The sequence below is a fragment of the Tinamus guttatus genome, unplaced genomic scaffold (genome assembly GCF_059628265.1).
Source record: "Tinamus guttatus ecotype Peru unplaced genomic scaffold, ASM5962826v1 Tinamus_guttatus_pri_ptg000915l, whole genome shotgun sequence".
Classification (NCBI taxonomy): Eukaryota; Metazoa; Chordata; class Aves; order Tinamiformes; family Tinamidae; genus Tinamus; species Tinamus guttatus.
Window position 1 is genome coordinate 610,588 of NW_028289449.1, and position 141,762 is coordinate 752,349.

Genomic DNA, 141,762 nt, shown 5'->3' on the forward strand with positions numbered 1-141,762 from the left:
ACGTAGCAGTGGCAGTACTCCTAGGCAAAAAGCCTACACTGGGCTCCTACAGTCAGCTGCCAAATGTAGGAAGCCTCTTGTTGGTTTGTTCCTTCCAATGGAAGCACATGACAGAAACTTTTCCGTCCAGCCTTTTTTTTTTTTTTTTCCTTAAATCAAACTAAAACTTTATTATTCTACCAGCATTTAATGATCCACGTCCACATTCTTTGTAAAATTTGCTTTGAAATCAAGAGCAACAAAATGACCAATTGGCATTTCTGCAGTATTCAATTAACTTGTTAGTTTCAGATAATCAAGGTACTGGTTTGGGTTGTATCTGAAGCAAGCAATGAGTAAAAAGGGTTTATGGTAAAATTGTGGAAAGTGTGATCTCAGCCCTTAAGGTAATCTTAAAAAAAATCAATATGAAAGTCAGTTTCCTTTCACAAAGTTCTTATCTCCATTAATATTTAACCTATTTCAGAAGTTTCTAACCTTCTAAAAGTGCTATCTCCTCTAATTTGAACATATAATTTTTAAGTAATTGAGTCTTTTACTTTGTAATGTTTGATTTGAAATTTATCTGTATTGATGTGGGGTTTTTTATTTCCAAGATATATAGAGGTAAGAGTATTTTTAAATCCACAAATATAAAGTCAGAAAGAATGTCGTATATATTTGTATGCTTGTGAAAGTCTTTTTAATAAAATGTATTTGTTTCTTAGGACTGAGCTTATTTTTGATTTAAATTCCTTACATTTAAATCATTTAGAGTACTTGGCACCCAATGTGCTATTTCTTTGTGCCTCAGCTGTGTGCTTGTCTCTTGTGTAATAGAGATTGCAAAATTTTGATAGAAGGGCTGCCCCTCTGCACACAGCAATTTGCACAGGGTGGGAAGGGACTGACCACTGGAACTTTGAGGCCCTGTGGTGCTAACATTGATCAGAGACCTGGATGACAGTACCTACGTACTGAAATACCTCATCAAGGACAATGCAGTAAATGTAATTTCATTTTAAACTGTAGATAGTATCCTGCATAGGAGATGCAATATAGCATTCAACATTCAGTGCTTACCTTGGTTTATTTAGTGGAGACAATGTTTTTCTTACCTGGCTTTTTATGTATTCTGTAGGAAGATGGCTCTTCCCATTGAATAAACTCAGAGAGTTAATTGCTGAGAGGTGTTTTTTCAAGGACTTTTTTTTTAAAAAAAAAAAGGAAAATATTTTTAATGCTTTTTTTTTGGATATGCTTAACACCACAATTACATAGGATGCATAATGTGAATTCAGAGATAATTCACTTGGCTGATGTCTCATGAGTTACATGAGAGTATTCCTTCAAGTAAATTCTTACCATACCACATGTAACTGCAAATCTAGCTATAGATTTTAACTTTAAAAACACACAATATAGTCCAACAGCATTAAGCTTGTGGTCAGTTCTTTCCTTTTGCCCCATTTTTCCCCAAGGGCTATTCCTGTATTTGTGATGCTGCATACCCACAAGTGAAGGGGTAACCCTGACAAGCTGGTGTGGATGACTGCAGGTGGGCTAGGTCAAGCTTGAGGGGACAATGTTTCCATGGCCAATGGGTCAAATCCCACGTGAAGCAATCTCCTAGTTGGGGAAGTGCAGGAGAGCCTGCAGCTCCATGGAAGAGCCAGGTGTGTGAGACCGGCCACTGCTGCAGTAATTTTGGTGTTGCTGGTCTTACCCTGTATGGGAAGTAATTGGGGTAAAACCACCTTGTGACCACTGCCACTTGAGGGTGTGTAAGGCAATGTGCATACCCATTCTGTCTCTTTCTACCTGGCTCTGTGGGAAGTTTTTGATTTTTCACCTTGTTTATTTACTTCTGGGAACCTGGAGAGCTGCCTGACTTCATAGAAAGAGCTTCCCTGTGAGGCAGGGGGCCTGCCAGATGGAGGAGCAAGACCAGTCCCTGGGCTGAGCTTGGCTTGTGGGGAAGGCTGGCTCTCTGGAGGCTGCTGTAGGTAGGTTTCCTATCGGGAGTAAGTAGTGTGCCAAAAAATAAGTGGGGGAGGAAGAGACATGCATAAACAGGATGAATGAATTATGTCAGAGTAGCTCACTGTTAATGTGCAGTTCACAGGATCACAGAACAGGGGTTTTTTAGCTGTTTGACAGAAGTTATCTGTTACTATAAGAAAGAATATTTTCCCAGAACTTACAAAATACATAATGGTTTTTAGCGCTAATTCTCTGTATATCCTGAGTTATGGCCCTTCACCATGCACCAGTACTTCTTCCCCCAGCCTCTGCTTTGTACCTTTAAGCTCTCTGGAGGCAGCAGTTGGCCAAACTGTGGTGACTTGAGAAGCTGCTTGCTAGTTCTTTGGCAGGAACCGACTATCTGAATCTCCTGATAACTAGGCTGGTGTGTCAGCCGAGGTCCCTTAGGGATCTGCCTCAGTGTTGTTTTTCGTAGCTGTACAGCCTAATCCTGATGTCAGCCCAGCCTAGGTGGTTGAAGTGGATGCGGCTCTGGTCTGAACAGGCTGGAGCACTGTGGAGCAGCCTGCACTATGGAATAAACTTGCATCAGTGGGTCAAGGATGGGCCAGCCCTTTGGTCTGTCTCTGCCTGCTCACTGTGTAATACGAATTAGGCTGCCTTCTTTTTCATACTGTGCTTCATTAGATCTTTGTTTATACAGAGAAAAGATTTATCTCAATAGCTCTTGAACTTTCCTCATTGAAATGAAAGCCTTGCTAGCCAGTTATCACTTAGTTACAGCAGTCTAAATGCTTCTTCTGTGATGTACTTGTCTCTGAGCATAGGGTAGTCAATGCAGTTATCTTGATATAACCAAATGCTGCATTAGAGAGCAAGAGAACAGTCAGTCTTGATGAAGTCATGGGCAAAAAGGCTGATCTGTAACAAAAAGTTGCATTTATTTTTTTCTGATACTGCATCCTTTGTCTTCAAGGAAGCTTCTTGCAATCTTTCAATGGGCAAAACAAAAGCGTGAGACATCTTTCTAGCATCCACCTGACAGAAATTTAGTAATGTCTAACTTCTGCAGGATTTAACCTCTCTTGGGAACCCAAGTCTCACTTATTCGTTGCACTGATTTAATTTTGTACAATCACCTAATCCTCTCCTCCTTCTGTGAATCAAACAAAATTGGAACTGTTATTAAGGTTCAGTGTGTTTGGGTTGTGGGGTGGGAAGTAGTCTTTAATTGTTCCAGCATGTTCTTGTAACGCCATGCTCCTGCATTTTTCAGTAGGAATTAAGAGCTCAGCAATTATCAGAATTTGGCTTTTGGTTTCTGGCAATCTTTAAAGAGACTGGGATGTGTGATGTAAAGCCTGAGGGTCAATGCCCTTGCAGGCAGCTGGACTAGAGCTAATTCACTGTCAAGGTGTTTTTAATGGAATCTCTTTTTGAGATTTCTAAATGTGGTTGAAATCTAAGCGAAATGTTATGCTTTCTAAAATTGCTTATAGTCTTTCAATTGGAAAAATAAACTTGATCTGAATATGAACCTAAGTAGAGTCAATTAAATTACTGGCAAGGCAGATTCTGCTGTCCTCCTTTCTACCATCTCCAGCTTTACTTCCCTGCTTCTGAAGCCAGACTGAATATTTAGGCTGAGGAAAAAAACAAACAGGTAAAGAGAGCTGGACTAGCAGTTGGGAGGTAGAGAACAGGTAATCTGTTCTCTATTCAAAAGAGGAAGGAAGAAAAGATGGGTTGCCTTTGTTGTCAGGGCTTCTGACCTGCATTTCTAGCTGTCTTAGAAGCACATGGTTAACATGGGTTATATCAGCAGGAGGTGGCACCATCAATTTTGATTATTAATAAACCTCTTAAAATCTACATGCTGACTCTCTTTCTTCTTCCTTTTTCTGTTTTTAATTCACTGTAGCAGTTTCTATCCCTTTCTGATCTGGCAGAGAACAAGAAGTCCACAGTGTTAATGAAGTATAAATAGCATCGTTCAAGTGGACTCAAGCCGAGATGCTCAAGGGACCAAGCTGAGCTATTCCTTACAAAAAACTTAAGTTTTCTCTTCCAGTGTCCTGAAATCTATCCGAACCCAGAACTAACTGTACAAAATGAGGACTGCCCAGAGAACCATACAAACCTTACAAGAAATGTCATCAACTAGCACATTTGTTCCCTCCCTGACACCTCCCCTCCTTACTTCTCCAACAACCCTTATTAGCATAGTTTATTCTGTGCTAGCTCCTGACCCTCAAAAGCATGTCTTAGCGCCTTACTTTTTTGCTTTGTAGCAAAGCTGCCCATGGCGTATTTTGTCTGTGTCTAAACCCAAAAGAGCTGTCTTCTAATCCAGGCTTCAATCTAGTCTAAATACCTGAAGAAGAGGCTTAGACCTTATCTGCAGTGAGCTGGGAAGAAATATTGTATGTTGTCGGTTTTCCTGAGAACAGGGAAATGTGAGAGGAAGGGATGTTGCTTAACCCTAAAGCATGAGCCAGACGTGATGCTTTTAATGAAGCCTGAAACTTCAGTCTCTCAAGATAGGATAGAAGAGCCAGTATAATAAGGGGCAAGGCACATTTGAATAGATCCTCGTCTCACCCCAAACTATCTGAGAGTATAATAAACGTGGCTAGCCAGAAGGACATCTGATAATAGCAGTGTGATTCCTGGAGACAGCAGTGCCAGGATGATTCCCATCAGCACAGTAAAGTTCATGCATGCTGTTGCCAGGACAGGTCTAGCATCATTATCAGTTTTAAAGGCCTGCTGCCCAGTCCCAGGCAGGACAGGGTTCTGAACCAGCGAGTGTCCATGCAGGGGAAATACGCAATGGATTTGCTTTGTCTTGTGTGTGTTCAGCTGTGTGATTGCTGTGACACCGGCACCTTAGACAGTGACTTATGCAGATATAAACAGGTGGAAGACATAAATCTCTATGTACTCTAACCTTGCTGCCGGGATGAAACTTCCCCAAACCACCTGAAATCCATTAATCTCTGCCTTATGCATCTAGTTTGTGCCCCGGTCTGTGACATCCATGCTGGCACCCAGGGGAGTTTCTAATTAATGTTGAAATTTTTCCTTCTCCTTTGCACAGCTTTTTCTGACTTTGCTCACAGTTACAGTATGAATGCTTTGCTCCTCTTATATGAGATGGACAAAATGGGTATTGAAATAATATTCCATATTCCTATTCAAAGGAAGTCAAGTTGTACCTTAATATCCTGTACCTGAGAGTATCACAGAGTCTTTGGCCTTTCTTGGGACCAGTCACCCCATCCACTGCTGTCTTCTCTTATGTCTCTATGAGTTATGATTTGTTTTCTCTTATTTTGTTTTTCTCTTTTTTTTCTCTCTCCTTTTTCTTTTTGGCTGAATATTCCCCTTCTCTAGGGTGCTGAGCTCTGCTATGCCCTGTCTCCTTTAATTGATGGTGGGTGATGTATAAACAGCACAGAAGCCTCTCAACTAATTTCATATTATGTTGCCAAGTTCTGCCATCTCAAGGCTTGCACTTGGATCCTGGACAGCTTCTTTGACAGTTACACTGGCATGAGCCATATACAGCAGGTGGATCTGGATGCCAGATAATTTCTGAGTCCTCCCAAGTAAAACAGCACAGTGCAACCCGTTTTAGTGGGTGGCTGACGTGTAACACTTGGCTGTGAGCTGCACTACTGCCGGCTGTCTTATCTGATTCAATGTGGTGTCTGCTCCCTAGGGTTGCCTCTCAGATACTGTGATGACATCAGGAAGGATATGAAAACTGAGATAAAATGGTTCTGCTGACTTTCATTGCGCCCTCCTGCTTTCCCTGAGCCCACACTGCTGCATTCCCGAAGTCCCATGTGTGCAGCTAGAAATGTGCTCAGCATCACCACTACTTGGAGTAAGCAAAGATTATCTTCGGACTTGGACAGACAATGTGGGCTCTGGAGAAGTGATCTCCTATTTCCCATTTCCTCAGCAGTCTCTTGATTTGGCTACAAAGGCTGTTTAATCTTGGTTGAACCTGATGTCATCAGGCACAATTCTAAACAAGCCAGGCTTTAATTCAGCCATGGAGATCCTGACCAACCAACCTCCAGCTTTGCTGCTTGGACCTAAAGTATATCACTAGAGTCAATTTTCCAGCCTAACTGAGGCAAATTTGGAGCATTAAGTGGGCAGATGTTTTCAGGGGCTGGCAGTGCTGTCAGCAGATAGCATTCTTCCCTGAGCTTCCACCCGCATGTGGTTTTGTACTGCCTCTGATATTGGGCTATTGCCTATTGGACTGACCCTTTTCTGCATGAGATGCCATGCAAACCATGCTTTATACAGGATTTAATTCCTATGTTTAGACTTCTTGTAATGCTAGAAAACCTTACAATGATGGAGAATGTCCTTCGATAGAGGCTTATCTTGGAGGAATTTCCCTGCTATATTGCAAGAAAAAAGAACATCTCTCAATATCCAGCAAGTGCTCTCTCATTCTTATTCAGTGAAGGTCTGAAGAGTGAGAAAAAAGGCAAATCAGCTTCTTTTTAATCTTAGTCTGATTATTAATCTGAGAACAGTGAATGAAGCATAGAGGTATGAAATGAAGTAAATTTCTCAGGGGAATCTTTTCCAAATCCTAGAAAAACTTCCCTTCTCACAGAAAGTTCTGTCCGGATGATTTTCAGGCTGCTTAGGTATAACTTCTAGAGCGAAGCTGACAGCACAGAGCCTGCTAGCCTGACACATCTGCAAGGTCAGAGGGGCTCACTTCAGAGGCCTTCATGAAACACAGTAACAGCAGTTAGGACTGGGTGAATTCAGCAGAGGAACCTCTTCTCTTTACCTGTGCTCTTGTATACCAATATCCATACTGAATGGAAATACAGGAAAGACAAAAAGACAGCAGTGCTAGTATGCCAGCGCCAGGTCTGGAGTGAATATTTCCCTGGACACTCATCACTGATGGAATCTTGCTCGCATGTGCCTCCAGTACAGGCAGGTTTCTTAAATACCCTTGAAATAAGGCTGAAGTGGGGCATAAGCCTTGTGCTAGCCTTCAGCACAGGTGACAGCATCAGCTGTGGAAATAAGGGATGAGATTCTGCCTGTGCATAGCAAGGTTGCGCAGGCATAACAAAAAGCAAAGCTTAGTGCAAGTTTGCCTATACTGATCTGCAGGAAGGAGACAAGTGTTATTTGTCCATCACTTTCTCTGTAATTGCTTTATTTGGTGGTTTCATGACAGTATTTGGGGAAGCAGTTATGTGGTCAAATATTTTGGCTAGGTCTTCATGAGAAGGAGGGGAGGCAATGTGGCTCTAAGCCAGCCTTTGCAGCACACGCACTGTCACCCATGGAGAGAGAGATTGTGGGGTCAGAACTGCTGGGAGTGTGGTTATTGCATGAGAGCCAGCTGACCTTAGACAAAGCTACTTAACCCTCTCTGCGGTTTTGCTCTGAAAGCGCCCTGTTTTGTTTCTCTTAACAGTGCAACTTGCGGACGCAGGCCTCCGCACCAGCTACAGAGCAGCCTTCAAAAGGAGCCCTTCGCGCGGGCCATGCCCTGTCATGGCAGCTCGGCAGTGACCTGCCCGGGGCGCTGGGCACGAGCTTCGACAGCGCCGGCGGGGCGGGGTGGGCGGCAGGCCCCGGACCCCTGATAACGAGCCCAGACCCCTGCCCCGCCATAACGCCCGTCCCCCGGGGCTCCCAGGGCAGCGGGTCGCTCTGGGTCCCCAGGACCCCACAGTGCGCGGGCGCAGGTGCGGGCAGACCCGCGAGACCGGCGCTGCCGCCCCGGGAGGAGGGCCGCGGCCGCCGCCTCGGGAGCAGCCGCCCGCGGCGCCTTTAACGGCGGCGGCAGCTGCGCGTGGCGGCGCGGCGGGACGGAGCGGAGCGGGGGCGCCCGGCCGCCCCTCTCGGCGTGCGGAGGGCCGCTACCGCGAGCCGATGGCGGGGCGGGCGGCGGGCAGCCGGCGCGGCTGGAGGGGCCCGAGGGCGAGCGGCTGAGGCGGGCGGCGTGGCGGGATCAGTGGCAGTCTCGCCATGGCGGAAGCTCCGCGCTCAGGTGAGCAGCGCCCGCCTGGGGCTGCGGCTGCGGGACCCGCGCGGGCACGGAGGCCACGGGGAGAACGGGTTGGGGTGAGGGACAGGGTTGGAGGGTCCCGGGGCTCTGGTGGGGGACGCGGGGGGCGGGTCGCGTGAGGGCGGTGCGGGGGCAGGAGCCGCAGTGAGAGGGCGGGGTGGGGAGAATCTGCGTGTCGCGGGCCGGTCTGGTCCGGGCGCCTCCGCCCCGCCGCGGCTCCGAGCGCCGTGGCGACCTCCTCAGGGTCCCGCAACGTCCCGCGCGCGGAGCTGCATTTGTCCTCGTGCCTTTTCCGAGCCGCGGGGCCCGTGCGGGGCAGCGGCCCAGCTCCGCCGTGCTGGCGCGGTGCGGGCAGCCGAGTCGGCGGCTCCTTGGAAAGAGCCGCTCGGAGGCGAAGGCGGGCGCCGCCTTCCCTGCGGCAGCTCGGCCGTGCAGCCTGCGCCCCCCGAGCGAGGCCTGTGGCAGCCCCCGCCGGCCAGGGAGGCCCTGGCGGCCGTGGCGCCCCGCGGCGGGACGGCTGCTGAGTGGGAGCCGGGGCTGCCTCAGCGGCACACAGACCTGCGAGCCTTTTTTCGGGAATGAAGTCTGGCGATGCCTGGGTTGGGCTTTGTGTGTAAAATCTGCATGGCGCTTGTTGTCGGTCCTGCCCATCATGGTGCTGATTCAGAGAGGTGCAGTTGTGTTATAGCTAAAACCCAACTTCTTATCTAGAATTTATTGTTGTTGTTATTGCTGTTCCTCTGAGGTAGGCATGGATGGGCAGCAGCCCTGGCAAATAGCACTCTGGAACATGAGAGTGCCCGTCAGTTCAGAACACACAAATACAACACTGAGGTAAATGATCTTTTTCAGTCTTTTGTAGATGAAGAAAGAAAATAAAGGGAGAAAATTCTACGGATTTTGGGGATCATAGGTTTGCAGTCCTTCATACTTGATAGGAAAACAAGGAAGCATTTTCATTGTAGTGCTTTTTGGGTAATGCACTCCGCAGATTGTGTACCTGTTCAAACACATCTTTATTTGCACAGGAATTTTAATGGGTGGTGCTTCTCTGGGATGTGAATCTACTATCTCTTCTAGACAAAACATGACTTGATGCCAGCTTTATGATATTACTACCCCTTACTTGCCACCCCTTTGCTATCTTAAAACCAGGAATGGTGACCATGCACAAAGGAGATCTGCCAGCACACGTCTGTATTAGGCCAATTCTCATTGCTCCTATTTGGGGGTTTCAGCTTGCAGTTTGTCTCTATGAACTAAGATATGCAGATATAGAAATGCATGGAGGTCTTGCTTGTATATTCCGTGCCTTGCTACCACTTCTATTTCTTTCGACTATCGCAAGTGCAAAGGAAGATTTTTCTTCCAGCAGCAATGACACCTTGATCATTCTTGAATGATATAGGTGCTCATGAAGTGCTTTAGAGTTGGTCAGCTTGACTTGTTGGAACAGTCAGAGCTGACCTAGTGGCCTATTTTAAGCCCTTGGAATAAAGTCTCAGTGCAGAAAGACTTGGATGTTTGCAGGATTGAAGATTGCAAACCACATATCAGCAATTGCAGATCGCTACCTGGCATATTTCTGTGGGTGCTGTGGTATCTGTTCCTCATCTCTTAATTCATTTTGCAACAGGCTGCAGTGACTCAAATGCCAGATCTTCCCCAGACAGCCAAAATCTCTGCACTGTGAAAGCTGGGCACTAAAGATACGATGCAGGCAGTCCACCTACAGTTGTTGCAGGAAAAGGTTAGAGAATATTCTTATCTTCTCTGGTTTTGGGGAGTGAGTTTGGAGGAGGTGGTGATGCTGAGGGAGGGTGAAGTTAATTTCTGCTGTGGAGGAGTTGGCATCTGAAACATTGAGAAACAGCTCTAAGAGATGCACTGCTATTACAGGAAAGCTGGGTCTGGAATTTGGAGCTTGGAACCTCCCTTGTCTTCCTCAAACTTATCAGTGATTGCATAACATACAAGGCTAGAAACGTCAATGGTATCTTAAAATAGGGGCTTAAAGGCCTGCATGCCTGAGTTTCTCTGTTTTGTATCTTGTTCTCAGTGAGCAAATGTATGCCTGTCCACACCATCTGCTGCAGAACTGTCAGCTGAAGGAGGCAGAGTAGGTAACCAAGGAAGCGTTGCTGTTGAAATGCTTTTGGAGGAAAGACACAGAGTGAGCTGTGGGAGATAGGAGTTGGATATACTGTGTTTCTGCCCATGGTGGTGTCTGGACTGTTCCTTCAGTTAGCTCTTGCACTTAATTTCTTAACACCGGCATCTGCATTTTGCATGGATTCCTCCTTTGGCCGTTAACTATGTCTTTGGCTTGGTCAGCAGTGCCCTCTTCTCAGCTCTTTTGTTCAGGGACTGATGCAACTGCAGTGTGAATAGCAGGAACTCCTGACCCTTTACCTTCTCTATCTAGCCTTTACTGGAGTCTGTTCCAGCTTGCTGCCTGTCTTTAACCTGCTTCTCCTCTCTATTTCCCTCCCTAAGCTATTAGCTTTCCAAAATTGCTGTCTTTATTCTTTGCTTAATGCTTTGTTTCTCCCCCCCCTCCCCTTATTCCTTCTTTCTACCTATAAAACCCTTCTCCTACCTCTTAGAAATCTTGTCTTGGTATCCTGCCTCTGTCCATCCAGGATTTCTGTGGACAGTATTACTATAACATTCCTTCTCCAGTTCGTTCAATGAGTGTCCTTCAAGTTCCTTCCCTAGAGCTTTTCAGCCCCAATATACTGTCTTTCACAATTCACATAATTTCACGATTATCTTCCTGTTCCTTTTCTCCTGCTTATATTTTCCAGACTTTCTTGCCTTTCCTTTTGTTACCTTCTAAATCAGGAGCTTGCTCCTACTACTTGTCCTTCACAACTTGTGCTGCTCTCTTTTTAGTTCTTTCTGTTTAAGTCCTTTCTGTCCTCTCCCTGAAGTGCTGGTATTACTTCCAAGTCCACAATTCACAGTATTGCAAGCGTATATAGACTTTAGCAGGGCAAGACTCAGTCTGTGCATGGAGTACTTTAAGTTCATGAACGCAAGATGTGGTTTCATGATTCTGATGGCTTACTGCCAACAAGAGAAGAAATCCTGTGTATTTTCATGTCTTTTCTGTGCCAGCTCCCAGGCTACCCAAGTTTTTCAGTGATCTCTTTTTCTGGGAAATAAACTAGCAGGAAACTTACTTATTTTCACTTTTTTTTAGAGAATTTGTTTTCTGCTGGCTTCACTCTCTGAAGAGGCAGGGTCAGGTGCATGTTAACATCACTGGGAGGAAGGGACCACATCACCTATTGGATCTATTCCATATTTATTTTATTTGTAATTGTGAGCAGATTGTATAGATGGTGTTTAGAGAGTTTAAATCAATATAAACACTTTTTTTGTCGTTGTTCCTTCTTAAAAGGAAATCTTTCAATGTGAAAGGAAAATGACAGAGGAGTTTTCTGGGAATGAAAATATTTTCCAAAATGCCAGAATTTTCTACAGAAATGAGACTCAGAGACTGCACATTTCAGTTAATTCCTTCTGGATGTCCAAGTAAATGCAATCCTAGAGCCCTGATTCTGGGAGTATGTTGGTGCTTGCCCAGTTTTATATTCATGAGTGGCCCCTAACTTCAAGGGGGTTAAATGTGTGCATAAAATTAAGCCTACAGACCAGAGCTGCCAGGTTTAGAGCCAGCCTTGTCACAATCTGTATACTGGCCTAGGCTAACAGCCCAGCTGTTGCTGGAGGATGGTTCAGGTGATTGTGTCCTCACTTAGTTAGAGGAATATTTCTTCTGCTGTTTTGTGTATTTATTTTTATTTTCCTTCCGCACTGCTTTTTTTTCTTGCCTTCCACATCTGTGTCTGCATTGAGCTGCTTTTTTTCTGCTGGGCCTGTTTAGCCTGGAGAAGATCAAGAGGGGATCTTACCAGTATGTATAAATACCTGACGGGAGAGTGTAAAGAAGATGGGGCCAAACTCTTCTGGGTGGTGACCAGTGACAGGCCAAGGGGTAATGGGTGCAAGTTGAAACACAGGAAGTTCCATCTCCATGTGAGGAAGAACCTCTCTCCTGTGGGGGTGCCAGAGCCCTGGCACAGGCTGCCCAGAGAGGCTGTGGAGGCTCCTTCTCTGGAGATCTTCAAACCCGCCTGGATGTGACCGGGTGCCTCCCGTGCTCTGGGTGTCCCTGCTGGAGCAGGGGGTTGGACTGGATGATCTCTAGAGGTCCCTTCCAACCTCAACCCTTCCGTGATTCTGTGGTTGGTTTGTTGTACCTCCTCCTATCCATTTAAATCTAGTCTGTAAATGCAGGAATGTTCAAGTCAAGGTTAAGAATAGAGCATAAGTGTATTTGCCTTCTTATAGTCTTACATGTGTCCTGCTCTGGGACAGGAAAAAATGAAAAGTAGTTTCTCTTTCGGCTGCATTAAAACCACAGAGGAGAGTAGCTAGAAATTTTACCTTCTGCTCATGGTGCTGTTCCATGACTCTTGTTTTTATTTACTCCTCTGCTGCTACCCTCGTAGCTGTGCACTCAGGGTAAGCCTAACAGTTGGCTCCCTCCCTAATGGGTGGGTATAGCAGCTGGCAGTTATTATGCAAAAGAAAGCCGTTTAGGTAGAAAACTTTGTTTCTGCTTCCTGGGAACAATCCCCTGATGTCCTGCTGTTGGTCTGTCCTGCTATATCAACAGCCAATGGAAAATAAAGGGTGCACTTCCTGTTCAACTATTTTGATTTACTTGCAAGTTAGTGATCTAGTAAGTCTTTGTTAAAGGTATCACAGTTCTGGATAGTTACCCCTTCCTTCCTTAAAAACTAATACTGCACAAAAGAAATAAAATTTCTAAACAGTTGCTGCCGTCTTTGCAAAAATTGCTCAAATCTGGCCGTTAGGAGCTAATCAACAAATCTCATGCTTTAAGAGAGAGTTTGTTGATTTAGAAAAAACATTGAATGTAGTGCCAAGAAGTTTGTATATATTTTGAGTAAGACTAGTTTTTTTGTTCCCTGAAACAAAATAATAAAACAAAATATGAACCTGTTGGCACTGTAAATCAAATCAGTGAGTCCAGGCAATGCCAGTGCCTAATGCAATTGAGGAATCCTAATAGAGTCCTATTAGAGTGGTTAATCTGTTGACATAGAGTCAAGCAAACTCAGTAAGACTAGTGCAAGGTGATACTGCGCAGTCTAGCCAGCAAATAAATGTGAATATTATAAATGGCTGCAGCTAGTTTACACAGATTTGTGCTGCTGACTGTGGCTATGTTTAAACTGCTTCTAAATCCATTATTCCTAGTGGAATATCATAAAACTGGTGCTTTCAAGGACTTTCATGGCAATCAGAATTTTTACCTGGGGATTCGTAATACTTTTCCCTGTCCTCCCTTGCTGTTCGGCCTCAGAACTCTTAAGGTTGCTGGAAGGTACTAGTTTTCTTATGGCACCAGCACGTTTGCTCATTTCCAGTCAATTTAGTGGCAATCCTTCTGCAAGGACTTGTTGTTTTCTTTTGGCTACTGGTGAGGTTTTTATAGTTTATTTATTATTTTTCTCCCTCCGTTCCTTCCTTCCAAGCAAATCCTAGTAGCTGAAGTTGAAAGGCTTTTATTCTGGCAACAAAACAGTCATTAATGTAAGACCCTTTAGACTGTTCATTAACCAGAAGTCCATTCAACTTTACGTAATTCATCAGGAGATATTTATTGCAAATAAAATAACACTGAAACACTGTTGCTAGGGAGATCAAAAATGGTCTTTTGAATTTAAATACATTGAAAGTATTTTATCAGTGCAGTCTTTTGCATGTTTTCCCCTGATGTGATCTCCATTTATACTTGTGTAATTATTTCCATCTTCTATGGTATGATGCTGTTCTGAGGTGTCTGAGGGAAATTATGATTTTCCCTTGAGGTCAGGGCCTTGCTTCTTTATATGTAGTGTTCCTGGAAGCCATGGAATTCAGTGTTAGGGAAGTACAAACCTGGAGGATTAACAAGGAGGAATTCCTTGTTCTCTCAGTACTACTTTTACATTGTTAATAATTTGTTAATATTTTTGAGGTCGGTATTTGCCTCTTTGCTGATAGCTGCTCATCAAGGAAGAATAAAGAGTGCAGAAAAGGATCGTAGGATCATCTTTTGTAATAAAATTGGAAGGACCTAGGCTTTCTCTGCCTAGCCAATTCAAAGTCAGCTTTCAGTGCTATTGATTAGGGTGGTAAGTGATAGGGTCATGGAAGAAAAGGTATTGAAACTGATGTTGACTGTAAACTGAGCAGCTACGAATAAATCAAGACAGGAAAAAGAAAAGGAAAAAGTTTGACTGTCAGGACACCAGCATGCTCTAAGAGCCTCCTTCTTGTAGCAAGGAGATTGTTTGTTGTATGTCTATTAGGAGGAACAGGTTTTGATACTGTGATACCATGCTGAAAGCAGCCTGGAGAGAAGATGCATTTCAGCATGATGTTCCTCAGACCATGTTTTGTTCAGCCCTGCTCTGTCTGTGGTGGAACAGTGCATTGCTTGTACCTTGGGCACTTGGGGAAAGGACATACCTCTGTCTCAGTCAGTGAGCCAAAGGCAGAAACTGTCCCAGCTGGTAGCTGAGCAGCCAAGTCTGCCTTTTCAGTTCGTGAAGGAATAGAAATGGAGAGTGCTGAAGAGAATAGTCTGCCCAGCACATTGTGTTTTGGAAACACTTTCAAATTCTCACCGGTTTTCTGAATGAAGCATGATTTCACTGTCTCCTCCGTGCCTGGAGGGAAGAGAATCCAAAACCCTTTGGTTTTCTGTCTACAGTCTTAATGCTTAAGCTGTTCAGCCACAAAATCTGTAACATAGTGGTATGAATTTTAGCATGACTGAGCTCTGTTGAAAACCATCAAAGTGTTACATAAGCTTCTGCTATTCCCCACTGCAGGCACCTACTTCTGGTGCCTGGCTCCTTCCTTAGCATATATAACCTGGCACTTGCTGCATATGCTTTTTGTGCTATAGATAGTCCCTTTTTCTCTTCTGAGCAGCTGCATCTTGCTTTTTAATATATGTGCTCTGGTAGCAGATGTCTTTTTTAGGCTTTGGAGGCTTTTGCTTTGAAAGGCAGTACTTTTTCTACCTTTCCGAATATCTTTTTTGAAAAATCTTTGTGGACTGAGGGCTGAGGTTGACATCAGGAAAACAGCAACACAAAGAGCATTATCCTGTTGGGTAGAGCAGCAGGTCTCCAGCAGGTCTTTGCTGATGTGCTTTGCAGGCTCGACTAGGTGCATCTACTTTCTGTTTCTCCAGGCTAATTGTGCACAGTAAGTTGGAAGGGAATGCAGACAACAGGGTGGATTAAAAACTGGCTGAATGGCAGAGCTGAAAGGATTGTGATTGATCTGTGGTGCAAAGTCTAGTTGTAGTTCAACAAAGGAAAAATGAAAAGTCTTCACCTGAGGAGGAATAATCCTTGCATCGGTACAGATTGGGGGTCAATTGGCTGGAAAGCAGCTCCGCAGAAAAGGACCGGGGATTCTGGTGGGCAACAAGGTGACCATGAGCCACAGTGTGCCCTTGTGGACAAAGGTGGCCAACAGAATCCTGTGCTGCAGTAGGGAGAGCGTTGCCAGCCAGCTGGGGGAAGTGATCCTTTCCTGCCTCACACTGTGAGGCTGCATTTGGAGTGATGGGTCCAGTTCTGGGATCCACAGTGTAAGAGTTTTGGACATGCTGGAGCAAGTTTAGGAAAAGGCTACTTACATGATTAAGGGAATGGAGCATCTCTCACATGAGGAAAAGCTGAGATAACTGGGACTGTTTAGCCTAGCAAATAGAAGGCTTGGAGGGGGAGATATTTATAAATATCGCTACTATCTGAAGGGTGAGTATAATGAAAACAGAGAGAGACTCTTCTTAGGGGTGCTCCATGTGTGGTATGTGGGTAGTTGTTGTGGTCTATGGTTTTTGTGGTGGTGGTTTTCAATGAGGATGACCGAGCACTGGAACGGAACCTCCAGAGGTGTTGTGGAGTCTCCTTCCTTAGAGATATTCAAAAACTGTCTGCACACAGTCCTGGGAAATCTGTTCTAGGTGAACCTGCTTGAGCAGGGAGCTTGTACTTGGATCATCTCCGAAGGCCCCTTCCAATTTCAACCATTCTGTGATTCCATGATACTTGAATCTTACTGCTTGTTGAAACGGAGTTCTAATTAAACTCGCTCACACAGGGTGGAGATGCTAGTGAATTGTTACCTACTTGATTTGCCTAGTTTGTGATACTCTAAAAGAAATCTCTTTAATAATAGTTGCTACTATCACCTGAGTAGAAAGCTCTGCAGAGTACAGTGTCTGCTTCTGATGCTCAGACATCCTCTTTATCCCATCCAGTTGCTACTGATGACAAATGTGCATTGACTGAGCTGCCTAAAGGAGCATGGCTCTCATGGTGAATGCAATCAGTAAGTAATGATCTCTCTTGGGCCTTAAGCATCCTTGAATACTTAGGCATCTCTAGGGACTCTGATTAGAGATAGGTCAAACCTGTGTCTCAATCTTCTGTTTGGGGCTTCACAGGTTAAGTGAAAATCAGCTTGTGCTGTTTGCTGTCTTGCATTGTGTTGTTTAGAGATTCGTGCTCTTTCTGGCTGGACTTATTTTAAAGTTATTACTGAGTAACAGGACTGTTTTGTAGAAATTTTAAAAATTTCTTTGCTTGAAACCAGTTTTTCTCTCCCAGCTGGAAAAACTGAAGCAACTTGCCTAATCCTAAAAATAGAAGACATCAGATTATGTTCTGGTATCAAAGAAGAAAGAGAGGAAGGAGATGGGATGAAACTGACCAGAGCTAAAAGGAAAAATCAAAATGACTTGGGGGTTGGGGACGAGAGCAAAAGCCAGAGTCAGAAAGACTCTGATAAGATATATAATGAAAAGAGCAGTTATCAATGCCAGCAGATACTGCACAGGCATAGTGTGCATTCTTTAATGTTTATAAGCATTAAATAGAGAAGATCAAGAGGGGATCACAAATACCTGAGGGGAGAATGTAAAGAGGATGGGGCCAAACTCTTCTCAGTGGTGACCAGTGACAGGACAAGGAGTAATGGGTACAACTGAAACACAGGTAGTTTCATGTAGTTCATATACTTTGCTATGTAGTTCTGCAAAGGCTGCAGTTCTGAAGGATGAAGAAATTGTTTTGATGTATGATCTCAGAATATCAGTTGCATGCAGGGTAAGCATTTCGGTTCTAAAGCTAGAGCAATATAGGTAAACACTGGAAGTGATGGAAAGAAAAGAAATACGAGTTAGTGAGATAATGAAATGTGCCCTTTGGATTTTTTGGTTTGTTTGTTCATTTCCAATTGGTGTAAAACTAAACAAATGCTTTCTTCTGTGCTAGCTGGTGGCATATATTCTGTATGGTGCATTTTGCCTTTTAAGTTCCTACCGTGTTGTTTAATGCCTAGAAGGTATCCTCTTTTCTTTGGAGTTTTGTGCCTTCTAACACAAGTGAGAATTTGGGCAAAAATGGTCTTCAGAGTGAAGAACAGGTTTTAGGAACCTGGCTAAGGCTCAGACAGGTTTAGGTCTGGCTAAGTTAGATAGCTCGAGATCATTTTGTTCAAGGTATGTAATTTATGTGAATTTTTTCATTAATGTAATTTTTTATTCTTTAAGCCTGGAGCAGATGCGGATATTCTGCTGGGTTAATGTGAATCTGTCTGTATTTCCAGCTGGCCCGCGCGGATTCAGTGGTTCGCAGTGGCACATGCAGAACGCCCTCAGTGACTCGGTGGAGAGCTCCGATGATGAATTCTTTGATGCGCGAGGTCAGTTCAAGATTTGTCCTCCTTTCCCCATTCTTCTCCCAGTTCTGCTGCGAATCAAGAAGCAACTCATGAAAAATTAAAGACCTAAGCAATTTACAAATTCACAATATCCTTAAAATATTTTGCAACAGAAGTTGCTAGAAGCAGTAGCGGTAGAACCCATAGCAGCTGTGCGTCAGCAGAGGCCTATGGGAATGAGTGGGTATGTGCTGATTCCGGCAGCTGCTTAATCCATTGAGAAGGAAGAAAAAACTGACAAAAGCTGATCCTATGCTTAGTTGTCAGTGAGGCTGCCCCTTTGCACTGACAGAAATTGAGAGGAACAAAAAGAAACAAATTAATCCAATTAAGAGAAGACTCTGACCATGTATTTCTGTGTTTTTAATGAGTGACATACAACCTACTATATTTGCTCAGAACCATTTAAAGAAGTATCTCTCTTCCCTGTATTTCTCCCTTCAGAGACCTCATTATTTTTTGTGTCTTCATATGGTCTTGGGGAGTGTGATGTGAACTAAATACAAGTTTCTTTATTGACAACAAATAATGTTGACATCCTTAGCAGTGGATTTTTACATCTAAGACTGAGCTTTAACATCCCTTGTGTTTTTTTGTTTTATTTTTTGACATCACAGGATTTTCTTAGAAGAAAGTAATTCTATTTGTCCCTTCAGCTGTCGAACAAGAGGATGTTCACATGAGAACTTGCTGATTCCCTTTTAAGATAGGGACAAGTACATACAGGTGGTGTAATTGGCAGTGCCAAGTGGGAATTGCCTACAGGCTCCTCCATTACTATCAGCCAGCTAAGCTTATCTGTCAGACAGGAATATGTGCTGCTAAACGCAGGCCTGAAAGCCAAGCCATACATCCGTCGTAGCACAGTGCCTGCTCCTGCTACATGGATCACTAACTCCTTGATACACGGTAGTCATCTGGTTGTGATCACTACAGGTGTCATAAATAATGAAGATCTGCCAGCTGCTGTTGGGTAGGCAATGAAAAGAAACTTGGATATGCCTGCAAGCTGTAGTAATGAGGGGGAAATTTTGTGCCTTCCTGATACAGATGATTTTGTGCCTGCTGCAAGTGAGGTCAATGATGTGGAATTGTAACAATCCTATCATGTTTCTAGGGCTATGACTTTTCTAGAAAATTAAGTTAGAGAAAGTCCTGTGAATACTAACCTGTTTTATGTTCCCATTAGGGATCATAGTAACCTGCTTATTTCTTTGATAATTGACTAGCATGAAATGCTAATTCTATTGTTTGTCACTGCAACTTTTTCCATTTTCCTTTTTTTTTTTTTTTTTTTTTTTCTTTTTTCCTGCAGAGGAGATGGTGGAAGGAAAAAATGCCATTCTCATAGGCATGAGCCAGTGGAACTCAAATGACCTTGTTGAGCAGATAGAAACAATCGGGAAGCTGGAGGAAAATCAAGGTAGTATTTAGCTTGCCTTGTTAATTTAAAGTTAGCAAGGAAATCTGAAAGCTAAAGCAATCTGTCATCTGTTTTTTTTTTTTTTTTTTTAATTAAAATACTCAATAAAAGTACCATTTACAGTGTCCCATAGCTAAAAGATATATAGTGATATTTTAATATCATTATGAGATATTTTAGTATCTGAAAAATGAGTTAGAATAATCTAGTTTTTTATTCCAGGAAGGATCTTCTTCTCTGGCAGACCAGGTAATATCATTGATTAATTGACTTCAATGGGACTGTACCAGACTCAGAACTCAACAGCCGTGAGACAGATAACAGGGCAGGCACCAATGGTTTGTGTATTTCCTGTGATCAACATATGCAAGAGGCTTTTTTTTTGTCAAGGTCACTGAGTTAATTTGCTACTCACAGTCAGTTCCTGGTACTTCTAAACTGTAAAGTTCTCTTTTAATGTCAGCAAATGCTTCCCTGAAATTTTCAGAGGGACCGTTCTTAAGTATTTTGGGCCAGCATTATTACTTACATTACTTACATTATTAAGCATAGTTACTAGTTAAGTAACTATTTGCCATTGAAATGGATGGGAAATGGGCACTGGTATGCCAGTAATAATCTAGGACCTACACCAGGATCCTAAGCAGTCTGCTGTAGTTGTCCCTTTGGTACCTAGATTACATAATCATGTGAAAATGAAAATGACCTCTTCGACTTTTAGGAGAAGGAGAGACTTAACTTACTTGTTCACCTGTGGTATGGGGCCTGTGTGGGGTGATCCTTGCTAATGAATCCTTGCTAATGCTGTTTAAAGAATTTGATTTGTTTGCCTATTTTAAGAAGCTTTTGAGAATGCTTTTTTATGATTAGCATACATTATTAATGTTTGAAAGGTTGTAGTTGTCAGTTTATTTTCATACTCTTGTCAGGATAAGTATTCAAAAATAAAATCTGTGGTCCTCTGAAGAAGATGTAGCAAAGAGAATACTGAATTTGAAGCATAAAACGTATATTTTTAAAATTCCCTACTTGAATAGTATCTTCACTTCTGGCTATAGAGACTTACATTTTAGTGAGCTAACCAGGCAAATACTTATTTCTGTAAAAATATGCCATTCAATCCAACTTAATTAATGGCATGTGTCAGCATTTCGGTCAAAGAGTAAAATTCTGGGGATATAAATCTCATTCATGGAGTTGGCATTACCCCGAGGTCAACGTATGCAAACCTTTCTCGTGAAAGCATAAGCTTTCTCATGGTCCTGTTTTCCTAGATGAAGAAAGTGAACTTTGTTTCTCTTTTGCCCTGGTCCTCTTCCCACTGAGGAGAACGACTGAACTTCCGTTAGCTTGGAGGACGCTGTTCCTGATAAATTGTGATGAGCTGTCTCATACCATTTTCAGGCTACTGAGATTCTGCTCTTTAAGAAACAAAAACAAATCTGTGAATGCTGTAGCTGCAATTAATTGCACTATCATTAATTGGTTTATCTTAGATGAGGGTGTGGCCCAAATGTATGAGCAATTTTGCCTCTGGAAGCTCTTACAAAGAGTAAGTGTATATAGGTAGGCACCGGAGAAGAACACTAAATTGAACATGTACTTGAGAGCTGGAAAGTGCTATAGGGAGATAATGCGGCATTACCGTTTTTTTTTCCTCTTCTTTTTTTTTTTCTCCTCTCTCACACAAATTAAAGTGGCAGGGAATGCAGAAACATTTGGAGCAAATAAAGAAGCACAGAGCTCCATAAATAGATAATAAGTGCTTGTCATTGCAGTTGGAGATTAGCAGTCCTGCTGTGATGCAGACCTCGTATGCAGACAATGGGGCAAACTGCTCTTTGCTCTTCGTTTTAACATGTTTTCTCCCTCATGTTCCAATTTATTTCCTAAAGAGAGGAAGGAGCATGGAGTTGTCAAAGTATAGACAAAGCATTTCAATGTCAGCATGCCTGTTCATTTTCAGCTGACCAGCATCGCACATTCAGGAGCATGAACCAGCTTCGTGCACATCAAAGTGCAGTGAGAAAAAGGTAGCTGTGTTCTCCAGCTCTGTTAGATCAGGCAGCCCTTCCTGAGTCAGTAACTTCTATCCTGGGAAATGTTCCTTGACCTTTGCCTTTCTAACTGGTGAGCAGAAGCAGACAGTGTTGTCTATTGCCACAGACAGATATGGTTAAACTTGTGCAAGCCTACAGTGCATCTTCTCAGACATCTGTTTCAATACTGGAACAAATGAAGTATTCTAGCTTTGTATTTTTTCTTCTGTTGAGTTTGTGCTTTGTTTATGGCTCTCTGTTTTTTCCGCCTGTATACCGTGAGTTGTTAACCAGAACTGGACAACTCTGGTTCTGGTCTTCTGATCCTAAATGCCAGGGAGGTCTCCTCTAGGCAAGAGGTGCTAAAATACTTACTTTTTGCCACACTGCCTCCTTTCACTGAAAGATGATGACGCAGGTGGCTGGGAAGGAGAGGGGTCTTGTGGACTTGTTCCAAATGTGTAGCACAGCAAGGAAAATAATTTCCTCTGCTGTTTTCCTGTGTATTATCGGGGAAAAACATTAAATGATTGAGGTGTTGGCCTAATGATGACCCAGCTGATATCAGCAAAGGTATATATCCTTTTAATGGGCACAGTAATGTTCCTTTCGCTGCAGTCTTGATTCTGGTTCCTGGTACAGCATGATATTTGAGTAAGGATTGACCTGACCATGGCAGACTGGGAAAGGCAACTGTGTTAGAATGTAGTGGCTTTTTAGCATTTCCTTTTTATTGTTTGCTTTCTCCAAATGCTTGTGAAAAATGAAGTTTCTGGATGGCTTAAACATTTAGATACTGGTGTCCCAGTGCAAGCATTATAATTGCATGTTACAGTTAATTGGTAGAGATTTTTGTTTTGCTGAACTCTGTGCTACCCTCTCCCTGCTAATACTGTCTCTTCTGCGTATGGGCAAGAATAGTGCATACATAATAAAATATCACTTTCCAGAAAAAAAATGGTGATCAACTTTCAAGGTATCCAAACCTGAGCTCATTAAGGACTGTGCTGTCTTGTTATCATTACCCGCTACCACCTATTCCTTTCCATTACTACTACAGGCTGTTTGTTCTGGCTTAGTTGTACTTTTCAGCACAGATGATTCTTTTGAACAAAAGGAGCCTCACTTGTCTACTGATACTGAATTATATATATATTTTTTCCTTGGTCAGAAGCTTAGTTTTTTTTTATTCACTATTGTTTAGCTTTGTGCTTTTCATAAAACAGAAGCAACCTGAGAAAACCCTTAGAACACATCAATTTCCAAGCTGTTTTGTAGTTCTTATGCAAGTGATTCTTAGGAGATTTTTGTCCACAGCCAAGGAACTCAAATGTGGAAAGAGCTTATCTATCTAGGTGGCTGGCCAGCATAATGGACCTCTTTTGGCCTTTAGCTGCTGTGATGACAGCCCAACACGCCAAAAAGTCCGGCCAGACAATAGTCATATGCAGTCATTGAAAGCCCCGAAGTTTGCAAAGACAAGATTTCAGGCCTTGGCAAATGCCAAGCTTGATATTTTAAGGCATTCTTGATTTTCTTTTGCCAGTCTGTATTGTCATACTGTTTTTAATTGCTCGGTGGATGATGTGTTAGGAGTGCATTGTTTGTAATAGGTCTGTGTGCTGACATTGACATGAGTTGAAAGACAACTTTTGTCTTTAGTGAGGGGTGGGAGGTTTCCTGAAGCTTATCTTGGAATGCAGGGAGAGTGCTGTGTCTTTCTGGTCTGTGAATAGCTTTCTTCCATGAAAGTTCTGCTTAGAAGCTTAAAGAGATGTGAAAAAAGCTCTCCAGAGAGATAGGTGTGTGTGTGCAAGTGGGAGAATCGAGATGATTTATTTTAGATTATGTAATAAAATCACAATAGGAGATGACTTGCAGTAATGTGACTTCATTGGGTAATTGTAGGATAATAAATAACTGGTATGGGGTAACAGGTAACTGGTATATTCTTACATGTTTGGTCAATATTTCTTGTGGGAAAAATACATATTTTTAAGACATACAATAGAATTATACAACCATTTTCAGAAGCAATCTGTGGTTTCTGCTGCTTTTGATTGCTTCTTCTTGCATTTCCTGTGCTTCCTAGGAGCACACAATTTCTAGCTTTCACTAAAAGATGTGCTTAATTTCTGAAAGCAAATATGTTTCAGGATACAATTTTAGTGCTTTTTAAAATGGCAATGGGTGATTTTTCTTGTTCTGAATGTTCTTACAGTTATATTGCAAGAAAACCATGAAATTACTGAATACAAATAATGAATCCTTGACCTCAGTATATAAAGGAAAAATAAAGCTGTCGGGTTTTGTGTCTCAAAGGACTGTGTTGTATGACAGAAGGTATGTTGACTTCAATGTTTTAAGTAAAGGATGCTGATTAATAGCTCATTTGGAAAGCAGTCACGTTTTATCACTGTTCTGCTTCATAAAGAGTTTATTGGGAATGTGTGGAATTATCTGTTCTCTTATGCACATTTGCTTTGCACTCTGATGAAAATAACTTGAAATAATGTTTCCTTGAGGAGTTTAGCCTGGTCTGGGGCCTGACCAAGTGCTTCAGAGGACTGAGCATCTAGAAAGTCTTATAAAATTTTAGCTACATGAATGCCAACGGTTAAAATTAACCATTTGAGGTCATCTTGTGACCTCATAGAAACAAGTGAAGTGTTCTTCTTGCCTATTCTTTCCTATCACCTTAACCAATTCATCCTCTTCATCACTGATTAGCTGCTGGCTGGATGTTCCAGCAAGTAGATGAATGACTCCACAGATCGTAGGGTTCAAACTTACGACTTATTTATGGAGGCTAATCTGTTTTGGTAGACGTGGCTTTTGTTCAAGGGATGGAAAAGATGGCTACGTTATCTTCGAGAGCAGGTCCATATTTAAGGTCCTGGTTACAACAGTACCGTTTTGCAGATTTCTATTCCAAAGACAGCCCTATTGCATGGAGTCACAGTAAAGTGAATGTGGGGTGTGTTATTGCACTTAATGTAAAACATAAAATGTAGCTGTTTATTTAAAATATGCTTGTAATTCTGACATTCATTATTTGTAATTAATTGCAATATTCAAAGCAAAATGGGTCATGACCAAATAGGGGTTACTCTTTTAATACAGGAATTTTATTTTCAATCCTTCATCTTTTGGGGCCAGTATAGACTTTATAATATAGGTCAGCTCCTCATTGAAGATGCTGTTCACTGCTCTGGACTCTTCATCTCTTCCTAATTTTCTTTCTCCAGTGTAGCTTGCCCTTAGTTAATTCACCAACATTATGCATTGCCCATAGATGAGGATTTGTAGCTGTAATAAATTCCTATTTCAAGAACACTTCTAAATGCAATTATGTTCATATTTTATTTCCTGTGGAGCAGCAACTTGTTAGTGACTGTCCTGGACTTTGTCTAGACAGGCATCGCATTCGGATGGATTTCTGTCCTTCTGGGTCAGGATGTTGCAGTGTTATCTGTTAGAAAATATCACGTGAAGAAAATTACACTGTCATCCCCTTTTATTCATAAAAACAAAACTGAAGTGCTTTGTAATAGTAAGGTAATGCTTTATGCATTTAGCTTAGTTAACAGTATTTCTTTGTTAAGCCACTTTTAAAGGGCAAAATTGTTGATGAGCCTAATGTTAATGGTGAAGTCTTCATCCTAGACCTATATATATTGCTATTTAATGTCAAATACAGTACTGCATTTTGAATGCAGATCTTCCTGCTCAGGTATGACTGCTAGAGTCAGCTTCTAAGTGTTCAGTGTAGTGTCTGTGACTCTGGGTAATGACTGATTCGGCTGCATTTCAAACTCATGAATTCTATCTGCAATCTCAGTCCTATCGGCTACCTGCTGATTCCAAAAGAGAAAAATACCAGCTTTCAGCTTAATACTTGGGCTGATGAGAGACTGCCATTTTTGACCAAATTTGTGTGTGTGCGCATGTGTGTGTTCTGCAATATGATGAAAACTAGAACTTGTTGGATTAATTTTTCCTGAGAAGTGTAATTATATCGAGGCCAGAATAGCCAGGAGCTGTGTTTATTTCTTAACTTTTCTGCAAAGCAGGAGTTCTAATTGAAATTAGAAGTCAGGTGGGGGGGCAAAAGTTTGAAATTAGACGTCTTGCATAAAAGAATTCCATAAACATGTCTTTGCTGTTTCTCAGTGAGTTTGTCTCTTGAAGTCTCCTCAGAGATGAAAACAAAAAGCTATGTTTCTGTGGATAATTTTGGATTTTATTCATTTTCATTTTCCAAAATTGAAACATTTTATTAGAAGAACAGGGCGGGGAAAAAAAATCCTTGACTGTTTCTCTGCTGTACAACTGGCTTAGTTTCTCGATTGTAGCATCATTATACTGGGGTGTTCAGTATGCTTCCTATGCCAGAAGCAAAGAAGTCATCTGAAAACCTGCTTCAAAGAGCTTGCAACCTTACTTCTGCAATATGAAGCTCGGTTTAAAAAGGCACTGGCACAAGTTGATTTAAGTACAGCCTAACTGAACTTTAAGAGCCATTAGTCAGTTTTGCTGTCAATACACTACTATTTTACTCTGCAAATCCAGCTAATTAAAATGGTGCAGATGATGATGAATTCTCAGGTAGGCAATTGACAAAATGCAATTATTAGTCATTTAAAACATAACTGACTGTAAAATGCCTATGAAATTCACTTTTCCTGTGCTTCATATGCCACAAATACAGAGTGATGGATTGCTTTATTGGTAACCAGCAAAATAGATGGACATGATCAGCTGTTACAACTGGGAATTTTCATTACCAGGTAAGTAGAAGGCCTTTCCTGGTCTCATTGCACGAGCTAATTTATTCTGGATCAGATTAAATTATACACAGTTATTGTGAATGGCTCCAGCAGAGCGTTAGCAAAAGGATTTGTGTGGCTCCAGGATTAAAAATAAAGAATGCTTACATCCAGGTGAGACTGAATAACTGTTGTTTATAATTTGGTAGCCTGTGTCTTCACACTGAAATGCCGTCTCTAGCATTTCTCAAATGCTTTCCTGCTTTTGACAAATTGAAGGCTTTTTAGATCTCAAGATTATGTTGCTTTTATGTTTGAGTGTCCACTTTCAGTTCAGTTTTCTAAAGGTGCAGTTCTTTGTAAGCTTATTTTCAAAATAAAGCATTTAAACTTTGCAAAAGGCAGATTTTTTCATTTGTCTAAAATTTTAGCAGTTTAATGGGAGACATTAAAATAGTTTTCACTTAGAAAGCTGGGGGCTTTCAGAAATTCAGGCAGCTCTGAAGTCTCTAACATCAAGAATGACATTGAGTTGTATGGATATTGTGGAAGCTGGAGGCCTTGGGGTCTTGAGCTTTTGAGAGCTCTGGAGGAGACTGCCCATAGTCCAGCCAGAAATTCGTTGAATGTGATGTGACTCATGGTGAATTTTTGCTCAAGACAAATCTGAATGTTCAAAAAATTTCCAGACACATGTGCTGAACTACCTTGGAAAGGGGTTCTAGTTTTGGATCCTTTTTTTCACTTAGAAGGAAAACTTCAAGCCCTCTCTGAAACACTTTGATGTTTTTATATGTTGTCCCTGAAATCGATAAGTATATTGACATACTGTGGGCTTCATTTATAATTGTGGCTCAGGAGAAAGGGGTGGAAGAAACAAATACATAAAGTTCATTACAGTTACTAAGCTACAAGCACAACCATATAAAAGTGTGTGTTGAGGTGGGGGTATGGCCTCTGTCTCGCTGTGATGGCACATTATATTCTAGACATTTAATGCAAAAACAGGTTATATTCTTAGTAGTATTTGGCACCTGCAGAACCCACTAATGCCATATATCTTCAGCAGAGCTGCTTTTTTCTTTTTTCCCTTGTTTTCCATGGTCAGGTTTTTTTCAGGCTACTCGTGGGGATAGTTGCTTGATTCTTAGCTGTGAAGTATTTATGGCCATGCATGCATTGAGAGATGGGCACTGGCCTCTGGAGTGTTCAGTGGTGGTTATCTGAGAGGTGGAATACTGAATTTGATGCTCTATGGGTGATCTGATACTGTTGTCCATATTGGAATATGGGCAGAGGTCTGAGCATTGTGGAGTTATCACATAATAAAAACATCTGAATGCAATGCAAGAGAACAAAATCCTGTGCCACATGCTCTAGGTGTCCCTGCTGGAGCAGGGGGCTTGGACTAGATGATCTCTAGAGGTCCCTTCCAACCTCAACCACTCTATGATTCTGTGATTTAATTAGTGAGCAATTGGTCCTTTTGATTTGATGGCCAAGTTTAGTGCAAAGGTGGTGCTGGTTCTGAGGATCTTTGATCTCATTCCACAATAGTCTGTTCTCATGTTCTCTTGCAACTGTAGTTTATTGGCCGAGGAGATTGCTAATCATTATCTTTCTGATTCCCTGTTTTCTGTTTTCTGAGCTGTTTGTGCAGTCACTTTCTAATCCTTAGTTTTGGTTGAAATAAGTTAGCAAATAGTCGCTCTTAAAGCATGGTGAGGAGCTAACTAGAAGAGTTGTGGTCATTATTACTAGCACTGCTGCAATTAGATGGACATACGTACAAACTGACCTTGATGCTCTTCACATCGCTGTCAAATTGTGCTCTTTTGCTTTCTTCTCCCCACTTCAAGACCATCTGTCCTTTTTTTTTTTTTTTTTTTTTTTTTTTTTTTTTTTTTTTTTTTTTTTTTTTTTTTTTAACACCTGTGTAGAATTCTTTCCCTGGAACTTGAAATAATGTTTTTCCCAGACTTTATATACATTCAGTTGAAATCTTTTGCTTAGCCAAATGCCACTCTGTGTATTGAGTTTCAGAAGTTTTCAAGGTAGTACATGTTTTTGAACAGTTGCATCGTGCGGGAATGGCCCTGGAGAATGCATGATGCGTGCTGATGATTTCCCCCATCTCTCAAGCTCTACTGTGTTCTAGTGCACACATACAAGTTAGGTTTAATGATTGGATAAAGAGATGAGACGTGTCAACTTGACAGTGAATTAGCATCTTCCCTTACTTGAATGGGAAAGGTTCCTTTTTTGCATGGATGGATTAGACTTTTTGTTAAGATGTTTGTTAATTGTGATATGAATACTAGACCTATATGATAATTGAACTTATGAGCTGCATTGAGTTGGACCTATCAAGTTTCTACATCAAGCCAGAGTTCACTTGGAAGATTAGGTGTACAATGAGATGTTTTTGTGGAACTCTTCTTCATCTGGTCTCATTTTTCTTTGGTTCAATGATGTCTCCTTTGCTGCATCTACCATGCATCTCTGATTTTCTCCAACATTTATGCAAGGATCAAAATGCTTAATACAACAGAAAGAAATCTCTCAAACCTCCAATTTCAATAAAATACATTTGGATCTTGTGTGGGCTTTTCTTTCTCTCCCTGACCTGAAAGGCTGCCTTACCTGGTTTCTTCCACAATGAGTGACTTCATGTACATGAACTGTTTTCCTCCTCCCCAGTACATGTGATCTCTCCTTCCTTGTCTTGTACTTCTAGGGGATAATTAATTGAAGGGTGTTTGCATATATATGACTGCAAAGTTTATGCTGCTATTAATTTTATTGCAATAGCATCTGCCACTGCCTAGTAATGTGAAGACAGCAAGCAGAAAACTTGGCTTAGTGCAGAGAACAGTGAAAGGGAGAGAGACTTGAACAGTCAGCCGTATTCCAGAACATATCAGATGGCTCATATAAACAACAGATTTACTTTTAGCTGCAGGTTTTGGAGATAGAGCGAATCGATTTCTGCTGTCCTTGATGTGCACGTCATCCGTGGTAGCAGTATATAACTCTGCAGGTTATCCCCAGCTTTCTAACTGCTGTCACTTTATTTGTGTGATGTTGTGTGTTCTAAAATGTAATCTTAACAAATGCAAGCAAAATGGAAGAGACGTAAGCTAGCCTGTAAGGTATTTTTAGTATTTTAAGAATTGAGCCCTGCTGCAATGAGTTCACCTTCCTTGCAGTCCGTCCATGGATTTCCTTTTCCTTTTTGAGTTCCTTTCTAAGATCCAGTCTGTTGCGTGCTGCAGTCACTAGATGTTATTGCATCTATTTTGCTGGACCTGGAGACCTCTTTCATCTGAGCTTCTTGCCTGCCAGCTCCATCCAGAGGATTGTACCATCAGCAGGTATATTACCTCCTTTCCTAACGACTGCCCTGTCTTCCCTGGTTTGATATAATTGTACTTCCAGAAGTCTTATATTTATACTAGAAAAAAAGGAAAACCATATTTAGTATTTAAAGGTAATCTTCACAGTATTCTTTGTGGGGGAAAGGTGGATTCTAAAATGGAAAATTAACATTGTTTGCTTCAGTGGTAATCGATTAAGTTGTTAAATTAACAGGGAAAGTCATGCATACTATGACGCTTCTGACGCTCCAGAAGCTAATGTTGTAAGACTACGGAGGGCTTGGAGGGTGGGACTGGGGATGGGAGCGGATCATGGAAGGGAGGATCTCCCTGATATCTTGCTGATGCTGAGACCCAGAGCACTGTTCTGTTGTGCTATCCCCTTTCTCTGATCACAGTAGTGATGTAATCCTAGGTGGCATCAAATAAAGAGACAATTTGTGTCTTTATTAAACACCCTCTTACATCTCAGGAGAACAGTTCTGCAAAGATTGATGTGTGTGGAGTAACTTTGTGTCGCGGCATAATGCTGTTCTGAAGGTGATCTCAGGAAATGTGTGCTTATCTTCAGGTACATCCTCAGATGGATAGGTATGTTTATTTCTATTGGTGTTATCAGCCCTTTGTGGGGGGAGAGCAAAGTGGACTTTGTTCTGGTTTGAATACTGCCCAAAAATTGCTTACTAATTTTTTTGTAGCTCTGCAATAGCTGGTAGCATGGGACTAGAGGAATAGCAGATCATCGCTTCATTCCAGGCCAGGGATTGCCAATTGTAGTTCTTGTGGAAATCGCTATGTGACAAATGTTTCTAGACATCCCTAATGATTCTCCTTGGAGCATAAGAGTTTCTGCTTCCTGGAGAGAATTTCACAAACAGGATTTCTTTTGATGAAATGAATAGTTCCTTTAGCCTTGGTGAGACTTGTCATAAACTGAACTGTCTTCCTGAATTTCTCTAGATGTAGAAATAATTTTGCAGTACTTGACCATACTTAGATGTGGAGTAGAATGTTCTCAAGTGGCTAATCAGGCATGGCATGTCAACTTTTTGTGTCATATTATATCTTCAGATGGGTAGTTCAAAATATGGCAGATTTTGTTAGAACATCTCTGCATTTCAGTTGAATATTCTCTCTCAGTTCATGTTTCTTGAATGTCTTAAGTGATGACTTTGTGAAGGGAATATGATATAAGGGGTCTTTAAACTTACTTTGTGATTTGCACTGTGGCATGTTTCCAGAAGATGGAGAACATACCATTTCTGATGAGTGAGGAGCATAAAGTGAGCATGGAACCTAAGCCTGGGAACTTATGGCTGAAAGATCTTGATGAACCCACATATTTGGATCTTTCTTCTTATGAAACACCTTTTGTGAAGGTTTGTAAAAGAGGATGATATCAGATTTTAATTCTGTGCTTGAAATAAATCTAGGCCCTTATGTTATTCTGGGGCCAGACTTTAAAGGTCTTCTTGTTTTTTTTCCTTGGCTTTCAAGGCCCTGTCTGTAGGCTGGAAAGAAATTTGTAGCAAGCACTGTTTACTATATTTGAACAGTTTCTAGATTTCTATAAAATTTTCTTAGAAACTTAGAAAATAAGAAGAAACTAGGAGGAAAAAAAAAACAAACTAAATCTAGGTACTTAATCTTTCTTTTTGTAGATTTTTTCAGTGGCAGTGTGGGATTCCATGAATGTTTTGTTACTTTGTGGAGCAGCTTGGGACAGTGCTGAGAGAAGCAGGGAGAAAATGACACTGTACATAAAAATGTTCATAGTCTGGGTCAAAGTTTGAAAGACTTGTACTAAATAACTATTTTTACCCCCATCCTATCATCATGAAAGAATTAAATAAGAAAGATTTGTTTGGATGTTGAATTAACCCTGGTCATTATTCGTTTTATGGAGCACAAATGGGCATCACTGTCTCAGCTCTGTTTTGTAAATTTTGCAAGAGCTTGAGAGAAAGTTACTAAAAAGGTGAAGAGGAGCTTTTGTAGAGACAAAAATCTAATACTAGATGTAAAAAACTAGATGAATCACCTGTGTCTCTTGACAAAAGTTCCACAGGAACTTTAGGAAAAATTTCTTAACAGTGAGGGTGACAGAGCACTGGAACAGGCTGCCCAGAGAGGTTGTGGAGTCTCCTTCTCTGGAGATCTTCAAAACCTGCTTGGATGCAGTCCTGTGCCACGTGCTCTAGGTGACCCTGCGTGTGCAGGGGGTTGGACTAGATGATCTCTAGAGGTCCCTTCCAACCTTAACGATTCTATGAATCTCTTATAGCCCGTGCACGTCTGCAAAGCTATTTCTATTTACCATATCCTGTGCAAGGCAGTGGTACAAATGTGATGAGAACTCTTTACTAAGAAAGAGCTAATTTGCATGAAAGCATCAGCTACCTCTAGAATTTATTCACTTGTTCACTGATGTGTTAGGGATTCCTTCGCTGCCATGTCCCCCTTAGGTGTGTCCCTGTGCTGTTGAGGTTTTTTTTTTTGTGTGTGTGTGCTTTTGTGCTGCTTGTTAAATAGGGTTAATTGGCTCATAGAAATAAATAGTGTCTTTTGTGTCATCACTGCTTTCCTAGTTGTCAGTTGCCCTCTTTAAGTTCTCTGTGAAAGGTGATTTTTTTTTTCCCTATTCCTAAGTGTATTCATAAGCATATGCTGTTACTGTGGCTGTGCCAGGCCTTCCACTATGGGAATTGTGCTGTGCCTGGTCTGAGAACTGAAGCCAGGGGGCAAAGTCTAAATAGTAAGCTAGATCCTGTGCCTCGCTGCATCTCCAGTGCACCATGCTTGTTGGGTACGAGATTTGGCAGTCTGTGTGGAGAAGACTCTTCTGATGAAGGAGTAGAATGGAGTTGGCACAGGCAGGGTCTCCTGCTGTGACTCCCCGAACAGGATATGGCACAGTGATGCATGTCATTATTTTCTTCTAAACAGTATAGCTTGCCAGAAACTGCATATTCAGCATACTAAAATATTCTTTGTCATTGGTTAATAGGAAGCCTGTGTTACAGCCTTCCTATACGCGTTTCTTGAGCACTGCCGGGGACGGTGACTCCACTACTTCCCTGGGCAGCCTGTTCCGATGCTTGACTACTCTTTCCGTGTAGAAATTCTTCCTAGTGTCTAACTTGAACCTCCTCTCACGCAACCTGGGGCCATTTCCTCTTGTTCTGCCTGTAGTTATTGTGGAGAAGAGACCAACCCCAGCCTCACTACAACCTCCTCTCAGGTAGTTGTAGAGAGCCCTAAGGTCTCCCTGGAGCCTACTCCTCTCCACACTAAATAGCCCCAGCTCCCTCAGCTGCTCCTCGTAAGGTTTGGGCTCCAGCCCCTTCATTGCCCTTCTCTGGACACGCTCCAGCACCCCAAAGTCCTTCTTGTAGTGAGAGGCCCAGAACTGAACACAGTGAAAATGAACTGGAGACTAATGTTCCTTAAAAGCCATCTGCTAAATGACTATTTGCCAACTTTTAAAGTAAAATGATGCCAAGTTTTTCCATTGCTTTAAAGGAAAAGAGAAGCTCAAACTCAACTCCTATTAAGAAGGCTAAATTCCTGTTGCTGCTCAGCTGATAGAGTGAACACTCCCAGAGAACAGTTTTCAGAGGCTCTAATGATCAAGGAACCATTGACATGCAACTGGGAAATGCTTGATTGAGACAACAAGGTAGAACTTAGACAATCTGAATTAAAAGTGTATTAACTCATCTAAAAGCTTCCATGGAGTTTCTTAGTCTTTCCAGTTCTTTGGAAAAAAGTGAAGTGACACTTGTCATGCTGATGGTGTCAGGGAAGAAGTGTTCAGTAAGGTTCGAGTGAGGAATTGTTGCCTGCTTTGTCACTCTTTAAAGGAGAGCACCAGTAAACCCTGGTTGGCACTTGGACTCCTAGAGTTGAAAATACAGGTGTGCTCAATACAAGATTTCATTTATACTTTTATTAACATGGCTTCTTTATGTCTTTCTCTCCATGGTCGTTATACAGGAGCTCTTTTGCCAATTGGTGGGAGGGGGGGAAAAAAAAAAAAAAAAAAAAAAAAAAACAGAGGAAATGTGGGAAAGTGCCCAATTGAATGGTTTTCCTCTTAAACCTCTGAAGATTAAGGAAAATACTAGAAATTTTTAGCAGCTGGAAAAAAAATCTGAACCCTTGTTAAGCAATGGACTTCTTGTTCACTCTATCAAAATTGATAGAAACTTTTGAGATAGCTGTTGTTTATTATTTAGTATAAATAGAATTGTGGCTTCTTGTTACATGAGAGTAGTTGTATTTAGACAGAGGTTGAGATGATGTGCTCAGCAGTGAAATCATGACGGGTTTGTCACTAATGAGTGGCAACTAATTTGTATCTTTTCATATTCTTATCTTAAAAAAAAAAAAAAAAGATTTTAGAATATCTGTGCTGAGTATCCCCAGTCACATTCTTGCCCTTAATATGTTTGGAAATACGACACAATGGTCAATAATGTACCTGTTAAAGAAAGAAACAAGTCAGAAGGTATGTGCTTTTTATAGTAAAGTTGGACTCAGGATCTCTAATTGAGGTGTTTCAAAGTGCTGGAAGAGCCAGGAGGATGTAGTGCTCTTTTATTCCCCAACAAGAGGTTGTTCCTGTGTATAAATGTGATGTTCAAGCTGACAAAAGTGTTTTCATCCTGCTGGTTTCCTAGGTAACCAACACATGCAGCTGTAGAAAAAAGACTGAATGCAGCCTGAAAAGACTGGAGAGATTATGCAGCGAGTCTTTCAAGTGGCTGTAGGAATGCGCCTTAGCAAACATCCTCCTTTTTTTCTAGGACAGGGAAGGCCTGTTCTGAAGGGAAATCTTTTCATAACCAGTTGCAGCACCTTTGCTTCTGAAGTTCAGACAGTGGACACAGTCTTGGTTTTAAAGCTGATGTTTTAAATGTCACACTGCTTACAACAGGTTGCTGTTGAGTAAGTTTAAGTAATAGCAAATGGGTCTTTAAGATTCTTTAGTTAAAAGAGTTTACTAATTTAATCTCTGTTATTTGTCTGAATCTTCTGGTTTGTTTCTTAATGCAGTTGAACTAACAAGTGTTCCAGATTTGCTATGTGATGACCAAAAGAGTGCAGCTAACACCTCCTGTGAAGTATTTTAAAACAGATATTCAGTATTTGTCTTCAGGCTTTGACTATGTAATTGGCTATGGTTTTCATTGATAACTGATGTTGTTCCTACTAAAGCCAAAAGCATTTGAAGTACTGTTCTGATACCAGTGCAGAGGCCTTCATTATTGTAACACTGGATGATGAATTTAAGATCCTGTTGTGATAAAAGGCATTAACAAAACCCTTTCTCTACAGTTGTGTCTTCCTGGTTGTCAGATCATAAGGTTTTTGAAGAAGTAACTGTCTTTTCTTCTATGTTTCTGTAACTCCTAATGTGCAGCCTAGTAATGGAGCACAGTGGCTGCTGCTGGGAGTTTCCCAGGTAAGTCGCAGAGGTTTGTAGTGGAGTTGGATGTTGAAGGTCTTTTGGAGTGGTCTTGATACTGTTCTCTGGCTTTCTAAGATAATGGCTTGTGCCATAATGAGAATTTAAAGGCTTAGTTCACCTGCCTGTGTATAGGTGGTTAGTACAGTTTGAGGCACTCCAGAGGATCTTCGAGATGCCTAAACAGGACTAGCAGTGATGTTTTAGGAATCTAGGGTGACCTCTTCTACTGCTGCCTCAGAAAGGCATGAGTGACTAATAGCAGCTCTACTGGTTCTGCACTACCTCTACATAAACACCTGAGTCATGTTCCAAATCCTGCTGTAAGAGTAGAGGGTCCTTCAGGATGCAGGACTTTAAGAAACCTTAAGAAACCTTGCCTAATGCCCTGTTTGTGCAAAGAATTTCCTGTGAGAAGACCTTTCTGTATTGGAACTATAAATGTGTCTGACCTTCGCATATGTCTGTAAAAGATGAGCCAGCCAAACATTTATTCAATAAATTATGTCTTTTCCCTTTCAGGTGAATTATATAAAGCCTCTTTAAGAAAACAAAGATTCCCTGCACAAAGCAGTATTGAAATACACGAGGACAATGAGGTGAGATTGTTTCCCAAACAAATGTGTGATTTCTGAGGAACAGACATGGGGAAATCATATTGATGACAAAAGTCAAGCTAAGACAATTGCATGGTAGCCTGTATAGCTATATAATTTTGAGGGGTGTTTTTTCATCCTCTGTTCAGTAAAAACTCATCTTTTCAAGAGGCTTTTAGCATAAGCATAAACAAGATCAGTAGACATCTCCAGTACACATTTTACCCAGTAAAAATTGTTTCTAACAAAGATCAACCCATGTTTTCTTCTTATCTTTCTCTCAACTTGAGTCTTTAAAAAAAAAAAAAAAAAAAAAGAGAGAGAAAAGAAAACTTCCTTGCTTCACAACATGCAATAATATTTAATAGATTTGGACCCTTCTGGAGCAAGAAGGAAGCAAGTGTTGAAGAGGAGAAAACTGCTTGGCAAACATCCTTCCTGTCTTTTTTAAAATCACAGCTGGTTTAATTTCCTTAGGATCTGTTAATTTCACTTCGTTCTTAATCATGGGGAGATGGACAATTTCTTAAATAGGACGTTTAATGTTTTGTAGGTCAAGATGATACAGTGTTGTCTTGTCGTATGGTTAGAAAATATAGAGACCATGATATCTTCACCTTCTCATAAAACTGAGCAGCTCTTGCAGGAAGCTCTGCTGCTTTACCCATGCTAGTTATTCAGTAACTATTTTTTCTCATATCCGTTGGTCTCCTAGAGTCATGGGTTACTTACCAAGACTGCCGATCTCGGTATGGAGTCCTTGATTAAACTGCTAACTCTGTGATTCTTATTGCAAGAATATCTCATTTCCTCTGAGGTTCTGCTTTGAGCTTTTTTAGAGAATTTGATTTTTCACTTCTGGTTTTAAAGAAAAAAAAAGGTGGGTGGGGGAGAGGGAAGGGAAATATTCCTAATAGATCACACGGTCTCAGCTCTCATAGTGTATGTTGGAATTATAAACCCTTTTGATGTTTTAGTGCATCTTTCCATTGTTTGGCAAGTGCATGTGCAGTCGCTGGAAATCATTAGAGGCCTTTTAGATTATATGATACTGTATAAATAAATTGGGTCATATTTCCAGAAAAGTTTCTAAAGAGAAATTATCCTGTCTACTTGGTGCTTCAGTGGAAATGCAGGTTTTCTGAAGCAGATTCAGCAGCAGTCATGAAGCTGATAATAATAGAACCGTTTGTTTTTTAGAAGATGTGCAGAATCAAAGCAGGTATTCCTTCCAAGTTAACTGATTGAAGTCCTCTGTCCAAACAGTTGGCGTAGGGCAGGCATCAAAAATCTGACCTTTTTTTATTTTTGAAGAATCCCAATCCTAAAGCACACTGAAAATGATGACAGTCATTTTGACTCATCCAGTGAAGGATGACAGTTAAAACAAAGTGTGCTGAGTGACTTGAGCAATTCTCACCTTCTGGAATTCTTCTTTCTGTTTCGAATCTTTCTGTACTACAAACTCATCAGCAGTGTCACTTATTTACAAGTTAGCATTGGCTGTGGAAGGAGCTATTCATAGGTTTTGAGAGAAATTAAATTCCTCCTTTAAATAACTGAAGTGCGAGCATGCAAGAGTGGGAGTAATAAACTAGAACAAGAAGAACATTCTCAGTCTGCTGATCAATGCCTCTAATTATGTAAACAGATATGAGACAACTTGGCAAAACACCTTTAGAAGGTGAGCAAAGAGGCTAAAATTAGCCATTCTACTGGATAGTAAAATTCATGGGCTTGAAAAGAGGTAGTTATGTTTTCAAACAACTTAAAATAATCTTTTTTGGACTTTTTTTTTCTGTTGCCATTCTACAGGTGGTAATTTTCTTATCCTTTTGATATCAACAATGTTCTCATCTATCGAGACAATCTTACCACAAGCTCAAAGGTGTGTGTTTGTGTGTGTTGTATGTATTTGTGAACTTTTCTGATCTTTGGATGCTGGACATCTCCTGTCTGCATATATTTCCAATAGCTTTTGAGGTGCAAAACGCTATTTATAATCTTTTCTCATCTGAAATCAACATCTGAGCTGCAAGGGTTTTCTGGTAGAGCGTAGTGTTGTACCCTAGTTCAGACATACTTGAATGAAACTGATCTTTCTTTTCCTCTTTTCCCAAATCAAATATTTCAAGAAGCTTATAGTGGAAGTAGAAGAAAAGAAGTATTGATAATTACCTGTAAGCACTGATGACAAGTACACTAACACCATTCATATGAAGGCTGTTCTAAAGAAGGTTGTTTAGATGACCTTTACCTTCTTAGTCTGTATCCTTCTTTCAGGAAGAATCTCAACACCAGAACTGCAAAACTCATGTGCTGATTTTGATCCTGCATGGTGGGAACATCTTAGATACTGGAGGAGGGGACCAGAACAGCAAGCTGGCAGACATCAACACCTTCAGTTCTGTGTTTGAGAAGGTGACCCAAGCCCATTTCCCTGCTGCTTTGGGCCACATCTTAATCAGGCTTGTTCCCTGCCCAGCAATCTGTTCATCGGCCTTCTCTCTTGTTTCCAAGTAAGTTAATTTGCATTTCGTAATGGCTGTCTTTGCGGGGAAGTTTTGAATGGCTGTCATCCATCTCTTTCATAATGAAATGCTGTGAGTTTCTTAGCCTTGTGCGTTTTGAAAGACTTGGAGCAAGCTTTTATCCATTTTTAAATGGATGCATTAATACAAAATCATCTGATTGGGACTATAGCCTGTTGTCTGCTTGCATCACAAAAAATAAAAAGAATCTAGAATGCGAAACAGATAATCCATGAGTTTTACTTTATCCTTATTATGCTCAGATAGAAGACTTTTAAGCTGTAGCCTTCTAGAATGCTTTTAAAATCTGATCCAAATAAGGGTGTTTAGATGGCACATCCATCTAGCTATATCATTTTTAATAGCATTGCTACTGTAATTAAAAGCAATTAATAGATTTTATTGCTAACAATTATAATAATACAACTTCTCAGCCGGATCCAAAGAATCTCAATCTGCTAAATAAACATTAATGTAACTGATGCTGGCTTTATTTGTCCTTTGTGTCTGAGAGACCTGAAGAGCAGAGAAAGAGGTATAAAGTTCCCTGATACTTTACTGAATGGTAAAGTAGTCCTGTTGATTCTGGTGGCAATAGATATGGAGTGAGCTTCCGCTGCTCTTGAGAGAGCATAGATGCATTTGTATATACATGCAGTTTGCGCAACTCCTGAAGATGGCTTTATATTAGGTTTTCTACCCATCCCTTTATTATATGCATGTAACATAGTATTATTTCAGTGTTCAAAAATCCTCGTCTTTGACTAGGAACTCATTGAACTCTGCATGGTAGAAAAAGAGAATGAAAAGATGTCCTTAGCTAGAAAAGCTTGCATAAGCTGCCAGTACCAATGGTCTTGACTTCATAAACTTTGCTAGTGTAGGTTGGAAGAAAGTAGATCGCAAAGATACAAAATTGTGGTGAGAAGCTTTGAATGACAGGGAAGTGGAGAGAGAATCACATGAGTCTGTGATCTCACAATACTGTCTTCTGATATTTGCTGTCTTAATCTACAGTCTTCCTCTGAGTGGAGATTTCCAGAAGAGGGTGATGTGTTTGTGGGACTAGGCATGTGTTCATGCCTTTCTTGCTGGGGTACACATTCACTTGATTCTTAATGGATGGATCCATATTTAAACAGAGATTTAAGTGGATTATTGATAACTGTACAATAACCAAGTGGCTGCATTATAGTTCTAAAATTCATTAAAGATCAGCCAGCCAAGGAAAAACTGCATTATCTTCTATGTCTCTATACAGAATATTCACAGTACCAGTGCTAACGGATTGACCTATATCAATTTGGTGTTCTTTGCTCTAATCGCATTCAGAATTGGTTGCATTTCTTTCCCAAATAATTTTTTCAGTATGTGATCTCTTGGTTCAGCTTGCTGACTGGAGCTGTGTGAACTTGTAAATTGATGCAGCTTGGCAGAAAAATTAAGCTGCATTACACAGAAGGTGTTGTACATCTTTGAATGAAAACTCCAATTTTTTTTGAGAGTTTAACAATAGCCAAATATGAAAATGTCCTGTGAAACTTGGGGCATGAATGTAGACTGGCTTTCATACTTGAGCTTTGTGGATCGTCTCTTTTACTAGCCTGGTAATAGTCTCAAAGATGCACGTTTTAGCAGAGGCATAGATTTTAACCCCATTTCAAGCAGCTCGCTTTTTAATACTGTGGAGCCCATAAAGGCCCTAAGGAAGATAATACCAAATATTGCTGAAGTATATTGAAGTTGGTAGTCTGCAGCTCTGGATGAACTTGAGCTAAATTGCCCGAAGTACTTTTGACCTTCCACTGGTCTTTACAGGAAGGTAAACTTACTTTAAGAGAAGCTGGCGCACACTAATGTGACTTGTAGCTCTGGCTTTCTGGGAATTGGTTTTTCCATTCTTCTGTAAAAATTAGCTAAGGTGTGATTGATATATTTACTGAGAAACTGCAGTGCAGAGTACATGTTGTAAGTAAAACTAGCATATGACAAATTTAAGCTTGCAAATTTCGTGCACCTTTTTTCCAGACAAATACTAGTATGCAGACAAGTATTTGCATGCATCTCCTAACGTTTGTAGTTTTATACAGTCTTTTTGATAGAATAAACATTAGTCCAAATTCTACCTCATGAGGACGTCATGAGGAAGATGTCATGACGAGTTATGAGGAGTCATGACGAGTTATGAGGAGTCATGACGAGTTATGAGGAGTCATGACATCATGAGGACGTCATAAGAAGTGTGAAAAGGTCTTTATAGAAAGTTTGGGAAAAAATGTTTTTGTATGGTTTTGATTAATTCCTCTGTCAGCTACTTGCATTCTAAGAAACAATATTGCAGTGTGATGGTTGGATCCCATCCCTTATATTTTAAGTTGATAATGGAAAAGAAAAGTTGAGAAGGAATAATCTGATAGTTGAAATGATACCTATTTTAAGCAGTTGGCTTTTTGTGTCTGTGTGTGAGAAAGTGATCCTTACCATCTCTCATTATGAACTGCATTAGCCTAAGACGTTTCTGTTAATTATTAATTATTCATTCTCTAATGCTGTGTGCTGCCTTTTGTATTTTTCCTGATAATAGCATGTTGTTCTTTAGCCTGAATCCCTACAGCTATGATGAGAGCTGTCTCAGCAGTAGTGAAGACCACATCCCGCTGGCTGCCTTGCCCTTGCTGGCCGTTTCATCCCCTCAGTACCAGGATGCAGTTGCCATGGTGATTAGCAGAGCCAACCAAGTTTATAATGATTTTCTCAAATCTGCAGATGGGGCTGGTTTTAATGGGCAGGTAGGACTCTCTTTTGCTAAACAAAGTATATTTCTTTGAGGGCAAAGCTGGTTTTTGTTGGTCTGTTTCTGATTTTTGTTCCAAAGGTTTGGGATCATGAACATAGGAACAATGCTGCAAGCATGATGAAGGAATGTTGACGTGGGATTACTTGTGTAAAATGCCTCCTCAGTGCCCAGCATGAATGAGACAATGAAACCACTAGAGTAGTTTTGTTTTGTTTTCCCCAAATCCTTATTAATATTTCATATGTAAGAGTCTACATGACTCCTGTATGCTCCACAATCTTCTTATTATCAAGTACCAGCATTGTTAGAAATTGGAAAAGGGACCTCTCTGCTCTCTCTGCAGTGCTTTGCTTTGGTCCTTAGATAGAAATACCAACTATCCCTCTAAATAGTTCTGTAATTCTAATTGGCATGCCATATAGCTTGACCCCCCACCGTGTGTCTCTTTCCTGTCTTGTATTTTGGTCTGTTATACCCACTTATTTTGCAAGCTCATAAGAGCAGATATGGCCTTTTGGGCTTTATATAGTATCTGGAAGAAGTTAACCCCGTTAACTTCGTGCCAATAACAATGAGGATTAGAAATGGAGTGGAAGTTCAAGATACCATTAATGCATCACAAAACCTGCTGATTATTTTGTTGAGGTTACTGATATGCTTATGACTTTCAAGTCTTTGACTTTGTTGCGTTATATAGGAGTCTGGAGCTCAACAGGGTAAATCAGCGTGTTGATAGTTTTATGTGCCTTTGGACTGAGATTAATTTTTTTTGGTCTTCCTACCTCTGTGTCCAAATGCTCACTTTTCCTAACACTGCTCATTTTGAGGAGATTGTGCGCAACATCCTGTTATCTGGAATGGGGAGTTGTGTTGTAGCCAAGCTGAGCTAAGGCTGAAAGCAAGGTAAGGCTTGTAAGGGGAGATAGTGTCTCCTGTTAAACTAATTGATGAACTTGGGAAGAACTGACTAGACATTCACTTTGAGAATAGGAGAGAGAAGGGTTGCTGGAACCTGTGGAACAGAGAGGATTGTTATCAAGGAGAGAGATGATAGCAGCTATTTCTCCTTCAGGGGTAGGGAGACAGGGATGGAATGAACATCCTCTGAGATGGGAGAAGTGTTCTCTGTGTGTGTGTGTGTGTGTGCATATACATACACACACACATTTATATATATATATTTTTAAAGCACTTGCTGTGTTTCGCCAAAAAAGTGCTCTTATTTCCTAGGTGTGTCTCATTGGTGACTGCATAGGAGGAATTTTGGGTTTTGATGCCATCTGCTGTAATGCTAATATGGCTGATGAGAGTCAGAACAGTAGCAGGAGAGGAAGCATCAGCAGCATTCAGGTAAAGAGGCGGGGGCGGGGGAAACACACAACTGAAACCTTAAGGAAATGAAAATTTCCCTTTAAAAATATAAATATATTGTGGTTTGGGAACAAGCTGGAGAATAGAACTCTTCACTGAATCTATGGGGTAAGCATTTTTACATATTGAATCAATTTGAAATAATTATGAAATATGAACAGTTAAAGAAGTGTTGTTCATATCCGTTGCTAAGAATGTAGCTGTACAGAGCCCTTATACAAAAACTCGAGAACAGTTTTGTGATAGGATTTTTGCTTTGAAAGGTCTCTGCTCTTCTGGAGGGAAGATACCATTTTTAAAACAAAATAAGAAAATACCTGATTAAAAAAAAAAAGGGGGGTTCCAGTGAAGACTGTAAACTGCAGGGCAAATCAAGATACTGGTTGCATAGAAAAGTACAAATAGAACCTGTAGTTGATTTTGGCTTGAACTCAAGACAAGCACATATTTGGCAAAACAGTCTGTTTTTTTTTTTTCTTTTCTTTTTTTCTTTTGGTTATACATCACTTCATCCATCATTTTATCACCCAAAGCAGCAGGCAGACAGTTTCCACTTCCCAAGAAACACTGCAAGAGTCCTCAATTCCTGGCTGACTCCATAAAATTCATAGTGGTCTACAGCAGTAATTACAAGACCATATTGTAATTGACATTTTATGCATGCAGATAAGACCCCTCTGATTATGATATTTGCAATTCTCTAACAACAATGAAGTCAAAAAGGGGCAAAATGGAATCAAGAAGAAGTCTTTGTGTAACTCTTCCCTTTCAAAAATTCCTCACACTTCTCCCAGCACTCTGTCCCAGACAGTTGGTCTTCATCTCTTTCTATATGTGGGTCTGAAGAGAGGAAGCCTAACCCTGTCCAGTCTTGCCTGGATAAAGTGAGGTCAAACATATAAATGCAGCTATTTCAATGGTAAGTTTTGCTGTATTGTGATCCCTTTCTAAACCTTCATTTTGCTTTGTTTATTCTCTGAAGGATAATACCCTCTTAGCAGAGGACTCTAGTCTGGGTGGCAGCAAGCGCCTCAGCAAAAGCAATATTGATATCTCGGGAATCGTGGAGGATGAGGAACCAAGACAGTCGCTACCACGGAAACAAAGTGACTCATCCACTTATGACTGTGATACTGTAACTCAACACCATGCTTTCCTTTCTAGGTAACTAGTGTTTGATGTCTGAGTAAAGGAAATGAGCTTGCCATAGAATGCAGCCTGTCAGTGCTGGAGTAATTCAGTTGTTTGTATTGTTTATGGAGTGTTTTTGAAAGTTTGCTTGAAGTCCCTGCATATTTCTGAAAGAAAGACATAGCTATAGATTAGGGGTCTAGCTTAGACTTATTCATCTGTAGTGAGTTTTTTAATTTTTTTTTTTAAATTTAAATGTGAGCGTACTGAATGCAAAACTGCAAAGCAGGTAGTTCTATTTCTTCTGTGCAGCCCACACAAGTCAAGATGGAAGAAAGCTTTATAATTTTGAATTTCTGTTGTTTGGCTTTGTTTGTTTTGTTTTCCCCTCTTCAAGACCCCTCTGACTTCACTTACAGGGTTTTCATTATTCTCCAAAGAATGAGATAATTGTTTTATGTGTTCTCATTGGTCTATAAGCTCTTCCATCCAGTATTAAAATGCAACAAAATGCTGCATAAATATTCAGCTTAAATGGCAAAGTGGGTGAGGGCTAAGAGAGTTAACTTAATTAGCTTTCCTGAATCCTAAGAAACGGGGATATGGTGCAAAGTTTACCATTGCTTTTGTTTTATTGTTTTTGCAGCTTTTTGGCTATTTGACTGTTTTTTACTTATTTGAACTCTTGGTGCTTTTTTCTTTTCTTTACATCTTCTCATTTCTTTATTTCATTGGGAGTGATGCAGAGGGAGAAAAGTTTTATTGGGTTCCATTTTTCAGTTCTGCAGCAGCTTCAATGTAGCACACTTACCATTGTGCTGTAACTCAGTCTGACTGTTTCGTTAGTGGTGGTTTAAGGTAAATTTATTTTCTTGCTTTGGCTGCATTGTGTATGTGCCTTGCTTTACTTTTGTTGTTTTTTCTGCTTTTATTTCTGCTCCATGGATTTTTTCTTCCCCCAAATAACAGCATGTGTTAAGATGTGATTTTTTTTTTTTTTTTTTTATCCGTCACGTTCAGCTGTCTTTGTATGAACAGTCCTGCGTAATGTCTAGAGCATAGAAAAGCACAGTCCTGGCTTGTGTAAACCACTTCATGCTTGAGCTATAACAGAATAATTGGTAGATGAAACGATCTTCTTCTAAGTATTGTGTTTTCATTTTCTGTGAACTTAAACTGAAAGCTTTACACACAGCTTTGCTTAAGCAACCAGATAGAAATGTGAATGGAAAGAAATGCTTTTCAAACTCATGAAAATGTAGGCTTTTGTTAAGTTATTGAGGAATAGCTGGAAATGCATAGACTAAAGAAGGCAAAAAAATATCCTTGGTAAATTAAATAGGAAAAAAATCAAAGCAAACAAAGTTATTTCCTGCCCTGCATAGTGTATACAGGAAAGTCAAGGTCTTCTGTTTTCTGCATGTGAAATTTATGCGAGATCATTAGACATCTCTTCTTATGAGCTTGCTTGGTGTGATTTATAGGTGATATCTCAGTTTGAGTAGTGAGGTGACACAAATGTCCCAGTCCAGGATACTGTTGTTGCATTTCATTGTGTTACCCTATGTCTTTTTTTTTTTTTTTTTTTTTTTTCCCCTGAGTGCTCTTGGCCCAGAGAACCAACTTAACTTTACTGTCAAATGGATAATAGATTTAATTCTCACATTTCTTCATTTCTACCCTGAAGAAGCCTCTAGAGGTGTGGTTAAAAGCATCAGGTTAAAACTGGGATAAATTAGGATACTAGGTGGACTCAAAAGGTTGAAAGAGAATGGTCTTTTTTTGTCTGATACAGGAGCAATTTACAGAATTTCTGGCCACTGAAGATATGTTCTCCTGTCTTGTGGCTGAACACAACTGTGTGCTAATGTACTGAATTTGAATGTAATTTCATCTTTTAACAGATCTAAATGAGGGGCAAGTGGTTTTTTTCCTGTCAATCAGGGATAAGTGATCTGTATTCCTGTGTTTATGGTATAAAAAAAAAAAGTTACTATTATAAATTTAAAGATGAAAAGTTATCCATATGCATAGCTAATTTTTACCTGTAATAGATACAGAAAAAGGCTCTTTCTGATGTGTTCCCTAGGCCATGAACTAAGGTGATGACTACACATCTATGTAACATCCTTTGACTTGTAACTGTTTAACGTGATTGTCCTTATACAAGCTGAATAGATTAGAATTTGTAGCAAGTTTCAGAATATGATTACATATGTCTATACAGCTGAAGGGGAGGGAAAGTAAAATTTAATCTTCCAGTTTACTTTCTTAAGAGTATTTTAACTGCAAAGAGCTCTTACATGTTGATAATTGTAAATTTACTGAACATGATAGAAAACAGGATAAACAGCTGCTATACTGCGTATCTGTTTACAATTTAACATATATTGTTTGGATCTAGATGCAGATGCTAGAGTTTTCTAAGTACTTCGTTTTTGAAATGGACTTTTTCTCTGGATGCTCTCTGCATTAATATTGAAGCAGTGTGTTTTCTTTGCTCAGCATCCACTCAAATGTGTTGAAAGATGATGCAGACTTTCCTCCTGTGAATAGCTCCAGTCTCTCAGAAGTAAACTTGGGCCGATTTGAATTCGAGGTGTCTGATTTCTTCCTCTTTGGATCGCCACTTGGTTTGGTGCTTGCCCTGAGGAGTACTGTTCTGCCTACCCTGGATGGTAAGATCTTTCTGGGTTTAGAATACAGACCCGTTTAAAGAATACGGACTCGTTCAAAGAATACAGAGTCTCATTTAAAGAATGTAAATCATGGAGCATAATGAAAGACTTGGAAGTGGGGCTAGTCCCTTTGTCTAAAAGACAGGATTGTTAGTGCAGGTCTGCCATGAGGTATGTGCTGTGAAGTTTTTTTCAGGGTTGTCTCTGCTTACCCATGTGCAGTAGGTGTATTTTTTGCTCTCCTGTTAGTCATATATTCCATATCATGCAATATGAAGGTTATACCAATGAACAGTGTTTTTTTTTTTTTTTTTTTTCCAAGAAATCACCTCCATGTTTGCTTCAGTACTGCATCTTGTTCCTGTCTGAAATGACAGGAAAACTTGGTTCCCAGGCGTGTTCATCATGAACCATTTTTTTTTTTTTTTTTTTTTTTTTTTTTATTCCTCCTTGGTAATGGCGAGTGATCAGTGATACAAAGGAACTTTTTATTTTAAATACATCTGGAATTTTTCAGTGTTCCTAAGGGCTTGCTTTAGTTTTCATTAAGAGATTTTTTTTGTGCTTTTTGCCTTTGTTCATCCTATTTGAGATGTAGGACAGTTAATTTTAAGCATTGTGAGAAAGAAAGAAAGAAAGAATAAATCAATATATTGCCCACTAGGGACAGAAGCAGAGCTTAATAGAATAATAACCAATTACTACTCTAAAATCAATAAATCTGTAAATATATTTTAGGCTACCCAAAGTTCTAGGCTAGCCAAAATATGGTTTTAATTATAGTCCAATTAGTGCTTTACCTTGTAAAACTTGCTTCAGACCCCTTGGACTCTACTTGAGACTTATACTTTCTTTGCAAAGAATTAATTTCTGGTATACTGGTAACTTGTTTCCACTTTTCCTGGAAACTGCTAGGAACAAAACACAGCTCTAAAAGTCATCAAAAGTAATCTTGGGCCTTTTTTCTCCCACTGATATTTCACTTCTGCTTCTCTTTTGTGATGCCATTATCTGGAATATATGGGAGAATTTATGCAGCAGTACCCCCTGATGGGAGTATTTTATATCCTTACACTACCGTGTTTGGGAGAGTATGGTATGGAGAGAGGGGATTTTTTTTTTTTTTTTTTTTTTTTAAAAGTACCTCATTGTTTCATAGAGTCTGTGGAAAGGTGCTTCACAGGGAAATCTTGCAGGTCATATCTTTTTGACTGACTTAATTCTGGGAACAGGGTAGAGGGGATGAGAAGTTTCTATCTGATTGCTAGTGGGAAAGCAAAACAATTGTATGGTGTTTTCAACAAACAGCCTGATTATCTCTCACTTCCATTTTTTTTCAGACTGGTGTGCTATTTGTTTGAGCACAAAGCCATCCTTACTAAAGCAGAGTTTTCTGGCAGAAATCACAGCAGGTTTTGGTTATCTGGCATCTGGAAAGCATAGTAGGTGCCACCAATCACAGAATGGTTGAGATTGGAAGGGACCTCTAGAGATATCTAGTCCAACCCCCTTGCTCAAAACAATTTGAAATGTTTTGCCAAGTGAGCCTGGGAGAACTGAGTGTTCCCAAAGGCACTCACACTGTTGACTGTGTGACAAAAAGCCTCCAGAGTTAAACACATATAGTACCACACTGTTGATTCAGTGAATGCAGAATCTGCATACCTAAAGTTAAAAATTCATAGCTTGACTGAACTGGATCATATACCAGTGTCTTATTGAAGGAAGCTTGGTACCAGATGATTTTTTGAGAGTTTGTGTTGACATCTTCATGGCATGTAGATAAGTCTCCTTCTAGACAGTAAAGTGCATAGCACACACAATAGAATCGTGCTCATGGACCTGATTCATTACATCTCTCTTAGACATTGAATTACTGTTGTATATGAGGTGAGGTTTAGTCTTCATATGTGGCCAGTGGATTGAGCGTGTTCACACTGTGGTACCCGTCTCCCTTTATTATAGGTCTAGCCATAGTTAAGAACAATTAAACAACTAAAAGTGCTCGTGCTCTCCTTCATGGAGTAGTTTTTTCAGGAGTGCCTGCTGTTACTACTGAATGTTTTCTGCTGGGCTGTTAGCTTACAGTGGTAAAATCTTAGGAGCTGTTTCCTGTCTACAAAGACATATTTCTAAAATTAGAGGTAGTTGGGTGATATCAACTCACCTGATTTGCTGTATAAATGTGCTACCTATTTGCTTGGTGGTCTTTTATGCATTGAGAATATCTAACAATGCTATATTTCAGTATTTTATGTGGGCTGTGTGTAATCTAGCTAACAGCAAAATATATTGGAGGAAAGGGGAAAATTTCTCTTTATTATTATATATTTATTATATAAATATTATAAGAGCTTGTATAGAATTAAGTAGAGGAGCTTCTTCCTTTCTTTCCTCTTCACACATGCCTGATCTTTAAAATGAATGTTTTCTGGTACTGGAGCCTTGGTATTGCAATATCTCAAAGTCTTTTACTAAGATCAGTAAAATGTTAATTACTCAGTGGCAGGAAACAGGTTGCCTCTTGCTCTAGCCTTTATAGGGCAGATCTTGCTGCAAAATAACGCTCTGATCTGCCTATAGCAATGCTATTACAGCAGAACTTGATAACAACCTAAAGAATATGGTATTTTATCATGTAGATCTTTGTCACTTAGATTGCCCAAGTAGCTGTGTTTGCAACAGAGGAAGATGTACATTGTCGACTTTGTTTCATTTAAATTTGCTGATGCAGAAATGCCTTTGATGCTGGAAAAGCTTAAAAATAAGAAAGACCTTAAGCAGTGTGATGTCATGTCACTTGAGATGGATTCTTTCGGAAGACTTTGCAATACCTACTGTTGAAAATGATGAACAAAGCTGTTAACATTTTAATTAAGCATGTGTTTGGCTGGTGCGTGGGAGCAATGCTGTACCAAGCACATTTTCCAGGAAAAGTGTCATGCATTTTGTCAGGATTACGTGATCAGTGCAAAGAAATATGTACCCTATAAAAAAAAACAACAAACAACAACAACCAAAAAAATAAAACAACAACAAAAAAGCATTTAGAATATTGTATAGCACAGCAGGTTTGAAAAACACTAGGAGATAGGTCCTGCTTGTATTGAGTTAACGGGAAGCACACATAACATCTGTTATAAATACTTTAATCATTTATTTACTGTTCTAGTTAATAAACTGACTTGTAATATGTGTGATGCTGTAATATACAAAGTCTGTTAAGTATAATTATCCCCTAATCAATAGATCTGTGTGCTCTGACAAGATTCGTAGTGATCCAAGTTCAGTTTCGCTCAATGGGAAGTGACTACACTGACTTCTACGTAACCTAGCAGTCTTTGTATGAGTGTAAGTTATGTCTTGGTTCTGTGCATTCAATTGAAAGAGCATCGTGTTGGCCAAGGAAGTGGGTGATTCTCAAATACCCTTAACAGTCACAGCCCAAAATTCCCAGAGGCTGCATCTCTCCCACAAAAATCATAAACATCTGTGATTGCTTTTCTATTATAATATGTCTAACCTCATTTTTATTCATCAGCTTCTGTAAGAGACTTCAGAAACTGCAGTGCTTTGTCACCTACCCGTTCCTGCTTTCATCTGGATTTCAGTACTCTTTTATGTAATAGACCTATCAAATAATTTTGTTAGTAAATGTTTGAAGTGCTGAGCATCATAGCTGTAATGTTCAATAATACATTTAGAAAGTCTTTAAACTTCTGTTGCCTTTCTTGCTTCCATCTGTTTCTGTGCTGTTTTTTATTTCTGCCTGTACCTATGATTATGCAGTCTCTGTAAGATTCTTTGCAGTGAAGAATGGTTCTATACAGAGGGAATAGCAAACAATTTAGTTACATTTCTTTTGGCCAGATGTGTGTTTTAGTGTGCAGGTTGCAGAAAACCATGTTAACCATGTTCCTCCTTGAAAATGGCAAAGGGGCATTACTGAATCTTTTTCTCTCTCATTCTCATCCAAGTATGCCAGGTCCGCCCAGCCTGCAGCCAAGTGTACAGTTTCTTTCACTCTGCTGATCCTTCTGCCTGTAGACTTGAACCATTGCTGGAGAAAAGATTTCATCTCCTGCCTCCATTCAATGTCCCACAGTATCAGAGATACCCCCTGGGGGATGGAAAATCTCACCAGTTAGGTACAGTACCTATTTTTATAAGCTCTCTTTAACTGCTGCTCTCTTGAAATTTCTCTGTCCTTACACAGTTCAAGAGAATATGATATACAAATGTGCTAACCTGCTAAAAACTACTTGGGTCATCAGGGCAGAATGGCGTATCATGCTGGATAATAAATGCTTAAATCGGGGAAAAATTGAAACAGACTGATAGGCAGGGAGGAAAGAGAATGGAAGAGATAAGAAATGTGATGGCAGAAGAAATTGTGTTGTTTTGACTTTGTAAGAAGGTTCACATGGAAAATGAGATAAGATCACATAGGTGTGAAGCTGACTTGTACATTATGCAAGAACTGAATTTATCATGTGCATGTGTACATACATGCACGTTAGATTTATTCTTTTTGCTATAGATACGGAGATGAATTTGGGCCTCAGCAGGATATTTCAAAAGCCATATTGGGATTCAGAGCTCAAGATTGGAGGCTAGTATGGTAAAATGGCAGTGTTTTCTATTTGTTGGAGTTGAATATATATCATCGGGAATCTGTTCCCTGCGGTAAGATGCATGCATATATATGCACATGCGCACTCATGTGTGCATACACACACTTGTGTATACACATTCATGCAATTTGCTTAAAAATGTACATGGAATGCAAATCAGGTGAAATCATTGAAAAGCAATGGTTAATCCAGAGTTACACTGCCCTCCTTCATTGGAGATTTATTTTCATTTTGACAACTCAAGAGTCCTTGTTTTCATTGTTACTAAAATCAAGTGTCCATCATATGGTAGGGCAAAGCTTTTGATGGGCAATCAGATTGCTACCTATTTCCAGCATGGAACATAACAGTACAAATGCAGTAAGGGACTGGGAACAGATTCCTATATCCAGAGGAGACAGAATGACTTTCATTTGGCTTCTCATGTCTTAAAAAATGTGGAAGTATTAATTCACCTGTAGCTCTTCCCCACTCTGAGCAGTTGGTTTTATTTTGCTGCCTGGTACTGAATACTGAAAAATTGATGCTGGAAGAGACCTCTGGAGATTATTAATAGAGGCAATTAAGCTATTATTTGCTTAATGTGATCTCTCCCATCCCAGTTGTTTTTTCAGACTTTTTTGTTCATTATTTATCTCTCCATCTGCTCTGCCATTCTTCGCTCATGACGGAAACTTCCTACATAATTGTCTAGGAAAAATGCAGCATGTAGATGCAAGCAGAAGGTTGGTTTCTAGGTATAGACTTCTTCCATTAATCATTTTTCTTTGACTAACACTTGTTTTTATCTGCAAACATTATTGTTGGGGTACTGAATAACCTGAAGTCCTGCCATCTCCTCAGAGGATTGCCCTAAGGAATAGCTAAGCTAGGGACAGTCCAAACTGAGCAGTTATGTGCTCTCTTCTCACCCACGTATCTGGGATATCTTTCAATGGAAAAGGCATACCCTGGTTCGCAGTCTGACTTGGAATTAGTATACAGCCTGGTTACATACTTGGAAATCTCTCTGATTACTTATGCCCAGATTCTATCCCTGAGATTTCTAAGGCTACCTGAAAGGTAAGCCCTCATTTAAAAAACTGTCGCAGTAGTAATACTTCCCTTCTGGCTTCTCTCCAAAGTGAAAACATTGCATTGATGCATTTTACAAGCCTTGTTGTGATGGAACAAACCCATCATATAGAGCGCTTCTTGAAGCAGAGAACTCTCTAAGTGATTTGGGAATGAGAAATGCTCTTTTTGAGCTCATCTAAGACTGAGTCAGAAGATTCTTCTCCATAGCACATAGCACTGTTGGATATTTTCTAAAGCAAAACTCCTGAACTGCAGCGATTACCAAGTATTCCATGAAATACCAATATCAAACCTCTAGACAGAGTTAACTCTTGGCTGTCTTTTGCACTTAAGTTGGGTAGGTTTCAGTGGGCTTGAAATCCTCCCATATAAATGCAAGTGCTTTGAGAACATTTTTGAATTAAAGGTTTTTTTGTTGTTGTTCACAAAGAATAGATTATATTGGCTACATGGGTTTTTCTCTTTGATACCTGGACTTGTAGAATTAGTTCTTAAAATAAGAGCTCCTTGTGTTGTCTCACTCAGATATTCAGGCATGCATCAAAACAGTTTAGAATTTTTCTAGCCGTATCAACTTTTGGGGAGAAATATACTCAGGAGTAAAGCAGTACATCATCAAGGTTTATGTTCTTTCCTTTGTATTCTGTGTATTGAACCTGGGTCCTGTTGGCTATGTTTTAACCTCTCTAGGAGGTTTGTCCTCTACAAAAAAAATAATGAGAAGTCAGGTGCTTTTGGTGTGTATGCTGTGCATCCAATTTTAGTGGTGTCTGGGCTTCTGCCTTTCCTAGGTACAGCAGGAGGTACAGGCTGCTTCAAGCAAAATTGCAATCAATGCTTTTATTGTGCCCAAAGAAGGGCTATGAAGCTGGTGAAGGGGCTGGAGCACAGACCTTATGAGGAGCAGCTGAGGGAGCTGGAGAAGTCTGGAGAAAAGGAGGCTTGGGTAACTTTATCGCTCTCTACAACTGCCTGAAAGGAGGTTGTAGTGAGGCGGGGGTCGATCTCTTCTCCAAAATAACTACTGAAAATAGGGCAAGTTTTGCCAGGGGAGGTTCAGGTTGGATATTAGGAAAAAATTCTACCCTGAATGAGCAGTCAAGTATTGGAGCAGGATGCCCAAGGAAGTGGTGGAGTCACCATCCCTAGCAGTGTTAAGAAGCGTGCAGATGAAATGCTTAGGGACATGGTTTAGCAGGTGTGGTGTTGAAGGGCTTACGGTTGGACTCAAATGATCTTGAGGTCTTTTCCAACCAAACGATACTATGATTTAAGTGCACATATATTCATACATGTGTTTCAGAATGCTGCAGGAGGGTTTATTTTGTTTCATTAAACTCACATTTCAGACATATTCCATAGACTGTCTGTCAGGGTGGCATGAATAAATAAAATTTCTGTTCTATTTAGGAACAGAATGCACTCTTTCTAAAGCTGTTTTGCTCATGTCAGGGTAAGGACAAGAGCAGTATCACGGGCTCCCAAGGCAGCTTAGCTCTTCCAAGGTAGCAGAGTTTTGAGTGTGCCATAAAATAACCTCCCAGCATCACTGTTCATTTTGGAAGATCTTAAACAAAGCCCTCAGGTATCATTAATGTCGATGGCAGTAGAGTGTTCTTTCTCTGTTTAGTCATGCTGTGCTATGCTGTCCTTCTGCCCCTGAAGGAGTTTCATTCATAGTCGTTAAATGAATGACATCCATGATCTGATCTTACCCAGGAAAATGGCCATTAGTTTTTAAAGAGAGGAGAGAGGAAAACATGCTGTTCATTCTTTTGTGTATTTTGTTTTGCTTTTTCATTTGTCTTGTCTGCAGGTGATGCTATACACAACCACAGTGCTCTGTTCCTTGAGGACAGCTCTTTGAACATACCTTTCCCTCAGGAGAGTTCTGAATTTCTAAATCTATCCAGTCAGCTGCAGGGAAAATCAAGGAGGTCAAGCTTGGTCAGCACAAACAGCGAAACCTCGGGATCAACAGAGAGTTTGCCATCTGCATACCTCACCAACAGTGAGTGAGGCTTGGTTCAGCATGCTGTCTGATGCAGCCTTCTGCCTTCAACCCTTCTGCCCACATCCTTTCTGGGAAAATTTTATTTTGAAGAGGAAAACTGCTTGCTTGGCTATCTGGGGAGAATAACAGTGTAAATTGCTGTGATTTTAAATAACACAATTTAACTTTTTCTTCTGCTTATAATGAAGTGGATAAAGTAATAGAAGCAAAGTCACAGTCTTATATTAAACTGCATTTGTAAACAGTTTTGGAAGACTTCATATTAACTGTTTTTTAGAAATATGTTCCTGATGTGAAGAACTGCAGACAGATAAAAATTGTTGCTTATTATTTATTGTCCTGTTATGGATTGTCAGTCTTATATCAATATTGCGTTAATTATTTGGGAAGCATTACAATTTGTACTCTAAAACATCATAATTTATTCTTAATAGATGAGAAAATAATTGGAATCATGTTGGGCTGATCTCTGCTTCCCCACACTTCAATCCAATGGGACTGGGTAGGCTGCAGACATTTAAGAGATGATGTAATCAGTGAAAACAGTCCTGTGTTTGATACCTTTAACAGAACCTAAGTATGATGCTTTTTTTTTTTTTTTTTTTGCAACCCCCTTCCCCTGCCCCTCCCCTTTTTTTTTTCTTTCTGTAGTTACTGCCAAGTGGTGGGGAACAAAACGGATAGATTATGCCTTGTACTGTCCAGATGTACTGACAGCATTTCCGACTGTGGCCCTGCCACATCTTTTCCATGCCAGCTACTGGGAATCAACAGATGTTGTGGCATTCATTTTGAGACAGGTCATTGATCTCTCTCTCTCTCTACAGCAAATAATAACTGTGTTTGCTAAGCATATCTTCCGAGAGTGATGTGTGTTTTAATCTTTAGTTAAATTAGATGACTGCCTGTGGTTGCATCACATCAACCTTGATGTAGGAATGACAGATGTCGATTTACTGGAGAGGTGAAGGGGAGAGCAGTCCCCCGTTATCACTGCTGACTGGTGTACTCACTATTGATTTCTGTGGCTGGGAACAATGCATTGCCATGCACACCTTGCTGCCTCCTTCTGAACCCCAGATCAGGATGGCCTGGAACATGTGCTTGTTTCCTATTGCCTTTTGAAGGAATAGGCTATTTCCCCTTTTGCTTTATTATGTGTATCCCTACTAACTATAAAATAATTAGCTAAGATCTAACAGCAGTTTTAAAATATTGCTCCCATGAGAAAATCAAATCGAGAGGAATCAGTATAGCTGGATATAACTGTCATCTTTTGGATGGTGTGAAGCTGTCAGATCTGCCTCAGGGATTCAGATATTGAGCTAATGTTTGAAATGAGTATCACACAAGGAATTTATAGATAACACGTTGTCTGGATAATGCAAATACATAAATTAACTTCTGTAGACATATGTTAGGCAAATTTTGTCTGTTGATAGCGGAGGTGCAGTAGCATCTTGTAGTGGACTTGCTGATTGTACTGAGATGAGAGATGCCGTTCTGAAAGAGGGCTGTACCCTCTGCTACCTTTAGGTGCACTTTGGCTTTTGAATACAGTCCTTCAGTCCCATTAGAAACCAAACTCATTCACTTCTAAAGTGTAGGCCTACATGCTGTGCTGAGTGGAGGCATCAGAGTGGATTGCGAGTTGGATTTGGAAAGATAAATACTGCAGACTTTCCCTCTCCCTTTAACACAATTAACCCTTGTATTCCAGCATTACAAGTTCTCTAAACCACTGTAAGCAGTGTAGGAAACAAGAAAAATAAGGAGACCAAAACAGAAACGTATAAGAAAAGACTTACTTAGTGTTCTCTCCTGTAAATATGATAGACTATTTAAAGATGCTGCGCATTTTCTTTTCACAGTTGACTTCTGAGGATTTCCCACTATGGATTTTTGCCTTCTGTTCCAGTACTGAGATAATTGCTCTTAGTGACTTGGAGTAATGCAATACTGGTGCCTCAGGAGTAGTTTATCTGGCTGAGAAATCTAATGTAGTGTGAGAATAGCTTAGTGGCATTTGAGTGAAACCTTCTACAGAATAAGTACAGAACCAAAATCGACTCTCAGAAGCCAATCACATCCAGTTTAATTTGGATTAGCCAAAGGATCAGTGTATTTTTTTATATCCATGGAATATTGAAACAGCTCCTTCTTGACAAATGGCAGAAAAAAATAATGCAATGGCTTTTGTTAATTAAATGATTGGTGTGCCTGCCTCTCCCATAGCTCCTTTCAGCTGGTCTGTTTGCTCTCTCTGTCTCCTACTCCCAGTGCTGGTGTCAACAGTGCTACTTGCCTGGAGGCTCAGCTGGTAGTTTCAGGGAACGGAAGCTCAGTGGCTGAATTTCCTCCAACCCAGAACTGCTGCTGAGGGAGAAGAGAGCTCTCAGTACTGAATGGACAGTGGTGTTCAGTAGTTCTAAGAAAGGACTAGAATCATATTGTGCAGCTGTACTCAGCCTCTGAGAATGAAATGTGCAGCAGCAGATTTGGCTTGTAACCAGACTGCTTATAGAGATTTTGATTGCTGCTTTTAATTGATCAAATACTAAGACTCCTTCAGCTTCTGACTGTCCTTTCTACGCACCCTTTGCTATAAATGATTCTAGTCTAAATGTGTGGTTTAGCAATTACTGCTTTTCCACTGGAGAATTTTAGAAGAAATTTTAAATAAACTTTGTTTATAACTAGCATTGCCACAATCACTGCAATGTGAAAACTGCTGAAGGCTTTGTGAACCAAAATAATCTCCAGAACAGGAATAATCTTTGTTGCTCATCTGAAAAAAGCATCATTCCACTGGGGCAGTAATGCATTTCCTTATTCTTTACCAAGTACAGGACTCCCCAGTTCATGTACTGTTTATTAGAACATTGATATCATTTCAGGTGATGAGGTATGAAAATGTTAATTTCAAGGAAAGTGACAGCCTGGATCCAGCAACACTAAGCCCATCCAATTCACGAGAAAAATGGCTACGCAGAAGGACACACGTCAAGTTGAGAGTAGGTACAACTCTGAATACCCATGGCAGCTAGAACTTGGGTTTTGCAGGAACTTAAATGGAGTTCAACGTGTGAATTTTTCATAACTGAAGATATCTAAATAGCTGAAACTTGTTAAATGAAATTTCAAGGCAAACAAATTAAGAGTTAGGGAATAGGAACAATTTACTCCTGGTTTATCAAGACATGTTGGGAGAATATATTTTTCTTTCTCTAAATAACAATAGAGCCTTAAATTTCAGTTCAGCAGGAGGTTCTCCTGTTTTCTTATGTGCTACATGAGTTCATAACCAAATATATACATATTTATTTCATTCTGTAAATGCCATATTGGCTAGAAATACCAAAATCAACCTCTTAGGATTTCTAGGGGCTTACATAATTTAAAAAAAAAAAAAAAAACTCATAAGAAAATTTCTATTGGAGACTAGCTGAAATTCTGGCTTTTTCTTAATAAACCACCACTGTGTATGTTAGCATGAGTACATTTTGCTTCAGGGCATAAAAGCAAGTAAGGATTAAACATGATCATATTCAAAAAGCTTGAGTCCTGTCTTTGCCACAATTTATACTCTGTTTGAAAGAGTGCGAACTTGGAGGTACTCCTCCAGTGGTGTCATCAGCTAAAATTGTTTGCTTTTTAGTGTGAAAAATTGTGGTTACTAAAAATATGCAAAAGTACCTCATGAGTGTATCTGACATAAATCATGTGAATCTTTAGAATCGCTTGTAGTAAAAATAACTGGTATTTCTTAGAAGAGCTCTTTTATTCAGTCATGTTGAGCATTTCAATGGAATCTGTGTTCAGGAACTCACCATTACTGGGATTGTGGCTCGAGCTGAAATGGGAACCCGATTTTGCAAGATGCTCTGCAGATGCACTGAGACGTAACTCAAACCAGCTGTCCAGGGCTCTGTGTGTCTCAATGTTCATAGTAAAAATGTAGGGATGTTAGCCGCTCTGCAAAAGCTGCCCTTCTGTTCTTCTGTTTTCATTTCAGAATGTGACTGCCAATCACCGAGCTAATGATATAATTGCAGCAGAAGATGGTCCACAAGTATTGGTTGGGCGCTTTATGTATGGGCCTCTGGACATGGTAGCTTTAACGGGTGAAAAGGTAAAGTCTTCCAATGCACCCTTTCATAGAAACAGTTGTTGAGTGTACCACCCCAAAACATAAGAGAAGGTATTATAGGGCAGAGAAGTATGTCTCTTACCCCTATCACTTCAGAAAAAATGTGTTGCAATTGGGCTTTCCTGGTCACCCCCCCTTTTTCCCAGTTGTCATCCTGCTTTTATGATGCTGCCCATCTCTTCTGGTTAAGAATGAGTATGCTGTACAGTGATTTCTGAACTTATCGTTCAGTTGCACCTCCTACTGGAGACAGAATTAATTTTTTGAGGAAGGAGGAAGAAGTAAAGGCTGTAGCATTTGGCAAATCACTAAAAGGAAATGATGAATGAGCTTGAAATAATTGTTCTTTTCTTCATATGCTGACTTTCTGGAGATGCTTAAACAAACAAAAAAAAAACCAAAACAAATCCTTCAGAGTCTTTCTACATGATGTATTTGGAAGCCTCACTCAGCACCTTTGAGGCGATAATACATACTGCCACTTTCCTAGCAGAGGCCTGTAAAAGGTGAATGCTGGTGGTCCTTTCAGCCCCAGCCAAAGAAGTTGGCTATTGGAAGACAGATAGCTCATCCAAATAAGAACTTCCCTACTTTTCACAGAAGCTGCATCAGCTGCCTCTGTGCGTTGGCTTGAAAGACATAGGCAGTATGCTGCTTCTAAGATGCTGTTGCAGAATTCAAAATACCTTATTATGTTATAGATCACAAGTACATTTTTAACATTTCTTCAATCTTGTCCCATTGGGTTGAAAAGAAACATAAAGCAACACCATTATTTAAGTTTGTATGCAGGTTAAGATCACATTTTCCTCCTGTTTTGTTGAAAGTTTTGATTATGGCTCTTTCCTTCTCCCTTCCACCTTACCTCCTCTGTAGGAATAAAAGGAAGATGAAGTAGGAGGAAAAATATTACTTGAACTCCTGTTGATTTGGGATAGGGTGGGAATTAGAGCAAGATTTGTTGTCAATCAGCAGCGTGGCCTGCAGATTTGCCTTATTCTTGAAGTATTTGGCTTTGCCACTTTACAGTGCTGTGATTAGCAGGCAGGATTTGCCTTGAACCTCCTCTGATTTGGGTGAGATATGTTGAGGTACAGTAGAGTGATAATGGAAATGAGGCCTGGTACTCATCCTGGTCCTTGACATGAGGATCTAGTCAAGACAAGGAGTTTGGACCTCCCTGAGAGCTTTGCCCGTCGCATTCTCCCATCCTTCTGTGGAACTGGCCTGCAACATGGCTTCAGCTTCAATCTGCTGACCTCTTAGAAAATGTGAATCAACCTGAGGTGGGCTTGATATGCCATTTTTATGTGGCAATGTTCAGTGCTAGGAGCTTCCCTTGTTCTCCCAGATACTCCTAAAACATACATATTGAATTTCTGTAAGTTTGTATACTGGATTCACTTTAGCTTTAGACCGTCTACTGAGGTCGAGTTTGACTAGTGAAGGAGAAGACGTAGTTAGCATTTTAATGCGCATATGTAGGCCGCATTGAAGATGCACTGCAGTGATTTTCCTGAGGCCAAAGGTGTATGTCAGTGCTTTAATGACCTGGTACGCTCTGTGCATTACACACTTAAGCCTTTACACGTTATTGTGTGTCAGTTCATTGCCTTGAAGTTGCGTTCCTATTTGAGATGGATAGGAAAGAGCAAAGAGGCTGCGTTTCTGCAATGAGAAACTGTATTCATAACAACTTTGGTGTTTTATAAAATACTGTTATTAAAATCCCTTGGAAGAAATTACTTACTAGAAGCGATAAAATCATGACTACATTTCATGGTCTGTTCTTGTGGTGGGGGAAAAACTGAGCCAGGACACTTCAATGATCATAGCGTCTTACTGTTCTAGTAGCTTTTACAGTGCTGTAGAAAAAGAAAGAAAAATTGACCTGGAATGATAGTTGTTGCTGTAATGTTTCAGAATGCCCAATTCAAACTTGAAAACTATTTGTTTGTATCTCGCTCATTTTAATGGCATAAAATAACTCACCTGGACTTGAAAGGTAAAACAAATGGGGGAAATAGCGGCAAGAACAGAATGGTTGAATAAAAAAACAAAGCCAAAAGCATGATTCACAAAAGGAAAAAAAAAAAAAATCTCTTCCTGGTTAGATCTTGCATTCCTTTTCAGATTGTGAGGAAGTCAGATTGTTGGTTGTTTTTTTTTGTTTTTTTTTTTGTTTGTTTTTTGTTTTTTTGCTTGTATCTGCTAGCAAAACAAAAAAATATATAATTTGACTTCTTACTAATGATCTACTTGGAAGTGTGAAATCTTGATTGTGGTCAGCTATAGTAGAGTGTTGCTTTCTCCTGCTTCCACCATCCAACACTTTTAAAGAACCAGTTGCTATGCCTCTGTATTAAAACTGTGAATGAATTTTGCAGTCAAAAATCAGAGGAAAGGAGGAAACATATTGTTTGATCTTGGTAATATTGCTGACTTATAAATACTGTACACTTCATCCAGGAAAAAAATCGTTCTCAATTTCATCAGTTTTAATATTGTTTAAAGCTATATCCCAATGTAACCTTATAATTATATCCAAGAGACACATATCTGCAGATTTAACGAGAATGTCCAATTGAAGTGCCTGATGACAGCTACTGTCTGGTCTTGTAGAGTATCGGACTGAGTGTTGAACATTGAAGAATTTAGGCTGCAAAAATGTGACATGCACACATAAGACAAAATCAACTTTTTCCTGCTTCTGGGTCTTGGCAGAGCTCCATGTCTTCTGGATGCCTGTAGTGCTGTGTGTTTTAAATATTCAAGCCTGTAATAAACTCTCATATTCTGGATTAGGAAGCATTTTTTAATTATTAGGGTGCTGTATGATGACTTTACAGAATTGTAAGATTTCTTGAAGTTTCCCTGTAGATTTTTAGTACAAGATACGGTTAGAACACTAATAGTCATCCAAGATTTGCAGGCCCTATGAATAGGGGATGTGCTACCTACTATCAGATCTGAAGACTACTTGTCATTTTTGCAGGTTGATATCTTCATCATGACTGAACCATCTTTGGGTAGGTGGGTGTATTTTGGCACAGAGATATCCAACAGCAGTGGTCGAATATCGTACAAGATACCCAAACAGAAGAGGCTCAGCGTTGGCGTGTATCCTATCAAAATGGTGGTCAGGTAATACTTCTAAGGTGGAACTACAGCTGTGGTGGGCTGTTGCGGTCAGGAGAACACCAAGGTTTGTAAAATGGGGAAGGAATTTGGAGTCAGTTCTAGATTATGCAACAGACTTGGGAAATGGCTCTAATTTCTGTGTGCTTCAGTTTCCCAGCAATGACCCAAGGCATCTTTACTTCATCCTTTCACTGCATTGTCAGTTTAGATTTTAAGCACCAGTTGTGTTTTTACCTGCCACTTTGGAGGTGTCCAGCTCAATGGGTCTCATTTCTACTGCAACACAAATCCTTAGTGCAATTCAATTTAGTGACGCTTGGCCTTGCATAACACAGGGATTAATCATAATCAGCCCTTTGACTGCAAGAATATATGATTTGGGTTAAGTCAGAGCCTGCTCAGTGAGGAAAGACTGCTGCAAGCAGTTTGGCTCTGCGTTCTTCAGACTGATGACAAACCCTTCTTCCTGAAATGAACGGTCAAAGTGTATTATACTGTTCTCAGCAAGTGTTCATCTATTGATGTCAGTCTGGTTGAGGTAGTCACTTTAATTCTCTACTCAATGCTACGTTTAGTCTAAAATGAAAAAAATGTAGCACCTTAAAGAAACAATTCATTGAAGTGAAAGCAGTCAAGTTGCCTGATGGTAAAGCAATTCTAAAAAAAACTCAAAGCCCAAAGCTCAAAGCTATGAAGCCAAACATAGAGAATGAAAATCTGTGAAATAAGATTTGTCAGTCTAGCTACAGAACTGTTTTTAAAAGCTGTGCTTATGTTTAATAAAAATACGCTTTTATATTAAAGCTCTAGTTCAGTGCCTTAGAGTTTAGTTCTCTACCCGTCTAGCAAGTAGCTTACAACTTTCATTGAATTCTTGCTTTGGAAACAAAATCTCTGGGATGAACTTAATTGAAAAAGAATGTGATGTTACTTGGCAGTTAATCAAGTACAAAGTCAATTTACAATCTCATGTACTGCTATTTCAGGAGGAATAAATATTTCGCCTCAATATAGCACAACAGTGAATGAATTCAATAAGACAGAGTTGCTTACAAACAAATTAAGATTTATGAGGAGCTAAGTGCCCAGAGGCTTTAGACAGCAGGAATAAGTTTCAGGCTGGAAAGTTGTCCAGTCTTTGCACATGAAGCTGTGGTGCGATGCACACATTTTTATAAGACTCTGCCTCACCAGGTATAAATTCCTGGATGGTTCAGTAATTTTTATTTTAAAGGAGAAAAGGCGCAGTCTTTAGATCACAGTTTTTAGGTAATGTGAGGTCATGGGATGGTAGGAACTTTCAGTCACTAATGCTGTAATAATGTTCTAATATCCAGCCCTCTTAAGGGGAATGTCGTGAACAGGGGATTGCATTTCAAATGCTTTATATTAGCCTTTGCATGAGAAAAGCCATCAATAATTGTACTTCTCTTTGGATTTGAGAATTAGGGGGATAGTGTTACTTTTCTGAACTGGCATTCCCATTATAATTTGTAGACATAGAGGGATGGGCAATATTAGAATTATCCAACTGTGAGTACATTCCAAGAAAACAAATACAGCAGTTCTTTCCTTAATTTTAAATAATTTCATGGTAATTGTAGACTGCCAGAAAATTAATGTGTGTATATATAAAATATACGTAGCATTTGTATACTCTGTAAGCGTACAGATAGAAAAATACAAAGTTTTGGTTCTTTTGGTTCTTGGGAAGGAGTTTGTTTGTTGTTGTTGTTGTTATTGTTTTTCAGTGTATTTGTACAAATGTTATTGTCTGGTGAAGTCAGCTTCCAAAGTTCTTGTTGGAAAGCTTTTTCCTAAAGGAAACTGAAAGTTTTATTTGCCTCATGTAAGGCTGAAATCAGAAGCTCTATTTGAGATGTTTTTGAACCTCTAGATCCAGACAGAGCTCATTTTAGGTTTTAACCAGAATATGCAGAAAATACATTCTGATAATTTCTTAGAAAAAAAAAAAAGTACTTATTGCTTTGACCCTCCAGAGGGGACCAGAGCAGTGCCACAGGTTATATGACTGTGCTTCCCCGAGGAATGGAATGTGTGGTCTTCAGCATTGACGGTTCGTTTGCAGCAAGTGTGTCAATTATGGGAAGTGACCCCAAAGTCCGAGCTGGAGCAGTTGATGTTGTTAGGTAAGTGTTAGGTTTGCATGGTCCTCTTTTTAAATCTCCGATTTATCTGTTCATAGCGGGGGTGGGGGGAGTGGGGGGAGAGAAAGAAAAAAAAAAAAAAAAGCAGGGAGCAGATAGTATACTAAAAAAAATCTTGAAAGGCTGAGCTTCTTGACATATGCATTTCTCTTTTTGCTTGTACATTAGATGTGCCTGATTTTCAAAGGAATAAAGTGCCTTGGTTTAGTTTGAAGTGTATACTTTGTTGTAAAAAAGGCATCTTGGGAATATGATATTAAAGTGTGGAACAGTAAATGTCTCTGTTACTGTGATTATGATTAGCAAAGAGTGTAATTTAAGTTTCAGTAACTTCAAATAAGGACACACTTTACTTTAAAAATACCAATTACTATGAATGCAAGAGGTTTTTTTTGTTTTTCTGGTGGGCAAAAAGAAAGTGAGGTGGGGAGAGACTTTTAATCCACTTTGCTAATGCACTAATGCTGCACTGGACAAAGAAATAGAAATATCATTTTGCAGCTTGCACTGAGATGGAGGGTTGTCAAGGGTTTCTATTCCTTACAGTCAAAATGGAAGGGAATCTTGCTGTAGAACTGAAGCAAGAGACCTGCTGTAGACCTGCAGCAAAAAGCCTATTCTAAATACATTTTAAAATGTTTTATATAACTCTGTTGTGCATCACTGTCGCTTGCTTTCCTCCCTGTCTCTCAAAATGTAGAAATTATTACCTAACTCCTCAGTAGAAGCAAAGGCTTGACCATTCTGCTTTCTACTTGTTGAAGGATTAGTCTGACTTCTCCTAATTGAATATGTGCTGAGCAAAAACACACCTGACCTGTCCTGTGATTCTTATTTCTCTTTGTTTACATACACAACTTGTCTTCTGCTTCTGACAGGCATTGGCAAGATTTGGGATATCTAATCATCTATATCACTGGCCGTCCAGATATGCAAAAGCAACGTGTAGTTTCTTGGTTGTCTCAACACAATTTTCCACAAGGAATGATTTTCTTCTCAGATGGGCTTGTTCATGACCCACTGCGACAAAAGACTATTTTTCTCCGGAATCTCATGCAGGAGGTACTAGAAACATGTTTATATCTTTAAAATCTTTTTCAGATAGTGTCATTCAGTGAAGTTAGAGATCTCCATTCTGTTTGAGCAGTGCATCTCACTGGCTATTGCAAAGTACATTTGTCATTCCTCATTCTTTTGCTCAATTTTAAGTAGTAAAGAAGGCTGATAACACATGGTCCTCTTTGGGTGTTTTATTACAAAAGAATAAATGAACTGTCACTTCTTTCCTGAGCGTGAATATGTATGTGGTTGTTCTGGCCTGCAGGCAGTTAGATTTAGGTTTCTGTCGTTTACAGAATTAGACTGCTAGCAGTGAGCTTGTCTGCTGCAAACACGTATCATCCTGTTAAGTATTTGTTGATCAATACTCAGAGCGTTCACAGTGGAAGTAATATTTGCCTTGTTTCAGTGCCACATCAAAATCTGTGCTGCATATGGTTCCATGAAAGATATTTCTGTATACAGTGTCTTGGCTCTGTCGCCATCTCAAATCTACATTGTTGGACGATCAACAAAGAAATACCAGACACAGTGTCAAGTAAGTAAGTTTTGTTATAGAATCAGGAAATCGTATGAGGAGCAAAAAAAATGTATGTGTGCCTAGCTGCATGCGCAGTGTGTGCAAATGTTTGCATTAGAAATAGTGAGGGGGAAGAGGGGGAGCAGCAAGCCTGTTAGCAAATTTAACGAGCTAGATGTCCCATTAATATGGAGTCTGTCTTTAGGTTACTGCATATTACAATTAATAGATAATTTTTTTTTCTCTTCTTCCTGTTTCAGTTCCTCAGTGAAGGTTATGCAGCCCATTTGGCCTCACTAGAGTTCAGTCTCCATTCACGACCCAAAAAAAACAACTCTCGGATGATTTTGAGAAAAGGCAGCTTTGGCCTCCACTCCCAACCTGAGTTTTTGCGCAAGAGAAACCATCTCCGCAGGACTATGTCTGTGCAGCAACCTGACCCACCTTCCTCGAACCCCAAACCAGAGCGTGCCCAGAGCCAGCCAGAATCAGACAAAGATCATGATAGGCATTTGCCCTCCATTGCATGGGTCCGAGGTGGAGTTCACAAATTTGAATCTGTCCCCTAGAAAGCTCGGAGATAAAGATCTTGGGTGCACTCCCTTAAGTTTGTAGGCATGCTTCAGAGGTAGTATTTAGGCAGCTTCAAAATAGGAGGCTGGGGGAGATCTGTACCTCAGTCTTCCCTCCTCTGGAATCTGCCTTCTTACACCAACCTGGGAACTTCCACTTTTTTTTTTTTTTTTTTTTTTTTTTTTTTTTTTGCTTTTGACATGTTTATTGGGAAACTTTAAAACGATCTGAAACTATTGCAAGTGCTTCAACATTGCAGTAACAGGAAATGTCTTAGGCTCTTTTTTTATAAGAAATATAATAAAATGTGCAATAAGAGGGAAAAAGCTGTAGCAGGTTGATTTTGCTCAAAGGAAGGACTGTGATACCAACTAGCTAGCCGTGCCCAAAACAGTATAGATAGTAGGTCCCAGAGGCTACAGCAAAAGCTTACACTTCAAAAACTAGTTGTATCTGTTGCTGCCTCACTTTTGAAAAGACTATACATTTTCTGGGGAAGCAGTATCAGGAACCATGATAATGGGTGGTCATGATTTGTATGGCAAAATGCTTTGGGTGCCTTAGACCCAAGATTTTCTTTCAACTTGCAGAATTGGTGAACAGACACCAACATGAGCACTCATTTGAGGTGCTGGACATCAAGTAAATAGAAGTCCCCTTATGAACCAGATTATAAATGTTTCATGTTAGAAATAAATGTCTCTGCAGTTTGAAGCAGTTAGTGTTGCTGTATACCAAGTGATGTGCAAAGTGTACAAAGATCACACTGTTTTGTAGAACTTGGTGACTGTGCGAAATGTGTGGACTGCTCCAAGGAAGGAGAAGGCGGCTGTGATCATCGCAGCCTGAGACATGGGTCCAAGGATGGTAAGCTACAGGGAAACCTTTTACTAAGGATCTCCAAACTTTAAAGCAATCTTTTTTTTTTTTTTTTTTTAATTATTCTAACTAGAATCTTAACACTGGAGGAAAAAAATCATCATCATAATGATTTTTACCTTCTCATGCTTTGTTGTAATTGTTTTGTTAAAGTCAGTCTGTAGCATTTAACGTACATTATTTCTGTTTCAAAGAAGGGAGATGCCAGCATACAAGTGTCAAATAGACCTTTTCCTAAATATTTATTTTTTCCTCAGCTTCATCAATGCAGTTACTAGAAGTAAAATGTTTGAAAATTTCACTCAGTGGGAATATTTCAAAAGTAAATGTTGTAGTTAACTGTAGCTTTTTTTGAATTCTTTGTGCAAGTATTTATGTTGAACTAAATTCACCAAGAGAATTTCCATTACTGAGCTGAAATTAAGCATATTTACAAACATGTAATGAAGTTAAGAGTGCACAGAAAAAACTTCTATTTAAAAATTATATCTGATTTCAAACTTTCAGGCTTAGCAGTCTATAGGGGATTTCTTCACCCGCTCCCCCTGCCTTTTTTTTTTCTCCCAGGTTTTGCTAGCCTGGAATGAAACAGTCTCTCAACAGTCTCTCTATTGGTTAGTGTTTTAAAAGTTGGCATGTAAAACAAATCAGGAACTATATGGAAAATTATTATGATGCTGCAGAAGTAAACCTAATTCTGTATTCCCTGTTTACCCAAAAGTGTGTGTGCTTTCTTGAGGGGATAGTAATGTGGCTTCTACCTTAAAATGCAGCAAAGTAGCTTATAAATGGAGATGTCTGGTTTATTTTCTCAGTTCGTTATTTGGCAAGTTTGCCAAAGTTGCCGCCTCTTCAGAGTCATGCTTAAATTCTACTTTGAACTTACTGAAAGATCTCTGGCACATCAGTGATTTGGTTTTATAAAAATACTTTTTTTTTTTTTTTTTAAGAGGAGGTGTAAATTCCTCTGAACTTTTAAGAAAGAAATAGAAAGTTTGATATCTCTAATTAGGAGCAGGTAGCTATGTTGCATGGGGTTGGATTTTTTTATGCTCTTGTACCAAGTCAGCTAGCTACAAAGATCTCAACAAAGTGCACCAAGGTAATTTTTAGGTTTACATGTGCCCCCCTGCCCCCAGCAGTGTCACACCCAGCTCTTTGACCCATAATCTTGAAGCAGTTTTTCTGTGTTCTGTCTTGACCCACTATTTATTCTTGTCCTCTGCAGTAAGGAGATTATGCAAGTTGTATCATGCAGCAGATTCCATCTGCTCTGTCTGGTTCACTGCTAGTATATCTGCAAGAGCTGGTAAGATGTCAATGCAGTAATTGCTGCTTATTGCATTGCTGAGTTTGTTTTCCCTGATGTGGATCTATGGAAGGAAAAAACAGGTAGTAAAAGGGCATGTCTGATATTCTGTGCTCCTTCCTACCAAGTGTACCTTGTTCTAGCAGCTGCCAACAAAATGCCCAGGGTACATGCTCTGAAAAGATCAGATACAGTAAGTAGTTCAATCTCTGGTAAGTATATAATTTCTATATGCAGAGTTAAGTCATTGCTTGTTGTCCTTTGTCGCAGCCTTCTTTTTCTGGTGCCACAACAGCTGGCAGATGTTTTGATATCTCTCATGTCAAGGCAATCAAAGGTTTACAAGGGAGGAACTCACCACTCAGATTTGAGGTTTGCTAGTGACATAGATTGCAAAGTTTGCAATTATTTTTTTAAGCATTGGATATATCATATATCTGTTGTTAGTATTCAGTGTGCTTGATGAAAATTCCAAAACTATTGCTGTCTACCTTTATCAGCCAAGGGACTCCAAAATCAGTTCTTCATTTTTAAGTTATTGTGGTAGGAAGACGCACTCCTTTTCAAAACAAAACAAAAAATCTCTGTGGAGTTCTGTGGCAGGCATTAAAAGAAGTGATGTCTGGGCACAAGGAGAAATCTCCTGGGGTTATTAAGTCCTCATTTTGCAAGAAACCATGTAATGAAAGCTCTGGTTTTATGTATTTCTTTTAGTATCTCAGTCACCTTTACAGCAGTCATGGTGCTTCATATAAGAGTGTTAGCACTTCGGGAGTAAAAATAAGTGCTAGTCTGTGTGCATGCTTTAGAATGGTGGCATTGAAGTTAAGCTGAAAACATTTTCCCAACTTCATTTTCTAAGATGCACACGAGCTTGTACAGCCTTTATATACTTCCAACACTAATTACTGCTCAGGGATAGAATGGTTTACCTGCTGATCACATGCCTCTAAGTACATATTTTTGCAAACACTGTTACAGGCATCAGCCTGGAGTTTAATGCTTCATGCTAATAAGGAGCTGATGTCGGAAAGATCCAGTGCCAGAGGCATTTGTTTTGAAAGCACTAGCAAGTTGCTAGTAAACTGACAAGTTTTTTTAGAAGTGACAGTACAAAAGAAGTGGTTATGATTTTTGACATCTCGCATCTAGAAGGGCAATGCAACAGCCTAGTTATGCAGTGGAAAACTGGGACTTCATGCTTGTAGAAATACTAGGTTTTTGAAGTTATATTCATTCCTGATATTTGCTGGACAAATCACTAGTTTTACAATGTAACTTACTCTGTTACCACTTAAAACACTTCCTTCCTGTCAGAATTTCAGTTTTACACTTTGTCCACACAAAACTATGTAAATAGTTCATAGTCATTCAGTTTGGAAGTCGATACCAGTTTTTATTCAGTTTTAGTTGAGTTTTCACCGAATTATTTTCAGTGCTTCTAAACGGGCTTTTTTGCTATGAGGCTGAGCCCACAGTCTTTCATCTCTAAGTACCTATGCTCACGTCTCTAAGCTTTGCATACTCCGCACAATTGTGAACTTTAAAGGCTATGAGAGGGTTAATGCCTGTGCAGAGGGGAATGGGGCAAAGAAGTCGGGGAATCCTGGATGCTGAAGGAATGCAGGGTTAGACCCATCAACAGTTCCCGCACCTTTAGTGCCTCCAGACCGATTAATACAAAAAAGCACATATTCTTCTGACCTGTAGAGTGGAAGAAGCGTTATGGAAATGTTAGGAATACTAAATTTGTTACTCCGGGGGCTGTTGAAGCAGTGCTATAAGTCAGTGCACAGGGAAGGCTACACCTAAACATGTTTCTGACCAGTTGATACAGATTCAATATTTCATTTCTGGGGTGGGGGGGAGGAGGAAAGGCAGGGATTAATAGCAGTGGTGGACCATTATCTGAGATATTGTGAAAATGCACCTTCACAACTGTGGTATATTTTGTGCTTGTGTGTATAGTTACTGCATCTATAGCCACATCAGGTGAAGCTTTTTGTTCAGCTTGCACAGCAAACTTGTAACCAATGTGAATTTTCTATAATGGCTGTTAGTTCAATTTTGATATCCTGCTAGGTAAGTCTGAAAAAAAAGGTAACTGTAAAAAGAGTGCAGAATATTCCACAGATCCAAATAGTAATGTTGATCCACATCTGCTTATTTTGAATAACAAATGTTTAATCAAAATGTTTGCCTACACTAGTGCTCTTGGTACAGAATCTTGCTTGACCAAAGTATTCTTGTTTAGTTTTGTGGCATGATGTCAGGTGTACAAATGACATGGCATTAATCATCATTCTTGTTCACTGGGGTTCATGAGTCAGCTGCCATTCTGATTTGGTTAGTTAACAGTGGAGTCTTAGTTTCTTGCAGATCACCTCTCCTATGTCCTAAAGGAATAAGGAAGTTATCTCAAAACAAAAACACGCACAACTCAGTTCAACTTCTATGTAGCCCCTATCAATAATATACAGAGGAAAAAAATATATAAACTTAATCTGCTATTAAACTAAGCAGAAACTGACAGCTATCTGAAAGCTCCACCATTCTCCAAAGTAGTGGGGCTTGTTTGTTTGTTTTCCCCAGTTGTCCTACTTCCGTGGTGTAGCCTTCAGGCCAAGGCAGCACTACCTGTGTATTACAGTATAACAGTGCTGCTGGTCTGTACTCATCAGCGTAAATTTAACAGAGAAACATGAAAATTTTCCTTCTTTCTGTATTGTTTCTTGTCTTAAATTTAAAAGCTTTTCTCTTTAATAATAGTAGCTGAAGTCAACAGATGTTTTAATTGTTTAGATTTTAAGAGCAACTATTGTTCCTGAAAAAAACAATAGAGGAAAAAGCTCTTTTTTCCCCTGTTGTATTTAAACCTCAGAAAGGTAAGTATATTATGGAAATATTAGATTGGGTTATAGTCAGTTTTCAAAAGCTTATAGATCTGTTAAGTGAGAGAAAGGCATTGTACACTGATTTCATTATTTTTCTGATTCCAATTTGAAACATGACATGCAGGTGAAAAGGGAACACTTTTCACCCTCACCTGCAAACTGGTACAGGATAGAGTTCTCAACAGAGAACTTGTAACTTGCTTTCTCTAAGCTTCCATTTGAGCAATGATTTCTCGTGATCTGTAACTCAGCAGATAGATTAGTTTTCACAAATAATTTGACTTAATGGCTGTTCAATCACTCAAGTGTAACTCTGGATTCCTATAGAAATCTGAAGTTTCATCCCCATTTGAAATAGAAGTGGTAACACACTTCTTTGCAAGAGCTCAATTTTCAGAAATACAAAATAGCCTCCAGAAGCTGGAATCCTGTGCTCTGGGACTGAAATCAGGAGTTAATCGCTTTTTCCTAACATATAGCCCAAGCCCAAAGTAAGGGGATGACAATTTACCCTCTATTTACATTTATCCCAGTAAGGTACCTTCACAATAGGATATCAGGGCAGGAGGAAGAGGAGGAAAAACACAAAATAAATCTGACAGTTCACTTATTTATTAAAATGGACAGAATTTTAAAAGGCAAGGTAGAAGTTTACTGTAAAATTCTGGGTGAGGGGATACTGGAAATTCTAAGATAGAGACATAACTTTAAAAGACTGCTTAAAACTTAAGAGCTTTAAGGATGAAGATTTGGGGAATTACTGTTTTGTAGGACTCAGAATGGTGGTCCCTTCACAGAACCCCAAGTCTGCTGCATATATTTTTCTATTTGTGAGGAAGGGCAGGCTACTCTACAACTAAATACCTGTGAGAAGACTTGAACATGTTCTTTCAATCTATAGTTTTATTAAGTGTTCCCTTTTAAATATTGTTTTGTCATTGAAAAGGCTCTATATGGTGACAAATGTTTATATTTCTTATGGCTGAAACTTGTAAAGATTAAAAATGTACAGTAATGATTTAATATGAACTAAGGAGTAAGATTTTTACAATTGCTATAGATTTTGATGTGAACTGCTTTTTAAAATCTTATAACAAATTACTTAATAAAGTCTCTTTTGTCTTTAAATTAACAGCATCACAGGCTCTTCTTACCATGGGGGTGGGAAGGCTTAGTCACAGGCATGTTCTTGTAGCTGGTGAAAGTGGTAAAAATAGTCTGTTTAATGCCTAGGACTTTCTGAATAGGACTTAGATTTATGTATAGAATTCAGCCTCTGAATTTGAACATAACTTTTGAAGGGAAAAAGTAGCATAAGAAAAGTTAAATAACCAGACAGCCTGCTTGTGAAAGCTTCAAAAAAGTAGTAACAGTACAGGCAAAAAATAACTTCAAGCTACAACCTTTTTTATATAGAGAAGTAGACTTTAATAAAAAAAAAAAAAAAGGCATCTGAAGCACTAAAAAGCAGGGCTGTAGGTTTGCAAGTTTCTAGTGCTCATAAATGTCAATATTTTAAGCAGTCCAGTTTGACAACCAAGAAAATCAGGGTCAAGTTTAAAAAAGCCATAGTTACACATATCAGAACTGCACATGATAGTTTCCTTTATTTTTACTTAATGCCAATAGGATTGTAGCTGTTCCGGTTTCACCAAACAAACATTTAAGGTGCATGTGGTAAGTAAAGCAAGTTTCCCAAATTAATCTTCTGTATAAAGATTCATTTGTATAACTTACAGGAATCTGACAAGCCTGCACAAAGCTGCCTCCATGGAAAACACAGCCCTGGTCTTGATGTCTAGAAGCTTGAGAAGTCTTTGCTTTAGTTCTAAAGGCTTAACTTTGTTAAACTAACTAATTTACCTAAAAAAAGCTTATCAAACAAATGTTACTTTCTTAAAAATAATTAGAATGTAAATACAAGTATTAAATGTTTGGTATACTTAAATAGAATACCTGTGTTGTAACTAATGTCATTAGCTAATATTATAAGTGGTATTAAGTGTAGTAACAGATTTCCACATATAATTGAAAGACAATTTAAATGAATGCTTAACTCTACTGCCAAGATGCTGTTTAAAGTAGCAGCAAGAAATAGAGCAGCTTTGCTTTGATTATCTGGAACAGAAGTAGTTTAAATGGTCTTAATTGGGCTAATTAATAGCAACCCTGAAGACATGAATTGGAGTCCTAACACAGCTCCATTGTTGTGGCTTGAGCAATTTTTACAGAAATCCATTACCTTGCAAGGACATTTTCATCAAACAACCCTTCTTCTCTAGCTTAGCTTTCATAAAGCTGTGGCTTTTTGTTTGTTAGTGTTTAAGAAAAATGGTTAGACTTTGAAGGGATAATAGAACTGTACCCATATGCTACAAAAGAACATCTAAATCTATCTTGCCTGTTTACCACATAGAGAGCAGCAGCCCTTGCTCTGGCTATCCCTACTGGTCATGTTAATCTAATGACAAGAAAATACTGCCTTATGCACGTTGTTCAAGACGGTCCCTTGTCCCATTAGGGCGTAATACATTATAAGCTAGAAATCCAATTCCCTTATTCACTTGAAATGCAAGACACAGAAGTCCTGAGCTGTCAAGAAGAATTATGTAATAACTGCATAATAGCACAGTGAGTTTTGTTCAAAGCCGGATGAAACTTTATCAGGTCTCACACAGTTCTCCTTCACATAGTCCCATTAAAATAACACTGCTTAGACAATGATGGCTGTAAGTACAAACTGCTTGTTGGAGATTCTTTGCTTGTCTCCTGGTAGCTTGAGTTTCCTAGACTGATAAGCAGAAAGCAATTTCGTGTCATTAGATAGTTGTAGTTGGGTGTTGCTTATTGCCTGCAGAAAAGAACAAGAATACGATGAACAGCATGAAGTCCACAACATTGATTTTATCAGGTTGTAACTGGTTGTCACACAAATTCCTGAAAAAATGGCACATGGGGTAGGAGCAAGGTAGAGTGCTGGGAGAAACATGCTTTCAGTGTTAAATGCAGCTCTAAACCCTAGCAAGAAGGTATTTTGACTGTTTACCTTTCATGGGCCTGAATGGCAGCATAAAAGTATTACACTACCTTGTAATTAGCAAGAGAGGCATTTCTTCCAATTCAGTCAAATTTGTTACCGTGGAAGCATTGGAACATTGCATTGAGCTGACAGCTAGCTATACCTAGGCTCAGTTTTGTCAAGGAAAAGTGAAATGGGAGAAGTAATACTAAAACTCATGGCAATTGATATCAGAACATAAAATCATGCGAAATAAGCTTATTGGGAGGCACCTGTGCATTCTAGCACAACAAATTAACAGGCAATCTACAAACCAGCTAGTGACAGAGCACACACTACAAGCTGGATCAAGTCACTCAGTGAAAGCAATGTACATCATTAAGACTTCAAGCAAATACTTGATATTGCTGCCAGGTAGTGGAAGTGAGGTTCGCCCCCCACCCCCATGTGGTATTACAGAAATCAACTTCTTATACCTTTCCTTGTTGCTAGAATAGGAAATAGTATTTAGAGTACTCATCTCCCTTAGAAAGAAAGGAAAAAAAAAAAAAAAAAAACACTACACACCCACATGTGCACTTTCAACATAATGGGTGATGATTAAAAAAAAAAAAAAAGAGGGAGGGCAAGGCACATTCCAGATCTCAGTCAAAATAAATCAAGGGAATTATGGCATTCCTGCAACCTGCTAATAAAAGCTTTTAGAGAATTGATCCTGGACACAATGTTTAAAAGCTTACAGCAAATAATTCCTATCCCAATCCACTCAGGACAATTGCTGTATTTAATAATGTCAGCAATACAGGAACCAACTACTATTGTAAATGCCAAGCCAAGACCAGGGATGGAAAAGAAAGAAGCTATAAAATTAGGATGCTCAGAGTTATAGTTTGTTCTGTAATGCTTTGTGATCTTAATTAGCAATCAGTGAGAACTAAGGTAAGTGACCAAAGGTATTATTTTTCTATTCTGAGATAAGAAAAGCTGCTGTTTGTCCGAAAACCCAACTTGTGGTTTATTAACTCATGACCTTTCTCTAATCAACAGCATAGAGGCCAAGTTTGACAACTGCACAATGATCTGTTCTAGCAGAGACAAGCAGCACTGATTACACAGGGAAGAACCCTATGGTTCCATATGGTAAGACTTTTTTTTTTTTTTTTTAAAGTGTACAAGCTAGTATGTCTCTCCCTGTGTTTGCAAACAGCAGGTTTTCTCCATGCAGATGCATGCAGGTATAGTTAAGGTAAGTGAACAACTACATTACCTGGTTGATACTATCTTCAGTTACCAATGAGAGAAACTTTCATATCGCTAACAGATGGGAGAACATTAGGAGTGAGATTTAAGTGACCTTTCAACATATATGATCATTAGCTTGATACAGTAATTAACCCATAATCATGTCTAGTTGTTTAAGAATGGGGCTATTGGTAAAAGTTGGTTTTCTGGGATTAGGCTGTAGTTTTTATCCAGTAAACAGAGAAGGACTCTAGAAAAACACTTACTGATACGACATCTCTAGAGGATTTTAGCTGCTTGACTTTAATTAATGAATATTAGGCATCAGAAGTTCTAAGAGAAGGGCTTTAAGGAATTGCTGTGGTTGTTGACTGTTGACCTTCAGGTTTATTGTCTGAATACACCTAACTCTCAATGACATAACCCTTACAAACACACCAGGCTGTCTACCATCCTCATGGATTAACTCAAGTGTAGTACAAGAGGCTTCTGCATCCTTTAAATTTTTGATTTATTGTTATCGTGGGCTATTCATAGGTGTAAGGCTAACTAACAAAGCATAAAGTCCCTCTTCTTATAAATGGGCAAGCACCAATGATAGCTAATTAATTTTTTTTTTGGTCAAGCCTGCGCTGGCGCTTCCTCTAGATGGTGTCAGGGAAGTACCTTTCTCATACAGGGTGAAAAGTCCCTCTAGCAAGTACAAATTTGATTTTGACAGCAAGAAGCTTCAAGAGCAGCATTTGACAGGTTTTAGTAAATCTGCAAGTCCAACTGCAGATATAAGCTGTGCAGGTCTCTTGGAGAGAAAGGCTGTGCTCCATTACAGCTGAGACAGTTTTGCACCTATTCTTCATCCCAGAGTTACCGGGACCTGTTATACTGCATTTGAACACACCTGAATAGGAGGTGGCCTGATTCTGAATTTGGGGGGGAAAATTAGCAGTGTTTACCTCTCTTCTCGCACAGCACCCTCAAACACCTGGGAGAGACACTTCAGTTGGCAAATCCCTGAGGAGACCAGTTCCAACTTGCAGTCAAATTCTCTGCAAACAGAATAGTCGTTACTAAAGAGCAAATAGAAGTCCATGACTAGGTGACACAGCCCAGCCCACTTTCCATACAGGTAAAGATCTAGTTACCTGTGGACTTTTCAGTGAAGTTGAGACCTCTGGCAACCATGCTCTGAATTCTACTTACTAGCTACTGCACAACTCCCTTCAGCACCAAGACAGCTCTCTTCCAGTTCAAGCAGTGGATTCAGATTCATGAGCTTTGGATTCAGTTTCTGTCAGTTGATATTGCTCATGGGAGTTCAATCAAGACAAAACACGTGTGTCTTGTGCAGTAGCTCCCTAGCTCACAACTCTTTAGTTTGTGTTAGATCTGAGGCAAAGGGAATCTCTCTATCTTGTATGAAGAAATTTGTGTAAGCAGAACTATTTCGGGTATCTCTGCAATACAAATAGCAGCTATAGGAAAGTTAGGGCTAAGTAGAAGTGAGATGCCTCCAGAACAATTTATTGAAACAGCATCAGCAATGAATTCTGGTATATTCTAGAGTCAGGTGGGGGCTAGTCCTGAAAAACATGGTGGGAAAGTGACAAAGACAAAGCTTGCTCTTTTCACAGCACCAAACGATTCAGCTTTCATGGTTCAGCTTTATGCAGCACTTATCCCCCCTCTATACAGGGACATTAGTACTCTCTTTATTCTAACAGCGGACCATTTCAGTGGAATAGGATAGCAACCTTCATGTCTTGCCTTTCGCCTTGTACTCAAACCACACTAGTGAGGAAAAAAAGCCATAAAGATTACAAAAGCATAACATACGTCTTTCTGTTGGCCGAGGGTGATGAATAAGGACTCTTTAGTGCTGCTGCTCTCCTTGATCTTCGAAGTGGGACAGCATCCTTACCAAGCCAGCAAGAGAAACTCCTCCATTCTCTCTGCTCTGTCACCCTCATTGGCCCAAGCAAGGCTCTCTTGCTGGATCTTGGGGTGCTTTTTGAACTGGCTGCTGGAGTAACACTGTTATTATGGCAAGGAGTTTGAGGTGGAGTGCTTTTCTTCTTGGAAGAACTGGCTGCACAGCTTCTTCTGGCAATGGTTTTGTTTGGAAAGGCCACTAGTGAGTGTAGTGGGTTTTGGCAAGACTTCCGTATTTTCTGAAAAGATATTGGTAGACACAGCATGATAAATGAAGACAACCAGCCTAGAATTTGGAAGCAGAAAAACGTATAAGCAGAATCCCTTGCTCTTGATCTTAGATCAGGTTTAGCTTACCACGAATGCTTCACAATCCTGCTATATCCATTCAGGTGAAGTAGTCATTTGCTCCCCTAAGTTTTGAAACTTATCAAGGACTGCAGCAGGCATTGCGAAAAAAAAGATCCTGTTGCTTTTGTGCAGGAAAGAGCCAGGATTTCTAACAGAATGAGCATGCTTTAAAAAAAAAAAAAAAACTCTGCCACCAGAAAAAGCATATCAAACTTGAATTTGCTGTCCTGCTACCATCTACTGACTTTTGTCAGTTTTGATTGTCTATAATGTGGAATATGCTAATGATAAATAGTATGGTTACAGGAGGAAAAAAACAAAAAAGAGAAATATACACATATTGAGAAATATACATATATTTCTCAGAAACACAAATCTTTGTTAGCCATGGCCATATCTACCCACCCTTCTCAAGGCTGCTCTCTTAAACATGAAATTATAAGAGGGAAAGGGTGGGGTTTGGGTTTTCTTTAAAAAAAAATATATATATATTTACAGAACTACTGCTCACAATTATTTTTCAACTTCTTCCCTGTTCTGCTAGATCTGTGATTTCCCTTTCTATAGCCTGGCAAAGATACTGAAGATTTTACTAGTTAACAAATGTAAAATCACCACTATGTTGTACAGTGCCTAGAATAGGAGCTCTGGCATAAAGCACACTGTACATCCAGAAATCTTAGTACTGAAGCCAGAACTAAATTGTACCTACAATCAACTGCAAAGGTGAAATACCTGGGACACTGATCCCAAAGTGTTTCTTGCTGTTCTTCTAATACTCTGGAGAGTCTGGTACTTGTCTTTTCTTTCCAGACTTTCCCAAGTTGGAGTCTCATGGAAATGCGGCTGTACTTGCTTTAAAGGTATTCGCTTTCTTAGACACATGCGTATGGTATTGAGAGAACTCAGAGAGGCCCTTCTCTTGAATTTGTCAGGCACAGGGCTCTCATTCTCACTGACGTCAGCTAGAGGCTGGTGTTTCCGCCAGCCCCTTGTTGTCTTGACATTTTGGAGTACAGACACCATCTTGTTCCAGTTCTTGGTTACGCATATACCTAAAGCAATCAGAATAAGGAAAAAGACTGAGCAAAGTACACCTGAGTATAAAATGAGAAATGGAAATGTTTCTATGATGTATTTGGTTACATTTGCACAATGCAGCAAAATTAAAATTGAGCAGAACATTACTTGGGAACCCGAAAGGGGAAGCAGCAGGTATTACCAAGATTTCCACAACTATCTGGGCTCATTTGAAAAAACCTATGAGAAAAAAATTATTATTTATACTGCACAGACCTGATAAGCTATGAGAGTCAGACTTGAAAGGTAAAACACTTTCTGTTAGCATCTCAGAATGAGGTCTCACCTCCCAAAGTTTTAGCTTTTTTAATTATACCAGGGAAATTTGCACAACTCCTAATGTCTCCCACCTGAGATGCTAGCTGCAGGTTCACTCTTAAGTCAGAGTTGCAATTGTCCATACACAAGCCCTGAAAAGGAGGATTGTTACTTGTAAATAACAAACTGCAGGGCTAGATGTCCGTTACCTATGTGATAAATATCTAGATCTACATTTCCAATTTTCACTAGCCAATAAGCAAGATATTGTTAGTGAACTACTTGTAAAAATCCCCTAAAACCTAAATGTATTTTAGCAATTTGAGGTAAGAGAGACCATTTTTAACCAGTTTTACTTTACTGCTGATAATGCCACATACTATAAAAGCCTATTAATCTCTATTAATCCTCCAGGATTGTCTCCACCTCTCACAAGTGTCTTTTTTTAATGTGAGAAAGCTATAACTCCTATGGAAATCTTCTAACTTTTGAAGGTAATGGGTATATTATGTGCATTTTTAATGCACTATTCCTGGTACAAATGAGAAAAAGCTAGTAATCAGGCAAACAATTCATTTACTATCCCACACTTGATCAAGTTTCTTTTAGATAAGCAGATAATTACCATTGACTAGTTTGTACTGGAAAGTTTTACTGCGGTGCTACACCCAGAAGCTAAAGCCCTGTTCTGGCTGCATTTGGGCTGCTTTCAGACTGGCGCTGGGCAGCAGCATAGCAGGCCAGCTCCTCCAGAACCCCTCAGGCACCCAGCACAGCCACTGCCTCTAGCTTCAGCCGCTTCCCTGCGGTTACACCAGTCGCTCAGATTCTTTGCATCTCTAGCTGAATTTGTGGCACACATGCAACATTGAGCACAGACTCATCCTGGAAGCTTCCACTGCTTGGGCAAGACTTGAGTAATGCAAGCATTTAATGCAATCCTTAACCCTTTAACTGATGCTTGCCTTGTGCTCCACACAGCTCCAGAGTTTGCTAGCCACGCTCCCCCTGGCCAGTTTCAGTCGCTCTGGCAGAACCAGCTCTGCGGCTCGGAGGTGAGGTGGTGGCCAGGTCGAGCTCAGGCTACTGCATTATTTCACCCGCAAGAGATGCCGGGACGAGAGGCAGTTGAGGCAAGGCCAGAGGAGACCGAGTCCTCTCACCCGAGAAACACGGGCCGCGACCGAGTCTCTGCGGCACCGCTGGCAGTCGAACTTACCGCTACGACGACGAAGGACGGAGCCAACCTGCCGCCACCCCAGAGGAGCCGCCGTTGCGCGCCCGGCGCCGCATTTAAATCGCGCGCCGCCCGCTTCGGCCCTGCGGATTGGCGCTCCTGTCCCGGGCCGCCCCCACGGGCTGCGCGCGAGGCGCCCGTTGGGCGGCGGCGCCTGACGAGACCAGCCCGGCAGCGGCCCCTGGCGGGCCGGGAGCGGAGGCGCCAGCACAACCGCCATCGCACACAGGATGGCGGAAGTGTCCGCAGAGCGGCGTGTCCGGCTGGGGATCCAAGTCATGGCTCCTGTTGCTTGCAGTGTATATTTATTCTGGGCCAAACTCTTACTGTTTCTTCCCTCCACTGGCACACTGCACGTTTGCTGGGTGGGTACATAGTTTGATTGCTCAATGTTTTAGCAGAAATTGTCAGGGCTTGATCTGGCAGCAGGGAAAGGCCACGTACAGAGGATGTGGTGATTCTTTTTTTTTTCCCACCCCAGAGGAAAATTAGTACACGAGAAATGTAAGACATTTATTTCAAGATATTTCTGCCTGGAAAAAGAAAATCTGGAAAGGGCTATCATGGGGAAGCTGACCCATGGATGCTGTGCTATACCACTTGTATTTCATCATCACCTTGTAGAATTGTGTGTTTTCATGGTATGAGTTAAAATTTTCAAGTCACGGCCTTCGTCTCCCTTCATATTAATGGATTACAACAGTGACAAGTACAGCCCAATAAATGCCCCCTACTAATAGTAATGTGTTTCATGTATTTCATCCCCAAGGCAAACCTTATCCCATGGTAAGACTTAAGCAACATAGAGAGGAGAAGTGCGTTTGAAGGACTGCCTTTCTGCAAAGCTCTCTACAAAGCAGGTTGGCATCCCCTTTGGCTGTTGACAGAGTCAGGCTGGTAGCCAGCTTGATTTGTAAATGTCCTGATGAAAACAAGGGCCTAACAGACAACTGGAGCTAGTTTGCATTTTGCAGCTGAAGTTAGCAAGTTATAACTGGAAAGATGTGGCTCATAATTTCCCTTCTTGACTGTTTATGGTTGCCAGAAAAGGAGAAGACAAGCAATAGAGCCTGTGTCTGACCTGCAGGTTCTGGTCTGTATTTCTTTCTTGCTATGGTTTTACCAAGCAGTTCTGCTTTCTTCTTCATTGCCTTCACCTCAGCTGGAGCTGGCTTTGCCCTTGTCCCTTTGCTCTCCGCCTTTGCCGTGACATCACAAAGGTCACCTCTTTGTTCCCTGGCAATGGCTGAACTTCGGCAGGAAGAAGGGGGAGCAGTGTCAGGAGCTTCAGAAAGCAGTCATGAACTCTGGAGGTAGAAGACAAGATCTGGAAATGTGCTTGAAGATCTGAGTGCTTATACAGGCCGGCCTGGATAGCAGAACTGGTAACTTTGTTTTGCTGCTGTTAACTTACCTGTTTTGCTACTACCCAGTTGCTCTCCTGACTCACCAACCTTAATATCCTACTTGAACTTAGTAAGTGGATACCTCTTATGATAGGGCAGTTTATATGCCTTATTAGTCTAAAAACTGATGGTTTTTAGACTGCCATACCCTGCCATAATCTTTGGCAGGGTACTACCTCAGATTATCCAGGCACAGGATCACAAAAATCAAACAATCACACAATAGTTGAGAACAGAATGGAGTTCTGGAGAGCATCTAGTCCTTACATACTCAAGCAGAGTTAGGTAGAGTTTTGAATATGTCCAAGATAGGAGTTTCCACAGTTTCTCTAGGCAACCTGTTTCAGTGTTCACCTACCCTCACAGTGAATACGTGTTTTCATATTTTCAGATGGAATTTCCTCTGTTTCAATATGTGCCTATTGCCTCATATCCTGTCACTGGGCACTGTTGAGATGAGTCAGGCTTTGATGAGCTTCTGGACAGCTTGTATGAGCAGAAGGCTAAAAACAGTCATTTGTGCTAGTTTTACTTACTATTGTGCATCTTTGTAGAGCCCAAGGTAAGGGATGCTTTTAAAAACTAGGCATCAAACCTGAAATCATCAATTATGTGGTGCTTACCAAAGGTTTCTGGAGCCTGTGACTTGACTGTTGAGCTAGACTGAAGGCCAAAAAGCTGAAAGATGTGTTCTTACTTTTATTTTTAAATTATGCATTGCTTTTATTTTTTGCCCATCTTGACTTAGGTTAGACCACAATTTGATCCAAGAGCTTGTTTGATCATGACAGCTTGAGTACAGAGGCAAAGAAAGGATTGTTGCTTTTGAATGTGAAGAAGCAATCTTAGCTTTTCACTTGAAAGACTTTATTCTGTTAGAAATGACACATAATTTAGCCATGGCTTTCTTCATCTAGGTTTGGTTCATCACAAAAAAAAAAAAAAAAGTGAAAAACTCTCTTCTCAATGGAAGATGACAGTGACCCTGAGCAGAGCTGCTGGGCTGGTTTACCTGATGTCTGTCTGAGGCATGTCTTCCATTGGCTAGATGACAGGGACAGATCTCGGGCTGCCTTGGTCTGTAAAAAATGGAGTCGGGCCATGTACTCAGGATCACTCTGGAGAACCAGAACCATCACATTCAATGGACGACCATCAAGGGCACACACATTTGAATTTGAAACTGCTCTGTGGTATGTCAAGAAATTTGGAAAGTATTTGGAACATCTTGAAATCAAGTTATTGAATCCTTACAATGCTGTCTTGACCAGAAAATTTCAAGTCACTATGAGAGGTCTTCTTTCACATTTGGGTAAATGCAACAGCCGCCTGGTATCCCTGAGCATCCAGCACCTGGAATTAGACCGTGCGGTCTGGAAAAGCGTGGTAAAGGCTCAGTTTCTAAAAAACTTAGGAACCTTCCTGAAAAGAATGGGCAAACATCTTGATTATCTCAACTTAAAAGGAGCAAGAGTGACACTGGAGGAAGGCTGTGAGCTTCTGAGTTCTTTGAGCTACTTGAGGAACAAAAGCTTTATATCTGAAGTCAATATTGAAGATTTTTTTAGTCTCCACCTTCCCATCTACAGCAGCACATTGTTCCACCAAGCCGTGTCTAAGTTCCAAAGTCTGGTCATCCTGACCTTCAATTACAACTGCATCTCTGATGAACTGCTGGACATCTTGTGTAAGCACAGTGCTCATTCCCTCTGCACCCTGAATATCAAATGCCATATCCATGACCCTCATGGGCAAGTGGTCTGGGGGATGTCATGGACAAACCTGGCCAAGAGAGCTCCACAACTGAACGTGAACTTCTTCTTTGAAAGAGTAATGAAGCATGATCACCTAGCCAGGATCCTGCTAGCAGAGATCCCAGTCAGGAGCATCAGTTTACGGAGCTGCTATTTCAGTGATCCAGACTGGACAATGAGACCTACCCTCATAAACCTCCTCCCAGCCTATAGGCAGGTTCTGCAGGTAGGGGAGCAGTAGTAATATCTTACTGTAATATCACAAGGTTCAGCAAATTCTCATACTCTTACAGGCCTTCTGCCTAATGGCAGGCATCAATGGGAATGCCTGACCACGGCAGTTGTATGTTCAGAAGGTAATTTTCATAAGAGACAGTCATTTCAGCAGCCCAGCAATAGTCTAACTCCAGTAACTATCTTTGTCCAGTTAAAAATCCTTGTCATGCTGCTTCTTATGTCAGGCTGGTGTCAGGTTGCCCTCATAAAATGCTAATCTGAGATACAGGCATTCGTGGCAGCAGTAAGAGCCTTTCAGACTCTTTTCTGACACTTCAGGAAAGTGTCATTTTTGTGAGAAAGCTTTGTCCTAATCCTTGACGGACGACTTCGTTAGGTTAGTAATTGATAGGAAGTTTGCATATAAGGAAAATACTGTACACAATTTGTTTACAGGGCTGTAGGCTGCCTCAAACTGCCCTTACAGTTTTGCTCCATTTTGGCAATGTACAGCACATGTACATTAACTGATGCCCATGTTAAGATACATGCTGAAGTTGTGCTAAGCTGATCTTTGTAAATAAGCACCATCATGTGCATGCCTGATGAAAGCAGATGGCCGTATAACTTTAAGTTCTGTTGCATTGCAGACTTTCCAGTAAACACCACAGATCTCTAAAGCTCTCTAGAAATTGTCTTTGGATGACTTTTTATTCTCTGGAATCATTTCTGAAACATGAAGTAACATCATGGCATGAGCTGTGGGTGCAGCACCTTCTGGATGGTGCTAGTTGTTGTTTGTTTGAGAATGATGTGTAATGCACGAGAGATCTCTATCTTAATGGGAAAGTGGCAATTATGATAGCTTATACTATTGCAAAAATCTGATTCTCTGCTAATGCTAACATACAGAATTGATCTGCTGACAATAACTTCTCTTGGTAAAATTGGGGGGAGCTGATGTTGATTTATTTACTTCTGCTTTTGATAAAAAGTTTTGTTGAGCTATACAAGTACTAACAGTGTTCTTTCTTTTTCAAGAAATTAACTCTTGAAGTAAACAATGACCATGAACTGCTGGATGATGAGTTGCTACAGCTTATCTTATCATGCAAGAGGTTGTTTTTTTTGAAAGTCTGGGCATTTCTTAGTGTCACCTTCATGGAGAAGCTTCTACAAAACCGTTCAGAAAAGAAATGCATTTTGACTACCATAAAGGTAAGAATCTGTGCTGAAAAGCTCCCATTCTTTTCCTCTCTCCCATACCCAGAGGTGAGATTTCCTGCCCCCATGTAAAGCTTATTTATGGAAATATTAATTTAATCACCTTCCCTATATGATGTTTTAGCGTGATATGCAAGGATCCTGACTGCCACTCACAGAAATCAGTCTCTCCAACTTAGGCATGCACAGAATGCCATTAAATTTATGAACTGACTCCAGCTATTCCACAAGGCGTTGCTGGGCATAGGGTCCCCTGCCACCTCCCAGTTCAAGCTAGGGATCCCCAGTTCCATCCTAGGCCCAGTGCTTGGGTCTTTGCTTAATTTGAAGCATGTGGTTGAATCCCAGGAAATTACAAAAGGGGTATAAATACATCTGTCTGAAAAAAGGGGATGCTGTGTTGAACTGGGGCCAGGGGAGAGCAGTAGTTAGAGAAAAATCATGCTTTCACAATGCTTTGCCTGCCAAACTGAAGCTTCAGTAGGCCCTCACAGATCTCTGCAGATCACAGGGATGCCTCTGTTCTAGGGGCTAAAGGAGTCTTATTCTCCCCGAAAACTCTTTGGCAAAAGACAAGTCAGTCTTCACTCAGCCTACAGTCAAAACAGAGTAACAACCTCGGGATTTTGATTCAAAACCAAGTAATTTAGCTCCTCTGGATTCCTTCATGGTCACAGAGATTTTCTGTTGCCGCCAGTTTTAATGGCTGAGCCACGTAGCTGAGAGACATGACTACCATTCATGCACACAGGTCAGGATTTACACAGCTCGACAAGAGACCAGTGAGGAGGATCGGCTGTTGCGTGATATTTACAGGAAGTTCAAATACCTCATTGATTCAGAGCTTAATTATTTTGTCATCACCTACCCAATGGTATAAGCCACAGGGAGAAAGAAAAACAACCAGTCACACCTGCAAATGATGAACTGATACTTTGGAAGGCATTAGTAGGGCATTTGAATCTTTTCAGCATTGAATCTCAAAGAGTGATTCCATTAGAGCAAGAGGAGTGCAAGAGACAGATTTACAATCCTACGAATTAAAATGTTGGATTTGGGAACTGGCCTTCCGTGTCTCCACCATTATTTATTCTTGCATTTGATTTTTTTTGCCCAGCACTAAGACATTTTCTGCTGTTATATTTGATATATACTATGTTGCTAGTTCTTAAAAACCTGCCATGTGTGGTCCTAAGGGTCTGCCAAATGCACATTTTCCTGGATTATGAGGGAACTCCTACTGTAGCTTCCACAGCAAAAGATATCATGGGTTGCACTCACGGAACAGGAAGAAGGGACGTTTATTCTTACTCTGTAACTTTATTGCTAAATGAGAGATTTCATCAAATGTTGGGGAGCATAGCTATCTGTAAAACAGAGAACTGGGCATGCTAAGCGGCTTTTAATTACCTCACAAAACTAGGACCCGTAGTGTACTGTGGACTCCAACTTTGCACCATCCCCTCTCTGAGCAGGAGCTAATATCTTGGAACGTATGGAGCCTCACAGTGTGACAGTTTCAGAAGTTGTTAATGGAAACAGATTCCCTCATTTGCATGCAGAGCACTTCATCAATGTACAGTGTATTCTCCTTGACCTGGATCTCCTCCTCCAAGAAAAGTTGTTGGCGGCTCAGACCTTTCAGCTCTGCTTTAGCCTGTGCCAATGTGTCCTTTAACCTAGCAGGGTGAAAAAAAAAAAAAAAAAAAAAAAAAAGGCAGCCGAAAAACATGGATATTTTTCATATAGAATAAGAAACTTGATGAACACACAGGGACACAGTCACACAGTTTCCCCTTGTGTTCCACTCCTAAAGTGTCATTTCCAACCTTTCATTAAAAAAAAGACAGTAATCTATTCTACAGATTTCCAACTCTTTCATCATCCCCCCCTTACCTCTGAATATTGTTTGTAATTTCTTCAACTTCACTAATCAGCCTGTACTGCACTATATCACGACATAGTTCCACATTGGGGCGATGGGTTCTTGCCTGTAAGCGAGTCTGAGCCACTTGAATGGGTCCTTCTTTATCAGATATCGCTTTCTCTAAAGCTGTAATGTTCTTCTCCTGTGAAGCAGTCTCATCCATCACCTTAAAAACCCAACAGAAGGAAGTGCTGCACACTGCCTCTTACAGTGAGATCATCAACATATTAATAGCGTTTCTACTAACAATCACAATAAAACTCATAGTGTTTTAAGGTGTATGTCATCAAAACATTTTCAAAGGTTTTATAGGGATTATTATTCCTTTATTGAAAAGGAAGTGAGCAAGAGTTGGGATTTAAACTCTGCAATTAACTATTAAATATTCACATTAAAGCTCAGTTTTCATGTATCTTATTTGAGGCAGATTGCTCCTGTTTTTCTATGCTTGTAGATTTTGCAGTGCAATCATGAGAAAAAGTCCTTGCAAAGGTGAAGATTTTAAAGAATAATAGCTCATGAAACTGAACAGGCTGATGACCCCATCCCACTGTTTCCACAATTTCTGACTGGCTGACCTACCACTTACCACTGCAAGGAGCGTTTCTAGCTTCTGTTTTGCATCTTTGACCTCCTTCACCCTATTTCTAAAAGCAACATTCACTGCCTCATGTTGCTTGCGCATATCATTTAATGTCTGGGAGAGGATGCGGTCAATCAGTGCCCTCAGTGCCAAAGAACTGTTTCTCTGTTTGTCGGCCTTGTCAATATTTACGTTTGAAAAATCAACCCAGTCTTCAAGGCTCACAGAACTGGAAGAGATACAAAATGAAAGGACATCAACAGTCAGTATTAGACTATCTGTGAATTCATAAATCTATAGGTATTACGCCACAAAATACATGTATTAGTGTTAAGAACAACAAAGCACTGTTGTGAATTGCAGACCCCAACCAGCATTAGCTGTGCTGGAAATTTTACAGATAAAAAGTATTCTCCACCTCAAACATTTCAGAGAAAGCAAGTGTAGGATGCAAACCAGTTTGATAAAGTCAAAAGCAAGTTTGTTACGACTTTTGTTTTTCTTGATGAGGGATTTAGTTGCAGGGGGTGCCCAGATAACTGGTATTTCTTAGGACACCTTTTATTAATGATGCTTTTATTGACAGAATTAAGCAGTTGCTATTAATGGCAGGTAACTGTTTACACAGTGCATTTACTTACTCTCTCATAGTTCACATACACACTAAAGTAGTCACTCATAGTTACCTGGCTGGAGCAACTGTTGGAAAGCCAAACGTGCCTGTACACCCAAAAGTAGAAGATCCAAACAGTGGCTTGTAAGAAGGTGTTTAGAAAGTCTCTCAAAGGGTCCCTGTTTTCACTGGGTGTGTATATAACCCTGTAGCCATCATTTCCACATAGCTGCCAACACCCTTTCAGATGTTATCCAACTTATACACCTGCTATTGCTGCACACTAATACTAGTGCCATTGTGCAGAGCAGCCAGACTCTTGGTGTTCTGAGTTTGTCCATTCTCAGAGCATCAACAGCACTACTAATCTCCAAAGGCTATTCATCCTTCAGCTTGTCACATACACTACTCTCTCACCATATGCTTTTTCTGTCTTCAGACTGTTGTTTTATGGTAACTCTCTGCTCAAACCATTCACAGAAGGAGCCTTTATTACAATTTACTGACAGAATCGGAAATCAACCCTTTGCATCCTGTGTTCCAGTCAAGCGTTCTTTCTACCTGGCCACTCTACCAGGGAGAAGATGTTAGATTAGTAAATTTATTCTGGGGGCCAGCAGTGTGTGAAATTTCACTACATCTCAGAATCTTTTAATGAACTGCAGTTCACTAGAAGTATGGTTATTGTGGCTTGTTTCACAGATACTGAAGTGTTGGACAGAGTATAAAAAAAATACGATGGACATACAATTACTTTAATTGTTCTATTGTGATTAAAATGCATACTAGCTGAATGAGCTGAGTGGATGTTGACTGAAATAACCACTTACTTTCCTTCCATTTTCACTGCATTATTAGTATATCTGATATCTGGAGTGTTGTTTGTCAAGCCAGCACAGTAGTCATCAATCATTAAGGCTGTGAACTTGTCCCTCAGATCCATTTCCAGCTGGTACTTTGCTGAACGGTTTAGTCTAGAAGGGAAGGCAACCAGACTCTGAACATTGATTGACAAAACAATGATCTTCTCCAGCTCTTAACAGTGGTCAGCTTGTCAATGAGCCAGTACCTAGGCACTAAGGCTGTCCGAAGAATCAGGAGTGATAGGCAATGCAAATGCCTATTACTAGATTTTGGAATTCTACATGTATGAATTGTTAATTGTAAAGCCCACAGATCCAGAGCATGATGCTGCCTCCACAGAAGTGATTATACAATTCCTACTGGAATTAAAGGCATCCTCTGGTGAGCCTCATGATGCTGCCTCCACAGAACTGATTATACAATTCCTACTGGAATTAAAGGCATCCTCTTGGTGAGCCAAGGATCATGTGCAAATACCTTCATTTCTAATTAAAACTAACTTCCTACTAATAATGATCAACTGGATAAACTAAACTGAGCTTCTACAACTGCTCAGCTCTGAAAGTAACTTTGGACCCATATTCAGCCTGATCCTAGAGGTTCTTAGGAAGATGTTGTCCTACTTTTCAGCTACCCAATGGTCAGTTAAGCTCTTTGGCTCTTCACCTGATTTGCTCATTGATTTGTCCCAATGTGTGTTCAAGCAAAGCAATAACTCCTTTTATGACTTCAGCTTCCTTGAGCAGTTCTTGTTCCACTTTGTCATGGACCAAGTCAATCCCAACTCGCCTCTCTCTAAAGAAAAAGAGGAAAAGCCATCAGCCACATTGCTTAAGTGTCTGCAGTTAGCAGAAGATGGTGAAGTTCAGTTTTTCATAACCAAGCCTTTTCCTTGCTACACTGGAAACAGTCATCTTTCTTTTCTAACCTTGGTTCCCCAGTGTTACACCACACAAAATCAGATTGTGACTCTGCTGTGAATAGAGGTAAGACTTTAGTTTGCCACCTTTTTATTATTTGTTAATGACACTTATCTGAATTTCTTCTTTCATGCTTTTCTTTCTTAATCTTACCTGTTCAGGAGACACTGTTGGGCAATGACAAGTGGCTCTTTGCAGCTTTCTAACGCTTTCCCCACTCTGGTCTTGAAAGTCAATAGTACCTCTGTCTCATTAACAATCTGTTCAAGCTTGTCATCTAATTCTTGCTTCCAGAATTTTATTTCTTCCAGTCTCTGTTCTGCAGATTGAAAATTACAAATAAGTATTGGTACAAGCCCATCTTCTATGACAGAGCACTGTGGATCAGGCCTTGGCTAAGGATAGAAATAGACCTCATCCTCAGTGGAGAGCATTTAGTGCTTTAGGCTAATGTTCAAAGAGAGTTTTGCAACGCTGTGTCTGAAAATTTGCATGGAATATTTTTCTGTGTGTTTTGGACTAATAATTATCTGTTATAAAATAGAGAAACTACCTCAAAATATTTCTGAAGTACTTTGATTTTTTTTCCATGAGATCAGATAACATAGCATTGACATGTACTCCTGTTGCTAAGTCCATCTTAATCACATAGCTGAAATAACATATATTGACACTAGCAGAACACATAGGATTACCTATTTTCTTGTTGACATCACTTTGGGTTTTCTGAGTTGTCTTTTCTGTCTCATCCACCAGTCTCTGACTCTCAGCTGTCACGCGTTCTGAACTGGATTTCTGAGACTCTGTACTGGCACACTGCATCTTGTTTGCAATGTGCCAGTCCGGGGAAAGACATTTGGGTGGAGCTTGCAACAATCTGGCCATTATGTTTTTGAAAGGTTCTGACTGTAAAGCAAAAACAGAGTCACAGGCCTTGAGATATGTAACCTGGAAACAGGAAAAGCATCATTTTTGATTGCAGAAGGTAGAACAGGGAAAGACAAGTCCATGGTGGTTGGATAGATTCTTGGCCCTTTTACCTGCAAAATAAAGAAGTTATGTAAAGATTTTTCATGCTCAAGGTTCTCCAAGAGTTTGCTAAGAAGATGCAGGGGATAAAATTTGGGCTTGGAGAATGAAAAAATTGAAGAAAATGGAAATGGAAGCTAGGAGAAAAGAGAAACTAAGTGCCTTGAAAGTGGAACTGAGAGGGAAAAATGAACCTTCAGTGATGGAATGAGGAAAAGAAGGGAAAGAAGTATTAAATGGACAAGCACAGAGAAGTAAGGGGGAAAAAAAAGCACCTAAAAATAAAAGATAGTCTTCCACCAGTTGCAGAAGTAAGTTTTAAGAATATGGCTGGAGACCTAGATGAGCTCTACCTTGTAATAAGAAACCAAATGGTTGTTAGGAATAAAAAGGGAGAAAACAACCTGAAAAATGAAGGAGGAAATGTATCAGATAAATGGAGAAATGTAAAAGCCCAGAGAAGGGTACAGGAGAACAAAGAACTAAGCCTGCTGGCTAAGTCCTTGAAGTCACATCAATTTGATTGAATAGAAAATTACCTGTCCTCGCTTATCTGATGTTTGTCGGACAAGTTTTCACCCTCTGTGGCTACGTGCCACGTCTTCAGTTCTCCGTCTTTGGAAGGTTTGCCCCCAGCTGTCTCCCAGCCTCGGTCTCCTCGGCAGCAGTATATGTTTTCTTTTTAAATATGAGACTAGCATTCCAGAAGGGTCAGAGCCACACAGGAGTAAACAAACTGGTTGCTCTGGGAACAGCAGCACTGCATCCTAGCAACCAGACCAGCTTTTGCTCCCAGCCCACTCAGTTGAATAGGGCTCCCCTTTCCTCATTCCAAGATAAGTGTCTGCCTATCTACCTGCTGATCTGTCATGCTGAACTGGATTTTTTTTTTAAATGTATTATCTGTGTCATTAATTGAAGCAGCTTTGGACAGATTTTTTTTTTTTTTTGATAGATGCATTACAGAAATTCATAAAGATTCTGAAAACAAATTAAGAGCCTGGTACATGGCTTTTTAAATTGTTGCCTGTACGATATTGCTAGCAGTGCGCTGTGTCCATTCCATCTTCACGGCAGCTATATTCTTTCCTTATATGGGACAAAGGCAACTAGGAGCCAGCGTGCAGTGACACAAGAACATTAGATCACAGGCTACAGTGACATGTCCTCTCTCCACAGCTCAGGTATGGTTAGGTCACAGCAGTTTTTCCGAGTTCCCAGTGAGTTTCAAAGCAACTCCAAATAAAGAAGCAGTATGAGTAAAAGGATGTTTAGGTGGTCCAAGATAGGCAAATGGGGTGGGGGAAGGAGCTACTATGCAATTACTATCTGCAAATAAAGTGCATTGACAGTTGGACATCTGATAACCATCTTTAGTCTCAAACAGCAACTCAATTCTCTCAGTGATCATTAAAAGTGGTAATTACAACATCTCTTGTGAGCTTTTACTGATTCAGGAATCTGCACGTACCCAAAGGGGCCACAAAGGGGTTGCAGTTAAAGAAACACTGGTGTAGTGGAAAATGCAAATATTTCAGAGATAGCCAAAGGAAAACACAGAGAAGACAAGGGCTGGGCATAAAAGCTGAAGCAATTTACCTGACAGAAGGTCCTGGAGTTCAAAAAGAAGCTAAGAACAGCCTGCAGAGCCAACACAGCACAAACAACACATACTAACTGATGCAGGAGGATGTGAAGTGTGGCCAGAGGTACTCGAAGAAGGCTTCTGGTTCATGAGACAAAGCACAACTATGACCAGGTGACGCTTGGGGCACAGTAATCAGTGACGCAGACTCGTAAATCAGCGCACTCGGACGGCTCACATCAAGGCTGCTCTATTCGTATTTTTCCTTCTGAATAACTGTTGCCTCCATTAAAAGCGCAAAACCTGTTGCCCGTTAACTCGGAAACCTCCGGTCGCGAACAGGGGAGAGAGGGAACCCCGCCGGGCGACCGGCTCCGTCCCGCCCGCCTCGCTACCACCAGCCAATCGCAGGGGCCGCTGTCTTCTCTCAGCCAATGGGCTGTCTCCGCAGCCTCTGCCGCCCTCCCCTGCAGCTCTCGCCAGCGGTGGCGCGTCGCGCTCCTCCTCAGGCGGCGGAACGGCGGCTCGGGTCGGTGACAAGAGGCGAGCGGGGCGGCTGCTGCGGGGCTTCTTGTACTGGGGTTTGTAGCGCTGAGGCGGGGCCTTGCCCGGCGCGGGGTGCTGCTCCGGTCCAAGTGGGGGTTAGTCGTGTTTCTGCCTGGGCTCGGTCGTTGCTAGTTAGCGTAGGATGGTAATCCTCCCTGCCAGGATGCTGTGCGCGTGAGGACAGACAGGCTTCCCTCACCATCCTGCAGCGTCCGATCTGAAATTTCTGAAATCGAATTTTAATACTTTTGCAACTTCAGATAAATGATGCAGCACAGAGCAGTGGTTTTGCACAGCATCTGCTAAGGGGTTATTTCCTGTTGCTATACAGTGTTGCATAATGCCTTACTGCTCTCTGTAGGTGGCATTGCTGCAGGTTTTAAACCGTGCGTTGCCTTTCTCACAGAAAATGTAAGAACGGGTTTACAGGTGTCAGGACAGTGATTATGTGATTACAGATTTCAGTTGGATGAAAAAGCAACTCCTCTGCCTGGAAACATGGGTCAAATAACATCATCAACTTTTCAAACTGTGTTTGTTTTTCACATGCCGCACTCTACATTGCCTTTATACATCTGAATGAAAAAAGCCGCTGATTGAAGCTTGGAAATTGGCCACAGGTCACTGTTGGAAGCTATCTGTTCAAGGTCAAGGTGTTTATGCCCAGTGGTTTTTTTAATGACCACAGCTCCCTGCTGTATGACTCACTCTGTTCTAAAACCTGCTGTCAGGTAAACTGAGCTACCTAGTAGATACGATTAGAAAACACAAAAGATTTCTGGAATGATGTTTCTGATTGATTATATGTGCTTATCATCAGTAACAATAAATAGCTGCTGGATGGGCTCTATTCATAGATTAGTACATCTCTGAGTGCTAAACAAGTTTTTTGTTGGTGGTTTTTCACACTACAATGGCATTAGAATAAAGCATGAGACTGCTGGCTGAACCAAATTCCCATTTCAGATGCCAGTGAACTTCTGTATTGTTTGAAAACAAAATTCAGAGGATACAGTATCATAACTGACCACTTTGTCATCTGTAACTTCATTCTAAATAGAAGCTGTACTTCTGAAAACTGTTTGACATATATTTTATTATAAACAGTCATCAATACAGAACCAAAGTCATCTTTATAAATACCTACCCAAGAACACAAACAAACGCAGGTAACCCATTCTTTAGGATGAACGGAACACTCTATTTTGTATGAATCTGTTATCGGGGAATAATTTTTTTTTTCTAGTGCATTTAAAAAAATCATTTTAACATTCACTGTGAAAACAAAACTCTGTTGATCTACCAAACAGAACGCCAGAAAGGGTAGAACATAACCTTTTTCCCTGATATAAATCTGGAATAATCCCGCTTTCCTTAAGTGAAATATTCTGCATTTAGCACTAATTTAACTGAAATTAGAAACTAGCCTAAGGCATTTCAGAATTCTCACTTCACACTTTTTGCACCTTGCTTGGCCACTTAACAGACAGCACAAGTACTGAATGGAATATTAAAATGTTATTCCTGTCATTGTTAGAGTTGCTGTCCTCCAGTAACAAGGCGAAAGCATGCTGCAGTCGATTATCTTACAAGTGTTCAGAGGATTTTGTACCTTGTTAACTTCCCTCATTTTTCTGCAGTCTTAAATCATGCACACAGTCTCACACAGAACAATCCCAACTGTTGCTATTCTTAAAAAATAAATGAATCCAGGACTCCAGTAGAGGCCTCAGCCACTTTTCCTGAGCAAAATCACTTTAGATTCAACCACTACAAACACTGCTGTGCAAGATGGTGATGTCTGGGGTCACCTCAGTAAGTCAGAGCTGGTATTCTCTGTCTGCTCTAAGAGGACAGTGTGTAAGTCTGTTGAGGCACTCAAATGTGTTGATTTTGATGCTCCAGTGATCGTCAAGCTTATATTTGCTCAACAGAGTTCTCCTTTACTTTTCTACTGAGGTAGGCCTGTGTTTTCTTTTATGCTGAGGTAGCACAGAGAAGTGGAAGGAAAAATGCTGTCTGATGGTGTTGAAACTGCATATTAAGAGATAACAGCTTTGTAGCAGTTACCTGTCACTGGATAAAATTGTGTCCCCCCCCCCAACCTGACATAGGAATCAGCTTTCAGTGATCTTACAATGCAAGAATATTCAAAAATAGCTTACTACTAAGCACCAAAATGACAGCATTTACCTTTCTCTATACTTTTCGTATTTTTAAAACATGGTTTATTATTGACATACTGTTGTCATAAAGAATTTGAGAGATGACTGTTGACTGTTGTCATCAACAATTTGCTCAGCAACACTTCAGTCAGCAGCACAGCTAAATGTAAGCAGGGCAGTAAAAAACTTTACAGAAAAAAAAAACTACACTGCATTTTATCTGTAAAACACCAGTCTTCCCACTAGTATAATGTACTTGACCGTTCTGGCTGGAGAGATGGCCATGGTTTCATTCAAAGTGACGTAGATGATTATACAGAGACTGTACATAGGTGAAGACACACATGGGATCTGGCTTGTGGCCCATCACCATCATGTCATCCACTTCTATAAGACGATCACAGTGAGCCATTTTCCTGTAGTAATAACAAAACAACCATCAACTCAACTTAGCTCAAGCTAAGGCGTGCAACTACTCCTAAGATGTATTTGCTGCTCTGATAGCAACCACTATTGAAGCATATAATGTCCCGGGGATTACTCACATCATTTTATTGAACAATGAAATGTTAATGTTAGGTAATGCGGAGATGTTGCCAATGGAAAACTGTGACTTTATTCAAGGGCTAATAGGAAAAAAATCAAAAACTCAAATAGTCCCATTCACTGAAACTTGAGTAGAAGAATTAGATACTGGAATACATGCTACAGATACCATGGATGTGACTAGCAGTGAAAAAAAAAATCCTATAACAAAGCATACCATGATTTTTTTCCTCTTTTCTATATAAGAAGGTCAAAAAGAACTGGAAAACATGAGAAGAGATGGGATACACCAATAATGAACTCTGAGACTTGAACTGGAAGCACTTCATAAGAGATCTAATATGGTACTCACTCAGCCATGGTGAAAGCCAGCTCAAAGTTCTGCTTGCGATTAGCTGGGTCAAGCTTATTGTAATCAAAAGCTTCAGGAAAGAAAGAATGCACAAGGGCACAGAATGCCATCCCATCATTCCAGCTTGAGGAGAAGTTCTGGAGATCAATGTGCTGTCATGATGAAAAAATATGCATGTTAATGCAGCACAGGGAACTGGGAAGACAGCTGCTTTTGCTCACTGCTATATTCTATCCTGCTCTTCACTAACCAGAGTAAGCATACAAAGCACAGGCCCTATGTTTTTCTCCCTCTCTTTGTATATCCATTATTTATATCCTGAGAAAAACTGACATCCTCAGCAGTGACATGCACTTACATGAAAAGCACAATTGTAAAGCAGACACACACACATTGAAAGTTCCTGAGCCAAACTGCTTTGAAAGTACTGGGAAGACTCTTGTTAACTTCAGTGAACTCTGAAGCAGGCTCGGTGTGCCCATTCAGTATCTGTGGAAATTATGGCCACTGCTTATCCCCATGTAGTATTTGCAATTGAAGAATGGTCAATTTTGTGACAGTGCATAACACTGGATAAAGACCATGATTGCTTGCTTTGCTATTCAACAAGACCTAGTGCAATTGAGTTGAATGCTTGTTTACACACAGAAAGGTGGAAATATGGGAAGAATTAAGCCTACTAGAAACCTGACTCTTAGTACTAAAGCTTACTGTCAGTTTCGATTTCCTCACTGAAATGAAACATTACTTGGGCTCCTGTTTCATGCTGCCTTCCCACCCTTAATCTTTCTGGTAAGTCTTTCTCATTAGGTCTGCTTAAGTATGCTTTGTTTTAGGGTTTGGCAGCATCATGTATATTTTTACAATAATGTTAAGGCACACATAGCATGAAATAATTGATTCCTTTTTTTTTTTTTTTTAGCTTTTCTCCTTGAAAAATGCTTTGGGATTTGCAGCAGCCAGGTAAAACTCATAAAATCTCAACAGCCAAATTCTCTTCTTAGTTATACTGATAGAACCATATAGAAATGAGCTTACTGAAACTGCGTGATTCAACCTCCACCGTTTTATACAAATTCACTTCCTTTAACTCCAGTGGAGCGTACTTTGGTCTGCTGTGTAACAAAGGGAACATAGTCTCCATACACTATTAAGCTATCCATATCTTACCATATATAACAAGAATGCAAAAATCACAGTCTGAAGCTAAAACAAAAAGCAAACCAAACAAAACCAAAAACCACCAGTGTATAGTGAGGTCTGTATCCATATGCACAGAAATGTAGTCTTTCAGCCAACACTAATGCATTGCTTGGATAGGCATACAGAGTATTTCTCATGCAGTGATTCACTTAGTGCTGCTCACATAGCATCATACAGTACTTCATCATCCTGGAAAACAGCGATGAAGGCAGTTCACTGTCAAACGTGTTTTACATTCACTTTTTGAGCAAACTTTGGGGGTAAATTCTTCTGAAAAATAAGAGTTGAAAATGCTAGCATATCTTCACCTTGTATCCTATGGTTTTTGAGCGACACCAGTCTAAAAGAATTTGCTTAATGCTGCTAGCACTGGCAACACCAAAACTCTGCGACCTCTTCAGCTTAGCTCTGGATTCTCCCTTTCCTCTGGAAGATTAACACAGAGACCAGATAAAATTACATTTTAGAAAAAAACCCCAAAACTTAAACATACTCATGGACTGCATGTACTGCATCCAGGCCAACTTCTAACTGTTAGTCTTGCAAGATAAACTCATTCTGATTTCACTAAAGCCAGGTCTACAAGTCCTCTTCCGTTTAAATCATACCCTGATCATGGTGCATAAAAGATAGTACATGCATTTGGCCCTTAATGAATGACTGCAGAAAACCACTATATTTCCAGGCTCCTTTTAAAAGCTGAAGGTTTCTCACAACACTCAGAAAAGAGGTATCCACTTCTTCAGCTAAACAATTCTATATCAAGAGCAATCTATACCTATGAATTTCCAGAATTCTGTCTGTGACATCAGCAGAGCTATATATGACCTCACAGCCCCTTAGCTCAAAATTTTACTTTGGAAGAATCCTGCTACACTAACTATCCTCTGCTGTCAACAGTTTACAATGTAGCTTCCAATTACCAAGCCCGTTCTGGACGTAGGGGTAGGAGTGGGGTGAGGATAACATACTTTCCACTGTCTTGTTCAAATTTCTCAAAAAGTGCTTTCCTGGCCTGTGTTCCTGAAGTCCGTGGAAGTGTCTGAGATCGAACCAGTTCTCGCCTCCTTTCGGCTTGGCGAGGTACAGTAGGAGGAGGGGAGCAAGACTTGGGGGTTACATCATAGTAACTGTCAGTGGCACTGCAGAAAAGTAACACAGAGAGTATGTGGTTAAAAACAAACAACTCTACCGCATCCAGGGAGCCAGCAAGAAGTCCAACGGGTGGTTACTCTAAACCTCCCCAAAACAGTTTCAATAAGAACTGAATGAGTCAGAAGCAATTTAAGCAAAACCCAAAGGTTTATTGACAAACACTATTTAAGTACTTAAATGTCTAAGGTACTTCTACAAATAAAACAGTCTTGTGACATTGCAGCCCAAGTCACAAAGGCCTTATAACACGGAGTAGAACAACTAAGCATTAAAAAAATTCCACTTAGAAGCAGGCACTGAATAGAAATTCAGGAATTTTAAAATTCCTACAGTATGCAGAATTCTGAGCTCAGGCACTGGTGTTTCATTGAAAGCAAGCTGATAATTTCATCCAGAGGCAATGGATTATATTTAACTTGCACTTATCTGACCCCTAAAGCATTTTACCAACATTAATGAGATAAATCACACAGGGCATTTGGAAGTGCTCTCACCATTAAAGAGCAGGGAAAACTGAGGAAAGAACAATGAAATTGAAGTCACACGCTTATTTCTGTTGCAGCCTGAGGACAGATATCCTGACAGCAAGTTTTCTACGTTACTCAGTTTATCATGACACAAACATCAAAGTGCTGATGCTGGAACTAATTCAGAAAAAATGTAATGCCAAATGTGGGATAATTTTCAAGGCAGATACAAGCCTAGTTTAGGATATTTTAAAAAGTCATCCTTCCACTTTTCCTGATAAATACTTTGCATGCCCAGGACACCTGAGTATTCCAGTAGTAATTGTGATACTGCATGACACTGTGACTCTCAATCAAAAATGTGTGGTACTCAGCTTTTGGAGGAGGGCTAAGAGTATTCAGTATCCTGCAAGGCATTTAGCTACAAGCTAAACTCTAGGTCAGACAAATTAAGAATGTTTGATAGTAGTCATGTATTTGTTTCCAAAAATAAGCCCCAAACAGAAACTTTGACTATTTTTTACAAGTGTCTTCAAAGGGTCTGACATGGCCATTAAAGGATCATCTGGGGACTTACAAAAACCCATAAAATGCAAGTCTTAGGGGTGGGGGGAAGATTAGACTAAGAAAGTCAGCAAACTACCAAGCAAAAACAAAAGCCAGTTTTTGTTAAAGACATTTACTAGGACACATTATGACAGGAAGATATCCTTTTCTCGAGGACTTATTCACCAAGCATTAACTAGATTTATGAAGTATACCAAGGAAAACAGCACCGCCCTGCCTGGGTATTCAGGCTGCATGTACCTATTCATGGTGTCTGATCACTTTTGAATCATAACCTTCCGTTCTTATGTGAGATACAGACAAGTTGTAGCTCCTCTGCAAAGAGATAAAGCTCACAACTTGCTCTACAATAATTGAGTGCTGGCAGTGTTTTATTGGCTAGCCCCATAGGTCTGCATTCCTTGATTATGTTTGCTTTAAATTGTTCTATGAAATATTTTTACCTTTTCCGATCAAGGCTCAACTTACCCCTTGGGAAGACACACAGTCTTAATAAGCTTAAGTTATAGCAGCTGAGACTCACCTGTCTTCTAAGTCAGCAGAATATCTGTCTATTTAGATCATGAACAAAATGGTCTAACAAAATGTCATGAAAAATGCCTACCTTTCACTAGTTTTGGTTCCACTACTCATTCCATAGCTCATGGCTGAGACAGATTTAGTGACACAAGCGGTTTTGGCTGTATTAAAAAAAAAAAAAAAAAAAAAAAAAACAGGAAGAAATAAGCTGCATCAGGATTGAAACTCTTCTGTCTCATATGTTTTCAATCTTTTTCACCACAGCGAAAAGCTGCAGGCCTCTCTCTAACCTCCTGTATAATCTAACAAACTGGGGAGGTGTTTTCCTCAGGGCTTCATTTCCTCTACAAAATCGTTGCACTTCTGCAAGGAGGGTGTAAATAGGCCATAAAAGACTATGGGTAAGCATCCCTTGCTTTGAACCAACAGAGAATCAGAGTAGAAGGAGATGATATGTAAACAGAAGGAAACGGAATCTGGATGTGGTCTGTAAATACTTAGAAATTAGAACTAGACATTCGGGTCTAAGTCCCCAGAGGTGGAGGAGAGAATCACTTTCAGCATGTGCTGAATAAGGAAATACTGATGGGAACACTCACCTGCAGAAGCAGATGAACCCATCGTTCTCAATGAACTTGAGTTCCAGGCATTTGCTGAAATGGAAGAAAAGAGACAAAGGAATACTTTGCTACTTTCTTACCTGTAATGAAAGAAGAGGTAAAAAAAGAACTTGCAATATAATCTGCCACTCTCATTGGCAAATCCAGCTGGTCTCTCTCTCCTGTGTCTCTATAATTTCTAACTCGTGTACATATTCTAAGCTCCAAATATCACCCATCACCGAGTATGCATGATATATAGTTAAGAAATTAAAATCTTACTGACTTGAGAAGGAAACAAATGAGATGAGGTTTCTTTAAAGTCAGTTTAGAAAGGAAATAAGATTCTGCAGTCACTCTGACTCTTGTGTGTATGTGTGTGCCTGCTGTTGATCATTCTCCCCTCCAAATGACTTTTGAATCTGTTGGCCAACATCAGCCTAACTTCATAAAGGGTCTGAAATCTCAATGCACCAAAAACTCCTGCAAGTTTAATTAAAATAGTTGGACAGATTGAAAAGAAATATTTCTTCAGTAATTATGCTACAGGATAGACTGCACTGTACACATCTGTATTAGAGAGCAAGAAGTTTGCACAATATGTGACATCAAGCCTTAAAGCTCCGCCCAGACACAGAGATTCCCAATCAGAGTGAGATATGTAGCCTTAGAAATTAGAACTCAGTTCTCACAAGGTCAAAGGACAATCCTTGCCCCCAGCTTCTTGAAGAAGTGAAATCAGACACAGCCTCAGTGATCGAATTACTTTTGCCTCTCTTACCTGACTGGTGGGAAGTTTTCACTACAGTCTCATTTTTGTTCTTGCCCTGCCCCACCACACCAACAGACATATTAGTTGTTCCTGCTGAAGAGATGGTTTCTCCTGAAATCCTGGTTACTGCAGTAACAGGAAGGTGGGGCATTTGTAAAGCAACTGCAGGAGCATGAGCTTCAGGAGAAGAGCCTGCCATGTGAAAAGCGGTCAGTTCATGGGGCATTTTTGCCTGATCTATTGAACAAAAAGAAAAGGAGAGAGGAAGTAAATTTATTTTCAGAGTTACAAAATAATTTTCATGCACAACATTTTTACAAGATGCTGCAATTACTCTACCTAATTCCTCCTCTAGGACATTATATACCACTTACAGCACACTGCAGAAACTGAAATACAATCCTGGTTGTACAACTCTTAAAGTGTTATATACCTGTCCTACTTAAATCTCAGCTAGTGTATCTTATTCAGATGATTAATCCACTGGCAGCTGCATCTGTTTAACACTCCCTCCCACATACACATTCCCCAAATTTCCCTATTATGGATTAGGAGTCAACAAACTTGTTCTTTCCTTGGTCCTGGGAAATGATGTGTGCCTCAGTTTTCTCTAAAACTCTCTAAAAATTAAGTACTTCCCCCAGTGAAGAATGAAATTACGTAAGTAATTTGCAAAATACTTTGAGATGTAAGGCTACAATGGCAGCCAGAATAATACCCTGACATCATGTAACAATAATAGGCTCTAATTAATTAAATACTACAGTGCATGCTTAACAGTGAAGTTTAGAAAATCATAACCAGGAAACAAAATTAAACAGTTCAGTATTCATGCTAAAACCATATCAAATTCTAACACTTGCAACATCCAACGGTTCTGTGCCTGCCAGGATCTGGTATTCCTCGAGTAGTAGTGTTACTTCACTCATTTGCCATTCCTACCTGCTGAAGACTGATGCCCATTTTCAATGATGGAAGAACTAAAAACTCTTCTAAACTCGGGTTTGTGATGGTCATCCAGGTCTACGCTCTGTCAGAACAGACAATGGACACAGTAGCAAAACTGTAAACAGCACTAAGAGTTAGGGGAGTATCCCGAGACTCCAGGTAAGAACAGATCTTCCTCATGCTAGTGATTATAATACAGAATGACAGCAACCCTCTTAATCTAAACAGTTTTTTTTTTTTTAAAGGCAGGCAGACAGAAAGACTGAAGGTAGATACTGAAGAAGATTGTGTGTTGCAGGTAAGTATAAACAGGGAAAGGGAAGGGGAGTGTGTATATATGCAATAACCTGTTGCTCCATGTGCTTTTCATATGAAGGAAAAATTGGAAAATATGGTGGTTTGATTTTGTGTATTTTTTACACAATTTCACTGTACATGATTAAAAAAAGTGTTTCTAGGCTGGAAAAATACATCTTATGTAAAATACAGAAAATATATAATCAATTCAAACCAACAGAAACAGTTTCCCACCACTTGTTTGCTATTGTTTGCTCATCCGAACTTAAGAACAACAAAAGATGACTTCCAAGCATTGTGGAGATTTTAGCATATTTACTCCTGCTAGATGTTGCAGGATGCACAGGATATTTAAATAATGTCAATTATTTGAGATATTAGAACTCTCATTATTTCAAGTAGAGCTCCTGTCTCCTTTGGTCTGAAGTCCTATTGAAATTTTATTAACTAGTATCAGACTATGGTAAGACAGTCTAAGCACAATTTTCTCATAGAGTGCACAGTTGTGGGCTGCAACTGATTCTTCTGGATATTCAAGCATCTACCTTGAACTGTTTTCAATGAAAGGCATGTGTACTATGTAGAATTTGGGCTCCACCCCCACACTACTGAAGTGAGAGGAAATTACTGCTTTGAATTTAAGGTTAGACCCTACATTTTCAGATCAGTTTTGGTACCTAGGCTTTTCAAGATTACAGCACAATTTGCAGAAACCATCAACCTGTGGTAAAGTCCCATCAGCCTGACTTACATACTTATTCAAGATGAGGACCTGCTGCTTTTCAGACACCTTTCTTAAAAAGATGTATCACAATAAAACACATAAAAGAGTTATGGCAAGACACTGAAATATTCTGAACTGCCTGTAAAGTTCAGCTTGGATTGTATATTTTACTATGCCAGCTTGCATACTATTTCTCAACTTGAGGTCAGATTTTTGCATGTCAGTTTATTCTATGGTAGGTAATGAAAAGTAGCATGATCATCTAGATATGACTGTCAAACATAAGGATGCAAAGTTTAGAAGTGGACTGGAAACCTTCTTAAAGAGTAGAAGGACCAGTCTTTTCAACCTTCAGAAAAGAAGGTGTTTTAAAGCATCTTGGCCAGGAGGTTTTATTTACTTCTCCTACCAAATTCCAAAGGATGATCTTCCTACAGTTATAAATACACTGACTCACTCTGCTTAGTATGGGGTCAGAGGTTACAAAAGGAGCCAGCCAAGACATTGTTTACTATCAAAATGCACAAAACATGCCTCTTTTTAAAAACTGCATCAGCATGGTGTTGCTTGTAGCCCATAAACAAGAGTGACAACAGCTTTACTTTGAAGATGTTTAAGCATTTAGATTACAGATGCACCTAAGAGAGCTGGATGTTAGAAAGCCACAGCCAGGCAAGTCTGCCTTAAGATACACTGCAACTTCTAAAAATCCATACTGCAGTTCAATGCTTCAAGGTGAACAAAGGGAGCTTTAATTTTCCTTTCTTTTCTATTTAAAAGAGAGAAAATAAACCATCTTGAGAAGATTAGGACATTCAGAAGTTGTCACTCTTTTCTGCCAACTAAAATTAAATTAGAAGAAAACACACTGCTGTGAATTATCTAGGCTCCACTTATTTTCCTGGGATCTCTCTCAGTTAGATATTTCATTAAGGAGCTGGTTTTCAGAACACCTCATATCGAACAAAGTTGTTTTTTTTTTTATATAGTTACTCAGTTTAGTCCCAAAAGCAGTGATGAATTGTTTTGCAAATCCAGTGAACAGACTTATTTTATAAAACATCACACAGAAGAACAAAGATCATATTTAAAATAATATTAGTATTGTGATAATCAAAAATAATATTGTTCACTTTTTTATACTGTTATCCCCACAGGAAAGGTTTACATACATAGACACACAGTTTGACTTACTGCCACTAAGCTAAATCTATATCACTGTAGTCAAATCTTGTAATCTTAAAAGAATAAATGTTGTTTTGAAACTTTCTTATCCTTTAAGAGATTACTCTGCATGATTAAATTCTGTAGCAGCCAGGATTCACTTGAAGAAAGTACACCAAATATTAATCATATAAACCATGCAAAATCATAAGCTCCAGAACTTTTATTGATACACTTAGTATGAGATACTACTGAAGAGTTATTGCCGATACCCAGAACTAAAACACAATGCGCAGCTAACACAACTCTATACAATGCACCTATAACATACATGGACACAAATTCTTACAGTGTTAAGGGCAGGCACTTTCTGCAGTGTACAAGAACAAAACCAAACTGCTCCCCTACCCTCACCCCCCTGCCAAAAAAAAAAGAAACAGGTGAAATTAGGCAACACTCTTACTGATCCTTCAATAGTGCCAGCATTTCACTCCATGTTGGTGGAGCTGCCAATCCTGTATGTAATTAGCAGTAATTTGGATGGGAGCTTGTCAATAGTTAGAACTGTTCAGCCATTAATGTCAGCAACATTGAATATTGAGCTGACTATCTGTAGATTGTGTTGATCTACTTATAAGCTTGCAAAAAAACAAAACAAAACAAACAAAAAAAAAACAGGAATCATTCCATGTCTCATATTTTTTTCCTGGAAAAGTAGTCTGGTCTGAAATTCTGAAATGCAGTATCTAATTTTGGGTGCCTGTCCTTGCAGATCTCCAAATAGAGCATAGATATCCATGCACCTCCATATTTGCAGTACCGTTTCATCTGGGTATTCAGCATAAACAGGAGTCTGAGTTCAATATGTCAAAATTTCAGAGCAAAAAAAACCAAAAACAAAATACACATGCATTCTTGAAGAAAGGCCAGTATTGTGAATGGACCTGAAATCCTTCTGAGGCTGTTTTCATTTTACATGAAAGAGGGACTGAGAGCACTCTGTCTCGTAGTCCTTATGGGGAAGACCATCCCCTCAAGAAAGGATGCAGCATTACATGGAAAGCGAAGCTAACAAGGAAGTGGAACAGTCCAATAAGGCGGTCATTGCAAAGATCATGTTTCATCTTATGAAGTGAAATGACTTCCTAATGTGGTGACAGGTGCTACATTACTTTATGTTCACCTAATGACCACATTTTGGCTAAGAGTGCTGTAGAAAAAAGAAATATGCCAGGCTTGAGGACGACTAAGACAGCTGTGTTTTCAGAATACTGCATGATCTGAGGATCTAATGTGCACTATTACAGTGTGACGGAAATGCTTAAAAATTGCTTTGTTTTGAGGCTCTGAACTACTGACAATTTGGTGCTTTGTCCCATTTCTACAATGTGTGTAAGTACTGCTTTTGTCAATGCTGGCTCTGTAGACTGCAAATAGCAGAGGTACTAGTATATCTGTACTTAGTAATGTGAAATATTGATTCACACAACTCATGTAACAAGAGGAAATACCTTCCTTTCTCCTAAGACTAAAATATGAAGAGATTTTAATTATTCAGACTTTCCTTAACAACTGTAAGAGTTAAGGTGGTTTCATAGCTTTTACTGTCTGGTAACTACTGGATCACCTAATCTGCCTGCCTGTACATCCCAGGTGATTATGTATCATGCAGTTCCCCCAGACCGTCTAATTACCAGGTGCCGTCAGGGGATAATGGGGGCTAAGACTTGTTTAGATCTTCCCAGGTAGTCCTAGCCTGGTAGTCATCTCTGCTGCTCTGACCACAGTTGGCAGATTCTCTGCCTTGGTCCTTCCCGCAGTCTGTCAACACAGTAGAGTGGTACAAAAGCAGTGAGAGCAAAGTCACCCCACCTTTCTGCCAGTGTAAGAAAAAAATCCTGACACTGTAGTTAGAAATGGGAAATAACAGTCTATATATTCCATAAAATATTAGCCATAGAAATCACCTTTTCACGTGTATACTTTTGAAACAGATCTCTCTGAGCCTGCATTTACAATATCCCAAGATGAAAGACTTTTTTTTCAGCCACTACCAACAATTGTTAGGCAATGGAAACCACTGCCCAGGGTTCTGGTCATAGGAACACTTGAAACACAGGAACATAGGAAAAACATCGGAAAACATAGGAGACATAGGAAGATGGTAGCATGGCAATTTCTTGAGCAGCAGCCTGCAGTTCGACTGGAGTACATCTAATGTGAAGCCAAACCCTAAGCGCTGCTACCAGCCTCTCACCAGGCATTACTATGACCAACTCAGAAGAGCACAAGAGTGGCGTCTGCCTATCCGAACCTGTCTTTCTAGACATGCTCGAGAATCCAAGTACCCTTACTTCTGCTACCAATTCCTCTGCTTTGCTCTAGATCATGAATTGCTCTGGTATCAAATTTACCTTAATGAAAGAGGAGTCTTTTTGCTGAAAATATGTACTCATACTGGTGTAAAACCAAGTAACTTCAGTATCAAATCTGTAGACTGGGACGGAATCCTGCATAATCTTTCCTTAGCTGCAATAATGGACTCAGGAGGTCCATAACAGCATCCAGATTGCACTCCTGCTTATGCCAATGCACCAAATAAAGTCAATTCCCTGATTCAGTTTAAATTTTAGAAGGTTTGGAGAGAAAGAAAAAAAAAGAGGGGAAGGTGAAATAATTAAAAACTTCCTTTTTTTAATCAAATAAATTAATAATAATAAAAGAGGGGGGCACATGGGATCGAGATGATTTCAGTGAAAGGTATAACCACCTACCATGTCGTATTAAAGCTAACAAAATCCAGTTACCTTCCAAGTTACCCTACAGGACTCAGTGACACTGAAACTTTATCTTAAAAAAAAATATCTATTAAATATTCCCTTTATACTATTTGTAGTAAAACAAACAACCCCCAATCCTTAAAGTGTCCTTCCCCAACACCTGCAGAACTGTATCCAAGGGAATACAAGGCAGCAGAAATTCTTTCCAACACTATATTGATGTCCCTGTGCTTTGTGAAGGAAACTGGGACAAACAAAAGTGATCTGCCAGAACAATCCCCCTCACTAAATTGATCTTCCAGGGGCAAAGGCAACTGGTTCCACTTAAAACAGCATTTAAGTCTGTTGCATAACAGATTTTAAGGCTACCACAACAGGGATTGGTCAAAGATTAGAAGAATTAAAGGGAGGTTTGTGTCTTTACTTCTGATATATGTTAGAAACTCCTTCACTTTACTTTTTACAAAGAAATTGCATTGAAAAACAATCTAGCATTATTACAAAATCATGTTTCACATACTGAAGGCACTCAGAATCTTCACTATCCAACCTGCACTCGGAGAAACATTGAAACTCACAGAAGCCAGACCTTTGCTAGTACAAGCACTGCATTGACCACACAGTAAAAAGAACTCAACTAATAAACATTCTCAGGAGCAAAAAAGCACATCTTGCTTGCTGTTGTTTCAAGAACAGTATTTCCTTCTGTAACTCAATTATCAAAGTGTTTACTAAAGCCAGAAGTACCACCTGTTTCCATTCATGGGGAAACATACGCAGTACTATTTCGAGTGCTTCAGCCATATAAGCAGAAATTGCAGGCCACTGAGGGAACACCTTTTTTCAACAGAGAATGTGGGTGACTGGCACACAGGTTTAGGCTCTTGCTTTAGACATATCACAGCCATACCCATACAACCATGTTTTTATTGCATGCATTTGATCTGTGTAGTTGGGAGCATCTCCCATGATTCTGAGTACTAAGATTCTTTCCCGGTCAGCTATGCTAACTCTGAATTTGTCATGCCCTCCAGGGGAAAATTGTTGGGAGGGCACTGTAGAACTATCAGTACATTAGTGATTCACTCTGAACCCTCAAAGTAGGAAGGTTCCAATCCAAACAAAAGCACAGTCTAAGCTTTAACCCAGACAAAAACCCAGAGCTGCATATAGCCATAACTCTTATGCAAGACTGAGCACAGAGTACACAGGTGAGATGGTGTGAGAGGAGATCACAATCCCCTTGTCCCTCATCTGTCACACAGTTCATTTCTGCTCCTTGCAATGCCAATAAGCATGGACAGCTCCATGGGGAAAAAAAAAAAAAAAAAGAGAGAGAGAACTGAAACACGCACGCTGCTCAGCTTTGTCTTTTGGGGAAAAAAGCCAGAACTTGCTCTATGTTAGAAACACTGCATCTTGCAACAGCATTACACTTTACCAGCCATGGCAAGATCTGTGTCCCATTATTCAGTCAGTGAGGAGGAAAAGAGCTGGTATGCAATACAGACTCTGTTCATTCCCAGCCATTTAACTTGGTTAAGACAAGATTTTCATAGGTTGCAACCTGGCTCTAACATAGCGTTTTGTGCAACTGAATCACTGTGCATTTTGGCTGCTGCCTCTTGGTGTTAGGTAATGTACCCAAACTCTCAGCCCTTTCCAGAGAGCCAAACATCTAGGAAAAGCATTACACACAAAGTTTCAATGTCACTTGAGTTTCCTGCTAGCAGGGTTTTCCACAAACTAGGTTATAAGCCTTCACAATGCTGCAGAAGCGATTTTACTACAGGGAGGAATGTGTGTCCCTTCCTGCTAGTTTAGGCCATACAGACCATGACAGTTTGTGTGGAGTTCAGTTCTCAGACCAGCTGCAGCAGTGCAGCATAGGGGCTGCACAGCAAAATTCACACTGCAGGATGCCAAGTCACTACCTCAGGGAAGCGTGTTACCCCTTGCTATAAACTATGCTGCAGTCTTTTGTTCATGTGCCAACTGGCAAATCGCACTGCTGCCACACAGATCAACCTCAATCCAGTCCAGAAAAGATACATATATATATGCACACTCACACATACTGAGATTGTCCCAACTTCTTTTCTTACTTCTCACCAAACTGAACCAACAAGTTGCTGTAGTTCTAACCAAGACCCCAGTTTGACCAAGTAGGCCATGATCAGGACTTCTCAGGTATCAGGGGCAAAAGCATCAGTCAGAGCAGCAATCCTCTGTCATGCAAGGCAAGCCCGATGTCCCAAAATGACTTCACCCCCAAGCGCTCAGACATCCTCTGGCCCTCACCTCCCTAACCATGGCCAGCACTTACCTGACTGCGGCCAGTCACTGCTAGCTTTGCATGGCTGGAGAACCTGCTGCTGGCCAGCTCGGGCCCCGGCAAGCCAGGCCCCGTGGCCGGGGGGCTCCCCGTCGCCTCTAGCACCTGCTCCTGCAGAAGCCCCGACGAGCGGCCGAGGGCCTCCACCTGCCGGGCCAAGCGCTCCAGTTGCGCCCGCAGGCGGCAGTTCTCCTCCTGCAGCTCGGAGACGGTGCGCGCCAGCGGACTGGCGAGACGCAGCACCTCCTCGACCTGCCGGCCCACCCCTTGCTTGAACACCTGGATGTCCATGTGGATTTCCCTGACAGCGCCGCGCAGCGTGTCTTCGTAGCGCCCCAGAGCCTCGCACACGCTCTGCGCGTCGCGGCTGTTGAGATCCGCGATCTCGCTGGCCATGGTGTCCGAGGCCAACGGCCCGGGCGGCGCGGCCGAGAGGGCGGGCGGCTCAGCAGCCGCCGCTGGCGAACGGTCGGCCAGCTTCGCGCCTGTCCCGAGGGCGGGTGCGCGGGTCGCTCCGCGCGGCCCCCGCGCCTGCCGCTTCCAGCTGCCGGCCGCGGCCCCCTCCTGCGGTGCGGAGGGAGGGAGGGAAGGGGAGAGGAGAGGAAAGAAGAGGAGAGGAGGGAAGGGGGGGGGAGGGCAGAAGAGAGGAGAGGGAAGGGGAGGAGAGGGATGAGGAAGGGAGAGGAGAAGAGAAGAGGAATGTGAGGGGGTGGGGAAAGGAGAGGAGGGAGGAGGGAAGGGGAGAAGGGAGGAGGGGAGAGCTCCGCGCCCCCCGGACCCCTCGCGCCCGGCAGGGGGCGCGGCGGCAGCGGCCGCGCTGGAAGGGCTGAGGGAGCGCGGCACTGCCCGGGGCCGCCGCGCTCCGCGAACGCGCCCTCAACGCGGGAGATGGAATTTCAGGAGGGCCCGGGGAGAAAGGGAGGGGGAAGGGGCGGGGACAGCGGCTGGCCACGGGCTTGAGCGCGGGGCGCCGCGGGGGGGGGTCGCGGCGCAGGCAGAGGAGGGGCTGTGGGAACCGGTGCGGAGAAGGGAGAGAAATGACTGGGAGATGCGGTCGGGCAAGAATGAGGAGGGGTGCGTATCGGGTCTTTTCTGGCTTTCCTGTATTGTTTGGATAAGGATGCTGTAGTCAACCTGGCTTATTGCTTCCTGGGAGAATACTGAGACAAACAGCTTCTAAAATTACATGTATAATTAATTAATGTACTCACCTGAGTCACTCTGTCCACTCTGCCAGAGACATTCTCCCTGTCCAAGTCTTATCCTTGTTCTGCCTCAGCTCCCCTACCTGCAGAACACAGTTAATAACTCTAAGGGGGTATTTTTAATTACTCCTAAGGGTAAAGCCTTGTCACTTGACCACTTTGCCTAATGTGGCATTCAGTTGTTTTGGTCATGGACTATTTTTTACTCTGTGAATTGCGGGCAGCATTTGGCATAGCTGGAAGCTCTGAGTACTCCCATAAGACAAGAAGTAATTGTAACATTGGCACCATTCATACGATGGCATGTCATCTTAACCATCAGCTCCTGGCACATTCACAGTCTGGGACTGGAATTTTGATGACTATAACTGACTGTCAGAATACATGTCCAGCTGTTCAGACATGGCATTATGCCCACCTACACTGGTTTGTTCCCCTCCCTCTGACAGGTCCCAGGCAAACAGAATTTAAGCAGTAGCCTGCATGACTGCTTAAGCCTTCCACTGGGAGATCACTGCCTATGTCAGCAAGCTCTGACATTCTGGCATCTCCCACAGCTTACTATTGCCTGCTGTCATTTGTATACCAAAATTAATCCATTAACCAAAGAGGGGACAAATTGAGAGAACAAGATTCAAAGTTCTAGCTCGTTGCCAACAAGACAGGTTGGATTACTGAAGATATATTTAAAACACACCATATGACTGGCAGTGACAAAGTGGAGTTGAAAAATACTACTTTTAAAAGCACTGGATTAAGCAGGCATGTTCATGTCATCAGGCAAACAAGGAATGATTGGACGACCAAAATGCATATTTGCTCATCTGGGCTCTGGTTCAGCAAGATGATCACACCTAAAATGCCTAAAACTGCATCTATCTGCCTTTGTTCCTAAAGTCAGGGATACTCTTGAATGTCTTTTTGTGCTTAATGCAAGAAGCAAGAAGAATGTGCAGTGCCAAAGCAACCACAGACCAAAGCAACACATGCACAAAACATCAGAAGCTTTGCATATACCATGTGAAACACGATTATTAGCAGAAGGCAAATGCACACACTATAGATTGCTAGGGACTTGACATGATTCGCCAATGTGCTGCATGCAGATCAAGACAGCTCACTGCAGTCGTAATTCCAGAGTCCTGAAAATTGAATGCGCACTACAGTTGCATAGGGTGCGGCTTCCCTGCAGATTTGTTCCCCTTTTGATGTAACTATTAAGTTTGTTTAGTTTGATTAAACGTTTCCATTTCTTGACTCACTTTTTCAGACATGTTAACAGAGCAATTAGAGTAGTGACTGACAGGTTGTCTCTGGTGTTCTCTCTGGTATTGATTTTTTCAATAACAGCTGGGCAAGTTACTTAATTTCTGAGATTACTAAAGAGTAAAGGCCCTTTATATACACCAAAACTGGTGTGAAAGGAAGTAGATGTGATTTATGTTTGTTGAAAAGTTTCTTTAGAGAGTCAGGCTCGTATAAAGAAAGAAGTGGCTTTCAGTCCACAGCATCTAGGCTGTAATACTAGGTTCTGTAACTTGGTCTTTATAGACAGCACTGCTGACTGGCTTTTACATTTGGAATCATAATTAAGCACTGTGGAAAACAAACTGATATTGTTCAGAAGACTTTCCACATTCCACCCTTTAGAAATTCCTCTTCTGTAGGGAAGGCTAGGGTCATGTCTGTCACTTCCCACTATTCAGTGTTTGAAAATAGAAACCTGGCTATTTACTTCCATCAGCCACAGAAGGTATTCCTTCCAAGCTGACTAGGCTATACTTTGATGAACCTGGTGTCAGCGGAGAAAGCAAGCCCAGCCTGCTGCTTGTGGTGTGGTTCTGCCCAGCTGAGGAAGGAGGCAGGCTCTCTTTGTTCTCACAATGATCTAGTGACTTAAGTGACATTTCAGTGTGCTGAGTGTTACCATCTCTTCTCCCCCACAAGACAAAGAAAGTGAACTTGTCATTTCTCTTTGCTTGTTTTAATAGCTTATCTTTCCTCTCCCCTTCTTCCACCTCTAGTCTTTCTCAATCTCCTCCGTGCTTTCCTATTTTCTCATAAAACCTTTCTCTTTCCTCACTGTAGTTCCCTAGTTAAGAATAATGAAACTGCTTTTTATGCAAACTTTCTGAATAATATTTTAACATGAAGCTCCCAGCAGAGGATCTGGGGGAACAAGAAGGGAGGAAAGCTTAGAGGGGAAGAAAAGAAATCTAAATTACATCAAATGAGTGTGATAAAATAAACAGTGGTGGCATGTTCACTTACTTCAAGAAGCACTAGTAGAACTAATTGTCTCTATTACACTTGAGGATGCCAAGCCCTACAGAGGGTAACATTTAGGAGGCAGCAGTTGCTGCTATGGCTTCAAACTTTGTTTTCTCATAACTGATCCTGGATAACACCAAGGCCCAGTCATCCTCTTCTCAGCAAATCGCTGCCCGATTGTGTTTCTGACAGGATTCCATGGGTGGTTTCAATTCTTTCCAGATCAAAGTTCTAGCTGACCATCGCAGAAGGCAACCTCAGACTCTGGCCCAGCTGCAGCTGGCACAGGACTGCCTGGGGAGGAGGGGGCCTCAGTGATGGGACACTTTTTGACAGCACCTGTCCCGAAGTACTCTGTTACAGAAAAGTGCTCTGTTACAGAAGAGGTGGAAAAATATATGGTCACTTTACCAACATCAGTTCCTTAATCCCTGTCTGCTACTTAGCACCTGCTCCATCATGCACAGCATCTTACAGTGTGGCTTATTTTAGCTATTATTTCCACAGTACTCTGCTTACCCGGTCTGGGGATCAGGGGTGACACCACAGGAAATTCTGAAACTGAGGCACAGGTAAGGGAGAAGCAAGTCTTACAGCACTCTGGTATGCTGTAAGGGTGACCCAGCCTGAGACTCTCACAGGCAAATTCCTAGGAGGGAAGATGAAAACCTGCTACTGTAGTAATTGATCCTTGGATTTTGCATTTGGAAGGAGCAGGATACCCCAACACGATGGGAAGAAGTGCAGTCAGCACCATAACACCCCTTCATGCTGCGACACCATTGCATGCATAATTACGGAGTTTTCCCCAGTTGTTGCGAAGAGCTCCACAAACTGGCCAACACTTTGCTCCCATATTTATAGATAATACAGTCCCTCTGCTTTTGTCATTACTCTAAGAAACACCTCTGCCATGCATACATAGCATTATGGAAGGTTAAAAGAGCAATACCGTGGTGTTTTTGCTCATGCCTTGTGTATAATCTTCTGCTAGGTAGCCCTCTATCTTGCTCTGCATTCCAAAACACTTCATAAACGACTCCAGTTTCCATTATGGAATTCTTCAGGGCTCTTCAACTGTTTATCAGGCCAAGGCTTGGCAGTGGCTTTCCTGTCTGATAATGCTGGTTGACAAGCTCCACAAGCATCCTTCACAAACTCTACAATGCATTCCTGTTTACAATGTAAAATTTCCAGCACTTGGGTCACAGCCTAACCAGTATGTCTGCTTGTCTCTTTACCTGATTACAGTTCTCTTTCTCCTGAACACCATATTCTTCTAGTTTGTTATCCTTCCCAGGTTGCTACAATCTGTCCCTCTCCTCCTCATTCTACAGAGGAATAATTTCAACAGGTTTTGTCTTGAAGGGAAATCCTCCATGTGAAAATGTGCTAGTGAAGCCAGTGGTAAAACTGTACAAATTGGCTATAATTCTAAAAAGAGAGTGATCAGTCTTGTCCTTTAGCTAGAAAAACTTAGCTATTTGTTGCTGTGGTGTTTTGGCTATATGACAAGCATGACATGTTGATTAAACCACTGATTGCATCAGCAATTTGCAATAGAGTTAAGTGTCTACCAAGGGCAGTCGTGTAATGTTTGTAATATAGAGGGCCTCTGAAATGTTTGGAAAGGCTTCTATTGAAGACACAACCCAGACCTTGCATGTTGCCATTAAACAAAATGGAAGGAATAATCTCAAATCTTTTAAACAAAGTAAATATGCACATGCTTTGCTAGTAAGTTAGAAGATAACAGGGTAAATTCTAGTCTCAGCTATAATATTATAGTAAATGTGCAGTCATTCTAACTATCCCTGTAGAGTTACTTGAGATTTATAGCTGCATCTCTAAAATTAGAATGCAGCCCCTGTCTTGATCTTTAAGATCTCATATATCAGATTTATTATGATGCTTTTTTCACCTAGCTTCCATTGAAAGCCATATCCCTTGCTTCTGTCATTCCCTTTTATTATTATTATTATTATTATTATTATTATTATTATTATTATTATTATTATTATTAAATATCTGTACATAAGTTAAAACCCAGCACACTGCAATAAGGAGGGGTAGGAAAACCGGGTGGGTGAGAAGAATTTTGGGAGGGGGCATGCTATAAATACAGAAGAGGGAATGTTAACAGGGAAACTAAAAATAAAATGGAGTGGTACAGATGAATCTCTGCTGTAATTGCCTTGACCTCACTGGAGTCACATTGTGTTTCCACTGAAGCATCGCCTCCAACTCAGGCTTTATATGCTTCATATATAGCTAAGCATGCTCTAATGCACTAGTTCTGTTTTCTTTTTCTTGCTGCTCAGAACTTTTGGCCTAAAAGGAACTTATCTCAGCTGCTTACATATTTGCAGTCATGAAACTACTTAAGATTGTGCAGGAAGATTACCTTTCAACTATAGCAACAACCTAATAACAAGAGTACCAGAACATTATTTCTATTTGTAATCTTCAGTATAAAATACACATAAAACCCTATGGCATATATAAAAGGACACTTCAATATATTCCCAGAAAACAGCTATTCAAAAAAGAAAAGCAGGGAGGGAGGAGCAGCAGAGAGATACTTTACCAATGTGATTATTTTTTCTTAAATTCTTAAATTTTGTTATCAGTGAAGGAAAACAATGCAAAAGATTTAGAAAATAGAAATAGATCCACATGAATGCTTTGGCCACAGTACCAGAGAGCCCGTGAGGTTCACAAATTTTGATCTGGAGCATGGAGAGGCAATGCATGCCCAGCTGACATACGTAGATCCAATTTTATCTAGCTACTCGGAATGCTTGGCTGGCTAACTAGCAGACCAGCGGCGTGGAAAGTAGTGCTCTGTGTGCAAAGGCATGTGAGTATGCCCACATGTACAGAGCAAGAGAATATGCCATGGCCAGTGTATACCCATCGCCGGGTACCGTAAGTTATCCAGCTTGGCACATACAGATTTGGATCCTCCCTCGTGGGTGGACAATCAAGAGCTCAGGTTCGAATGGCACTGAGGACTTCAGGAGTTTACAAAATCCAGCACTGAGAGATGGAAGGAACTGTAAACGATCTCCTTCTTCCTCAGGTAACTATTTAAATTACAATTCTCAGGCTTTTGCCAAGTCTTTGAAAAATTTATCTGTGCATTTTATTCCAGCAAGTAATCATATTTTGCTGAAGTGTATCAATTCCCTGGCATAGATCACCAAGGTGGTTCAAACTCTTCCCCTTAAGCACCAAGTCATGACCACTGCAGGGTCGAGGAAAAAGAGAAACAGTTCCTATCCTCTTATATGGGTCATGACTCTACTAGGCCAGCTCTATGTGCCCCGTAAGGATCTCCACAGAGCCCGTAAAGGCCCTAATGGTGTCTGTGGGCCTTTCTTGGAGCTGCATGGGCTCTGTACAAGACCTGACACATTCTACAGGCCCCGTGCAGACCTGCACAGGCTCCTGGACGGGGCTGTGATAGGCTCTACGGGCCAAGTGTGGCTATCCGCAGAGACCGTACAGGTCCTAGCGGCTCTACAAGCCCCCTGTGGACCTGCATGGGCTACGTACTGGCCCTAGTGGGCTCTGGGGGCCCTGTGTGGACCTGCATGGTCTACCTAGTGGGCTCTACGGGTACTGTGTGGACCACTATGGAACTGTTATGGACCCTGGTAGGCTCTACGGACCTTGTGCAGACCTGCATGGGCTCCAGATGGACTGTGACGGGCTCTACGGGCTGCCGTGTGGGAATCTGCAGAACCTATATGGGCCTAAGCAGACTCCACAGGCCTTGCGCAGAGCTGCATGGGCTACATACAAGCCCTGACAGGCTCTACTGGCCCCATGTGGACCTGCACGGGCTCCGGACAGGATGTGACAGGCTCTACAGACTGTGTACAGGCCTTCACATAGCCCGTACAGACCCCAGCCAGCTCTACAGGCCTTGTGCAGATCTGCATAGGCTCCATACAAGCTCTGATAGGCTCTACAGGCCCCGTGTGGACCTGCACAGGTTCTCGACAGGCCATGATGGCCTCTACAGATCCTGTGAGGGCCTCCGCAAAGCTGTAGGGTCCTTATCGGGTTGTAGAGGTGTTGTGCGACTTGCATAGACTCTGTACAAGCCCTGGCAGGAACTATCGGCCTCTGCTGGATCTGTACGGTCCCTGGAGGGCTATAGGGGCCCTGTGTGGACCTGCAAGGACGACGTACTGGCCCTACGGGGCTATAACGGCCTCGTGTGGACATGCACGGGGCTACGTACATGCTCTGCTAGTCCCATATGGACCTCTGCAGAGCCAGTACGTGCCCTAGAAGGCTCTATGGGCTTTGCATGGAGATGCACAGGCTCCGGGCAAGACCTCATGGGCGCTATGGGCCCCATGAGGACCTACACGGTACTGCAACACCGGCGTGGGGGGGCGGGGGGCAGCGGCGCGCAGGCGTGGAGCGCTCCGCATCGCTCACTGTTGCCATCGCGTGTCAGAAAATCGGTAATGCAACGGCAAGTAGGAGCCCTCCGGGCTTTCGTGCGGCCTCCCAGGGCCTCTATGCGCACTCGGCTGTGGCGGGGGGGCTCTGTGGGCTTTTGTGCGGCCTCCCGGGCCCTCCTTTTCAGAAGCCAATCTCATATCGTGCCTTCCCGGCATCCTTTCTTTCTTGCTTGCATTATCACAGCATCAGATCTTTGTAGCTGGCCTTCTCCAGATCGCCATCTCTGGCATTGCTGGCCCCTTTCTGACACAGGTGCTGGCGATCGACTTTGATCTGGGCTTGTGCCGAGCGTCCAGCATGCACGGCTGCCGCCATTGGCGGAGCCGCCATTGGCGGAGCCGTCGCCGGGGGCAACGCGCCGCCATTGGCGGAGCTGTCACTAGTGGCAACGCGCCGCCATTGGCGGACCGTCACTAGGGGCAACGCGCCGCCATTGGCGGACCCGTCACTAGTGGCAACGAGCCGCCATTGGCGGAGTCGTCACTAGGGGCAACGCGGCGCCATTGGCGGAACTGTCACTAGGGGCAACGCGCCGCCATTGGTGGAGCCGTCGCCGGGGGCAACGTGCCGCCATTGGCGCAGCCGTCGCTAGGGGCAACGCGCCGCCATTGGCGGAGCCGTTGCCGGGGGCAACGCGCCACCATTGGCGGAGCCGGGGCCGGGGGCAACGCGCCGTCATTGGCGGAGCCGTCACTAGTGGCAACGCGCCGCCATTGGCCGAGCCGTCGCTAGGGGCAACGCGCCGCCATTGGCGGAGCCGTCACTAGGGGCAACGCGCCGCCATTGGCGGAGACGTCGCCGGGGGCAACGCGCCGCCATTGGCGGAGCCGTCACTAGTGGCAACGAGCCGCCATTGGCGGAGCCGTCGCTAGGGGCAACGCGCCGCCATTGGCGGAGCCGTCGCCGGGGGCAACGCGCCGCCATTGGCCGAGCCGTCACTAGGGGCAACGCGCCGCCATTGGCCGAGCCGTAACTGGGGGCAACGCGCCGCCATTGGCGGAGCCGTCACTAGGGGCAACGCGCCGCCATCCCGTGTCTGAAAATCGGTACTGCAATTTGAAGGGGGGAGGCCGCTCATGCGCGCCCCTCCGCTGGCCGTTGTAGTACCGATTCTCGGACACGCCATGGCAGCAGTGAGCCCTCCCGACGCTCTGCGCATGCGCAGCCTCCCCCTCCCTATTGCAGTACCGATTTTCGGACATGCGATGGCAGCAGTGAGCCTTCCCGACGCTCTGCGCATGCGCATCCCTCCCGTTGCAGTACCGATATTCGGACACGCGATGGCAGCAGTGAGCCCTTCCGACACTCTGCGCATGCGTGTCCCTCCGCTGGCAGCTGCAGTACCGATTTTCAGACACGGGATGTCAGCAGTGAGCCCTCCCGACGCTCTGCGCATGCGCGCCCCTCCACTGGCCGTTGCAGTACCGATATTCGGACACCGTTCGGACGATAATTCTAGCAACCAGTGATGCAAATACAAAGGCTCCTAATTGGTAAACAATGATCTAACTAAGATCCTCCCCGACCGTTGCAGTACCGATGTTCGGACACGGGAAGGCAGCAGTGAGCGCTCCCGACGCTCTGCGCCTCAGTAGCGGCGCGCATGCGCAGAGCGTTGGGAGGGCTCACTGCTGCCATCCCGTGTCCGAAAACCGGTACTGCAACGGGGAGGGAGAGCCGGCGCATGCGCAGAGCGTCGGGAGCGCTCACTGCTGCCGTCGCGTGTCCGAAAATCGGTACTGGAACGGGCAGGGGAGGGTCTTAGTCAGATCATTGTCTGCCAATTAGGAGCCTTTGTATTTACATCACTGGTTACTAGAATTATCGTCCGAACGGTGTCCGAATATCGGTACTGCAACGGCCCGGGGAGGGGCGCGCATGCGCAGAGCGTCGGGAGCGCTCACTGCTGCCATCGCGTGTCCGATTACCGGTACTGCAATAGGGAGGGGGAGGCGGCGCATGCGCAGACGGGAGGAGAGCAACGCGCCACCATTGGCGGAGCCGTCACTCGGAGCAACGCGCCGTCATTGGCGGAGCCGTCGCTAGGGGCAACGCGCCGCCATTGGGCACCTCCGCGCGCAGACGCGGCGGAAGGGGCGGGTCGCCGGAGGCGGAAGGGGAAGGGCGCAGTCGGCGCCGCCGGCTCCCGCTCCCCCTCCCGCTCCCGGGGTGGGTCGTGTTACCCACAAGGGGTCATTTGGGTAACGGGGGGCTGGTGTCGCCCACAGGGGGATATTGGGATCCTGCCTCTTCCAGTGTGAATGTGTCGCTGGGGGCAACGCGCCGCCATTCGCGGAGCCGTCACTCGGGGCAACGCGCCCCCATTGGCGGAGCCGTCGCTGGGGGCAACGCGCCCCCATTGGCGGAGCCGTCGCTGTGGGCAACGCGCTGCCATTGGCGGAGCCGTCGCTGGGGGCAACGCGCTGCCATTGGCGGAGCCGTCGCTAGGGGCAACGCGCCGCCATTGGCCGAGCCGTCGCTCGGGGCAACGCGCTGCCATTGGCGGAGCCGTCGCTCGGGGCAACGCGCCGCCATTGGCCGAGCCGTCGCTCGGGGCAACGCGCTGCCATTGGCGGAGCCGTCGCTCGGGGCAACGCGCCGCCATTGGCGGAGCCGTCACTCGGGGCAACGCGCCGTCATTGGCGGAGCCGTCGCTGGGGGCAACGCGCTGCCATTGGCGGAGCCGTCGCTCGGGGCAACGCGCCGCCATTGGCGGAGCCGTCTCTCGGGGCAACGCGCCGCCATTGGCGGAGCCGTCGCTCGGGGCAACGCGCCGCCATTGGCCGAGCCGTCGCTCGGGGCAACGCGCTGCCATTGGCGGAGCCGTCGCTCGGGGCAACGCGCCGCCATTGGCGGAGCCGTCACTCGGGGCAACGCGCCGTCATTGGCGGAGCCGTCGCTGGGGGCAACGCGCTGCCATTGGCGGAGCCGTCGCTCGGGGCAACGCGCTGCCATTGGCGGAGCCGTCGCTCGGGGCAACGCGCCGCCATTGGCCGAGCCGTCGCTCGGGGCAACGCGCTGCCATTGGCGGAGCCGTCGCTCGGGGCAACGCGCCGCCATTGGCGGAGCCGTCACTCGGGGCAACGCGCCGTCATTGGCGGAGCCGTCGCTGGGGGCAACGCGCTGCCATTGGCGGAGCCGTCGCTCGGGGCAACGCGCCGCCATTGGCGGAGCCGTCTCTCGGGGCAACGCGCCGCCATTGGCGGAGCCGTCGCTCGGGGCAACGCGCCGCCATTGGCGGAGCCGTCGCTCGGGGCAACGCGCTGCCATTGGCGGAGCCGTCACTCGGGGCAACGCGCCGTCATTGGCGGAGCCGTCGCTGGGGGCAACGCGCCGCCATTGGCGGAGCCGTCGCTCGGGGCAACGCGCCGTCATTGGCGGAGCCGTCGCTGGGGGCAACGCGCTGCCATTGGCGGAGCCGTCGCTCGGGGCAACGCGCTGCCATTGGCGGAGCCGTCACTCGGGGCAACGCGCCGCCATTGGCGGAGCCGTCGCTCGGGGCAACGCGCCGCCATTGGCGGAGCCGTCGCTAGGGGCAACGCGTCCCCATTGGCGCAGCCGTCACTCGGGGCAACGCGCCGTCATTGGCGGAGCCGTCGCTGGGGGCAACGCGCTGCCATTGGCGGAGCCGTCGCTCGGGGCAACGCGCCGCCATTGGCGGAGCCGTCTCTCGGGGCAACGCGCCGCCATTGGCGGAGCCGTCGCTCGGGGCAACGCGCCGCCATTGGTGGAGCCGTCGCCGGGGGCAACGCGCGGCGGAAGGGGCGGGTCGCCGGAAGCGGAAGCTGAGGGCGCAGGCTGCGGCAGCCATGGCGGTGCCTCCCGGTCACGGGGACGGGGTTGGTGTCACCCACGGAGGGACATTGGGGTAACGAGGGGGCTGGTGTCACCCGCAGGGGGACATTGGGACTCCCCCATGCCCCAGCGCAGACCATGGAGCTGGGGCTGGAACTGCCGGGTAGGAAACCGGGATCTGGGCGGGGGGGTTAGTGAGGGGGGGGGGAGATAATGCGGGGGCTTAATGAAGGGGTTAATGAAAGGGCCCGCTAATGAGCGAGGGTTAATGGGGGTGTTAATGAAGGGGCTCGTTAATGGGGGGGGGGTTAATGAGGGAGTTAACGAAGGGGCTCGTTCCCCCCCCTCCCCCCCCCAATTAACGCCCCCCACGCGGCGCCCTGGAGCCCCTGCGGGAGCAGCCGGGGCTGCAGCGGCTCCTTGGGGGCCTCAGCGGGGCCCTGGGCAGCGACGGGATGAGCCGGGGCCTGTGGAGCCGCCTGGAGCACGTGGGGACAAGGGGGGGGGGACCGAGGGGGGACGGGGACACAGGGGGGCGATGGGGACATGGGGGGACACGGGGATCCAGGGGGGAATAGGGGGAACGTGGGGGCTATGGGGGCCGCGCAGGGACACGGGGCCGTTGGGTCCCTGGGGCCGCGCTGGCCCGTCCCTGCCGCAGGCCACCGCGGGGCTGCGAGAGCCTCTGGGGCTGCTGCAGGAGGCGGCGCGGGAGCCGCCGGCGCACGGGGACGCCGGGAGGGGCACCGCGTGTCCCCGGGTGTCCCCTGTGTCACCTGCGTGTCCCTCCATGTGTCCCCTGTGTCACCTGCTGTGTTCCCTGTGTCACCTGCGTGTCCCTCTGTGTGTTCCCTGTGTCACCTGCTGTGTTCCCTGTGTCACCTGCGTGTCCCTCCGTGTGTCCCTGTGTCACCTGCGTGTCCCCGGGTGTCCCCTGTGTCACCTGCATGTCCCTCTGTGGACATGCCTGTGGGGCAGGTTGTGTGTAGTCCAGTTAGCAGGCAGAATAGACTAATTTAGCCCTGAAACATTTTTTGGGGGGATTCACTAATTAAAACAAAGTTTCTTTATATACTGTTTTTGTCTTTCCTTTTTTTTTAATGCAGCCTGTGAGTAATTTTAGTCTGTATTTCTGCACTGTTCAGGTGGTAGCTTGGTTCCTGAAGCCTTCAGAAGCAGCTGCCTGCTTCCAACCAGGTATGTTGCAGATGTGAGCACATCTATATGAGAAAGGCCCAACCATTAGGATTTGTTTTTACACTGTGATAGAGGTGATGGGGGTTGAGTAAAATAATAATTAAAGGTATTCTGGAAACTAGAGCAGTCTCTTCCCTGAACAAAGCCGTCCTCATGGTGCCCGCGCCAACGTGCGTACATCGAATGCAGACCGCTCTGCACGTGCGGTCAGTGGGCTGACTCGGCGCCTGCGTGCCAGGAGCTCCGTGGCTCCCCTGTGCTTTACGACCCGCGCGTGCGGGAGGTTGTGCAGCGTCAGCACAGTGGGTGCGTGTGCAGTTTGCCCCAGAGCACCCACTGCAAATGTCCCGTGGCTGCAAGAAGGGCTGCCGTGGTAAAGCAGGCGTGCACGCGGACTGCCTTCCCTTGCCCTCCATGCTGCCCTCACGTGCCGAATAAACGGTACCGCAGACCAATGACACGGGTGAGGCCTACGTTCCCTCCCTGCACCGCTGCATTCGCATGTGCGAGCGAAGCATTCTGACGGCTACCAAGAGTGGGGACGTCATAATAAGATTCTAGAAGGTGCAAGCACGGCCTGGACAGGAACGCTTTTCTTGCAGCCCCCTTCGAAGGAGCTGCTTCAGTCCAGGTAAGGAGGGAGGATACACGTGTACCTGTATATAATTGGGGGTTTCTATTCCTTAAAGCATGAATAACTTTTTGACTACAGTTACTGTTGGGGAGGGGAAAAATAACAAAAAAATCAAGTCCTGCCATTCTGGAAAGCGAGTGAGCCCCTTGAACGTGTCAGTGCAGCAGAACTGCTGTTGAAAGGGCAGCACCTGTGTGCCGTGCATTGTGCAGCACTCTCTCCTGTACCTAAAAATGAGTTCCATGACAGCAAAGTGTGGCGCATGCACGTGCAAATTGCTCTGCTCACTGCTGCCCTCGGCCATCCGAGTAGCCGTGCCGGAAAGGTAAGGGGAGGCACGAGTGCTGAGCGCTCCCCTGTGCTCACTGTTTCGCTTGACGATTGGAGAAGCAGAAGTGTGGCCGTGAGTCCCGGCTCCCCCCAGTCCTCCAGCAACTCGGCAGTGTCAACACGTCGCTGTCAACTGCTACACCTTGACATTTGGGTAATCTTGAAGAGACCTTCAAGGCCATCGAGTCCAACCGTAAGCCCTTCAACACCACACTTCTAAACCAACCGCTTCGTCTATGCGGTTCCTGAACACTGTCAGCGGCGGTGGCTCCATTGCAGTCCTGGGCAGCCTATTCCAATGCTTGACTACTCTTTTCATCTGTCAATTTTACCTAATATCTAATCTGAATCTCCCCTGGCACAACTTGAGGCCCCTGCCGGTGTCACCTGCTTTCTCGCCCCCCTCCCCTGCCCTTTGCTGGGTCCCCTCTTGGTGACGCCTCCATGGTGGCTGTGGTCTTGTCTTGTGCGGCAGCTCTGTACAGCGTGTTGGTGGGTTAGCATCCAGGGGACACAAGGGTGTTTGTTTCTCTTCTCTTGAGATGCTTCTCGGATCCCTCCGTATGTGCATGATGCAGGCTTCTGGGATAATCCTGCCGTACGCGGTGCTTACGGACTGCGCAAATGTAAAACTGAAGGACAAAGGGGCTGATGGCGCTGCCCCCACCTGACTGTCCCCTTTGTCCCTGTGCTCGGGCCAGGGCTCTGCCTGGCACTTTGGTGAGCTGCAGGTGGGGCTCTGCTGCCCGGGCTGCCCCAGCTGTCCCTGATGGGGCTCGTGGCCCTTCTCCCGTCCTGCTGGGTGATGGGCAGCAGCTGCAGGCCCTTGGGCCGGAATGAGTCACAGGTGGGACCGGGGGTTGATAAAGGGTGGCGGTGGGTGGGGGCATCCTGTGTATGGGCCGGCAGTAGAAGGAAGGTGGTGCTGGAGCCGCTCCGCAACGTGGACGCTGCTGCTGAGAAGCTGGTGCTGGAGGAGGTGAGCGGGGCCGGGGGTGCGCGCTCGGGGCTGGGGGTTCCGGGTCACTCATCCCACTCAGGGATCTTATGGGGGCTATAGTGGGTCCTATGGTGGTTATAGGTGGCCCTATGGGAGCTCTAGGGCATCCTATGGGGACTATAGGGGATCCTATAGAAGATCTAGGGGTTCCTATGGGGGCTCTTGTGGGTCCTAGGGGAGCTCTAGGGGGCCCTAAGGGGGCTATATGGGGTCCTGTGGGGGCTCTAGGGGGCCCTCTGGGAGCTCTAGAGCATCCTATGGGGACTATAGAGAATCCTATAGAAGCTCTAGGGGGTTCTATCGGGGCTATAGGGGGTCCTATGGGAGCTCTAGGGGACCCTATGATTTTTATAGCGGGCCCTAGGGGAGCTCTAGGGCGTCCAATGAAGCTCTAGGGGTTCCTATGGGGGCTCTAGGGGTTCCTATGGGAGCTCAATGGGGCCCTTTGGGGACAATAAGGGGTCCTATGGTGCTTATAGGGGACGCTGGGGGAGTTTTAGGGGGTCCTATGGGGGCTATAGAGGGTCCTATGGTGGTTATAGGGGGCCCTAGGAGACCTCTAGGGCATCCTATAGGAGCTCTAGGGGGCTCTCTGGGGGCTATAGGGGGTCCTAGGGGAGCTCTGGGGGTCCTGTGGGGCCTCTAGGGGGCCCTATGCGGGCTATAGTGGGTCCTATGGAAGTTATAGGGGACCGTATGGGAGCTCTAGGGCATCCTATGGGCACTGTAGAGGGTCCTATAGGAGGTCTAGGGGGCATATATAAGCTCTAGGGGGTCCTATGAGGGTTATAGGGGCTCCTATAGGGGTTATTGGGGGTCCTAGGGGAGCTCTAGGGGGTCCTAGGGGAACTATAGGGGGCCCTATGGGGGCTATAGGGCATCCAATGGTGGTTATAGGGGGCCCTAGGGGAGCTCTGGTGGTCCTAGGGGAGCTCTAGGGGATCCAATGGGCGCTATAGAGGGTCCTATGGTGGTTATAGCGGGCCCTATGGGAGCTCTAGGAGGCTCTCTGGGGGCTCTAGGGGAGCTCTAGGGGGTCGTATGAGAGCTCTAGGGGGCCCTATGGGGGCTATAGGGGCTTCTGTGGGAGCTCTGGTGGTCCTGTGGGGGCTATAGGGGGCCTTATGGGAGCTCTAGGGGGCCCTATGAGGGTTATAGCGGGTCCTGTGGGCGCTGTAGGGGGTCCTATGGGGGCTATAGGGGGTCCGAGGGGAACTCTAGGGGGTCCTATGGGATTTCCAGGGGGCCCTATGGGGGCAATAGGGGTCCTAGGGGAGCTCTGGGGGTCCTAGGGGAGCTCCAGGGGGCCCTATGGGGGTTATAGGGCATCCTATGGTGGTTATAGGGGTACTAGGGGAGCTCTGGGGGTCCTGTGTGGGCGCTAGGGGGCCCTACGGGAGCTATAGTGCGTCTTATGGTAGTTATAGGGGGCCGTATGGGAGCTATAGGGCATCCCATGGAGCTCTAGGGGGCCTTATGGGGCCTCTAGAGGGCCCTATGGGAGCTCTAGGGAGCCCTATGGGAGCTATAGGGGGTCCTAGGGGAGCTCTGGGGGTCCTAGGAGAGCTCTAGGGGGCCCTATGGGGGCTATAGGGCATCCTATGGTGGTTATAGGGGGTCCTAGGGGAAGTCTAGGGGGCCCTATGGTGGCTATAGGGCATCCTATGGTGGTTATAGGGTCTCTTGGGGAGCTCTAGGGCATCCTATAGGAGCTCTAGGGGGCTCTCTGTGGGCTATAGGGGGTCATAGGGGAGCTCTGGGGGTCCTGTGGGGGCTCTAGGGGGCCCTATGCAGGCTATAGGGGCTCCTATGGAAGTTATAGGGGACCCTATGGGGGAGCTCTAGGGCATCTATGGGCACTGTAGAGGGTCCTATAGGATGTCTAGGGGGGCTATAGGAGCTCTAGGGGCTCCTAAGCGGGCTCTAGGGGGCCCTATAGGAGCTCTAGGGCATCCCATGGAGATCTAGGGGGTTCTATGGGAGCTCTGGGGGTCCATTGGGTCTATAGGGGGCGCTATGGGAGCTCTAGGGGGCCCTATGAGGGTTCTAGGGGGTCTTATGGGGGTCTAGGGGTTCCTATGTGCGCTATTGGGGGTCCTAGGGGAGCTCTAGGGGGTCCTAGGGGAACTCTAGGGGGCCCTATGGGGGCTATAGGGCATCCTATTGTGGTTATAGGGGTCCCTAGGGGAGTTCTGGTGGGTCCTAGGGGAGCTCTAGGGGATCCAATGGGCGCTATAGAGGGTCCTCTGGTGGTTATAGGGGGTCCTAGGGGAGCTCTGGGGGTCCTGTGGGGCCTCTAGGGGGCTCTATTGGGGATCTTAGGGGTCCTATGGTGGTTATAGGTAGCCCTATGGGAGCTCTAGGGCATCCTATGGGGACTATAGGGGTTCCTATAGGAGCTCTAGGGGGTCCTAGGGGAGCTCTAGGGGGTCCTATGGGGGCTATAGGGGGTCTTAGGGGAGCTCTAGGGGGTCCTATGGGAGCTCTAGGGGTTCCTATGGGGGCTATATGGGGCCTAGGGGAGCTCTGGGGGTCCTGTGGGGGCTCTAGGAGGCCCTATGGGAGCTCTAGGGCATCCTATGGGGACTATAGAGAATCCTATAGAAGCTCTAGGGGGTTCTATCGGGGCTATATGGGGTCCTATTGGAGCTCTAGGGGGCCGTATGAGGGTTATAGAGCGTCCTAGGGGAGCTCTAGGGGGTCCTATGGGGCCTCTAGGGGGTCCTATGGTGGTTATAGGGGGCCCTATGGGAGCTCTAGGGGGTTCTAGGGGATTTCTAGGGGGCCCTCTGGTGGCTATAGGGGTTCTAGCAGAGCTCTGAGGGTTCTAGGGGAACTCTAGGAGGCCCTATGGGTCTATAGGGGGTCCTAGGGGAACTCTGGGTGTCCTTTGGGGGATCTAGGGGGCTCTATAGGGGCTATAGTTCGTCCTATGGTGGTTATAGGGGACCCTATGGGAGCTCTAGGGCATCCTATGAGCACTATAGAGGGTCAAAAAGGAGGTCTAGGGGGGCTCTAGGAGCTCTAGGGGGTCCTATGGGGGCTCTAGGGGATCCTAGGGAAGCTCTCGGGGGTCCTACGGGAGGTCTAGGGGATCCTATGGGGGATCTGGGGGAGTTACAGGAGCTCTAGGGCTTGCTATGGGGGCTATATGGGGTCCTATGGTGGTTATAGGTGGCCCTATGGGAGCTCTAGGGCATCCTATGGGGACTATAGGGGATCTTATAGAAGCTCTAGGGGGGCTATAGGAGCTCTAGGGGTTCCTATGGGGCTCTAGGGGGTCCTATGGGAGTTCTAGGGGGTCCTATGGGCATTATAGGGGGTACTAGGGGAGCTCTTGGGGGTCCTGTGGGGTCTCTAGGGGGTCCTATGTGGGCTCTAGGGGTTCCTAGGGGAGCTCTAGGGGGCCCTATGAGGGTTATAGGGGATCCTATAGGAGTTCTTGGGGGTCCTATGGGGACTATTGGGGGTCTTTAGGGAGTTCTAGGGGGTCCTATGGGGGCTATTGGGGGTCCTAGGGGAGTTCTAGGGGGTCCTAGGGGAACTGTAGGGGGTCTCTGGGAGCTATAGGGCATCCTATGGTGGTTATAGGGGGCCCTAGGGGAGCTCTAGGGCGTCCTATGGGAGCTCTAGGAGGCCCTCTGGGGGCTATAGGGGGTCGTAGAGGAGCTGTGGGGATCCCGTGGGGTCTCTAGGGGACCCTATGGGGGCTCTAGGGGGTCCTATGGTGGCTATAGGGGCCCCTAAGGGAGCTCTAGGGGGCCCGATGGGGCTATAGGGGGTCCTATGGGAGCTCTGGGTGTCCTAGGGGAGCGCTAGGGGGTCCTATGGGGTCTGTAGAGGGTCCTATGATGGTTATAGTGTGCCCTATGGGAGCTCTAGGGCATCCTATGGGGTATATAAGGGGTCCTATAGGAGCTCTAGGGGGTCCTATGGGGGCTATAGAGGGTCCTATGGTGGTTATAGGGGGCCCTAGGGGAGCTCCAGGGCATCCTATGGGAGCTCTAGGAGACTCTCTGGGGGCTATAGGGGGTCCTATGGAGGTTATAGGGTCCCTATGGGAGCTCTAGGGCATCCTTTGGGCACTATAGAGGGTCCTATAGGAGGTCTAGAGGGCCTATAGGAGCTCTAGGGGGCCCTATGGGGATTATAGGGTGTCCAAGGGGAGCTCTAGGGGGTCCTATGGGGGCTATAGGGGGCACTATGGGAGTTCTAGGGGGCCCTATGAGGGTTATAGTGGGTCCTAGGGGAGCTCTAGGGGGTCCTATGGGGGCTCTAGGGGTTCTAGGGGAGCTCTGGGGGTTCTAGGGGAACTCTAGGGGGCCCTATGGGGTCTATAGGGCATCCTATGCTGGTTTTAGGGGGCCCTAGGGGACCTCTAGGGCGTCCTATGGGGACTATAGAGGGTCATATAGGAGGTTTAGAGGGGCTATAGGAGCTCTACAGGGTCCGAAGAGGGCTCTAGGGGCTCCTATGGGGGCTCTGGGGAGTTATAGGAGCTCTAGGGGCTCTTAAGGGGGTATAGGGACTCCTATGGTGGTTATAGGGGACCTTATGGGAGCTCTAGGGCATCCTATGGGTACTATAGAGGGTCATATAGGAGGTTAAGGGGTCTATAGGAGCTCTAGGGGGCCTTATGGGGGCTCTAGAGGGTCCCAGGGGAGCTCTACGGAGCCCTATGGGAGCTATAGGGGGTCCAAGGTGAGCTCTGGGGGTCCTAGGAGAGCTCTAGGGGGCCCTAAGGGGGCTATAGGGCATCCTATGGGGACTATAGGGAGTCCTATAGGAGCTCTAGGGGGGCTATAGGAGCTCTAGGGGGTCCTATGGGGCCTATATGGGCTCCTATGGTGGTTATAGGGGGCCCTAGGGGAGCTCTAGGGGGCCCTAAGGGGGCTATAGGGGTTCTAGGGGAGCTCTGGGGGTCCTAGGGGAACTCTAGGGTGCCCTATGGGGGCTATAGGACATCCTATGGGGACTATAGGGAGTCCTATAGGAGCTCTAGGAAGGCTATAGGAGCTGTAGGTGGTCCTATGGGGCCTGTACGGGGTCCTATGGTGGTTATAGGGGGCCCTAGGGGAGCTCTAGGGGGCCCTATGGGGGCTATAGGGGTTCCTATGGGAGCTCTAGGGCATCTTATGGGAACTATAGGGAGTCCTAGGGGAGCTCTGGGGGTCCTAGGGAAATTCTAGGGGGCGCTATGGGGGTATCGGGCATCGTATGGTGGTTATAGGGGGTCCTAGGGGAGCTCTGGGTGGTCCTATGGGGGTTATAGGGGGTCCTAGGGGAGGTCTGGGGGTCCTAGGGGAGCTCTAGGGGGCCATATGGGGGCAATAGGGGGTCCTATGATGGTTATAGGGGGCCGTATGGGAGCTCTAGGGCATTCTATGGGGAATATAGGGGATTCTATAGGAGCTCTAGGGGGGCAACAGGAGCTCTAGGAGTTCCTATGGGAGCTATAGGCGGTACTATGGGAGGTCTAGGGGGTCCTATGGGGGCTTTAGAGTGTCCTATGGTGGTTATCAGGGGCCCTCAGGGGACTATAGCCGGTCCTATGGTGGTTATAGGGGGCGCTAGGGGAGCTCTAGGGGGTCCAATGGGGGCTATAGAGGGTCCTACGGTGGTTATAGTGTGCCCTATGGGAGCTCTAGGGCATCCTATGGGGACTATAGGGGGTCCTATTGGAGCTCTAGAGGGTCTGTAGTAGCTCTAGGGGGTCCTATGGGGGTTATAGGGCATCCTAGGGGAGCTTTATGGGTCCTAGGGCATTTCTAGGGGGCCCTATGGGGTCTAAAGGGGTCCTATGGGAGCTCTGAGGGTCCTGTGGGGGCTCTAGGGGGCCCTATGGGGGCTATAGTGGGTCCTATGGTGGTTATAGGTGGCCCTATGGGAGCTCTAGGGCATCCTATGGGGACTATAGGGGATGCTATAGGAGCTCTAGGGGGGCTATAAGAGCTCTAGGGGTTCCTATGGGGGCCATAGGGGACCCTATGGGAGCTCTAGGGGGCCCTATGAGGGTTATAGGGGGTCCTTGGGGAGCTCTGGGGGACCCTATGAGAGCTCTAGGGCATCCTATGGGGACTATGGAGGGTCATATAGGAGGTTTAGGGGGCCTATAGGATCTCTAGGGGGTCCTCGGGGAGCTCTAGGGGATCCTATGGGGGCTCTGGGGGAGTTATAGGAGCTCTAGGGGGTCCTATGGGGGCTATAGAGGGTCCTATGGTGGTTATAGGGAGCTCTAGGGCATCCTATGGGAGCTATAGGGAGTCCTAGGGGAGCTCTGGGAGTGCTAGGGGAGCTCTAGGGGTCCCTATTGGGGCTATAGGGCATCCTATGTGGACTAAAGGGGGACCTATAGTAGCTCTTCGGGGGCTATAGGAGCTCTAGGGGGTGCTATGGGACCTGTACGGGGTCCTATGGTGGTTATAGGGGGTCCTAGGGGAGCTCTGGGGCATCCTATGGGAGCTCTAGGGGGTCCTATGGGGGCTATAGAGGGTCCTATGGTGGTTTTAGGGGGCCCTATGGGGGCTATAGGGGGTCCTAGGGGAGCTCTGGGGGTTCTAGGGGGCCCTATGGGGGCTATAGGACATCCTATGGATGCTATAGGGAGTCGTATAGGAGCTCTAGGAAGCCTATAGGAGGTCTAGGTGGTCCTATGGGGCCAATAAGGGGTCCGATGGTGTTTATAGGGGGTCCTAGGGGATCTCTGGGGGTCTTTTGGGAGCTCTAGTGGGCCCTACGGGGGTTATAGGGGGTCCTATGGTGGTTATAGGGACCCTAAGAGAGCTCTAGGGCATCCTATGGGGACTATAGAGGGTCATATAGGAGGTTATAGGGGACTATAGGAGCTCTAGGGGGTCCTATGGGGGTTATAGGGTTTCCTAGGGGTGCTCTAGGGGGCCCTATGGGGGCAATAGGGGGTTCTATAATGGTTATAGGTGGCCCTATTGGAGCTTTAGGGCATTCTATGGGGAATAAAGGGGATTCTATAGGATCTCTAGGGGGGCAATAGGAGATCTAAGAGTTCCTATGGGAGCTATAGGGAGTACTATTTAGAAGTCTAGGGGGCCCTATGGGGGCTAAGGGGGTCCTATGGGAGCTCTGGGAGTCCTAGGGGAGCTCTAGGGGGTCCTATGGGGGCTATAGGGGGTCCTATTGGAGCCCTGGCAGTCCTAGGGGAGCTCTAGGGGGTCGTATGGGGGCTATAGGGGGTCCTATGGGAGCTCTGGGGGTCCTAGGGGTGCTATAGGGGGTCCTACAGTGGTTATAGGGGGCGCTGGGGGAGTTCTAGGGGGTCCTAAGGGGGCTCTAGGGGGTCCTATGGGAGCTCTAGGGGGCCCTATGAGGGTTATAGGGTGTCCTAGGGAAGTTCTAGGGGGTCCTAGGGGATTTCTAGGGGGCCCTATGGGGGCTATAGGGGTTCTAGGGGAGCTCTGGGGATCCTAGGGAAATTCTAGGGGGTCCTATGGGGGCTATAGAGGGTCCTATGGTGGTTATAGGGGGCCCTAGGGGATCTCTAGGGCGTCCTATGGGAGCTCTAGGGGGCTCTCTGGGGGCTATAGGGGGTTCTATGGAGGTTATTGGGGACCCTATGGGAGCTCTAGGGCATCCTATGGGCACTTTAGAGGGTTCTGTAGGAGCTCTAGGGGGCCTTTAGGAGCTCTAGGGGGTCCTATGGGGGCTCTGGGGGACTTATAGGAGCTTTAGGGGGAACTATGGGGGCTAAAGAAGGTCCTATGGTGGTTATAGGGGGTCCTAGGAGAGCACTTGGGGTTCCTATGGGGGCTCTAGGGAGCCCTATGGGAGCTGTGGGGGTCCTAGGGTAGCTCTAGGTGGTCCTATGGGGCCTATACGGGGTCCTATGGTGGTTATAGGGGGTCCTAGGGGAGCTCTGGGGGTCCTGTGGGGGCTCTAGGGGGCCCTATGGGGGCTCTTAGTGGTCCTATGGTGGTTATAGGTGGCCCTATGGGAGCTCTAAGGCATCCTACGGGGACTATAGGGGACCCTATAGAAGCTCTAGGGGGGCTATAGGAGCTCTAGGGGTTCCTATGGGGGCTCTAGGGGGTCCTATGGGAGCTCTAGGGGGCCTTATGGGGGTTATAGGGTGTCCTAGGGGTGCTCTAGGGCGTCCCGTGGAGCTCTAGGGGTTTCTGTGGGAGCTCTGGGGGGCCCTATTGGAGCTCTAGGGGGCCCTATGAGGGTTATAGCGGGTCCTAGGGTTATATGGGGTCCTATAGGAGTTCTTGGGAGTCCTATGGGGGCATTAGGGGCTCCTGTGAGAGTTCTAGGGGGTCCTATGGGGGCTATAGGGGGTCCTAGGGGATCTCTGGGGGTCCTAGGGGAACTCTAGGGGGTCCTATGGGGGCTATAAGGCATTCTATGGTGGTTATAGGGGGCCCTAGGGGAGATCTAGGTGGTCCTATGGGGGCTATAGAGGGTCCTAGGGGAGCTCTGGGGGTCCTAGGGGAGCTCTAGGGGGTCCTATTAGGCCTCTAGGAAGTACTATAGCCTATAGGAGTTCTAGGTGGTCCTCTGGGGCCTATACGGGGTCCTATGGTGGTTATAGGTGGCCCTATAGGGGCTCTAGGGCATCCTATGGGGACTATAGGGGATCCTATAATAGCTCTAGGGGGGCTATAAGAGCTCTGGGGGTTCCTATGGGGGGCCATAGGGGGGTCCTATGGGAGCTCTAGGGGGCCCTATGGGGGTTATAGGGGGTCCTAGGGGAGCTCTGCAGGCCCTAGGGGAGCTCTAGGGGATCCAATCGGGGCTATAGGGCATCCTATGTGAGCTTTAGGGGGTCCTATGGGGGCTATAGGGCATCCTATGGTGGTTATAGGGGGCCCTAGGGGAGCTCTAGGTGGTCCTATGGGGACTATAGGGGGTCCTTGGGGAGCTCCAGGGGATCCAATGGGAGGTCTAGGGGGCCCTATGGAGGCTATAGGGGGTCCAATGGTGGTTATAGGGGACCCTATGGGAGCTCTAGGGCATCCTATGGGGGCTATAGAGGGTCATATAGGAGGTTTAGGGGGGCTATAGGAGCTCTAGGGGGCCCTAGGGGAGCTCTAGGGCATCCTATGGGAGCTATAGTGTATCCTAGGGGAGCTCTGGGGGTGCTAGGGGAGCTCTAGGGGGCCCTATTGGGTCTATAGGGCATCCTATGGGGACTAAAGGGGGACCTATAGTAGCTCTAGGGGGTCTATAGGAGCTCCAGGGGGTCCTATGGGGCCTATACGGCTTCCTATGGTGGTTATAGAGGGTCCTAGGGGAGCTCTGGGGGTCCTGTGGGGGCTCTAGGGGGCCCTATGGGGGCTCTTAGGGGTCCTCTTGTGGTTATAGGTGGCCCTATGGGAGCTCTAGGGCATCCTATGGGGACTATAGGGGATCCTGAAGGAGCTCTAGGGGGGCTATAGGAGCTTTTGGGGTTCCTATGGGGGCTATAGAGAATCCTATAGAAGCTCTAGGGCGTCATATCGGGGCTATAGGGGGTCCTTTGGGAGCTCTAGGGGGCCCTATGAGGCTTATAGAGGTTCCTAGGGGAACTCTGGGGGTCCTAGGGGAACTCTAGGGGGTCCTATGGGGCAATAGGGAGTCCTATGATGGTTACAGGGGCCTTAGGGGAGCTCTAGGGCATTCTATGAGGAATTTAGCGGATCCTATAGGAGCTCCAGGAGTTCGTTTCGGAGCTATAGGGGGTACTATGGGAGGTATTGATTGTCCTATGGGGGCTATTGAGTGTCCTATGGTGGTTATCGGGGGTTCTAAGGGAGCTCTAGTGGGTTCTATGGGGGCTAAAGAGGGTCCCATGGTTGTTATAGGGGGCCCTAAGGGAGCTCTAGGGGGCCCTCTGGGGGCTCTAGGGGGTCCTATGGGAGCTCTGGCGGTCCTAGGGGGCCTCTAGGGGGTCCTATGGTGGTTATAGGGGGCCCTGGGGTAGTTCTAGGGGGTCCTATGGGGACTATGGCAGGTCCTATGATGGTTATAGTGTGACCTATGGAGCTCTAGGGCATCCTATGGGGAAAAAAAGGGGGTCCTATAGGAGCTGTAGGGGGTCTATAGGAGCACTCGGGGATCCTATGGGGGCTGTGGAGGGTCCTATGGTGGTTATAGGGAGTCCTAGGGGAGCTCTAGGCCATGCTATGGGAGCTCGAGAGGGCCCTATGGGGGCCATATGGGGTCCTATGGAAGTTATAGGGGACCCTATGGGCACTCTAGGGCATCCTATGGGCACTATAGAGGGTCCTATAGAAGGTCTAGGGGGTCTATAGAAGCTCTAGGGGGTCTTAAGGGGGATTCAGGGGGTTCTATGGGAGCTCTGGGGGTCCAGTGGGGGCTATAGGGGGCCCTTTAGGAGCTCTAGGGGGCCCTATGAGTGTTATAGCGGGTCCTTGGGAGCTCCAGGGGGTCCTATGGGAGTTCTAGGGGATCCTATGGGGGCCATAGGGGGTCCCAGGGGAGCTCTAGGGGGTTCTAGGGGATTTCTAGGGGTCCCTATGAGGGTTATAGCGGGTCCTAGGGGAGCTCCAGGGGGTCCTATGGGGGCTCTAGGGGGTCCTATGGGAGTTCTAATGGGCCCTATGGGGGTTATAGGGGATCCTAGGGGAGCTCTTGGGGGTCCTAGGGAAGCTCTAGGGGGTCCTATGGCGACTATAGGGGGTCCTAGGGGAGCTCTAGGGCATGCTATGGGAGCTCTAGGGGGCCCTATGGGGGCTATAGGGCGTCCTAGGGGAGCTCTAGGGCATGCTATGGGAGCTCTGGGGGTCCTGTGGTGGCTCTAGGGGGCCCTATGGCGGCTATAGTGGGTCCTATGGTGGTTATAGGTGGCCCTATAGGAGCTCTAGGGCATCCTAGGGACTATAAGGGATCCTATATGAGCTCTAGGGGGGCTATAAGATGTCTAGGTGTTCCTATGGGGGCCATAGGGGGTCCTATGGCAGCTCTAGGAGGCCCTATGGGGGATATAGGGCTTCCTAGGGGAGCTCTGGGGGTCCTGTGGGGGCTCCAGGTGACCCTAAGGGGGCTATAATGGGTCCTATGGTGGTTATAGGGGACCCTATGGGAGATCTAGGGCATCCTATGGGGACTATAGATGGTCATATAGGATGTTTAGGGGGGCTTTAGGAGCTCTAGGGGGTCCTATGGGAGCTCTAGGGGGTCCTATGGTGGTTATAGGGGGTCCTAGGGGACCACTGGGGGGTCCTAGTGGAGCTCTAGGGGGCCATAGGGGGGCTATAGGGCATCCTTTGGGGACTATAGGGGGTCCTATAGGAGCTCTAGGGGGTCCTATGGAGCATATATGGGGTCCTATGGTGGTTATAGGTGGCCCTATGGGAGCTCTAGGGCATCCTATGGGGACTATAGGGGATCATATAGAAGCTCTAGGGGTTCCTATGGGGGCTCTAGGGGGTCCTATGGGAGTTCTAGGGGGTCCTTTCGGGGCCATAGGGGGTCCTATGGGAGTTCTAGGGGGCCATTTGGGTGTTATAGGGGGTCCTATGGGGGCTCTAGGGGGTCCTATGGGAGTTGTAGGGGGCCCTATGGGGGATATAGGGGGTCCTAGGGGAGCTCTAGGGGGTCCTATGGGGCCTACAGGGGGGCCTAGGGGAGCTCTAGGGCATGCTATGGGAGCTGTAGTGGGCCCTATTGGGGCTATATGGGGCCCTATGGGAGCTCTAGGGGGCCCTATGGTGGTTATAGGGGACCCTATGGGAGCTCTAGGGCATCCTATGGGCACTATAGAGGGTCATATAGGAGGTTTAGTGGGTCTATAGGAGCTCTAGGGGGTCGTATGGCAGCTCTAGGGGGTCCTATGGGGGTTATAGGGGGCCCTAGGGGAGCTCTTGGGGGCCTTATGGGGGCTCTAGAGGGTCCTAGGGGAGCTCTAGGGGGCCCTACGGGGGTATAGGACATCCTATGGGGACTATAGGGAGTCCTATAGGAGCTCTAGGGGGTCCTATGGGGCCTATAAGGGGTCCTATGGTGGTTATAGGTGGCCCTATGGGAGCTCTAGGGCATCCTATGGGGACTACAGGGGGTCCTATAGGAGCTCTAGGGGGTCCTATTGGACCTATATGGTGTCCTATGGTGGTTATAGGGGTGCTAGGGGAACTCTAGGGGGCCCTATGGGGGCTAACGGACATCCTATGGTGGTGACAGGGGGCCCTAGGAGAGCTCTAGGTGGTCCTATGGGGGCTATAGAGGGACCTCTGGTGGTTATTGGGGGATCTGGGAGAGTTCTAGGGGGTCCCATGGAGGTTATAGGGGACCCTATGCGAGCTCTACGGCATCCTATGGGCACTATAGAGGGTCCTATAGGTCTAGCAGGGCTATGGGAGATCTAGGGGGTCCTATGGGGCCTATATGGGGTCCTATGGTGGTTGTAGGGGCCCCTAGGGGAGCTCTGGGGGTCCTAGGGGAACTCTAGGGGGCCCTATGGGGGCTATAGGTCATCCTATGGTGGTTATAGGGGGCCCTAGGGAGCTCTAGGTGGTCCTATGGGGGCTATAGGTGGTCCTGGTTGAGCTCTAGGGGGTCTTATGGGAGCCCTAGAGGGTCCTAGGGGAGCTCTAGGGAGCCCTATGGGAGCTATAGGGGGTCCTCGGGGAGCTCTTGGGAGCCCTATGGGGGCTATAGGGCATCCTATGGGGACTATAGGGAGTCCTATAGGTGCTCTAGGAGGTCCTATGGGGCCTATACAGGGTCCTATGGTGGTTATCGGGGGCCCTAGGGGAGCTCTAGGGCGTCCTATGGGAGCTCTAGGGCATCCTATAGGAGCTCTAGGAGGCTCTCTGTGGGCTATAGGGGGTCATAGGGGAGCTCTGGGGGTCCTGTGGGGGCTCTAGGGGGCCCTATGCGGGCTATAGTGGGTCCTATGGTGGTTATAGGGGACCCTATGGGAGCTCTAGGGCATCCTATGGGCACTGTAGAGGGTCCTATAGGAGGTCTAGGGGGGCTATAGGAGCTCTGGGGGTCCTATGGGGGCTCTAGGGGGTCGTGTGAGAGCTCTAGGGAGCCCCATGGGGGTTATAGGGTGTCCTAGGGGAGCTCTAGGGCGTCCTATGGAGCTCTAGGGGGTCCTATGGGGGCTATAGGGGGTTCTGTGGGAGCTCTGGGGGTCCAGTGGGGGCTATAGGGGGCCCTTTGGGAGCTCTAGGGGGCCCTATGAGGGTTATAGGGGGTCCTAGGGGAGCTCTACGGAGTCCTGTGGGCGCTGTAGCGGGTCCTATGGGAGTTCTAGGGGGTCCTATGGGGGCAATAGGGGGTCCTAAGGTGGTTATAGGGGGTCCTAGGGGAGCTCTGGGCGTCCTGTGGGGGTGCTAGGGGGCCCTATGGGGGCTATAGTGGGTCCTATGGTGGTTATAGGAAGCCCTATGGGAGCTCTAGGGCATCCTATGGGGACTATAGAGGGTCCTATAGGAGCTCTAGGGGGTCCTATGGTAGCTCTAGGGAGTCCTAGGGGGGTTATAGGGGGGCATCCTAGTGGAGCTCTGGGGGGTCCTAGGGGAGCTCTAGGGGATCCTTTGGGGGCTCTGGGGGAGTTATAGTAGCTTTAGGGGGTCCTATGGGGGCTATAGAAGTTCCTATGGTGGTTATAGTGGGCCCTAGGAGAGCTCTCGGGCGTCCCATGGAGCTCTAGGGGGCCTTATGGGGCCTCTAGAGTGTCCTATGGGAGCTATAGGGGGTCCTAGGGGAGCTCTAGGGGGCCCTATGGGGGCTATAGGTCATCCTATGGGGACTATAGGGGGTCCTATAGGAGTTCTAGGGGGTCCTATGGGGCCTCTACGGTCCTATGGTGGTTATGGGGGGTCCTGTGGGGCCTCTAGGGGGCCCTGTGGAGGTTCTTAGGGTTCCTATGGTGGTCATAGGTGGCCCTATGGGAGCTCTAGGGCATCCTATGGGGACTATAGGGGATCCTATAGGAGCTCTAGGGGGGTAATAGGAGCTCTAGGAGTTCCTATGGGAGCTATATGGGGTACTATGGGAGGTCTACGGGGTCCTATGGGGGCTTTAGAGTGTCCTATGGGGGCTATAGAGTGTCCTATGGTGGTTATCGGGGGCCCTATGGGAGCTCTAGTGGGTCCTATGGGGGCTATAGAGGGTCCCATGGTGGTTATAGGGGGCCCTAGGGGAGCTCTAGGGCATCCTATGGCAGCTCTAGGAGGCCCGGTGGGGGCTATAGGGGGTCCTAGGGAATCTCTGGGGGTCCTATTGGGGCTATAGGGGGTCCTAGGGGAGATCTGGGGGACCTTGGTGTTCTATAGGGGGTCCTAACGTCGTTATAGGGCACGCTGGGGCAGTTCTAGGGGATCCTATGGGGACTATAGAGGGTCCTATGGTGGTTACAGTGTACCCTATGGGACCTCTAGGGCATCCTATGGGGTCTATAGGGGGTCCATTTGGAGCTCTAGGGGGTCCTATGGGGGCTATAGGGGGGCCTATGGGAGCTCTAGGGGGCCCTATGGGGGTTATAGGGTGTCTTAGAGGAGCTCTAGGGCGTCCCATGGAGCTCTAGGGGGTCCTATGGGGTCTATAGGAGGTTCTGTGGGAGCTCTGGGGGTCCTGTGGGGGCTATAGGGGGCCTTAGAGAAGCTCTAGGGGGCCCTATGAGGGCTATAGGGGGTGCTATGGGGGCTATAGGGGGTCCTATGGGAGCTCTAGGGGGCCCTATGGGGGTTATAGGGTGTCCTAGGGGAGCTCTAGGGCGTCCCATGGAGCTCTACGGGGTCCTAGGGGGGCTATAGAGGGTTCTGTGGGAGCTATAGGGGGCCCTATGAGGGTTATAGCGGGTCCTAGGGGAGCTCTAGGGGGTCCTAGGGTATTTCTAGGGGACCCTATGGGGGCTATAGGGTTTCTAGGGGAGATCTGGTGGTCCTAGGGGAGTTCCAGGGGGCCCTATGGGGGCTATAGGGCATCCTATGGTGGTTATAGGGGGTCCTAGGGAGCTCTGGGGGGTCCTGTGTGGGTGCTAGGGGGCCATATGGGGGCTATAGTGGGTACTATGGTGGTTATAGGTAACCGAGACCCTTCCAGCCCCCCTGGCTTGTTCAGCTCCTCCTTTTAGTTCAGCAGCTCTTTTATTCGCTCTGGCCTTGGCCTGCTTCCTTATCCCCTAGCCAGCGTTCCTGTTGTGCTTCCACTGCGACCTGAAAGCCGGGATTGAGCAGCCCTGCTGGGCAGCCCTGGCCGCAGCTCTCTGCCCATTCCTCTCTAACTGCCCCTTTTTCCTTTTGCAGCAGCCAGGCCTGATTGGGAGCAGAGAATCCCTCGCAGCGGACGCCGCTTCCCGGCTCCTGGATCCTCCGTCTGGCCGCGGCGACCCAGGATCTCCCACCCGTCGCAGCAACTTTCCTGCCGTTTGGTCCCCTGCCGTCGGGTCCCAACGTTCCCGCCGTCGGGTCCCTGTTCGGGCGCCGGCTGTTGGCCCAGCGCAGGATAACTGCACGGCCTTTCCGGGAGCCGAGCCGGATCGCAGGACACGGACTCAACATGAGGTCAGGTCTCGCTCCGGTTGTTACCGACGTGCGCGGATATTGATCCCTACAAGCAGCTGAGGGGTTTCCGGGCTCGTTCTGATTGGTTGCCAGGAGCTTTGCTAGGTCCCGACCGCACAGGCTCTTCTCAGCTCTGCAGATCCTCAGCACAGCATTTCCCTACAGCCCCCCATATCGGAGGCCGGGAGCCTCAGAGACCCCCATAGCAGAGGCTGGGAGGCTCCCAGCCCCCCATAGGAGAGGCTCTAGGTCCCCATATCGGAGACCAGGAGACTCAGAGACCCCCATAGCAGAGTCCAGGAGGACTGCCCCCTGCTTAGCGGACTCCAGGAGGCTCCAGGCCCCTCATAGGAGAGGTTCAGAGACCCCCACAGAGGAGGCTGGAAGACTTCCAGACCCCAATGGTGGAGGCCAGGAGGCTCGGAGGCTCCTGTATGAGAGTCCAGGAGGCTCCCAGCCCCCCATATCCGAGTCCAGGAGGCTCAGACCCACATAGAGAAGGCTTGGACACTCAGAGGCCACTATATGAGAGGCCAGGAGGCTGAGAGATGCCTGTAGTGGAGTCCACGAGGCTCAGAGACCCCCATAGAGGAGGGCTGGGAGGCTCCCAGACTCCCATAGGAGAGGCTCAGAGGACGCCATGGAGGAGTCCAGGAGGCTCAGAGACCCTATAGATGAGGCCGGGAGGCTCCCCGTGCCCCATATCGGAGTCCAGGACACTCAGAGGCCCCCATAGAGAAGGATGGGAGGCTCAGACACCCCCGTATGAGAAGCCAGGAGGCTCAGAGGCCCCCATAGAGGAGGCTGGGAGGCTGCCAGACCCCCATAGGAGAGGCTCAGAGACCCCCATATCAGAGACCGGGAGGCACCAGGGTCCCTCATATCAAAGGCCGTGAGACTCAGAGGCCCCTGTAGAGGAGGCCGGGAGGCTCCCAGACCCCCATAGGAGAGGCTCTAGGTCCCCATATCAGAGGCTGGGAGGCCCCAGGGCCCCCATAGCGGAGGCCAGGAGGCTCAGAAGCCCCCACAGAGGAGATCGAGAGGCTCTAGGTCCCCATAATGGAGGCTCCCAGACCCCCATGGTGGAGGCCAGAAGGCTCAGAGGCTCCTGTATGAGAGGCCAGGAGGCTCCCAGTCCCCCATATCAGAGGCTGGGAGGCTCAGAGGACCCCATATGAGAAGCCAGGAGGCTCAGAGGCCCCCATATGAGAGGCCCGGAGGCTCCCAGTTTCCCGTTATGGAGGCCAGGAGGCTCCAGGGCCCCCCATATCGGACACCGGGAGGCTCCCAGTTGTGCACAGAGGAGGCCGGGAGGCTCAGAGGCCCTTGTAGACGAGGCTGTGAGAAGCTCCCAGACCCCCATAGGGAAGGATGGGAGGCTCAGGGGCCCCCATAGAGGAGGCTAGGAGGCTCCCAGTCCCACATATCGAAGGCCAGGAGGCTCAGAGGCCCCCATAGAGATCAGGGAGGCTCCCAGCTCCCCATATCTGAGTCCAGGAGGCTCAGGTCCCCATAAAGAAGGCTGGGACAGTCATAGGCCCCTATATGAGAGACCAGGAGGATGAAAGACATCCATAGTGGAGGGCAGGAGGCTCATAGGCCCACACAGAGGAGGCTGGGAGGCTCCCAGTCCCCCATATCCGAGTTCAGGAGACTCAGAGACCCCCCATAGCAGAGGCTGGGAGGCTCCCAGTTGTGCACAGAGGAGGCCGGGAGGCTCAGAGGCCCTTGTAGATGAGGCTGGGAAGCTCCCAGACCCCCATAGGGAAGGATGGGAGGCTCAGAGGCCCCCATAGAGGAGATCAGGAGGCTCCCAGCTCCCCATATCTGAGTCCAGGAGATTCAGAGACACCCATATCGGAGGCCAGAAGGCTCCAGGGACCCCCATATCGGAGGCCGGGAGGCTCAGGTCCCCATAAAGAAGGCTGGGACAGCCAGGAGGCTGAAAGATGTCCATAGTGGAGTCCAGGAGGCTCAGAGGCCCCCACAGAGGAGGCCGGGCGGCTCCCTACCCCCATAGGAGAGGCTCAGAGTCCACCATGTCAGAGGCCGGGAGGCTCAGAGGCCCCCGTAGAGGAGGCCAGGAGGCTCCCAGCTCCCCATATCTGAGTCCAGGAGGCTCAGAGCCTCAGAGGAGGCTCAGAGTTCCCTAGGACCCCCTATAGCCCCCAGAGAGCCTCCTAGAGCTCCCATAGGACGCCCTAGAGCTCCCCTAGGGCCTCCTATAGCCCCCATAGGACCCTCTATAGCCCCCATAGGAACCCCTAGAGCTCCTATAAATCCCCCAGAACTCCCCTAGGACCCCCCAGAACTCCCCTAGGACCCCCCAGAACTCCCCTAGGACCCCCTATAAGCCCCATAGGACCCCCTAGAGCCCCCATAGGAACCCCTAGAGCTCCTATAGACCCCCTAAACCTCCTCTATGACCCTCTATAGTCCCCATAGGATGCCCTAGAGCTCCCATAGGGCCACCTATAACCACCATAGGACCCACTATAGCCCCCATAGGGCCCCCTAGCGC

General features: G+C 44.2%; 5 protein-coding genes across 12 annotated transcripts; 2 read left to right on the forward strand and 3 right to left on the reverse strand.

Moving 5' to 3' along the window:
* The first annotated feature begins 7,942 nt into the window (after nt 1-7,942).
* On the forward strand, nt 7,943-81,794 carry PITPNM3 (PITPNM family member 3). 6 transcript variants are annotated; one of them, XR_015914105.1, is made up of 20 exons: nt 17,684-17,845; nt 19,179-19,286; nt 35,464-35,540; nt 37,821-38,056; nt 40,668-40,857; nt 42,096-42,215; nt 43,219-43,400; nt 45,873-46,045; nt 50,023-50,193; nt 53,573-53,767; nt 54,422-54,570; nt 56,668-56,784; nt 57,786-57,902; nt 60,916-61,064; nt 63,062-63,211; nt 64,108-64,291; nt 64,698-64,826; nt 65,069-65,345; nt 74,530-74,622; nt 81,734-81,794. XR_015914105.1 is itself a non-coding variant. In XM_088537985.1 (19 exons), exons 1-19 carry the CDS (start codon nt 7,996-7,998, stop codon nt 65,375-65,377), a joined length of 2,874 nt encoding a protein of 957 aa, XP_088394111.1. In that variant the 5' UTR covers nt 7,960-7,995; the 3' UTR covers nt 65,378-65,526. The 6 variants fall into 6 exon arrangements, 5 of the variants coding, with proteins under 5 accessions (XP_088394113.1, XP_088394111.1, XP_010222258.2 ...); XM_088537985.1 differs by lacking the exons at nt 74,530-74,622; nt 81,734-81,794 and adding an exon at nt 7,960-8,017 and having other exon boundaries at nt 17,750-17,845; nt 65,069-65,526; XM_088537987.1 differs by lacking the exons at nt 17,684-17,845; nt 74,530-74,622; nt 81,734-81,794 and adding an exon at nt 7,943-8,017 and having other exon boundaries at nt 65,069-65,525.
* Nucleotides 75,674-78,074, reverse strand: PIMREG (PICALM interacting mitotic regulator). Its single transcript, XM_010224035.2, has 3 exons — nt 77,740-78,074; nt 76,558-76,892; nt 75,674-75,770 (listed from the first exon to the last, which is right to left on the reverse strand). Exons 1-3 carry the CDS (start codon nt 78,028-78,030, stop codon nt 75,674-75,676), a joined length of 723 nt encoding a protein of 240 aa, XP_010222337.2. The 5' UTR covers nt 78,031-78,074.
* A 138-nt stretch (nt 81,795-81,932) lies between the features above and the next one.
* Nucleotides 81,933-88,548, forward strand: FBXO39 (F-box protein 39). 3 transcript variants are annotated; one of them, XM_088537991.1, is made up of 3 exons: nt 81,933-82,965; nt 83,997-84,173; nt 88,506-88,548. In XM_088537991.1, the coding sequence occupies exons 1-3, from the start codon at nt 81,952-81,954 to the stop codon at nt 88,509-88,511; spliced, it is 1,197 nt and encodes a 398-aa protein (XP_088394117.1). In that variant the 5' UTR covers nt 81,933-81,951; the 3' UTR covers nt 88,512-88,548. The 3 variants fall into 3 exon arrangements, with proteins under 3 accessions (XP_088394117.1, XP_010222270.2, XP_088394116.1); XM_010223968.2 differs by lacking the exon at nt 88,506-88,548 and adding an exon at nt 84,931-85,130; XM_088537990.1 differs by lacking the exon at nt 88,506-88,548 and adding an exon at nt 84,304-84,365.
* TEKT1 (tektin 1) lies at nt 85,565-90,013 on the reverse strand. Its single transcript, XM_010223979.2, has 7 exons — nt 89,782-90,013; nt 89,240-89,405; nt 88,833-88,961; nt 88,133-88,276; nt 86,696-86,918; nt 86,076-86,272; nt 85,565-85,858 (listed from the first exon to the last, which is right to left on the reverse strand). Exons 1-7 carry the CDS (start codon nt 89,969-89,971, stop codon nt 85,699-85,701), a joined length of 1,209 nt encoding a protein of 402 aa, XP_010222281.2. The 5' UTR covers nt 89,972-90,013; the 3' UTR covers nt 85,565-85,698.
* A 4,633-nt stretch (nt 90,014-94,646) lies between these two features.
* Nucleotides 94,647-109,242, reverse strand: SMTNL2 (smoothelin like 2). Its single transcript, XM_088537981.1, has 10 exons — nt 108,831-109,242; nt 101,534-101,621; nt 101,025-101,032; nt 100,601-100,823; nt 99,820-99,873; nt 99,306-99,381; nt 97,484-97,654; nt 96,821-96,938; nt 95,310-95,461; nt 94,647-94,827 (listed from the first exon to the last, which is right to left on the reverse strand). The coding sequence occupies exons 1-10, from the start codon at nt 109,233-109,235 to the stop codon at nt 94,701-94,703; spliced, it is 1,422 nt and encodes a 473-aa protein (XP_088394107.1). The 5' UTR covers nt 109,236-109,242; the 3' UTR covers nt 94,647-94,700.
* Nucleotides 109,243-141,762: the final 32,520 nt, after the last annotated feature.

Excerpts from the sequence above, each read along its gene's own strand:
- PITPNM3 (XM_010223956.2), top strand. The coding sequence starts at position 17,704 with ATGCGGATATTCTGCTGGGTTAATGTGAATCTGTCTGTATTTCCAGCT. Across the intron at positions 53,768-54,421 it reads ATCTGCATACCTCACCAACA|TTACTGCCAAGTGGTGGGGA; the intron begins GTGAGTGAGGCT and ends TTCTTTCTGTAG. Across the intron at positions 64,827-65,068 it reads AATACCAGACACAGTGTCAA|TTCCTCAGTGAAGGTTATGC; the intron begins GTAAGTAAGTTT and ends TTCCTGTTTCAG.
- PIMREG (XM_010224035.2), bottom strand. The coding sequence starts at position 78,030 with ATGGTGTCTGTACTCCAAAATGTCAAGACAACAAGGGGCTGGCGGAAA. Across the intron at positions 76,893-77,739 it reads CTTTGGGATCAGTGTCCCAG|AAAATACGGAAGTCTTGCCA; the intron begins GTATTTCACCTT and ends ATATCTTTTCAG. Across the intron at positions 75,771-76,557 it reads CCCTCGGCCAACAGAAAGAC|AGAATTTGACTGCAAGTTGG; the intron begins GTATGTTATGCT and ends TTCTGTTTGCAG.
- FBXO39 (XM_010223968.2), top strand. The coding sequence starts at position 81,952 with ATGGAAGATGACAGTGACCCTGAGCAGAGCTGCTGGGCTGGTTTACCT. Across the intron at positions 82,966-83,996 it reads CCTATAGGCAGGTTCTGCAG|AAATTAACTCTTGAAGTAAA; the intron begins GTAGGGGAGCAG and ends TTCTTTTTCAAG. Across the intron at positions 84,174-84,930 it reads GCATTTTGACTACCATAAAG|GTCAGGATTTACACAGCTCG; the intron begins GTAAGAATCTGT and ends TCATGCACACAG.
- TEKT1 (XM_010223979.2), bottom strand. The coding sequence starts at position 89,971 with ATGGCCAGATTGTTGCAAGCTCCACCCAAATGTCTTTCCCCGGACTGG. Across the intron at positions 88,277-88,832 it reads CAAATCAATGAGCAAATCAG|ACTAAACCGTTCAGCAAAGT; the intron begins GTGAAGAGCCAA and ends CTTCCCTTCTAG. Across the intron at positions 86,919-88,132 it reads GCAGTGAAAATGGAAGGAAA|TTCTGTGAGCCTTGAAGACT; the intron begins GTAAGTGGTTAT and ends TATCTCTTCCAG.
- SMTNL2 (XM_088537981.1), bottom strand. The coding sequence starts at position 109,235 with ATGGCCAGCGAGATCGCGGATCTCAACAGCCGCGACGCGCAGAGCGTG. Across the intron at positions 99,382-99,819 it reads GGGTTCATCTGCTTCTGCAG|CCAAAACCGCTTGTGTCACT; the intron begins GTGAGTGTTCCC and ends TTTTTAATACAG. Across the intron at positions 96,939-97,483 it reads TTTGAACAAGACAGTGGAAA|AGGAAAGGGAGAATCCAGAG; the intron begins GTATGTTATCCT and ends TTAATCTTCCAG.